This window comes from Primulina tabacum, chromosome 6 (assembly GCF_025594145.1).
Source record: "Primulina tabacum isolate GXHZ01 chromosome 6, ASM2559414v2, whole genome shotgun sequence".
Taxonomy (NCBI): Eukaryota; Viridiplantae; Streptophyta; class Magnoliopsida; order Lamiales; family Gesneriaceae; genus Primulina; species Primulina tabacum.
In genome coordinates, this window is record NC_134555.1 from 39,048,447 (window position 1) to 39,191,017 (window position 142,571).

General features: G+C 33.3%; 9 protein-coding genes, 2 long non-coding RNA genes and 1 pseudogene across 21 annotated transcripts in view; 7 read left to right on the top strand and 5 right to left on the bottom strand.

Moving 5' to 3' along the window:
* LOC142549423 (transcription factor ICE1-like) overlaps window positions 1–2,907 on the top strand; it is a 3,258-nt gene extending 351 nt beyond the window's left edge. The window contains exons 1-4 of the mRNA XM_075658359.1: window positions 1–918; window positions 1,866–2,102; window positions 2,295–2,465; window positions 2,542–2,907. The exon at window positions 1–918 is cut by the window's left edge and continues 351 nt beyond it. Of these exons, the coding sequence (XP_075514474.1) occupies window positions 1–918; window positions 1,866–2,102; window positions 2,295–2,465; window positions 2,542–2,625 (1,410 nt within the window). The 3' untranslated portion in view covers window positions 2,626–2,907. The remainder of the gene's footprint in view (window positions 919–1,865; window positions 2,103–2,294; window positions 2,466–2,541) is intronic.
* A 4,714-nt stretch (window positions 2,908–7,621) lies between these two features.
* Window positions 7,622–25,335, bottom strand: LOC142549421 (putative alpha-mannosidase At5g13980). 4 transcript variants are annotated; one of them, XM_075658356.1, is made up of 30 exons: window positions 25,038–25,335; window positions 24,736–24,819; window positions 24,570–24,658; window positions 24,148–24,322; window positions 23,838–23,957; window positions 14,215–14,301; window positions 14,059–14,130; window positions 13,822–13,935; window positions 13,511–13,611; window positions 13,321–13,414; window positions 13,054–13,221; window positions 12,892–12,978; window positions 12,572–12,637; window positions 12,441–12,501; window positions 11,982–12,197; window positions 11,750–11,889; window positions 11,521–11,586; window positions 11,379–11,438; window positions 11,220–11,291; window positions 10,612–10,659; window positions 10,402–10,521; window positions 10,173–10,238; window positions 9,369–9,481; window positions 9,162–9,246; window positions 8,860–8,970; window positions 8,691–8,783; window positions 8,503–8,550; window positions 8,323–8,391; window positions 8,004–8,226; window positions 7,622–7,915 (listed from the first exon to the last, which is right to left on the bottom strand). In XM_075658356.1, exons 1-29 carry the CDS (start codon window positions 25,278–25,280, stop codon window positions 8,029–8,031), a joined length of 3,066 nt encoding a protein of 1,021 aa, XP_075514471.1. In that variant the 5' UTR covers window positions 25,281–25,335; the 3' UTR covers window positions 7,622–7,915; window positions 8,004–8,028. The 4 variants fall into 4 exon arrangements, with proteins under 4 accessions (XP_075514471.1, XP_075514470.1, XP_075514472.1 ...); XM_075658355.1 differs by having other exon boundaries at window positions 11,982–12,201; window positions 12,445–12,501; window positions 25,038–25,334; XM_075658357.1 differs by lacking the exon at window positions 24,570–24,658 and having other exon boundaries at window positions 11,982–12,201; window positions 12,445–12,501; window positions 25,038–25,334.
* Window positions 25,336–36,336: 11,001 nt separating this feature from the next.
* Window positions 36,337–38,102, top strand: LOC142548195 (ethylene-responsive transcription factor ERF114-like). 2 transcript variants are annotated; one of them, XM_075656518.1, is made up of 3 exons: window positions 36,337–36,770; window positions 37,141–37,488; window positions 37,600–38,102. In XM_075656518.1, the coding sequence occupies exons 1-3, from the start codon at window positions 36,614–36,616 to the stop codon at window positions 37,752–37,754; spliced, it is 660 nt and encodes a 219-aa protein (XP_075512633.1). In that variant the 5' UTR covers window positions 36,337–36,613; the 3' UTR covers window positions 37,755–38,102. The 2 variants fall into 2 exon arrangements, with proteins under 2 accessions (XP_075512633.1, XP_075512632.1); XM_075656517.1 differs by having other exon boundaries at window positions 36,341–36,770; window positions 37,141–38,097.
* Window positions 38,103–42,869: 4,767 nt separating this feature from the next.
* LOC142549424 (E3 ubiquitin-protein ligase SPL2-like) lies at window positions 42,870–46,894 on the bottom strand (annotated as a pseudogene).
* A 912-nt stretch (window positions 46,895–47,806) lies between these two features.
* LOC142549425 (sister chromatid cohesion protein PDS5 homolog D-like) lies at window positions 47,807–62,052 on the bottom strand. 4 transcript variants are annotated; one of them, XM_075658360.1, is made up of 10 exons: window positions 61,639–62,052; window positions 56,178–56,439; window positions 55,410–55,517; window positions 52,935–53,087; window positions 51,872–52,053; window positions 51,462–51,597; window positions 51,225–51,374; window positions 49,597–49,764; window positions 48,074–48,241; window positions 47,807–47,934 (listed from the first exon to the last, which is right to left on the bottom strand). In XM_075658360.1, exons 3-10 carry the CDS (start codon window positions 55,428–55,430, stop codon window positions 47,914–47,916), a joined length of 999 nt encoding a protein of 332 aa, XP_075514475.1. In that variant the 5' UTR covers window positions 55,431–55,517; window positions 56,178–56,439; window positions 61,639–62,052; the 3' UTR covers window positions 47,807–47,913. The 4 variants fall into 4 exon arrangements, with proteins under 4 accessions (XP_075514475.1, XP_075514477.1, XP_075514478.1 ...); XM_075658362.1 differs by having other exon boundaries at window positions 47,807–48,241; window positions 52,935–55,326; XM_075658363.1 differs by lacking the exon at window positions 55,410–55,517 and having other exon boundaries at window positions 47,807–48,241.
* On the top strand, window positions 48,129–51,865 carry LOC142549426 (uncharacterized). The gene is made up of 3 exons (XR_012821207.1): window positions 48,129–48,238; window positions 48,323–48,520; window positions 51,616–51,865. It is a non-coding gene; the product is annotated as an uncharacterized LOC142549426 (long non-coding RNA).
* A 1,060-nt stretch (window positions 62,053–63,112) lies between the features above and the next one.
* Window positions 63,113–68,284, bottom strand: LOC142549427 (NAP1-related protein 2-like). Of its 2 annotated transcripts, none has more exons than XM_075658365.1 (10): window positions 68,034–68,284; window positions 65,538–65,660; window positions 65,390–65,440; window positions 65,100–65,171; window positions 64,874–64,984; window positions 64,733–64,794; window positions 63,919–63,979; window positions 63,741–63,800; window positions 63,592–63,633; window positions 63,113–63,458 (listed from the first exon to the last, which is right to left on the bottom strand). In XM_075658365.1, exons 1-10 carry the CDS (start codon window positions 68,163–68,165, stop codon window positions 63,375–63,377), a joined length of 798 nt encoding a protein of 265 aa, XP_075514480.1. In that variant the 5' UTR covers window positions 68,166–68,284; the 3' UTR covers window positions 63,113–63,374. The 2 variants fall into 2 exon arrangements, with proteins under 2 accessions (XP_075514480.1, XP_075514481.1); XM_075658366.1 differs by having other exon boundaries at window positions 63,741–63,797; window positions 68,034–68,282.
* Window positions 68,285–75,855: 7,571 nt separating this feature from the next.
* LOC142549428 (sister chromatid cohesion protein PDS5 homolog D-like) lies at window positions 75,856–88,388 on the top strand. 3 transcript variants are annotated; one of them, XM_075658367.1, is made up of 14 exons: window positions 75,856–77,268; window positions 78,003–78,165; window positions 78,700–78,903; window positions 79,052–79,233; window positions 79,324–79,459; window positions 79,549–79,716; window positions 83,411–84,748; window positions 85,611–85,721; window positions 86,502–86,587; window positions 86,716–86,767; window positions 87,046–87,132; window positions 87,221–87,264; window positions 87,899–87,950; window positions 88,267–88,388. In XM_075658367.1, exons 2-14 carry the CDS (start codon window positions 78,016–78,018, stop codon window positions 88,291–88,293), a joined length of 2,637 nt encoding a protein of 878 aa, XP_075514482.1. In that variant the 5' UTR covers window positions 75,856–77,268; window positions 78,003–78,015; the 3' UTR covers window positions 88,294–88,388. The 3 variants fall into 3 exon arrangements, 2 of the variants coding, with proteins under 2 accessions (XP_075514482.1, XP_075514483.1); XM_075658368.1 differs by lacking the exon at window positions 88,267–88,388 and having other exon boundaries at window positions 87,899–88,185; XR_012821208.1 differs by lacking the exons at window positions 87,046–87,132; window positions 87,221–87,264; window positions 87,899–87,950; window positions 88,267–88,388 and having other exon boundaries at window positions 85,611–85,731; window positions 86,511–86,587; window positions 86,716–86,751.
* A 2,972-nt stretch (window positions 88,389–91,360) lies between these two features.
* On the bottom strand, window positions 91,361–94,172 carry LOC142549429 (uncharacterized). The gene is made up of 3 exons (XM_075658369.1): window positions 93,718–94,172; window positions 92,420–92,536; window positions 91,361–91,656 (listed from the first exon to the last, which is right to left on the bottom strand). The coding sequence occupies exons 1-3, from the start codon at window positions 94,084–94,086 to the stop codon at window positions 91,579–91,581; spliced, it is 564 nt and encodes a 187-aa protein (XP_075514484.1). The 5' UTR covers window positions 94,087–94,172; the 3' UTR covers window positions 91,361–91,578.
* Window positions 94,173–106,024: 11,852 nt separating this feature from the next.
* On the top strand, window positions 106,025–124,620 carry LOC142549431 (diacylglycerol O-acyltransferase 2D-like). The gene is given in 10 exon segments (XM_075658370.1): window positions 106,025–106,379; window positions 106,381–106,463; window positions 106,567–106,641; window positions 106,746–106,831; window positions 108,186–108,292; window positions 108,374–108,529; window positions 116,253–116,339; window positions 117,056–117,153; window positions 117,865–117,952; window positions 124,392–124,620. Coding segments are annotated over 10 exon segments (999 nt in total). The 5' UTR covers window positions 106,025–106,262; the 3' UTR covers window positions 124,494–124,620.
* On the top strand, window positions 117,963–123,403 carry LOC142549432 (uncharacterized). The gene is made up of 2 exons (XR_012821209.1): window positions 117,963–118,600; window positions 121,036–123,403. It is a non-coding gene; the product is annotated as an uncharacterized LOC142549432 (long non-coding RNA).
* Window positions 124,621–131,414: 6,794 nt separating the features above from the next.
* On the top strand, window positions 131,415–131,912 carry LOC142550257 (uncharacterized). Its single transcript, XM_075659494.1, has one exon. The coding sequence runs from the start codon at window positions 131,415–131,417 to the stop codon at window positions 131,910–131,912; it is 498 nt and encodes a 165-aa protein (XP_075515609.1).
* Window positions 131,913–142,571: the final 10,659 nt, after the last annotated feature.

The following is a 142,571-nucleotide window of genomic DNA, read 5'->3' on the forward strand; positions in this document are numbered from 1 at the left end:
TCGTTTCCAGCGGGTTTCCTCGAAGCTGCTGATAACAATCAGCTACTTTTGAATGCAGTTGATTCTTCTGCGTCATGTTCGCCAACTTCAGCTGCTGTTTTCAACCATCTTGACACGTCCAATAACCCCTTAAACCACTATATGCATCCGAAATCTTTGATACCAAACAACCCTGTAGAGGGAAACTTTGATTTTGGTTGTGAGGGTGTGTATCTTGAAAATGCTTTGAATCGAAGCTGCGGAATTATGGGAGGCGGGTTCGGTAATTTGGGGGCTCATTCTCAAATGGGCACTTTCAATTTGAGCTCTAATGTTCAATTTGCAGCTAATAATTTACTTCATTTGCCGCAAGGTAGTAGTGGGATTGGATTTGGATTTGGGGAGGATCCTATGCAGGGGAATGCTTTGTTATTTAACAGGCCCAATGTTCTTAAGCCCCTCGATAATTTTGCCTCAACTGGAGCACAGCCAACGCTCTTTCAAAAGAGGGCTGCTCTTAGGAAGAATCTTGGCAGTGACAATGGCAGCCATTTAGGTTCTTTGAACTTAGGTGGTGGTATGAATCAATTTCGAACCAGTGCTATTAATGTGGAAGAATATGATAAGAAGTGGGATTTTAGCGAAAAGAAAAGGAAAAGTAGCAGTGGCGATGATGTTGAGGATGTTAGCATTGGTGGTTCTAATTTGAACTATGATTCAGATGATCAATTGTGGGAGAATACACCTACGGATAAGCTTGAAGATGTTACCAAAAATGGCGGAAATAGCTCGCATGCGAATAGCACAGTCACTGGTGGGGATCAAAAGGGCAAGAAAAAAGGAATGCCTGCAAAGAATCTGATGGCCGAAAGGCGCCGTCGGAAGAAGCTTAACGATAGGCTGTACATGTTGAGGTCTGTTGTGCCAAAGATCAGCAAGGTATGAGAATTCTTCCCAACAAATTTCTCGTGAATTACAACATAGTTTTAGGCATGTTTTAGTTCTTGACATCATTTCTTTCCCATGTTTCTTGATTTTGTTTCTTGTTTGTGTTTCATTTTCTCTTAATTTAGTAGTTGTTTGATCATTAATGAGGTTCAGTAGCCAATTTTAATTGGCACTTCCTTACTTGAGAGGCATGCATATTAAAGTTGTATGATAGCATTTAATTCACTCACATGGAATCTATGAGCTCATTTCAAATTGCATCTCTCAATTTGGACCACAGATAGTAAACGAGATGTCATTGTTTGAGTGCTACAAAATGAAAGAGTTAACAATTAGCATTTATTTCTTGACTGACATATTGATTAAGATTTTTACTTTGAACCAAATTTTGTTATACGTCTTCCCCTATATTTTTTGAACTTTTTTCTTACCAACCAGCATGAGGTCCCGTCTCCATTATATTATTTCTCCCGATCCTTTCTGTTCTACGTATTCAAAATTCTCTTATTCCAATGCTCGTGCTTTCATTAAGATTAGGAAGGAAGAACCCTTAAAATCAGAGTATTCTCCTATGGATTGGAGGAGTGATATTAATGTTGTACCACTAACCGTTGATTACTTTACTTGTAAATTTTTTTCCCCGATTTTTAACCAACCAAACGGCAGACCTGTTGGTTTTTCGAAACATAAGTCTTGGGTTTGAGTCGCGACAAATATGTGATTGGCTTTTTCTAACGAACGAGTACTTGAGACGAAAAGAAAGACAGTTGAATGGAGGTTTATACATACCATTGTTTCTAATTACATTCTTTGAGAAACTTCTTGATTAAAATACGTGGACGTTTTTACAGCTTGAGATAACAGAATATCTTGATAACATAAAATTCCGTTCACCGGTTTAACTACTTTGACATACTTTCGATACTCTTGGTTGGTAGATGGACAGGGCTTCGATACTTGGGGATGCAATTGAATACTTAAAAGAACTTTTGCAAAAGATAAATGATCTTCACAATGAGCTTGAGTCCATCCCTGGTAGCTCTTCAATGACTCCGTCCACTAGCTGCTACCCTTTGACGCCTACGACTCCCGGCCTTCCCACCCATATCAAGGAGGAACTTTGCCCTAGTGTATTTGCTAGTCCACTTTCCAGCCCAACGGGACAACCTGCAAGGGTACGTATGAATAGTATGCTTTTTCACTTTGAATCAAAAGGATTTCAATTTTTTGCCTTTTCCTAGCTCTTGGGTGATTTAAATTTGATTCACGGAGTGTTCAGAAATCAGAAAAAAAGTTGCTCTATGCATACACGAGAAAATTTAATTATGAAGCATTAGCATACTGACACAATTTTAAAATTACGACAGGTTGAGGTTAGGTTAAGAGAAGGGAGAGCGGTGAACATCCATATGTTCTGTGGCCGCAGACCAGACCTTCTTCTCTCGACTATGAGGGCCATGGACAACCTTGGGCTAGACATTCAGCAAGCTGTTATTAGCTGCTTCAATGGGTTTGCGTTGGATGTTTTTCGAGCTGAGGTAGCCATATTTTCCTTAAAGGGTTTAGCTTATTTTGATTGTCACTTATTTGATTTTGTTGTCCTAAATTTGTTAGCAATGCAAAGAAGGCCAAGACCTGCATCCGGATCAAATCAAGGCCGTACTTTTAGAGTCGTCTGGCTTTCATGGGATGGTGTGAGCCTGTTCGATGTCTTGAAGTTCAAGTGGTTCGGATTTTGAGCCATGTTCCCTTTTTCGAGTGACGATCATTTGCAGAACCAAGATTTACCTGAATCAGCCAGTTTAATGTCTATCGCGTTCCATAATTTCGTTTAAGTTGATCCATTGTTTAGTTTATTTCTCTTCTTCTTCTGTTTTTCCTTTTTCTTTTTTCTTTTTTTTGTTAATGTAGTCCGAAGAAATGTGGTGAATCACTAGAACTTTTATGATTTTCGTTCCAGTTTGAAAATCTTTTTGTTTATCTTTCGCTTTTGGGTGGGTTTACTCTTCCATACAGCATATATAGTTGCAATTCTATGTCCTTGTTTTAAAATTCCTGTTAACCCATACATGGAAAGAATTTGACAACAGTTTGAAGTAGTAACTTAATCAGCAGTTGCTGAAAATTGGTAAAAAAAAAAAAATGTATCATAATTGGTATCAGAATCGAAGTCATAGATATACATGCGTGACAACAATGAATTATAAATTTATGTAATTATTAAAAGAGGAATTGTTGGTCAACGAACTATCGTTTTTATTGGAGCGACGGTTTAATATAAATAGCAAGATACAACTTGAAATTCTTGATTCAAGTATTATAACTAAAATTTTTTGTAGAACGATAAATATTTAGTTCAAAAATAAGGCCATGTATTAGACATTTCTAACCATTTGGATCGACTAATATTTTGTTGGAGGATAAATACGTATTAGTAATTAACAAAATCTATTACATAGACGTGAAATTTAGTTTTCAGCTACTTGTTTCTTCCATTTATGTGAAACATAACATATCTAGAGTGAATTAAAAATTGTGCTTCACAAGTAATAAATTTTTTCGGGTATATTTTATTTTTTAAATTTATAGGATTTTCCATTTGTCATGAAATAAACTCCTACAATAATTTTTAAATAAAATAATACAAAATAGTATAGCATTTAAATTAACGCCTATGATAAAAAACACAAACTTTTTTTTCATTCGCAATGAGAAAATATTTAAGTATATCAAGTAAAATATATATTTTTGTAATAATCGATGAAATCATGGGTGAAGTTATGAAACTCAAAATAGCTTTTGAGATGGGTTAGAACAATTAATTTATTTTTATTTACTAGTAGCAAATTACGTGCGTTGTACGTGACTAACGAACTTAAATACATTATGAATATTGATCCTAAATTTGCAAATGAATGTAGACAAATAATTTTTCACTAATTATTCAATAATAAATATTATTTTACAGCTTATCTATCATTTTAAACAAGCATGATCTAGTTTCTTTAATATTTTCTTGTATGATTTTTGAATTTTTCAATATCTTTTTCATCTTTTTATTTTATTTTTTTATGCTCCTTTCTTCGATTAAATTCATCTATCATAGCATCATATCTAATTTACATGTTTCTTTTTCGTCGTCATATTTGATTTTGATTTGATGCTTGCGTATTTTTTTCCTATGATCTTCTTATTTTGTTTATTTGATTTATTCACGCTTCGAGTCTAACTCCATTTTATTTTTCTTGTTTTTCGAAGTCTTATTCGATTTTTTATTTTGCATTAGGAACATAATTAAGTATATGAATTAATTGTTATGAGAAATAATGTATGCCTGAATTTTGAAGTTATAATGAATAAAAAAACTGGAAAAAAAAATGAAATGATTAAAATAGATGTAATGTATATATTAAATTTAAAATTATTGATATAATTACTTGATATAAAAATTAGGAGAAAATACGTGAAATTGCAAGAGCGGATAATATATTAGAAAAAAAATTTCTCGAGCAGATAATATATTAGAAAAAAAATTTCTCGAGGTAAGGGATATAGATAGATATTTTATTAGAGAGGGAAAAATTTCAAAATAATTCATCATCGAAAAATTCAAAAATATAACTATATTTTCTTCCTTTAAAAAAAAATTAATGAGACACTTCCTGATCTTTAGGTACAAATATTAATATTTCAAAAGTTACTAAATGTTATTTTTATATTTTAGTCATAACAACATAAAAATTTGAAAAAATATGCATATATTCACAGAATTCAAAAACTAATTTAGAATGTAAATATACACACACACAAAATATATGTAACTATTAAATAATATATAGTAAAATAATATTTTGAATCATATCGAATCTTACAAAAAAATTAACCTACTGTCACTACATTTTTTATTAGTTTTGCTACATTTATAAATCCATATAATAGTTAAAATTATCCTAAGAGATATACAAACGCTTTTAAAGTAGCGAATAATGTCAAATATTTTAAAAACAATCAAGAATTGATAGAGAAAATGAACAGAGATTTGAAAATTTTCAATTATAATGTAGAATTTATGATTTAGAGCCTGAAAAGATTAAAAAATAAAATTAAATAATTTATTTTGTTTACTAAAACATTTTGTCACTGAAATTTTTCTCGAATAATTTCTATCAAATGTTTGACTTAATGTATTTAAGTAAAATTTCAACTTCAAACTTTATTATTTAGTTAAATTAATATAATTAGTTGACTCATTATAGAAATAAATCTTATAGGATACAGCGTTCGTCTTTTTACCAAAAGTTATAACTTGTGGTAACAATAATTAAACATTAACTCAAATCTTTTAAAATTGTAGGTCAAGCGGCACGATTTGATTGTTCTATCCAGCGTGGACAATTACTGTACCCCAACAATTGCAATATTTTACAATCAATGAGAAGCGAACTCGTGACATTAACTCTGATATCAATTGTAGGACCAGATATTTGTCGTTTTACCAAAGCTATAGTTGATAGTAACAGTACAACTTAAATATTTTAAACGATATAGTAGATCAATCGTTATTGTTCGATCGATTAATCCAGCAAGGACAATTTTTGCACTCCAAGAATCTCACTCTCAATAATTACATTTCTTACAATCCTGAGAATTGATATCTTAACTTTGGCTATGATATATATTAATTGTCGTATCGTGCACTTACCGCTTTACCAAAAGTTATAACTGGTGGTAACAGCGCAATGATAATTAAAATATTTTAAAATCGTAAAGCAACTCTAATGTCATGTTTCGATTATTATATCTAACATGAACAATTATTGCACTTAACAAATACAATATAAATGTTATTTTATATTAGAAATCATTTCTCTAAATCAAATATATTCTCACTAATCAGATAACTCCATCGAACAAAATGTAATTTTAATTCATAATAATAATTTAAATACAAATATTAATTGTTATGGTGACAACCATATACTCTCAACTATGCTTCATTAAGTTGCAATCATAATAATAATGTACAATGAATTGATAAACATAACGTAGTTAACTTAATAAGTGAGTAATATATATTAAATAATAATTTTGTTATTTTGAAATGTGAAAAATAATTTTTTATATATATAAATTTTTCATATATAATGAGAAATTAATTAATATATAGAAAAGATGAAAAATTATTTTTTATGTATATAATTTCATCATATACCATAAAAAATTAATTAATATGTTGAAAAGAACAAACAAAACAACAAATCAATATATATATATAATGATTTCATGATAAAATAATGCTAATATAATCATAATTTGTATTATGTTTAGAACAAAATTGAAAATTGGATAACAAAATATATAATAATAGGAAATTTAATTTTAAAAACATTATTTTGTAAAATATTATCATAACACATAATGAATCATAAGTGAAATATTATTGAGCTACTATTTTTTTAATTATCACTTAATCAATTTATTGGAATTTGTCCACATTTAACATTTTTTATCATCTACATTAAAATATCAAGAGCTTCATAAATTTTTTGATATTAACTAATAAAATTAATTTAAATACATAAAAATTCTTAAGTTCTTAAAAAAATTATTTTATAATAATCTAATTACTTGTAATAGTCTAAAAAAGTTGAAAACATGTAACTAGAGTTGAATAGTTCACAAAATTTTAAAGTTATATCTGAAATATTAAACATTTATTAGAATTTTTCAACTTTCTAATATTTTTTATCATCTACATAAAAATATCAAGAGTTTCATAAATTTATCGATTTTAATTAATAAAAAAAATTTAAATTAAATATATAAAAATTATAAAATTCATAAAAATTACTATAATGTGTTTATAATAGTCTGAAAAAACTGAAAAATAGAGTTGAAGAGCTCACAAATTTTATTAGTTATTATATTTTAAAAATTAAAGCGGCTTACATCTATATACAGCACCACCAGGTTTCTATCTTGCGCAATGAGAGGTACAAGTAGCAAAATCACAATTAAAAAATAATTAATTGAAAACATAATCTGAGTGAATTATTGCAAAACCAAAATCACAGAATAATTCAATTAATATTTTACGTTAAAAAAATATTCTTACAAATAATCTTTAACATATTTCAATATCTACATCATGTATGATGCTTCTTAGTTCATATTTAAAAATCAACTTATTATAAAAGTAATATATTTATATGTAAAAAAAAAAAGAAAATATAGAAATATTAAATATTTATTAGCAATTACGAAGAAATTCACATATTTTAGTAGCAATAAAGAAAAACAATTGATGAATTCAATATATATTAGTGTCCAAAGTAATTTAAGACTGACAATGAATTACAAAAAGAATCCATTAAAAAATATTGATTTAATTTATTAACTTAAATGAATAAAGCATATGTAAATTCATAATTAGAAATCATATTTATATGTACGTTAGATTTTGTATTTTTTTCATATATAATGTGTCTGACTATCAATTGCAAATAAAATATCATTAAAATACGTTTTTGACTACTTATTGCTGCAAATCAAATTCCTCCAGTAACTTTGTAACAATTTTAATAAGTAATGGTAGGATTCTCATAAAAAAAATACTCAAGTATAAACAATTGAAGAATTTGACTTTAGGAGTCCATGTATTTTAACCAGTAACACCTGATGAAAACAAGCAATATACTCATCAAAATCAAAATATTTTCATAAACATAAAATCTGGAGCTGATTTTGTTCTCATTTACAAGCCCATTGATTTTTAAGTTACGGTTCATCAAAGAGAACATCTAGGAAAACACTGAAATTGACTATAGAAAGCTACATTGATGAAAAAAGACCCCATATTATGCCGACGCGCAGCAGCAGCAATAGTAGTAACAGCCTTCAATATTCACATTTAGATACTAGAACAGGCGATCCATTATACAAGCCTTCTTATTGAACAACCTTGGTGATCAGGAACTGAGAGTGTTTCCTTAAATATGAGCTCAGTTAGAATAAAACCTGGTAGTAATCAAAAGGATTCATGAGCTCAGAATGTGCCAAACACTTCAGCAACTTACCTTATCTCTCAATTTCAGATAGATTTCAGTTGAGTTCAATTATGAATGTTCGAATTTCCATTGGGCTAAGTTCTACGACCAACTTCACAGGATCTACAGGACCCCCTCTTGGTACCGTGCCTTGGTTTGTATTCGAGCCTTCCACTTTCCAGGATAACCTCTTTTTCTCCATTTCTTCTCTTTCTTGATTGGCTGAGAGACTCATTTCCTTGACTTTGTTAATCTGATAAGATCGTAATAGTCAAAACAAACTGCTAAACATTTGTATGGGAATGATTACAATAACTGACACATGTTAAGTTCATATTGTTTGTCTCACCTTCTTTTTAGCAAAAACTCCCTTCAAGTCCACGGTTGCCATCACCGAAAAGTCCTTGTGCTCTCCAACCTATGACAACATAATCAAAATAAGGAAGAAAAAAACGAGATGAACACAGAGAATATTTTCTATAGGCGAGTTGAGAAAATGACAGATTCTTGAATGATTTAGAATGACAACCTCGTACAAGTGCGCCAACCGAAAGAGAACATTTCCATTTTCAAGCTCCTGAGCACCAGAAGAGTTCAACAGAGGAAAAATATTACATAATACTTCTTGTTTGTCATGCCCCACAGCCCATCTCGGGGGCCCGAAATATATACACAATTTAAAGAATCTTTGGTCATCATATTTGTGTGAAGAATTACCTGGAGAGTTATAATAGCAACATTATTAGGAAGGCTGTAAGAAGGATCCATTGCTGAAAAGGTAGGTGTTGGGAAATTCGTCCACTCGTCATCCTGCAGATATTGAAGGAGATATTGAGTATTAAATATTGACTCAACAGCAAAAAGAACAGCATGATTCCCAGGTTACCTGCTCGGAGAAAGCTAAAATGAAAGGTGAATATATCTCCTGTCCAAACGATCGACGCCACTTTGACCCCTCTCCAAGTGGATCAATCCTGACGTAGTACTTTCCTTGGATCTGCAGGAAGTTTAGAATTTGATCTGGTTTTGTGGGTACTCTCAATTGAAATGAAACAGAAAACTAATACCTTAAATTTATACAAATGATATACAATAATTAGTTAAACTTCATAGTAGCTAGTTAATATTTACGACAAAATTCTACAAGATGCTTCATCTTTTTCCAACATCGTGACAGAGTATGCTTACAGTTAAACCCAAGCACTTCTCTTTGACGCAGACTGTTTCATTTAGAGCCTCAGCGACACCTCTGCTATCGTCATATAGCAATCTCCTATAAAACAAGACCTCAAGTTACAATAGTAAAGTTAAGCATAAAAGTAAGAGCAACAACTAGATTCATTCCTGTGACAATCAACATATTACGAAACGGGACTCTGATAAAATGAGCAGAACCTGTGGAGCATTATCTCCAATTCACCATCAGCAATACTTGATCCTCCTACTGATCTATCCACCAAAACTGATAGCTCTGAGTTCTCGTCTTTGATGTAAGCTCCAAGATTGATCTGAATGAAAGCCAGATTGATAAATGAAGCAAAATAAGATAATTGGTCGGCAGATGTTACAATATCTCGTTAACTTCTTGACATTTTGTTTCCTTGACTTCTCTAATAGGATCAATGTTATAGTCCAAGCACTAAGTGGACCTAGATAGGTTAAAAATATTTCAACTATTCTTCTGTGTTCAGAATCTAGTTAGAAGTTAGAGGTGAGTGAAGACAGAAAGGGAAGTAACTCAACCTAAAAATAAATAAATCTTCAGTGTTCAATGGAAGCAACAAACCCCAAAATATAAATCAATTATGCATCAAAGTGTGGACCACAGATGGAAATTGTGCCGCCAATTGGAACTCCCAGAAGCTAATAACTATCTACTTGTAGTTTTATTGTAATGTGTACCAGTTACATAGTGGATTTTTTAATTGAATGCAGGCTAAATACTATATACTGAGTAAATTTCATTTTGTGATAAAAATTCAGGTTAGATGCCCTTGGAGTATCGCTATATGCATATATGATATATGTCTTTAGAATAGAAGAAACACATTTGAAAGTGGTGAAAAAACGTTGTGCTGGTAACCATCTAGTATGTTGTTGGCAGCTAGAACATGATAGCATAATTCCTTCACATAAAATTTTCGCCAAATGAAAATCAAAAGGAAAACTGTAGAAAGGGTTATTTTAGACTAAACATACTGGATAGTAGTTTCCCGCAATAGGTTGGTTCACTTGAAGGTCCCAATCAGTTCTGTGGTCTCGAATCTAAACAAAAAACAGCAAATAGTAATCTATCAATACATTGATAATGTCAGAGTCAACGAAAACCATCCATTTTCTCCCTAATAATAATGAAATATATTCTGAACAGTATATTAGTTTTTGAAAAGAAAAATCAGTGACTGACAGATTAGTTGATGAAACATACCCTTTCAAGAAAATCACGCCCATTAGAGTCTGTATAAAAAATTTTGTTGTTTCCTATTTTGGATTTTATGCGAGTAACAACCTCCTTACCAAAACCATCATCAGTGGGAATGGGACCAACCTATAAAAAAAGAATAATTAGGTAGGTTTCCGATGAATAACGATGGATAACTTTCAAAAAATAAAGAGAAAAAGAAGAGGACTGAATTACCACAAACTCAAACTCAGCATGTTCCTTCTCCTTGTACACTCTGGTAATCTATGCGTAGACATATTACAAGTTCAGATAACAAATAAAAAAATCAAAATACACTTAACATATTACTTCCAAATCTCTAGTTTTTTCATGAATAATTGCACACATTACACCAGTGAAATCCCGAAGTTGGTGAAAACTCTTCATGAAAAAAATGAACTATCAACTCTCCATATTTTCAAAATTTGAGCACACGTAACCCTAAAAACATCTACATACAAAAGATGCAAGTGCTCAAGATTTGAAAACACCGGGAGTACATAGATCATTTTTTTTCATGGGCACTTTTTAGCAATTCGAGATTTTTTTTCAATGTGCAGATCCTAATTTCCAACTGTTTTCCTCGTAGATTCTTGAAACTGTCACGAGAAACCGAGTTAGGATTGCTATAGTAGCTAATTTCAAAATCACTGCTCGTAAAAAGAGCATCAATTTTTCCATTAAATACGTTCATCAAGGCATTGAGTACCTTCAGAACATTATATATGTTTTCGAAATAGAAGTTCAAATGAAATAAAAAATAAATGTCATCTGATGTATAAATTACTGAATCTATTGCAAACCTGATATATCCAGGAATTAATCATCTGATGAACTTCGTCAAAGAGCGGTCCTCGAAAAACTGTAAGTGGAACCTGAAACACATATTAATTAGCTTACTTTTTTTTATCATGCAATTGTTACTCAAACCGGAGTCTTAACTTAGTAAGGAATGTATATACCTTCTCTTCAGACAGCTCTGGAAATGAGCCATTTGGCCGGAAAACATACGCCCCTGAAGCCTTCAAAAAGCAAATGAAATTATTGAATAAAGTCCACCAGCAACAATTTGGGAGATAAATGTAAATGACACGGGGATGTTACCTGAAAATCAACACTCCTGTCATATCCAGTGAAATAACCGTATGATTGTTCTACAGAAATGTTTACCTTCATTACAGAATATAAATGCTATTATGTATGTTCACCACTTTGCAGCACCAAATCGGAAGTTCACAGAGCAAGTTACTGATGATAAGACTACTATAGCATATGACAGAAAAAATGCGCAGCTAAAATAGGCAAAAAAATGAGTTAATTTCTGAGGACATACCAAACTCCTGCTATTAATATATTGCATCAGCTTTCCATTAATACCAGAGTGCACAAGCTTCAAGCTGCCTGAACCTATTTCTATAGGACTGGTTTGACTCCATTCAAAAGTGTACAACAATTGTTTCGACATAACAGATGCTGCATGAGTTAACAAGTGACAAAATGTTAAAAAACATCGAGTACGAAAGCACAACTCAATTACGACTTTCAAATAAGATCAGTCTAACAACCTCCGAGTTTATCACTTGAGATGGTGTAACTACTAAAACCCAAAGGTGGAACTACCGCTGTAAATGCGAGCCAATACTTGGGATTGACATTTGAAGATTTGCCCAAGTATGCACTGGCATAGGATTTTGTGTTGGCTATTGAAGCATTAACTATAGGGATAAGCTGTGACAAAATCAATTGTCCTGCAGCATCTCTAACATTGACATTCTCATTGACTACCTGCATCAAAAGCATAAAATAACATAATTTAATTATTTGCTAACTAAATTTCTTGATTTTTTATTCTCGATTTAGTTGAACAATTATGTCAATTCATGTATTAAAACCAGTCTTTTTTCCTATTAAATCACAGACCAGGACAAAGCCTGATGTACCGAGAAGAATAGACAAAGAAAACCTGATAATTTGACATCACTCTCAAAGCAAAAACTAAATAAAAATGATCAAATGAAAAATACTCACAGGAATTCTCACGATCTCCGTTCTCTTCCACCCCATGGGATTGTAGACAAGTACCACCTATGGAAAGCAAGGGAACGATTTATCTATTATTTATATACTTTTTTCGATAAAAAAAATTCTTACTTACTAATTTTTTCCCAAGAGAGAGGTCAACTTCTGTTGGCGGACAATAGCTTATGTTCAGAAGGGGGCACTGGTGAGAAAAGAATGCATTCAATCTTTGATGTATCTAATTAACATCAAAATATAAACAGAAGATCGCTCTCCCGGTATTTAGACATAGCAGTTAAAACATCTAGGTGAGAGAGAATACAATAATTCAATTTGATTGAACACATGTTCAAAACAAGTTGTTGAAGAAACCAAACAACTGCTCAAGTTAATATTTTGTTTTCAAAGAAAAGATAAGCACAAATACAAGAGAACCGAAAGTTCAGGGGAATTTGCCTGCTTGAAGTTTGTAACAAGACTCTTGCATTCTGAAGTTGATGCTTGTGTCATACAACCAAGTGCAGTTGCCACAACTTCCTCGGACTGCAGTAATAAAACTCAAGATGTTAATGGATTACCATATGGTGGCAAAGAAAAAATGTTTGGAAAATATTGTACCTCCTTGTAACCAATTGAAAGCCGTTTGGCATAGTCATGAGCCACATGTTGCTTCTCAGTACCAGTAACTGCATCATGATGTTGTACAATTGCCAATGCATCGGCCAATGAGTCAGTTGTTGGTCCTGATTCATTTCTTCCTTTGAAAAGCTCTAACTGTCTTGCTGCCTAATTAAGACAGGAGAGCAGTGAGATTTTGGATTGAAAGCATTTGCATCAGAGACTTACATAAATGATCAGAAATATTTAAAGGGTTTCATGACCTACCAAATAGTAGCCACTCATCATTCTGACATAGCCTTTTAAGGCGGGTCTACTTGTAAAATATCCTGTCCAATAAGAATTTTCTCGATCCGAATATCTGATACACATTGTGATTCAATTATCACCCAATAACTTTAGCAGAATAATGTGCATTTTTTGAATATATTTAGGAAAAATTAAAACTTGAACCAACGGGAAATAGTCTTCAGTTTTAAGAGGCCACGACTCATGTAAGTCATATTTTGCATCAGTGTATATAGATGGAGTTGAATAAAGAGCATTGACTCTGCCATCCTGCAATCAGGTTGAAAATCATTATTTTATGAACAGGAACAGGATCAAGACATTACAATATTTATAATGCAAATGTTGTTTCAACAAGAAGTTTTTGTGCAAATTTAAAAGTAAAATGATTCTCAACAAAATATTTCAAATAATTAAGCCTCTCTTAAGAATCATTCGACAATGCCAAAAATGTGACTTGTACAATCAGAAAATACTGACTTGATTTACATAATGTATGAGTTTATCCATATTCCGAAACCACGTATGCGAATATTGATACTTGAAGTCTGTTCCCATAGTCCACATTATATGATTTGAACGTGTAACATTGGCCTGTCATGGTGAACAGAGTAACTATTTTAGATCAATATGAAAAACGAAAAGGCAGAAAAATAAGAAAGACAAATAGATGGAAAACAAGAAACTTTAAAAATACATTTGCCAGTAATTAATTACCTGTGAGATGGCAGCAGCTACAAAAGCATCGACACGCTCTTGAACATTGTAATCAAAAAGATCCATGTCATCCTTTGGTCATAAAGCATAGACTTTGTCACAATCTTCACAGGTAAATGTCAAGATTCAGACATTTTTATTTTTCTAAAGAAATACCTGGACAACAGGGGAATCAGAATCGATTTCAAAGTAAAAACCAGTTGGTGGCTCATAATTCCCCGCGTAAAATGCACCGGTAAATATCTAAATAATTCAGAATGAAAATGTGAAGTGAAACACTCAACTTTCGTTGATAAAAAGCTTAAAGAGATGACAACTAGTTATGAGCATCAAGACAAACTGTAAAATCCAGGATTTTAGATTTCATCATGATAATATTTTGTACCAAGATTTGCGAGATTTTCGGAATTTGTGATGTGTCATTTTTTTGGAACTCAAGAATTTAAATAATATCGTGTATATTTTTTTCGGAATTTGAGATATGCAGAATTTTATCGGATATAGATCTAAAATTTGATATACCTGAATAAAGATTTAAGCAAGAAGATAACCCAATCTTGGAACTAAAAATCTTGAGGATTTTATCATGGGATTTTCGAAAATTCCTTTTCAAAAATCATAGATAAAGGAAAAAGTTTACACGATAAATGCAGCTTGGGAAAGATTTAACTACCAGGAGTTTAGGAAAATAATCAAAATCTTATTTGGGAAAAATACTACTAAATTTCGGGTTTAAGTCAGCAAATTTGTGGGATTTAAGAAATATAATTTTTATTATTTTAGAAAATAAAAAGTCTACCGAATATTGGGAATTAGACACAAAAGTTGAAATTTTGCAGGCTGGGCAAAGCATAAACTTCGAAATTTATCCTTGGGATACATACATGAATTTCGAAATTTAGGTCTAGGATAAAGAATAAAATTTAGATTTGATCACGATTTTGGATGGAGATTTGATTCAAGTTTAAACGCGCGGATGACATCTATCCAGATAGCAGCCAACCCCTATAAATAGGAGGGCCTATAACTCGAAAATTCACACCATTTTCTACTCCACTTTTTCGAGTTTCTCTCCTAGTTTTCTTAGGATTTTCGAGAGCTTGCTCTCTCAGTGTGCGAAGAAGCGAAGCGCTGCTGCAGCCCAACCCCGAAACTAGGGTTCGAAATTCCAGTGCAGGAATTCCCTCTATTCACGTTTTCTACGATATCTAAGGTTAGTGGGCTTGTTTTAAATGTGTAATTTCGGTGTATGCATTTTCGTATTTTCGAAATTTCGGTCGAGTACAATTCTTCTTCTACCCCTTCTGGCTACGATTTGTGCATGAGTTTTATGTTGACACTGTGAGGATTCAACTTGATATGAGAGGGAATCCCAACTATGATATGACCCTCATACGGTGGGGATATAACCGATCCGGCTTCGCCCCTCTAGAGGAATAAAAATTAGGGACTGACGTCAGTAAACCATTGAAAGTAGAGGAATCTCAGTGTCAGGTCAAGGATACGAATGTGGTATGAGTCAATTTATGCATGGTGTGTGTGTGTGTACGTATTTCGAATTTTATATGCATGTTGTTGTGTACTCGAACGGCCCCCACTTGCTGAGTATTTCCCAAAATACTCACCCCTTACAACCTTCCCAGATAAATCCGAAGATAAAACAGAGGAACAGGTTGAGGAAGAAGAGTCGGATAAATTTTGAGGCTGGTGAAATTATTTAAATTTCGAGAATTTTGCTCCAAGGATTTAAGAATTTTAGTAGGTTTATTTTAATTGTAAACGCTTCCGCAATTTGTTCAATTTATTCAGTTGTAAAGACAATGGTTGTTTTTGCGAATTTATGAAATAAACTGGTTTCGATTTATACTGTGCTACGAGGCTGGTTGTTTTTCGATTGTGTGACTGATGAACAACGCCGGTGTCAAATCCCGAGTTTCGGGGCGTGAAATTTAAGTGGTATCAGAGCCGCCAGGTTCAAAATCCGAGTGGAAAAATCGAGTTTCAAAAAAAAAAAAAAAATTCGGATTTCGGCCAAATAGCACCTTACGTGCGCCGCCGAGCTTTTCTGCCGATTCCGGTAATGTGTGTTCAATCAGAGACCAGTTCCGAAATCGTCTCGACGAAACGAACAATAGCACTCAACCAATTTCAGATTTAGTGTTCGGGTGAAGCCGTAATTTCAGATCTAAGAACTAGGGCGTGTAAACCCTAAACGCCGAATTTTGTTTTGTCCAATTACCTTACCAATACTACTTTGATTTTAAATTAATTTTACACAAACGATACACAATCCATGAGTAACGTTTCTCAACAATCAATTTTCGGATTGGATCAACGAATCGTAAACGCCCAAATTCGAGATAGTTAGCGAGTTGCGCGAATTTTCCGGCCAAATTAGGTAACTTCCGACCGATTCTGGCCGTGACATCGCCGGTTCCGAGACCATGACTTCTTCGCCAACGCGCGCCTTTACTCTGGTGAGTCAACTCGGCCGAATCATCGAGTCAACCCGCCAGCTTTAATCTCCTATTTTCGGAAATTTTCGAAAAATACATATAAATTTCGATACCTTGCTCTATTAGTTCATGATATTTATTTTATCCTATTTTTGATATTCTGAGCGTATCCTTTCTTTATTGTTTCAGGAAATGGCTCGTTTCCGTGTCACCGCTCGTAAGAAAGTGACCCCGATTACTCTTAGGGAGACAACCCAGGTGGATAATCACCGACCTCGCACGCGCGCTCAGGCTGCTATACATTTAAAGGAATTGGCTATAGGACACCAGGATAGGACTATCAGGAGGCTGAGAGCTAGTAATCTTGAGAGGAGGCAACAAGTGGAAAATCTGACTACCAAACTGGAGACAGCAGAGAAAAGAATTGACGAGGTCTTCCAAATGTTTGAGCTCGTTAAAGAACATAACTGCGAACTGCGAGAGTCATTACAAATAACGATGAGTCAAGCCAAGCAAGCTAAGGAGGAAGTGGATAGACGCACCATAGAACTGTCTGAAGCCCGTCAAGCCCGACTGAGGGATAAGAAAAAAATTGAAGAATCCTGGAATGTGATCATGCAATTATCTGAGAATAACCAAAGGCTATCCAAGGAGGTAGACGAGAGGAAAGCAAAGGAGAAGGAGCTCATCCAGAAGAATGAAACAAACTGCGCACACGCAAGAAATGAATTGAATGACGCGATAGGAAAGATTCTGACCCACAGGGAACAGATTGCTGAGTTGGAATCAGAAAATCATAGCCTTCAGATGCAGCTGGCAGATTTCATAGACCCAGAGATGCCTGATGACCCCGAGGAGGAAGAAGCCCCACCTGATGTGGCAGTGGGAAATGGCGAGATAGCAGATTAGAACGTTTAGTGGACCATTTCTTTTTGTAGTATTTCCGTTGTTGCTACATTTTCTTTTCTTCAGTACATTTATTTATTTAGATTGATCATGTTCATTTATTTTCCTGTTTGAGAAATCAATAAAATATTTTATTTGTTCCATTGATTTCAATTTACTTCTGCGCAATCTATTGCATGAACATACTCGTACCAATTGTTAGAATTTGCGAATGTAGGAAAATGGCCGGCAGACCCCCAAGGCAAAACCGCAACCCGCGTTACGCTAATGCCGATCGCGAAGAGAGACAGGAGAATCGACAGGAGAATGGACCACCGCCTGCAGTTAATCTAAGCCAAGCTGATCTTATGGCCATAGCCACCATAGTGGCCACGACACTGCAAGGGTTGGGAAACCCAAATGCCAATCAACCACCTCCACCACCACCACCGAATGGAATCAAATTTCATTATGAATCCCTCCGAAAGAACAGATGTCCGATATTCAGAGGGAACGCTGATCCCGAAGTTGGCCAGAGTTGGATAAAGAGTGTCGAGACTCAGTTAAGGCTTTTGGAAGTTCCCGAGGCACTCAAAGTGGATGTGATTGTGCCTTTCCTGGAAGACAGAGCAGCTAAATGGTGGGAAGCAGTCTCGCCAGCCATGATCGCTGCTGGACCAATCACATGGCGAAACTTCCGAGAAATATTTCTGAAACAGTACTATCCGGCAGAGGTCAGATTGCAGAAGTTAAGTGAGTTTGAAAATCTCACTCAAGCTCCAGACATGTCAGTAGTGGAGTACACGTCTCAGTTTAATGCCCTTGGATCTTATGCTCCGGCCATCATGGCGGACGAAGTTTTGAAGCTGCACCGCTTCAAGAGAGGATTAAACAGTAGAATCCAGTCAGCCTTAGCAATTTACCAGCCCGCCAATTTTGCAGATCTTATGGGCGCAGCTATCCGAGCTGAAACCGACATCCGCCGCAGGGAGGGAGAGAATAAGAACAAGCGACCCCACGCCGGTCAGTCTTCTCAGGGCGGTCAGAAGTTCAGAAAGCCAAACCAATCAGGCGGACCTTCCTCAGGGCAAACCTCAGCGGCCAACCATCAAGGACCCAAGCCATGCCCGAAGTGCGGTTTCAGACACCCCGGGGAATGTCGAAGAGCCAGAGGTGAGTGCTTCGGATGTGGGAAAGCAGGGCACAGGATCGCAGATTGTCCTACAGCCGCCAACCAAGCAGCTGGGCCCAACAAGGGAACTGAGCCGAATGTGGGAGCTAACCCCAACAAACCAAAGGAGAATAAGCCTAATGCCAGGGTGTTCGCTATGAACCAAGAAGAGGCAGACGACGCCAATGAAGTCGTATCAGGTACCATATTACTTCAAAAAGTACTTGCTTATGCATTGTTTGATTGTGGTGCTACACACTCTTTTGTGTCTAAAAGGTTTGCTAAGAAAGTAGGACTTAAGCCCGAATCTCTAACTGAACCTTTTCGGATAGCCACACCTACGAGTAAGACCATAGAAACTCATGAAATTCACAAGGATTGTAAGATTGGTATCGCTAATCAGACTTTCAGTGCCGACTTGATACAATTGGTTATGGTCGATTTTGACATCATTCTAGGGATGGACTGGTTAGCCAAAAACCATGCAATAGTGGACTGTAAAGGGAAAAGAGTTAAGCTCCGAACCCCAAATCAGGCAGAGATCGTGTATCATGGTAAATCCAAGGAACGAAAATCACTCCTTTCCGCTTCCCAGGCATGGAAGGCCATGAAATCCGGAGAAGACATCTACCTAGCAATGATCAACGAAGTGCAAGGAGAAGTCGAAATGAGGATAGAAGACATCCCAATAGTATGTGAGTTCCCGGATGTTTTCCCAGAAGAACTCCCAGGGACAGTTCCGGACCGCGAAGTTGAGTTCGAAATTAATCTGGTTCCTGGTGCAGCACCAATCTCTAAAGCACCTTACAGGATGGCGCCAGCGGAACTCAAGGAGCTAAAAGAGCAACTCCAAGAATTGCCGGACAAAAAGCAAATTCGACCTAGTGTGTCCCCATGGGGAGCTCCAGTACTCTTCATAAAGAAGAAAGACGGTAGTATGAGATTGTGCATCGATTACAGAGAATTGAACAAGATCACAATCAAGAACAGGTACCCTCTACCTTGGATAGACGATCTGTTTGATCAGCTTAAAGGAGCCGCCATCTTTTCTAAATTGGATCTGAGGACTGGATACCACCAACTGAAGGTCAAGGCTGAAGATATCTCCAAAACAGCTTTTCGGACAAGATATGAGCATTATGAGTTCACAGTGATGCCTTTTGGGTTGACTAATGCGCCTGCAGCCTTTATGGACCTAATGAACAGAGTGTTCAAACCATTTCTGGACCGGTTCGTAGTGGTATTTATTGATGACATCCTCATTTATTCTCCCAACGAGGAAGAACATGAAGAGCACCTCCGCCTTGCACTACAGACACTGAGGGAGAAAGAGCTATATGCTAAATTTAAGAAATGTGAGTTCTGGCTTAAGAGTGTATCTTTTTTAGGACATGTGATCTCGGAAGCAGGAGTATCAGTGGATCCCAAGAAAGTTGAGGCAATTACAGAGTGGCCAAAACCTAAGAACGCCACAGACATCAGGAGGCTTTCTTGGACTGGCAGGTTATTACAGGAAGTTCGTCGAAGGTTTTTCTTCCATAGCTATACCACTGACTAAGCTCACTCAGAAGAATTCCAAGTTCATCTTGGACGAAGGTTGCGAGAAAAGTTTTCAGACATTGAAAGAAAAACTTGCATCCACGCCAGTGCTAATCTTACCTACTGAAGATAAGGAATTCACCATCTACAGTGACGCATCTAAGGAAGGTCTGGGATGCGTACTCATGCAAGAGGGAAGAGTGATCGCCTATGCGTCAGGGCAGTTGAAACCGCACGAAAAGAACTACCCTACGCATGATCTTGAGTTAGCAGCAGTTGTCTTTGCCTTAAAAATCTGGAGGCACTATCTCTATGGTGTCAAGTGCGAAATTTTCACAGATCACCAGAGTCTCAAGTACTTGTTCATCCAAAAAGAACTAAACATGAGGCAAAGGCGATGGATCGAACTATTGAAGGATTACGACTTGACTATAAGTTACCATACAGGTAAAGCGAACAAAGTGGCCGATGCTCTGAGTCGGAAAAATGGAGGCAAGATCACTCTAGGTTCACTCTCTGCCCAGCCATGTCTGCAGGAGACCGTCAAGTTAAATCAGGACCGAGACCCCGAGCTAAAGAAACTTAAGGAACAAGTCAAAAACGGGAAGTCTCAAGATCTACAAATTGATGACAAGGGAGTCGTTTGGATGAATGGACGACTGTGCGTACCGAACAACGATAACCTTCGCCAAGAAATACTATCAGAAGCACACAAGTCCAAGTTTTCAGTCCATCCAGGCAGTACAAAAATGTACAGAGACCTTAAGAGGAATTTTTGGTGGAACGGAATGAAAAGAGATGTGGCAGTATTCGTCTCTAAGTGTCAGGTTTGTCAACAGGTCAAAGCAGAGCACCAGCGACCCGGAGGATTATTACAACCGTTGGAGATACCTGAGTGGAAGTGGGATCATATCTCCATGGACTTTGTGGTAGGATTGCCAAAGTCAAGGCAAGGTCAGGACGGAATATGGGTAATTGTAGATAGACTTACAAAATCTGCACACTTCCTACCCGTCCGTATGAACTACAATCTGGACAAATTAGCTACACTGTACATGGACAATATTGTAAGACTTTATGGAGTACCAGTGAGCATCCTGTCTGACAGAGACCCAAGGTTCATCTCGCGCTTTTGGAAGAGCTTTCAAGAGGCCATGGGAACGAAAGTAACCCTAAGTACGGCCTATCATCCTCAAACCGATGGACAAACGGAGAGAACCATCCAAACTTTGGAAGATATGCTGCGAGCATGCACTCTTGAATTCAGTAGCAATTGGAGCACTCATCTACCTTTAATTGAGTTTGCTTACAACAACATCTATCACAGCAGCATCGGAATGGCCCCATACGAAGCTCTTTATGGAAGGAAATGTCGATCACCACTTTATTGGGATGAAGTGGGAGAAAAAGCAGTAGTAGGACCTGAGCTCGTACAGATAACAGTAGACAAGGTTACAGTAGTCCGAGAGAAACTCAAGGCAGCTCAAGACCGACAAAAGAGTTGGGCAGATCTGAAAAGAAGGCCAGTGGAATTCAACGTTGGCGAGAAGGCCTACGTGAAAGTGTCGCCTATGAAAGGAGTTGTCCGATTCAGTAAAGCCGGGAAGCTAAACCCCCGTTATGTAGGACCCTTTGAAATTTTGGAAAAAGTAGGCACACTGGCATACAGATTGGCGCTGCCGCCAAACATGTCTAGAATTCATAATGTTTTCCACGTGTCCCAACTACGGAAATACATCTCGGATCCAAGCCACGTGTTGGAAGTAGAACCACTCATAATCGAAAGTAACTTGGGAGAAAAGCTGAAGTACGAAGAAGTTCCCATTAGAGTCGTGGACACCAAGAACCAAGTACTGAGACGACGAATCATTCCCTACGTCAAGGTACAATGGTCGAACCACAACGAAAGAGAAGCCACGTGGGAGCTAGAAGAAAGGATGAGAAACCAGTACCCGTACCTCTTCGGAGACCAAGCCAACCCAAGTTTCGAGGACGAAACTTCCCATAAGGAGGGAGGGATGTAAAATCCAGTATTTTAGATTTTATCATGATAATATTTTGTACCAAGATTTGCGAGATTTTCGGAATTTGTGATGTGGCATTTTTTTGGAACTCAAGAATTTAAATAATATCGTGTATATTTTTTTCGGAATTTGAGATATGCAGAATTTTACCGGATATAGATCTAAGATTTGATATACCTGGATAAAGATTTAAGCAAGAAGATAACCCAATCTTGGAACTAAAAATCTTGAGGATTTTATCATGGGATTTTCGAAAATAATATTGAAAGAATATTAGGGAATTTTCGAAAATCATAGATAAAGGGAAAAGTTTACACGATAAATGCAGCTTGGAAAAGATTTAACTACCAGGAGTTTAGGAAAATAATCAAAATCTTATTTGGGAAAAATACTACTAAATTTCGGGTTTAAGTCAGCAAATTTGTGGGATTTAAGAAATATAATTTTTATTATTTTAGAAAATAAAAAGTCTACCGAATATTGAGAATTAGACACAAAAGTTGAAATTTTGCAGGCTGGGCAAAGCATAAATTTTGAAATTTATCCTTGGGATACATACATGAATTTCGAAATTTAGGTCTAGGATAAAGAATAAAATTTAGATTTGATCACGATTTTGGATGGAGATTTGATTCAAGTTTAAACGCGCGGATGACATCTATCGAGATAGCAGCCAACCCCTATAAATAGGAGGGCCTATAACTCGAAAATTCACACCATTTTCTACTCCACTTTTTCGAGTTTCTCTCCTAGTTTTCTTAGGATTTTCGAGAGCTTGCTCTCTCAGTGTGCGAAGAAGCGAAGCGCTGCTGCAGTCCAACCCCGAAGCTAGGGTTCGAAATTCCAGTGCAGGAATTCCCTCTATTCACGTTTTCTACGATATCTAAGGTAAGTGGGCTTGTTTTAAATGTGTAATTTCGGTGTATGCATTTTCGTATTTTTGAAATTTCGGTCGAGTACAATTCTTCTTCTACCCCTTCTGGCTACGGTTTGTGCATGAGTTTTATGTTGACACTGTGAGGATTCAACTTGATATGGGAGGGAATCCCAACTATGATATGACCCTCATATGGTGGGGATATAACCGATCCGGCCTCGCCCCCTTAGAGGAATAAAAATTAGGGACTGACGTCAGTAAACCATTGAAAGTAGAGGAATCTCAGTGTCAGGTCAAGGATACGAATGTGGTATGAGTCAATTTATGCATGGTGTGTGTGTGTGTACGTATTTCGAATTTTATATGCATGTTGTTGTGTACTCGAACGGCCCCCACTTGCTGAGTATTTCCCAAAATACTCACCCCTTACAACCTTCCCAGATAAATCCGAAGATAAAACAGAGGAACAGGTTGAGGAAGAAGAGTCGGATATATTTTGGGGCTGGTGAAATTATTTAAATTTCGAGAATTTTGCTGCAAGGATTTAAGAATTTTAGTAGGTTTATTTTAATTGTAAACGCTTCCGCAATTTGTTCAATTTATTCAGTTGTGTAAAGACAATGGTTGTTTTTGCGAATTTATGAAATAAACTGGTTTCGGTTTATACTGTGCTACGAGGCTGGTTGTTTTTCGATTGTGTGACTGATGAACAACGCCGGTGTCAAATCCCGAGTTTCGGGGCGTGACACAAACACTAATGCAATCACAAGTATGACCTCATAGAAAAAAACAAGTACGGCGTAAAAAAATTGAGTTTATAAGATAACCTGAGAGGATGAACCACGACTTTTGGAACCCTGCCAGATAACCTCGAGGGTCTTGTCAGAACTCCTTTTGGCTCTATCTTGATAGTCAATTCGCGCAAAGAAAAGAGAGTCAAACCCAACCTATACCAAAGAGCGCCATGATTTTCAGTTAAAAGAAGTCTATGACATAAGAAGACATTGTTCTTAATGTCCCTGATACTACAATAAATATCATTCAGCATATTGGTGGATGGATTAAGAAAAAGACTTGGACATGAATGAGGAGGCAGGATCACGACCATAATCTACGCGTACAGACTCATAATGCTACCTCTGCCCCCAAAAGGTATGCTTGAACAGCAGAATGTCCAAAGGGGTCGATCTGCCAACCGATTCTTGGTGTGACATTGAAATCTTCTTTGAGAAATCGGTGTCCTAGTGTTGTTTGATCTATCATATCAATGTAATGTGTGGTTGCCTCATCATGCATGCACATGCCACCATTTCTGCATAGACAAAATAATTTCTGAACGAAGAAGAAAAACACCATCACCTACCCACAACTTTTAAAAAAAAAAAATTAAGGCCGATTTTATTAGTAAAGAAAAATAAAGATTACAAGAGAGGGGACCAGACCAAACCTACCATACACTAGTCAAAACAAGAGCAGTGGCTGAAATATTATTTTTCGCATTCACAGTAACAACTGAATAAATTGCTTGCTTGTAAATCTCATGAAAACTACGATAGTACATGAATTCAAGTTGACCCGAGTTGACAAGCATTTTGACTGTATTTTTCATTGCTTCACTTTGGTCTCTCCACCACCGCTGGAAAAAAGCCTAATACAAAATCGAAATTATTGACACAAACTGAAACTAATATATAAATGAACGCAATCAAATATGATTTATCTCACCTGCTCAGCAAAGATAAATTTCCGGTTTTTATCAGCCAACAATGCTGGAATCAACGAATCCAGCACATTCTGCACACACGCTACCTACACATACAGCATTTGCACACCAAACAATCAAATCCACAACAGAAAAATCTAATCAAAACACCAGTCCACTATAAGTCATCTGAGAGTCAACATCGAACAACATGAAACATGGACGAATGGCATATTACACCGTTTCGTCCCGGACTTATCCTTCATTCAACAAGCTAGAAACACAATTTAACATGGAAAAACAAATTAACAAAACGCCGTAGTACCTGAATAGAATTATTGGACCCAACGTAATACTGATCAATTGTCTTCAACCAGCCTACATCATCGTGCGAGTGAGGGACCAAATGAACATTCAGCTTTCCAGGAACAACACCTCCAGAAGTATTGTAAACCATGTACTTCGCGTCCACCGCCAAAACACACACGACACACGCAGTAAGAGCCAACCGGAAACCTCGAAAACTCGCCATTGCCGGAAACTGCAGAAAATTCAGCTGTTTTAACATAGTAATGGATTCGAGAGCTGCGGAAGTAAATAAAAGATATGATAGCTCAGTGACAGGGTGTGAGCAGATATTTCTCCATTTCTTCACATGTAGAAAGTTTTACGGTGGACCGAAGCCGTTGATCCCCAATACCAGATCTAGACATCGACGGTGAGAGACGGATCGGACCAATGGTCCATATACATCGAAGAATTCTGAGAGTAATTTTGACCAAAGTCAAATAACCGTTAAGATTTTCACGCGGTTGACTAATTGACTTGATCATATATTGTAACTGAATATTGTTTTTCTAGGGAAATTGCAATATTTGGTATTTAATTATGGAAAAAAAAACATTGGAGATTGAATCATGAGTAGGTTTCTTGTGAGACAGTCTCACGAATCTTTATCTGTGAGACTGTCAACCCTACCGATATTCACAATAAAAAATAATACTCTTAGCATAAAAAGTAATAATTTTTCATGGATGACTCAAATAGAGACTCGTCTCACAAAATACGACATGTGAGATCGTCTCATACAAGTTTTTGCCTTGAATTATAAATTAAAAACCAGATTAATGTAACCAAATAATTTTGTGATTTCATATATTTATTGCTCGAAAATATAATTTGAAAACCCCGGAAAAAAAAATTCTATAATGGATTTGATTCATTAATTGCGTCCAAAAAGGCAAGAAAATAACCAAGCCAAATCGAATCAATATTTTTAAATATTGTTAAAATTTTACCAAAGTAAATCAATCCTATCATTTATTTCTATTCAAAAGTTTGCATTTTATACTTGAAAACCTTTAAGAACATAATTTGAAAGTGGAATTTGTTTTAACATGTTAACGTTTGGCATGTATCCAAGCCCAGTCTGGCACACTCTGTATAATTAGTTAGGTACCCTATATGGGTTCACTTGTTCAGCCCAAAAAAAAATACGTATATATATTCTTGATATGCTACATATCAATCGTACACACTTATGTGAATATCGATGATATAACACTCACTACTCAATTTCTTAATGTTGTCTTCATCTTTGAATTTTTTATTGACTGTTGCCCTCTCAACTTTGAATCTTCGAAATTCGAAGATAGTGTTTACAGGTAACAAATATTATTTGTCTTACATGCAAACAGACTAAGATTGTTGAATACCTTGCCCACTAATTCCACTCCAATCTATGAGTCGCGAGTGAATCGAGTTAGTGAGATATTGTTGGAATTATTTTGTGGGCTCACGTAATTTAGTTAATTGTATATGGACACGATATCTAATAAAAGATCCAATAAAATGATCTAATTAATTATGAGTTTTTAAAGTATTAAATAAATTGGTATGGTCTATCTTATGTGTAAAAATCCAGCCCAATTAGGTTTTCCATAATGGGTCGAAGACCGCTAAGGTTATATAAGGTTATGGTCCACAAGACACAGAGAAAAACATAGAATATATGTGACACACATATTCTAAATCTCTCTTCTTCTCCCATCTAAGACAAAAATAAGGTAATCGATTCTCTATCAACTTAGAATATCTGTAACTCCAACGCTAGATCAATCAATGGATTCTGGTACGTGTTTACTTTTATTTATATTTCCTGATAATTCGACATGAATTCATCGCATTTGTGATATATGAATTTAATTACATGATTTGTAGATTTATTTTATTAAATCTCTAACAAGTGGTATCAAAGCCACATTCATGCTGAATTATGATAATTTTGTTTATTGATTGATCAAAACAGAAAAATATGTTTTATTCTTAGATCTGATGCGATTTTATAGTCTATAAATTTTTTGGATTCAGATCTAATTTTTTTAAATTTTTTGAATTTGGAACTGAATAATTCGTGTTTTTTGGATCTAATATTTTCGAATTTTACATCAAAAATTTAGATTAATTTTCGAATTTAAAAAAAAATCAAAAATTCGATTTTTCGAATTTGTGATAGAGCCGCCAGATTCATGGCAAATCGGACGTCCTCAGGCAACTTTCTGGCGGCGAGTGCTTAGGCATTTTGTTCTTCACACTCAGGCGCTCCATAACTCCCAATTAGTTAGCTGTAAAAGCTTCTGTATCGATTGAATTCGGTCACGTTTTCTTCTTCATGAATCGCGATCTCATGTGTGATTTATATCTGGACATATTCCGGTCGATTTCTAGCCTAATGCCGACCAATGACAGTGTACTAGTGGTCGCCGCCTTATGGGCTGTCATTTTCCAGTGGTAAGTCGGAGTTCCAGCGACGGCCTCGGCGGCTAGCAGCGGATTTTATTGTTGGGTTAGGTTATTTTCGAATTTGGGGATTTATTTTTTGCTAATCTAAGGCCTTGTTTTGTTGTCCAATTTTGAACCAAATTTGAAATTCAGAATTTTGACCTTTTATTAAATTTTGACTTCCGCAATTTTGATTTGTAAAAATTAAATTCGTCAATTTTAAAATTTAATTGCATGAAATAAAATTAATATGGAATTATTTATTGTTTTTTTATCGCCTTCTTTTATTTCGATAAAATATTTGCGGGTGAATAATTATAAAATGCAAATATTTTATTTCTTCATATTTGGTCTCTATGCTTTATTTGGCTCAATTAAAGAAAATTAATTTTTTTTTGGAAAATTTTAACTTAAATTAATATCATATACTTCAAATTTGGTTAAATTTAAATTACATGTTAATAAAGTGATTTTTTGAGATATGTAGATATTGTTAAAATTAAAAATAATTGTGTTTCAATTTATGCGAAAAATAGCCGGCCCAAAGAAAAACTATTTTTTGGCCAAATTGCAAACACAATAGATAATTTTTAAGTGCATCTAGATCTATGCGGAAAATAATCGGCCCAAAAAAATTTTGACTTCCGCAATTCTGATTTGTAAAAATTAAATTCGACCATTTTAAAATTTAATTACATAAAATTAAATTAATATGGAATTATTCATTGGTTTTTTATCGCCTTCGTTTATTTCGATAAAATATCTATGAATGAATAATTATAAAGTGCAAATATTTTATTTCTTGCATATTTGGTCTATATGCTTTATTTGGCCTAATTAAAGTAAATTAAATTTTATTTTGAAACTTTTAACTTAAATTAATATTTCGATAAAATATTTGTGGATGAATAATTATAAAGTGCAAATATTTTATTTCTTGCATATTTGGTCTATATGTTTTATTTGGCCCAATTAAAGTAAATTAAATTTTATTTTGAAACTTTTAACTTAAATTAATATTTTATATTTCAAATTTGGTTAAATTTAAATTACATGTTAATAAAGTGCTTTTTTGGCATATATAGATATTGTTATATTTCAAAATAAATTGTGTTTCAATTTATGCAAAAAAATAGCCGACCCAAAGAAAGACTATTTTTTGGTCAAATTGCAAACACAACAGATAATTTTTAAGTACATCTAGATCTATGAGAAAAATAATCGGTCCAAAAGAAGATTATTTTCTTGCCATATTTTGTGTACAATATATCTTACTTAAGTGAATTTATATCTATGTAAAAAATAGTCGACCCAAAAGAAGACTATTTTTTGGCCAGATTGCAGACATAATAAATGACCAAAAAAAGTGTTTATATCTATTCAGAAAATAATCGACCCAAAGAAATGTTATTTTTTGGCCAGATTAAACATAAATTATGTGGTCTTAAAGCGTGTCAAAACTATACAGAAATTAATCTGCCCAAATGAAGATTATTTTCTTGCCAGATTGTAGACACATATATAATCTTAAATTGTGTTAAACTTATGGGGAAAATGATTGGCCCAAAGAAAGGTCGTCTTTTGGCCAAAATTTAGCACAATATATGTATTAAATATGTGATAATTTTGGATTTATCTATACATGCAATTGTCCGTCCAAATAAAGATATATTGTTGGTCGGATTTATTATCAATATTTAATAACCATGATATTTGAATGTATCACTTACAAATTGTTATTTTTGTTCCAAGCCTAAATATGAATGTTGTGCTAGGTGCTTTTTTTTGGCCCACCACCTGCATGCATATATTTATGTGACTTATTTAATTTAAATATATGCATGGACTATAATTTATTGTTTTTTTGTTCTATTTGGTATAGTATCTTCTATGTCAACCAATCTTAACAACATTCCAGTACTTAATGGCTCAAATTTCAAGAAATAGAAAGAGCATGTTATGATAATGCTCGGCTGTATGAATTTGGACTATGCATTAAGGGAATATCGTCTCGCACCTTTGACCAGGTTAGGAACTGCTGATCAAAAGGGAACTTTGGAAAAGTGAGAGCGATCAAATCACATGAGTCTGATGATTATGAAACATTCCATTTCAGATACTATAAGGGTTGCGATTCCTGAAGAAAATAATGCCAAAAGGTTCCTTACTCAAATAGCAGATCGTTTCCCTGCAAACGAAAAGGTCGAAACAAGTACTATGTTGACTAAACTTGTCTCAATGTGATATAAAGAGAAATGGAACATAAAGGAGTACATGATGGAAATGTCAAATCTTGTGACTCGATTAAAAGAATTCAAGTTGGAATTGTCAGAAGACATAGTCGTGAATTTAGTCTTGATCTATCTGCATGTGTAATTTAATTAATTCAAAATAAGTTATAATACCCAGAAGGAAAAGTGGACTTTGAAATGAACTTATTGATCAGTACGTTCAGGAGGAGGAGAGATTGAAACAAGATGTGATTGAAAGTGCTCATTTGACATCTAACTATCAAGGTAATTACATCAATAAGAAAAGAAAATGGAGCAATAAGAAAAGAAACTCTGGGACTTCACCGCATATGGAGCAATATAAACTAGATAAAGTGATCACTTGTTTCTTTTGCAAAAGAACTCATGGGCATGTGAAGAAGGATTGACCCAAATACGCCAATTGACATGAAAAAAAAGGTTGCCTAAGGAGCCGGTTGCCAACTGATGGTGAAAGATACATTGTATGAAAAATGACAATAAGATTGTTGGTGTTTTTAAAAGCTTTATTTAGGAACTGATATTTTTATTTTCTGGTATTTAAATTTGGAAAACACTTTTGTTGCACAGTTTTTTAGACGCATTTTGATTTTAGTTTCGTGTTTGGACAAATCAAGTTTTTCCGTTATCCACGTGGTAATGAAACTTTTCAATTTTTCGAAATTCAAATATGTTTGGTATGAGTTCCTTAATTGATAAGATTGATAAATTGAACATCAATATTTTAAATGTCATCGATATTATGCATGCATGAAATCATCATGAAATTAAATATAAATTAATTTCGTATGTTGACTTTAGTAGGAGTGAGTCAATTAGAAGTCAACATTGAGAAGAATATATTGATGTCTATGTCCACATATGTTGTAGTATACATTTTATAAGATGGTAATATCATTTGGATTTATAAAGAACACCGTTTAGATTTTATGTACAACAATGGAATGTTTGGCATATATTTAAGAAACCCGACATTGGATCATTAATCGGGTTATGCAGTATATAAAGTGAACTAAGGATTTTATGCTTACATATCGTAGATCTAACATTTGGAAATAGTTATATATCTGGACTTCAAAAAAAGTTGCAATGTTTTATCACCGGCAATTATAATTGGTCTAAGAAACCATTGTGGATAAGTTGTGATCATAAAACCATTATATTATATTTAAAGAACAACTGAAGCTTGTCAAAGTCAAAATATTTTGATACGAAGTTTCTAGTTGGAAAAAAATAATTCAGAGTGGTTGTGTGTCAATTGAGCATGTTATTGCAAACTCTATGATTGCGGATTCATTTGTCATAGGTTGGCCACCCAAGATGTTTATGGGCATGTGACACACATTGGTGTTGTCCACATAGTTGATATGCATGTACAATGGGAGTTTGTATTTGGTTTGAGCATTGACTCATTTACCATGATTTAAGTTTATGTACAGACTAAGGTTTATTTGAATTACTCTGAAATAAAATGATGACTTTCATTGTTGTTTATCATTTGATTGAAAGTCTGTTATTGAACTCTCTGAGCCATTAGGAGGATCAGTTGGAAATTCAGATTATATTCTTTGATCACATATATGTGTTTCCATGCTACACATCCATATTTGATCTATGTTATTGATTATGCTAATATTATGATCATTGATGGATCAATGATTTCAAATGTAGCGATGACTGCTTTGGTTCAATATTAGTATAATTGATAGACCAGATTGTTAAGAAATATTTTGGTTTAGATAGCGAGACCTCAATCCAATTTTTGTATATACAATATACATATAACTTATATGGTCCAAGTGAGAGATTGTTGGAATTATTTTGTGAGCTCGCATAATTTAATTAATTGTAATGGACACGCTATCTAATAGAGGACTCAAAATGATCTAATTAATTATGAGTTTTCAAAGTATTAAATAAATTGGTATGATCCACCTCATATGTAGAAACCCAACCCAATTAGGTCTTGATGGATCGAAAACTGCTAAGGTTATATAAGGTTATGGTCCCCAATGAACAGCAAAAAAATATATATATATATATGACACACATATTCTAGATATCTCCTTCTCCCATCTAAGACAGGAATAAGGTGGTCGATTCTCTGTTGCCTCGAAAGATCCATAACTCCGACGCTAGATCAATTAATGGATTATGGTACGTGTTTACTGTTATTTATATTTTCTGATAATTCGACATGAATTCCTGGCGTTTGTGATATATGGATTTAATCACATGATTTATAGATTTATTATATTAAATCTCCAACACGCTTATCGCAAAATTCTCAGTGAAATTCACCCCAAAGCAACCTTGATCGATCTTTGCGATGAAACTCTGTGATTCCCTTGGCTCGAGAGGAGCTGATTTTAGTCTCGTTTCCTCGTTCAAACTTGACAGCATATATATTTGGCCAACGTTTTTTAGTCAGATGTATACATTTGCAACCTATTGCTCTCTTTGTACCTGTTTTCCTCACTTGGAGGAGTTCAAGAAATCCATAAATATTTAAAGCATTACAGTGTAATTTAACTATCGTTGTAACTATGAATATGTAGCGTAGGAGATGCAGAAGTTGCCTGCTACAAATAGAATTAATTGGAACATGCAGTACTCCGTTTCTTGTTGGTATATAGATTAATGATTTATTGGCAAGGAGATGGGCTTTTGTCATGGTTCGATTGGAACCCCTGGCATCCCGACGAGGATTATACAAGAGACCGTGCCATTGTTAAAATAATTTAGAAGATGTGTTCTATTGGCATCTATGCGACTATGCGCATGTTCAAGTAAGCATATCTTATAATATCCATATCTATATTAGTGGTATGAGTATGATTATAATACTAGCTAATAATCTGAAAAAATAAAAAATAATTAAAAACTATGATTTTATGTAAGTTAAGTGAAATCGAAAACTACTTGAAAATAATGAGAAGTGTATACGAGTGAGAGTGGTATTGAGATGAGTGACCTTCTGAGAAGTTCTCGTACGTCAAACTGCTGACATTACGTCGTTTGATCTGGTTGGCTAAGTGAACCATAAAAGAGTGACACCAGATCTTAACGTGTGATATCAAGGCCGACAATAGGGAAAAGATAAAACCGATCTCTAAATATATGAGACAACAACAACTGATAGACATACATCTCCCCGGATTTGTAGTTCTAACAGCCTGACTTATTAGCACCCAAGTAGGTGCACTCTCCGCTACCACGAGTATAAGGAAATAAAGTTGTGTCTTGGCTAATGGTTATATCTTTTGGCCTAGTAATAATCGCTTGATCCTAACAATTGGTATCAGAGATAGATCATGAGTTCAATTCTTCTAAGAAGCATTTTTTTTTATTTCTTGGGGTGAATGTTGGGTTAAGTCTCTATGAATGAGAGTAATACTAGAATGAGTGACATCTTGGGAATTAACTCGTGCATTAAGCTGCTGATGTTACGCCGCTTGATCTGGTTGGCTAAGTGAACCATAAAAGAGTGACACTTGATTTTAACATATAATACTATTTTTACTGGGGACAGGGCCGAAAACATGGAAAAAGTAAAACTGATATCTAAAAGATATGAGACGACACCGGCTGATAGACACACACCTCCCCAGACTCATGGTCATAACAACCTGACCCATTAGCACACAAGTAGGTGCACTTTACGCTGCCACGAGTATTAGGAAATAAAGTTGCATCTTGGCGAAAATCTATTGCTTTTGGCCTAGTGGTAAATGCTCGATCCTAACAATTGGTATCAAAGATAGGTCATGGATTCAATTATCCCAATAAGCATATTTTTATATTGCTTGGGGATGTTGGGTTAAGCATACATGAGTGAGAGTAGTACATGGATGAGTCACCTCCTATGAAGTTCTCGTGAGTCAAGTTGGTGAAGTTGTGAGAGCAGTACTGAGATGATGATCTCTTAGGAAGTTCTCGTGCATCAAGTTACTGACGTTGCGCCGCTTGATCTGGTTTGCTAGATGAACCGTAAAAGAGTGACATTATATCTTAACGTGTAATAATGTCGCTGCTAAGCACATGGCCGATAGTATGACGTCATTAACGAGTAACACTATATCTACTACGAACATGGCCGATTGTAAAGAAATGGTAAGACTGATCTCTAAGAGATACGAGACAGCATCAACGGATAGACACGCACATCTCCAAACTCATAAGCTTAAGACTCTGATTCATTAACAACCAAGTAGGTGCATTATACGTTGTCACGAGTATAAAAAATAAAGTTGCATCTTGTCTTACAACTATAATTTTTATTCTAATAGTAAGCATTTGATCATAAGATTAGGTAAATGAAATTCTTAATTATCTTTTGTATTTAATTTTTTTTCATGATTAAGAGATGACTTTAGATGTTCATTTAAAAATAGAGAAAGTTTTCCAATATTCTTTTTAAAATTTTTGCACAAAATATGCTTCTCTATCGAGTTAATTAACAGACTGATCGTTGTTAACAATGTAGTTTGTTATTGTTGACAAGGTGATCATTGATGTTTAACCCGTACTTAACCTACACACCAAACACTATATATTTAATCACACTATATAAATGACCTATATTTATCAATTTTTATATCATGCATATTATATCTTCCCATATTTTGATTATCCATACCAAATAATATCTTATTTTATTTATAAAATGAAGATTGCACATAAAAACTCTTATGAGATCGTCTCATGAGTAAATTTTGTGATATATATCTCAACACTCACTCAATTCATGAAAAATATTATTTTTTATGTCAAAATATTACTTTTCATGATGATTATGGATCGAGTCGCCTCATCTGACAGATATAAAATCTGTAAGACAGTCTCATATGTGACATAATTTTTTAAAAATATGTGACATTCATGGTCATCAAATGTATATTTTCTATTTTGCTCTTCAATAATAATAGTTAACTAAAGTGATTGTTCTATCTACTCAAATTTAATATATATATTTGTGTATAATACATACATACATACATACATCTCATGAATAATTTTTATTGTCTAAAATGTAGAGCTTGGTATAAAAAAATTATGTAAACTAGAACACTTTAAAAAGATTCTGAGTTAATATTATTGGTAAGGCCTAAATTTTATGCCTGCATATTATTTTTGTTATTTTCTTTAACACCCATCCTAGCTAAAAAAAATTAATTAATGGAACGATTTAATATTCTTTAGATGATAATTATATATTATAAAATATTTTATACAAAATTTAATTTATACACAAGCTATATATTTGTAAAAAAAATGTATATGACTTAAATTTTTCAGTTGAAGTATGGAATTTATGAACCACGACTTATATTTAATATAAATGAATATCGATTACCCTACCAAAAGAAAAATAAATATAAATATCGATTTTGTCCATTTTTCTTCACCAAGCTTTTACGTGTTGGATTTAGTATCGGAATACATCCAAATTAGACCAGATATTTGTACACCGTTGGACAGCTCTTTTAACTCAATTTGATTTAAAATTTTCGATATTTTTTTAATAGTATTTTTGATAAATCATTTGTAATTTGGAAAGTTGTTGCATTAATATAATAAAGTAAAAAAGCAAAAATACGATAATGTTTTTTTTTTCCTAATAAAGTAGACAGAAATTTGTGCTTGTTTTTTGTAATATTGTCTGAAATAATAATATGTTTGAAGTTTGAAATAATTGTTTGAGGTTTTCCAACTCTCAAGCTATATGTATTCAAAAGTTGACGATAAATTAGTTGCTTTTCACATAATAAAAATCTTTAAAAAATAAGCTTTTTTTTTCTTCTGTTCACGCAAATGATTTTGTAATTTGAATATGTATTTTGATAATAAAATTTTTATTTATACATTTAATTAGATAATAAGCAAACCTACAATCTACACATGACAAATATTATGTAAGGATAAAATAGGAAAGATTTTTTGTGTGGTTGTGCTATTCCAAATCAGTCTCTATAATGCTCTTGCTTGATTAATAATTAGTACTTGAGCACACACATTCAACATAAAAATTATATTTTATATATAGAAATAAATTTAAATTAATTAAAAAGATAATAAATTATTTTAAAAATAATTACATATATTATATTCTTAATAAAAAGATTGAAAGATTTAAAGGAAGGTTATTAAATTTAGGAAAATAAAATTAATAAAATTATACAATAATTATATATTTAAATTTATTTTGATGTCAGAAATCCATACTATATATATATATATAGTTTTGATATGATGCACACTCACCGCGTACACTTATATGAGTACCGATGATATGTCAGTCACCTATTGAATGTATAATTTGATATATTTCATTAAATCTAATATGTTGATGTCATCTCATCAGTGTTTACATAAGTGTGTACGACAAATGTGCAACATATTAAAACTATATATATATATATATATATGAATGAAATTTAATGTAGAAACCATTAAGAAGCATTTTTTTTTTTTTTTTTGAGCTAATTGATTTATTTTGTTATAATTGAAATTTGAACCGAAAGCTTGTCTCAAACACGAGGTACGCTGTAAGTCAACAATTAACATTTTAAAGTATAAGAACATGTCATAGCCAAACAGTAAGCCCTAGAATGAAATATTTTTTCATTGTCTTTCCTCCTTATAAAACCTTAGCTTTCCCATAAGAACAATCTATCACTCTCACCTCTTTTGATTTGATTATTCTACTTCAAGTGAAGAACAGAAGACAGTCACAGTGGATCCAAGAAATGGGAAGAGGTCCTTTTCATCCAATGAATCGGAGGAGAAAGAAGATCATAATGTTCATGACTCATTATTCCCTATATACTCGGCTCGATCTCAGCACGACATGTCGGCTATGGTATCTGTACTGTCCCAAGTCATCGGCTGCACCGGAGAAAATCGAGCATTGCCCGGTTCTGTCGATGTATTAAACTCATGGGCAGGGCTACCCCATCATCATCAGTCAACTGCAGCACCGGCATCTCTCAATATTCAAGAAGAAGGTATATATATATATCCATACTACCCTCAAATCTTTAATTCTTTGAACATTAATGGTATATATAATACATTGATCAATTTTATCATTTCAAACCACAATATATCATTGAATGACTGATAAAAATTGCCGTTAGACACGACGAAAAAACGAAAAATCATTAATATATCGATGCGCACATAATACAAGTGATTCGATTGCTACTAGTGTACATGTATGTGCGCGTGGGTGTGTGAGTTGTGTAGCTAAAGACTCTTTTTTGTGATATCTTTCGAGATTACATGTCAAAACCCTTGTTTAGAACAAGAAAATGCATCTTTCTTTAATAAAATTAGGTGTTTACTCATATAATTATGACTTGTTTTTATGAAAAGGGAGTAGCTCAAACCAAAAGAGAAGACACTACAGAGGAGTGCGGCAGCGGCCATGGGGGAAGTGGGCGGCGGAGATACGCGATCCCAAGAAAGCAGCAAGAGTTTGGCTCGGAACTTTCGAATCCGCGGAGGCTGCAGCTCTTGCATACGATGAAGCGGCACTTAAATTCAAAGGAAGCAAAGCCAAACTCAACTTCCCCGAAAGGCTTCAAGCCGAAAAGTCCATGTTTGGTTACAATATTACACATCCTCTTGGAAATACAAGTAGTGCTCAAATTCCAGCTCCACATCAACAAAATAGCAATCACCTGAATGTTCTTCAATATAATTCACAGCTAGCGCCGTCCGGTGGGATTCATAGCAATAATAATTTGCTCGGTTACGGAAATTTTTCGACTTCCTATAATTATGCACCTGCAGGATCTTATTTTTATGATGAGGGTTTTTTAAATAATGCAGTACCGATGGTATCTTCTTCATATCAGCAGCAAGAACAAGATTTCTTGAGGTTTCAGCTACAATTCGGAACGTCATCGACATCTTCTTCTTCTTCTTGTTCGAGTAATTCTAATTATTCTATTCGAAATTGGGAAGAATTTGAGAGACACAAGTGATCAAGAAGGTAACTAGAATGTGGAGCAAGATCCATGAGGAAACTTCATTGCATGGATGTTCTTTTTATTTATTTTATTTCAGTTTTATTGTTTATTTATTTTTATTTCTTGTTTTTGGAGTTTTTATGCCTTTGAAAGACTCGTGAATGTAGCCAAAACATTGGTTCATTTTCATGATTATATTATGTACTTAATGTTTTTCGTTTGTTTCAAATTTCAAGCATAAAAGGGTAAGTAGTACTAGAATACAATTTCCTCTCTAAAATATTATTTATATATACGTATTTTAATTAGTAACTTCTAATTATAAAACCAATTCACTTTCGTATATGAAATTGTATTTATAGAATAATTAATTTTTTAGTAATATTATTAATCAATACATTTATCTTAAAATCAAGTTAAACTATATATATGATAAAGTACGTGTGGTATACATCAATTCATATTATTTGTTTTATGAGTAGGTCTCTTGTGAGACGGTCTCACGAATCTTTATCTGTGAGACGGGTCAACCCTCTTAGCATAAAAAAGTAATACTTTTTCATGGATGACCCAAATAAAATATATGTCTCACAAAATATGACCCATGAGACCGTCTCACATAATTTTTTGCCTTGTTTTATTCTTATTTAACAGAATAATTGGTAATTAATAAATAATTTAAGTTTATTAGTGAGATCCACATATGTTTGAGTGGTATTTTTTTTTTTAATTTTTCCCCAAAAAAATTTGACAAAATATTATAATCGAACCCTCTTAAAAATGGTAAAGTAAGGGGTCAAGATATTAAAAGGAGAAATTATATACAAAAGAATGATATTTGATATGAATTGCAAGAAACTAAAAAAATAAATAAAATCAATTACTTAATTGGTAGCAAACAAAGAAATAAACTTTTAACCAAGGTTAATCTGGTCAATGAAATACACAAGAGTTTGAAAATTAGAAATTTTGGATTTTAATGGACTTCAAACATGATGGTATCAAAATTATCAATTTATATATGCAAAAAAAAAAAAAAACCAATTTATATAATATAATATGATCTAATTATTTTATAATATGGTATATTATTTTGCACCTGGAGTCTAACGGATTTAAGAATGAAAAATAATATATATGTACATAAAATTATAAAATTATGGCAATGGGCAACCCTGCTTGTATTATGTAGAAGACCTTTTAAATTGCAAATGAAAAAAAAAGGTTAAAATTTTATGTACAATTTCATTGAAAATCATGTTTTGGCCACACCTAGTTTTATTAATTTGTCTCCGTTTAATTTCTTGGTCTCGTCTCGCTCCTGCTCTGAAAAATATTATTAGGTTCATAACTTATTTTTCCAACACAAACACTTTTTTGATTATGGATCTACTACCAGAAATTCAATGTGTAATTTCAATATTCAACGTGTATTCTTGAATAATCTCGTTTTTCAATTATTCAACTATTTCATTTTACTGAGTTCAATGTTAGCCAGATTAGTCAACATTTTATATGTTTTGATGCAATAACAAGACATTATTTGTAACACGTAGTTTTGTTGGTTGGTTAATTGGTCACATTTATTCATGAAATGAGAATTGCCCATACGTAAAAACATAATTATTAAGACAAAAAGGTTAAGAATCGTTATTTACACACGAAGCAAAGTATAATTAATTTTATCGTATTTGGTCTGAAAACTAAACAAGGAAAGAAGAACAAAAGTTAAAGAAAGATCAAAAGGTTATAAAGAGTGTAATATACTTGCCTGGGAAGCTAATTCAGATGCTCTCTCTTTTAAATTTGGCATTTCCCAAGTCCCAAAAATTATGAAGTGTATGCATCTCTCTCTATATATATACATCACCAAAAAAAAAAAAACACACACACAATTTGCGACGGTCTTTGCAATATTATGCTAAATGTAGCGACAGTATTTGAAAACCGTCGATAAACTAGTATCTTTTTTTGTAGTGTATATACACAAAAACTCTTGTGATACTGTCTCACAAAATTATCTTATATGTCAATTTTGTGGTACGGATGTCTGATCCAACCTGATTCATGAAAAATGTGATAGAAACATGCTAAATGTGAAATGTAGAAAATGGAATCATTGTGAGCTAGTCTTTCAATTCGGCTATACACTTCCTTAAAATACGACAAATTTTGTTAGATTTGTCTAGGCGTGGACGTGTCATCTAATTGAAAATGAAATATCCCTTTGTTTATGGTGAGAGAAAATTGGAATTTTATTTAAGTAAATTGACATTTATAGAGTTTTAGTTTTATAACTTGTAACGTTTGATTTTTATTTAATGAGTTAGATTTTTTTTGTTTAATCATTTTTTTAAGCAGCAACTGCTAAATCCACCAAATATTGTTTATTTGACACCATTATTTTCTTACATGGTTCATGTGACGAGAGTAAATTCTATGTTATACACATTAAAATATATCTAAGCAAAATAAAAAGTTTTTTCGTCTTATTTTGAAATATTGAGTGTTGTTTTGAATTATTTTTTCTTTTTGTTTTTACTTATTCGGTGTGTATAATATAAGTTTATTTCTCGTTACAAGAGCTATGTCGGATATCATTAGTGTCAAATAAACAATATTCGAAGATTTTATGACTCGTGACGAAAAAAGACTAAAACAAAAAAAAATTCAAGTTACTGTATAAAAATCAAATATCGTCAAGTTACATGACTAAAACCCAAAATATATACACTTAAAAGAATAAAAGTACAAATTTTCTTTTATGATATGCATGATTAAAATATTGGTTTTTTAGGATTAAAAGTCCAAATTTATTGCCAAAAAATTGATAATAATTTGCATATGTCCACTTGCTACGGCTGACAATTTGTCTAGCCAATCTCTCCGTCCCAGCTAATTAATTATCGCTCCGCCCATCCATTTTTCACTAGTACGAAATTATATATATAGTACAAAAACATTGACCGAAATGCCAATCGTGAAATTGCACGTTTTTATTGTATTTTAGGTTCGACTTGGGACTATTTAGCTAAACTCATTTGTAAAAATTATGCATTAAATTTTAGAGAGAATTACATTCGTACCATGTAACTTTGCACGTTTTTACTTATTTTTGTTCATGTTATTGGTTAATTTATGGTATTAGTCAACTAATTTACATTTTTTTTTATGATTTTAATCATTTTTTCACTCGAATGCTCACATACGCACGATCTAGATATAGATGAGAATATAATAATAGATATGACACAATAATGTAGTAAGATTCATAAAGCCAACTTCTCTTAGTGAAATAAACACATGTATTTTTGTTGTTTTTGTTGTTCATCTCTGACATGACACACAACAAGCAATTTTTGATGACATGTCATTATTTTTCGATTGTGTGTCCGCATTCCGATAAAAATTAATTGATTAAAATCGTGAATTGACTGACAACCATGACTAAAAATGAAAAACATATAATTTCGGGACAAAAAAATATAAATTTTCCAAAATCTTAGAAATTTTTTTATTTAATTGATAACAATCATTGTCATCGATCTCGCTCGGTATTGAGCATCCAAGAAGGAATGATATATTAATAATTTTCCCCTCCTTTTCTTGGCTTACAAGAATAAAAGGTACCTAATTAAAGTTTGTTTTTGCTTCACTTTCATGCAAGAATTTTTTTTTATATGTCCACAAGCTTTTCGGCGCCGACCCACAAAATTCTTGTCTCCACACGTGCATCTAGCTTATTTATTTAAACTTTTTAGAACTCAATCTTGTTTTGAATTTGAAATCATGCTTATTACGAAGGACAAAAAATTTGTGTGAGACGGTCTCGTGGGTCGTATTTTATGAAACGGATCTCTTATTTGGGTCATCCATAAAAAAATATTACTTTTTATGCTAAGAGTATTATTTTTTATTGTGAATATCAGTAGGATTGATCCGTCTAACAGATAAAGATTCGTGATACCGTCTCACAAGAGACCTACTCATTATGAAGAACAATAAAAAAAATGATAGTATTTGATTTTATTTAAATATTTCATATAAAATTTCGAAATTCAAATCGAAGTAGTGTGAATCAACTCCTTAGTCCCGATTATTTAATATAAAAAGAAGCTATTATGTTAATATTTATTAAAAATAATATTCTTAGGCAGTCAAATTTGGAAAAAGAATGATTATTTTTTTAGTTTTTTTGGAAGAAATTTTAGGAAGCATGGTCCCATGCACTTGTTCTCTTGTTTATCGCATGCATTTGGTCCAACAAGACTTGGACGCCATGGCGTGACACTTGTACATTAATTAATAATTATTTATTTCATTTTTTAAAAAAGTTTCCAAGCCTGCTTAAATGTTTGTCGGATTTGGGCAAGCCTTTCGGTGTCCGATGGATGAATTTGAAATTGATTATATTATTGTTAACAATAAATTTGTGCTTTACTTATTTATATAAATGTAACACATGAATTTCAAATACATCTATTATTTAATGAATTTGAAATCCGTGTGACACGGATGTATCACAGAATTTCATTCCATTAACTAGTTAATTTTATTTGGGTTTTATTATAATCATTTCATTAGTAAATAAGTGTTAGTATGAACCTGTAAATCAGATCATACTTCCATGTCCTAAAATTTTCATGGATCTCAAATAGAAAGAAAAAACTAAGGTGAAAAATCACCACCCTTCGTGCAAATCATGGATTAATGGACCCATAATACCGACTGATATCCCATGGACATTATGCCCAAATCATATTTGGGACCCCTGATCCATCTCCAATCAAGGTAGAAGGCCCAACACGGGCCCAATTATTCTTCTATAAATATCATGTACAAGTGTCTAACTCATTCATTCACTATATTGTTTTTCAACAGCACCCTTAGCTGCTCTCCACTTTTATTCTCAGTCTCTGTCTTGAGCGTTGACGGGATTACGTCAGTACACCCTCCTGACCCCCTTCTAATGGTTTTATTTGTGATTTCAGACTCGAGACAATTTTGAAACCTACGTCTGGACTAATGACATTTGCTGGAATCAGACCCTAAATTTCTCATGACTGTCATCGACATTTTTTAATATTGAATGCAATGATTCGAATATAAAGAATAATATAGAAATTATAATTAAAAAAAGCTAATTATTTTACTCAATACTTGAAAATTTCCTTAAAAAAATCTTCACATCAAAACACATGATATTATGCACCCAACATCAGACAAATCCTATTATCGTTCAAGTAAGACACCACACTCGACGAATGCTCTCTGCCACATAATATGTTCTACAAAATGCTCTTGCAGCACATAATATGTCAATGTTCCTAAAATATACAACAAAAAATGTGGATCACTTGCCTAACAACTAAGTCCTAACTATGATCTATTTCAAGAATCGTATATCCTTACTGAACTCCGGATTGACAGCCTGCATACCGGACGCTTGGGTGATACTTCACGCTCGACTGATAGAGCACAACGTTGACAACATACAAGATGCCCGCATGGAATAAAAGCAGAGTGACGCCTTCTAGTCAGGCAAATCACACATAGCTCTCCGTCTGGCACATCTGCAGACTCTTCTTCTGCAACAGCCACTGGAGATGAAACTTCTATATCATTGTGTTGCTGTCGGGCTTCTCTCTGTTGCCTCCATGCTTTCCATTTCATCCAATTTCTGAAGAGAGTAATAAACAAAGACGTCATGAAAAAGTGCTATTTCGTAACCTTTAGGTTGTTACGAACAGGTCCATCTCCCATTTTAAATTATCAATTGTCCCATTTAAGCCCCTTTAAAACCGTGAAGGTGAGCACACATTCTCATATCCATTAATATTAACGTAAGTATCAACATTATCAGTCTCAAGGAATCTAAATTAAAGGAAAAAGATAGTATAAGTGTGTCTTTTGTGCCAACATAAAACTGATGATTTAGAGCACACTATGCATGAAGATGAACGTAAGCATCAAGGAATCAGTTTAAAGGGAAGCAAGGTAGAGGATAAAAGAATATAATTCAAACTTTTCCCTTTAATGCCAACATCTGACAAAGGATGTCAAACATATCAAACTTTTCCCTTGAATTCTAAGAAGGAATGGTTAGTTTAATAAATTTTACCTTGCAACAGAGTAGGCAAGGACGCATATTCCGAGGGAACCAAATACAAATCCGCTCCACATTAGCACTTTAGTTTTGAAGGAAAGATCTGATATCATCTGATCCTTGGTCATTTCAGATCTACATAAATCTTTGCAACAGTCAGCTCCCTAGATTAGATTTAGGGAAACAAAAAACATATAAAAGATTGATGCAGCTGCAGTTCCATAAAAACACAGAAGCATTATTAAAAATAACCAATACATAAGATATCACAAAAGAACAATTCTTTGGTTTTACCAAACAAGTTCACTACAATTTTCAAGCATGAAATAACCAGAATGCAGCAATATAGAATTTCTCTGGCAGCAAGGGTGGACCAACTAACGAAAAGTGGCAAACAAATTTTTTCAGTAAAAGGTCGATAAAATAGGATATCCATATTCTCAGTATACACAGTTATTTTAACAATAACCCAAGAATAAATGCAAATGTGTGTTATTTTAAACATCTCATGAGAACCACCAAAAAAAATATTCAATCGAGGTATTAAAAAATGCATAATTTTCATACTTTCAGAGGAGTTGATACAACAAATTCAAAATAAAGATAATCTTGAAGTGTATTATCTTAACTATCAAATGAATTTCAAGAAAATTTCCTTACAGAAAATAAGGAAGGTCTTTGCATGATTTGATCTCAGGAATCCCATCTCTAAAACTGCAGGTACCAACAACTGTTACAACCTTTCCAAGAGGAAGTATTTTCTCTTCGTCCAGCATACCAACCTGCAACATATATAAATAAATTTTAGGGAAAAGTAAGACAAAATCAGCTCAAGAAACTTTTTATCATCGGACATTCACGAGATTGAACGCACAGGATACTTATGCCCGAAAAGCGCCTGCAAAAAAGTACTAGGAAAAGCATTGATAGGATGCACATGACGATAGACTGTGATGAGCGGTAATGGATGTCTTGAACCTTCCATATTGATATGAATATAATCAGATATTTTTCCTGATTCAACAAGAACAAAGGGAACCTGATGGGAAAATGTCAGTCATTCATCAGATCAACATCAATATTAAAGATGCTGAATTCTGTGAGAAAATACTGAAATACATATATAAGGAAACCATGAGTTTAAAATGTTACATAAAAAAGAGGGAAAATAAAACATCAGTAACTGCGAAATCTCACATTAAATCATATTATCGACCAGAATCAAGTGCAAATAAATATATGAAACCATAACAAGTTACCATTCTGATTGAGGACGACCCTTCCTCTTTCCAGGATCTAGGAAGCAAAATGCGTAGATCTGAATTCCAACCTATTATTCCACTCCGTTCATTGTATATATACTCCTCAAAAATAAATATGAGAGAAATAAGTCAATTAATAATAGAAAGTGAAAAAATGAAGAAAAATCGGTTCAATGCTACAAAGGGTATAAACTTTAGTAGACTGCAATTCCTAAGGAATACTCATATAGAAGTTGGCATCATGGTATAATATGTTTCAACCGTGAGTTTTTTCATAGAGTAATGGTTACTCAAAAAGACAACTTATTAATGTGCCTCACGCAGCTGTCAAGAAACAATATTCCGCTCAAGACTATGACAAAATTCAAAATGAAGCCAGTACTCCACAGTCCACAATCCACATATAACCTTCTGTATATTTCTATAAGTATTCAAAAATCAGATATTCTTCGATTCAATTCTCTCAGCATCTATGTTACATGGATATGGGTACAGGTTCGATACGTACAGCGATACAAAAATTTTTGAAAATATAAGATACGATACGATTAGAATACGATAATTATTAAAAAATATATAAATATTATATATATATATATATATATTTAATAATAAAAATTGTAGAGATATACGTATTTATATAAATATATTGTAGAAATATATATATAAATTTATGTAAATATATACAATGTATTATTTCAGAGCGGTGATTTAAATTTAAAAAGAAAAGGCCAAAAAATTTTCTGAGTGTTTAAAAAAAAAGCCGAATATTTTTTTTACGAAACATGTCACCGCCATGTTCATGACATATTCTAGCTATGTCCATGGCGTATCCGACTGGTGAAACATGCAAAAAGTCAACGACACCGATTTTGCCGTGTCATATCCGTGTCCAATACTTCAAAAAAAAAATTAGGAGTGTCCGCGCTACATAGCTCGGCATCTTCGGTACCAATCCTTCAAAGCTTTCGCACTATCAAATCACTCTAAACTTCACAAGCTCATCATTATCATTTTCTCTTCATCCAAATCAACTTTCAATTCAACTTCCAACACATCATTCTAGTAGTTCACAAATAATTCCACCAACAAATTCATCAATATATAATCACCAAATACAAATCTGGGTGAAGTTTAAAACCTTTTTCTTCTTCCCATACTCCACAATTTCAAATTGAACTTTCAGGAAACCGATAAATAGAAGAAATTCAAGCTAAAACAACTTTCAAAGAGCAAACAGCAACATCAGGTCAAACGAAATAAAACCAAATAAGCATAAAAAAACGAAACATACAGTTTGAGTTTGTTCCAATACAACGCCTTTTTCTCCTGACTCTCGAGAAACAATCACATCATTCGCATAACCCCTAAGATTCGTCCACTGCCCCTTCACCGCAGATTGCGCCTCCACGATACCCCTAACTATCACTATATTTCCACCCTCCTCGCTGTTGGAATGATTCTCGCTATTTTGAGAATAATTCGCTGAAATTTTATCGTCCGAACAGAGTGACCGAAGATCCGAAATCTGAGAATAAGGCAATTGGCGAATTTTCCGTATTGCTGATGATGTGACCAAAAACTTCCGGATGGAGCGGAACGCGACGTAACAAGGCCAACTCCGAGGAACGCGCAGTCAGCCGTGAGCGACAGCTGCGCCAGAACCGTCGCTACCGCGCGATCGCGTGCGGACATCGAGCTTCCCAATTGATTTCGCGCGTTCTGTGAATTTGCCTCTCAAATGGATAATTGCTTTGTATTTGTTCATGTTCGTGGGCCATGAAAAGCACAGTGGGCTTGGACTATGGCCCAATAGAAATGACCCATTTAGCTATTCACCTATCTATAATTTATAAACAATTTAAAATCGATTCTCAAATCTTTGATTTGAGCTTTACTTCTTTGGTTATCACGGTTGACAACCGAATTAACCGATTATTCGATTTTAGAAAGAAAAAAAAATTGGTATGGTTCGGTTTTATAAAAAAAATCAATTGGTTTGGTTTTAAGAAATTCGATTTGATCAGTAACTGAATTAATCGAACGCTCACCAACTATTTATAAAGACATACTTGTTGATTCTGTACTTTATTTGCTAAATAATTGAATTTCCCTCGAGATCTCTTCAATTCAAAACTCTTCTCAACTCCATTATTTAAAAGTTCGTATAATTTTTGTATGAAAATCCCGTCATGAAATGTTAAGAACTTGAGGTGTAGCTTATAGGCCACTTCAATTTGGTAAATCTATATTTCTATGTATATCTGGTTTGAGTAGTCTCTTTGATCAGACCGCCGCCAGTTTGGCATGGTTTTACATTACAAGATAAAGATATCCAAGAGAAAAAGTTGACACAATCTTTTTGATTTAGAAATGGTAAAAAATTCAAGGACATGGATTTCTTACAAGCGAATAGAGACCAATTTTGTGGTAAAAAGGAAAGTAAAACATGAAATTATGCTGGCATTCAGGGGTGTAAATGTACAAGCAGGACAATTTCCACTAGTTTTAACATGTCTAGATAGATAAATCGGGCTAAATAATAGCCGGATAGCCTAGAGGTCCTAGCTCTTGATCCAGTAAAGCAGATATTATGGAATAAATAATTTGTTCATCTGATTTATTTCATGATAACAAACAATCGAAAGATAAAGAAATAAGATTTCTTTGAAACAAAAAATCATCTACAAAAAGGAAAATTACCAGATACACTTAATAACTATCTTAGATTAATCAATATCTACAACATTACTAGAGAAACACACCATGTTATCGCTTGGAGTTGTACCGAGGAATGATGATACGATTACATCTTCATACTCCTGAACTGCATCCTCCATGATCAAAAGGCATAATCAATCTTAAATTGATTAATAACTATAATATTACTAGAGAAACACACCACGTTCAACAGGCATAATCAATCTTAAATTGCTAAATAACTACAGGATTACTAGGAGACACACCACGTTATCGCTTTGAGTTGCGCCAAGGAATGATGATACATTTACATCATCATACTCCTGAACTGCATCCCCCATGTGTCTTATAGCTTCTGAAACAAAATCGTGTATGTTGTATGCACGTTTCTCAAATACCTTTCTTGCTAGTTGAAAGGCACATGGTGAAATGTTCTGAAAGAAAAAGAAGTAATGGGATCAAGAGAATAGGATATACTGTTATCAGTAAAAATTAATCTAAAAGATTAAAATCAGTTACTTCATTTCCTTTTTTAAAGAAACAAGAAAGATCTTAGTAAGCTCCACCACGAACTCATCAGACTCCTCAATATATTGAATTATCAGAGTCATGATGTGTTCCATGCTTGAGAATATTTTCTTGTGGATGGTTCAATCTAAATTTAGCAAATAAGATAAGTTAAGCGAGTTTCCAACTACTAAATAAGATTAAATGTCACATGAAGGTACAAAGAATTACTTTAATTACTTTAATTCTCTAAACAAGGAATATTTTCTTGTGGATTCTTTTGACATTATTTACCCATGATGGAGGCAAATAATTACTTTAATTCTCTAAACAAGGAATATTTAATATTGGCATGCAAATTAAGTATGTGATGAATTAAAAAGGCGAGGAAAAATAAGCAGGGATTACTGTATCTCATCCAAGAATAGGTGGAAAATCTCAAGAATGGTGTTGTGCAACTCAGAGTCCAACATCCGAACGCATATCTGACAAGTAGAAACAGCTTGGATGATTGAAACAACTTTTGCTTGATTCCGACCAGCCATGGATGGCAATTGTCGGTAAGCAGTGTTAACTAGCTTAAAGTTATCCAGCACAAGAAACTTCAATTAACTACACATAGTGGTTATGGGAGAAAGCAGAAACAATATCATCGTCATAAGCCGATCAGTGGAAAAGAAAATCTTGACAAGCGAAGAATACCTTCATTTGGTCTTTCATTGAAGGTTTCATTAGGTGGTGTCATTCTTATAATCTCAGTAAATTAATTGTGCAAGTTAATTTAAAGATAAAAAATGATTTGTTCATGAACCCATAGATAAAGAGGTAAGATCCATAGATTTTTATTAATAAATATTTTTTCATATTAAAATTAGCTTCCAACAAAGAAAATCTTGGGTCCGCTCCTGATAGAGATCTATGAACGAGTCATTCTACACACGCTGATCAAATCGTCAGTTACAAAAACATCTTTACCTCAAAAAATTTAACAACAATCAACAAAATTATAAGAATATCTGAACATAAAGTATAAAATTACCAATCTTTAAAACGAATGAATCTTGTTTTTTTAAAAAACACGAATCTTGGTATCAAAAACCATTTAAATCGCCACAAGCCAAAAAGGCCGAGTGGCATCCTGCTCTCAGAAATGAAAGTTACTCAAGTTCGAGTCAAACCTAACCCCAAATCTCATAAAAAAAAATAACATTTACAACAACCATATACATGATGCATAAAGGGGATACACGAATTAAATGAGAAAGAGTCGATCAGGGCTCACATCAGATTTCCACTGAAGCTCCTCAACAGGATCACCCGATTTAAGATTCATGTTACCATATTCAAGAACCACTCTCTTCAACTCCTCTTCCATTTCTTTAGTCAAAGCATCATCCCATCTCACGTCTCCTTCTCCAGAATTCGGAGTGGCCTTTTTATGGTAACAACTCTGTATTCAAGAGAAAAACTAAATTTTAAAATCTTGTTCTGCGAGCTTCAAAATGCACAAAAGGGTTGTTTTATGTTGGAAAGACGAGAAAAATTGAGTCGGCTTTTACGCAAAATGGAATACAAGCAACAGCTTAGAAACGTGGCTTTTATAGGATATTTGGTGGCATAGAAAAAGTTGGTTGCATTGTTTTGGAAGAGCGCTATTGAATAGGAGAAGAGCTTTTGGTAAGAACAATCCAAAAGAATGATTTTGCTATCCATACACATACAAATACAATCAATGTATATATGAACATATATATATAGTGCTGCAAGGAATTATTGTAATTCTGTCTCATTGTTGTAATCTTCTTGAATTTAGATTACCTGAAATTTAGTATGTGTTGTATCTCACGTGATAATTTTTTTTTTCAAATATCACTAGAATATGAATAAAATTCAACGAAATATGGTGTTAATTATATTTCAAGATTTTGTCACAAATGGTGAGACCTATAAGTGCAATTTCAAAATTTTCATCTTAAAAACAAATACAAGTGAACATGTTACAACTCATAGTCATAGGATTATTCTTCTTTCCTAACCAAGGTGGAGAATCTAACAAATATAGGAAGGTGTTCGTTCTCCTGGATTTGCATTTGCATAAAAAAATAAAATCAATCAACCAAAACAAAGGTCATGCATGATGTCTATTTAATTTCTCCAGAATCTCTTCGCTGTTTATTTGTTACCACAGCCCAACAGATCCCAGAACATGTTAATTTATTTGGCTTTTGTATCCCGCAGCTCAACACATCCCAGAACATGTTAATTTACTTGGTTTTGTATCCTATCCTCCTTCGAGCCAATTGTTTCACTACTGTAAGAACACTTCAAATTCTTCTTAAGGTGATGATAAAGGATATAGGGCATTGTATGAAGAATTTTGATTAGGAAAATCCAAGGAGATTATGGGCTAAAGGAGGATGGCGTGAGTAGCCATTGACACTTTATTCTATTTTTTGGTTTTGCTACTGAAAAAATTGATAGCCAGATAGCCTAGAGGTCTTAGCTCTTGATCCATAAAAGCAGATATTGAAGAAATAATTTGTTCATCTGATTTATTTCATCATGGTAGAATGATAACAAACAATCGAAAGATAAAGAAATAAGATTACTTTGAAACAAAGCAACCATCCACAAAAAGGAAAATTACCAGATACACTAAATAACTATCTTAAATTGATTAATAACTACAATATTACTAGAGAAACACACCATGTCATTGCTTGGAGTTGCATCGAGGAATGATGAGACAATTACATCATCACACTCCTGAACTGCATCCTCCATATTCAAAAGGCATAATCAATCTTAAATTGATTAATAACTATAGTATTACTAGAGAAACACACCACATTCAATAAGCATAATCAATCTTAAATTGCCAAATAACTACAGGATTACTAGGAGACACACCATGTTATCGCTTGATGATACAATTACGTCATCATACTCCTGAACTGCATCCCCCATGTGTCTTACAGCTTCTGGAACAGAATTGTGCATACTGTCTGCACATTTCTCAAATACCTTTCTCATTCGTTGAAAGGCACATGGTGAAATGTTCTGAATGTAAAAGAAGTAATGGAATCAAGAGATTACAGGATATACTGTCATCAGTAAAAATTAATCTAAAAGATTAAAATCAGTTACTTTATTTTCTTTCTTTAAAGCAACAAGAAAGATCTTAGTAAGCTCCACCACGAACTCATCAGACTCCTCAATATATTGAATTATCAGAGTCATGATGTCTTCCATGCTTGAGAATATTTCTTGTGGATGGTTCAATCTAAATTTAGCAAAGAAGATAAGTTAAGTGAGTTCCCAACTACGAAATAAGATTAAATATCACATGAGGTGTAAAGATATCATTTGTAAGCTCCGGACTCGATCTATTTAATTCTCCTAAATGACAAGTGCAATGAATAGAAAGTTTTAATATTATTTCCCAATCGTGGAGACTTATAATGACTTAAATTATCTGAAACAAGGAATATATAATATTGGCATGCAAATTTAGTATGTGATGAAATAAAAAGAGAGGAAAAATAAGCAGTAATTACTGTATCCCGTCCAAGAAAAGGTGGAAAATCTCCAGAATGGTGTTGTGCAACTCAAAGTCAAACATCCGAACGCATATCTGACAAGCAGAAACAGCTTGGATGATTGAAACAGATTTTGCGTGATTTCGACCATCCATGGACGACAATTTTCGGTAAGTAGTGTTAAGTAGCATAAAGTAATCCTGCCCAAGAAATTTCAATTAACTACACATAGTGATTATCCAAGAAAGCATAAACAATATCATCATCATAAGCCGATCAATGGAAAAGAAAATCTTGACAAGCCCAGAATACCTTCATTTGGTCTTGATTGAAGGGTTCATTAGGTGTTGTCATTCTTATGGTCTAAGTAAATTAATTGTGCAAGTTAATTTAAAGATAAAAAATTATTTGTTCATGGACCCATCAAATTTTCATGCGATATTGTTATACAAAATAATTTAGTTGTTAAAATACAGCCAAACATTTACCACTAAATTTGGAGAATTTAGGATATTAATCTATTAATTTTTGTCTCATTACTTGCATGATTGCTATTAAAAAAAACACAAACAAGTTAAAATATTAACATACAAAAGAAGTACTCTAAAAAAAGCATACATAAAGAGGTAAGATCCATAGATTTTTATTAATAAATATTTTTTCATATTAAAATTAGCTTCCAATAAGAAAATCTTGGGTCCGATCCTGATAGAGATCTATGAATGAGTCATTCTATGCACGCTGATTAAATCATCAGTTACAAAAACATCTTTACCTCAAAAAATTTAACAACAATCAACAAAATTATAAGCATATCTGAACATAAATTATGAAATTACCGATCTTTAAAACAAATGAATTTTGTTTTAAAAAAAACATGAATCTTGGTATCAAAAACCATTTAAATCGCCACAAGCCAAATAGGTTGAGTGGCATCCTGCTCTCAGAAATGAGAGTTACTCAAGTTCGAGTCAAATCCGGCCACAAATCTAAAAAAAATCAAATTCCTTTACAACAAGCATAGACATGATGCATAAAGGGGATACGCGAGTTAAATGAGAAAGAGTCGATCGAGGCTCACATCAAGTTTCCACAGAAGCTCCTCAATAGAATCACATGATTTAAGAATCATGATACCAGATTCAAGACCCACTATCTTCAACTTCTGTTTCATTTCTTTAGTCAAAGCATCATCATGTCTCACATTTCCTTCTCCAGAATTCGGAGTGGCCATCTTTTTGTAGTAACAACTCAGTACTCAAGAGAAAAAGAAAACTTGAAACTCATGTTATGCGAACTTCAACATGCACAATAGGGTCGTTTTATGTTGGAAAGACGAGAAAAAATGACTCGGCTTTTGCGCAAAATGGAATACAAACAGCAACCTGGAAATGTGGCTTTTATAGGATTTTTGTTGCATAGAAAAAGTTGGTTGCATTGTTTTCGAAGAGCGCTATTGAAGAGGAGAATAGCTTTTGGTAAGTACAATCCAAAAGAATGATTTTGCTTTCCATACACATACAAATACAATCAATGTACATATAATATATATGGGCAGTACTAAGGAATTGTTGTAATTCTATCTCATTGTTGTAATCATGTTGCATTGAGATTACATGAAATTTTGTATCGGTGTTGTATCTCAGTGTAATAATTTCTTATATATATATATAAGTGAACATCTTACAACTCGTAGTCATAGGATTAGTCTTTTTCCTGGCCAAGTTGGATAATCTAACAAATACAGGAAGGTATTCATTCTCCTGGAATTGCATTTGCATAAAAAATTAAAATCAATCAACCAAAACAAAGGTCATGCATGATGTCTATTTAATTTCTCCATAATCTATTCGTTGTTAATTTGTTACCACAGCCCAACAGATCCCAGAACATGCTTAATTTACTTGGTTTTTGTGTCATAACCTCCTTCGTTTCGTTACTGTGAGAACACTTCAAATTCTTCTTAAGGTCTCTCCATCAAAGAATGATGAATGTATATCCTCCGATTAACATATGAGCATCTTGATTTTAAACATAGTCTTATACATCTTCAACTTAACCGTTATGGTGACATCCTTCCACTTCCCCGTCACAACACAAATTTTTGGCCAATCAACTTGATCATCCATAGAATTGTATACCAATTACCAGGGAATAACATTAGACTGCAATCGACATGTGAATATTTACAAATCATTCATCAAAAAACATAATATACAACCTGCAAATGTGCAGATCTTGGTGCGAAGACAAACAGGCTTAACTTGTTGACTGAGAATTCATGTTTAAAACGTAAAATAATCAAGATCCTATTTTGGGTCTTTTGGATCGAACTATCTCTAACCCATGAGCATGACAAATATGATTCTTATAGTTATGTAATAATCGATTGAAAGTTAAAAGTTATTAATCGTAATTTGAACTAGAAGTTTTTCCCCTCATATTGAAACAAATAAGAGTATAATATCCTTCCCTCAAAAAATAAAAATATAACATAGTCATTGAAATAATTAGTTGGAGCAACATTATTATAATACCCATCAAGTAATTACATTTTATCAAGACATAAACTGTTATATAATCTTTAAGAAAACTTGTTTGGTTTTTAGACAATTATAATGGATTATCAAATTCATATATCATTTTAATTCAATTGAATAATGTTAAATTTTTCCATAAATGCTTTAATATTTTCTAGGGTGCAGAAGTGCTAAACATGCTATTAAAGAGACACGAACAGTTAGCAAAACAACTCTAGTCAAACTTTTGTTGAAATATACTTGGACGGGTTATTTTCGGTAAGGAAGTTTAACCATGGTTGTTCCCCAAAATTTCCCAAGGGAACATATGTAATTATCCCTACCGATTAAAATATATATATATATAGACACACACACACACACATATAATTATCCTCTGACAAGATACCATTTGTAGTCATATGCATGGGTGGTGATGACAACAGACCGGGCTAGAGACTAGATCTGGCCACGGGCCGGTCCAGATTCAGGTTGAGAAAATCCTGACCCTAACCGTATAGGCGGTAACGGTCCGGATTGTTAACCCGACGGTACTTGTTCGGATCCGATTAACCGCCATTTTTTTTTATCAAAGAAAACATTGATATTTTCTAATAAACATTTAAAGAATATATTTATAAAAACATAAGGATTTTAAAATCTCGTTTTATTATCGGATAATCAAACTAGACCGCTTATCGAAACGAGGAGAAAATACCCATGTCCTATAAGTTGGCTAGGTATCAAGCAAAATAATTGGACTAGTCGATTAGACTTCAATGAAAAACTACCACATACAGCTATAAATCGGGGTAGGTATATTAACAAAATCACCTTATTAGGTAGCCATCGAGTTTCATCAAGTGAAACCTGACTTGATTTCAATGGATCGGACCCATTTTCATGTTTTTGGATGTTGGTCGACAGTCCAAATGGCATTAATTCATAGCATAACTGGGATGGAAAAAATTGCATTGGAGGTTGAACTTTTTAGACTCACCATAAGTAATTGCCTAGTAAAATTTCTTCTAAAATACCTTGATAACGATATCTCCCATTTCATTATTAGAAAAAACAGCCTTGCCTTTACTTGTTTCTCCGAGTGCTTTCTTGGCCAAAGAATGTTTCCTTCTCTTTGTATAGTTCTAGAATTCATAGATTCATTACCACAATTGTTGGGTTGAATTATATATTAAAAAATATGGATTCCAAAATAATAAAATCCATTATAATATGTCACGTACATCTCATTAACAACTAAGTAAGAAAGGAAATGATACAATTGAAAATTGGTAAGAACAAAAAAAATATCAATAAAAGGCATTGTCATAGCATACATTTGTAAGATACTAAGATGCTTTCAAAACTTATCAGGTAACTGCATTTTAATTATCTTTTGAAGATACTTAAATGTTGTTGAGAAGTTTGAGTTGATAGTGTATTTTTTATATTTTCTGTAATCAAACTGCAGAAATAACTTGTATAATAATGGTTTCAACACTTACGATTAGTAACCTCTAATCGATGAACGATGGATCTAAATTTTTGCGGACATTAAATATATGAGCACAAGACTTATTCAATCCTCAAAACAAGGAAGCAACTATACTTTATAAATCAGGAGTTATAAACCGCGGTGGGGGATAAAAATATTTAGGGGATTGACCAAATAGAAAACTATTCCAGATTACTTCTTTTATCATCCAGAATTTTGAAGAGCACTCAAAAGATAAATCTATGTTAATAAACTTAACAGAAAATGTGACCATATATCAAATGTAGTGAAACCATCAATAAAGTAATACCTTTTCTTTGTATGGAATTTCACTCCATTGTTTTGGACCAGAGATATCCTTAGAATGACCTTTTCCTTCAGATGATGTGTTTTACCCAAAGTCTGCACAGCTCCAGAAATGTATAAGACCATTAAAACTGCAAAATATATTTCATTCAGTTATAACTTGACAATGATATTTCCTGTTTGATTCTCAGAAACAGCAGCCTTTCCCTTGCTTGTTTCTCCAGGAGCTTTCTTTGCCAAAAAACATTGCCGATTCTTAGAAGAGCCTGGAACCCAGCAATTCACCAACTCATTAGAGAGTCGAATATGAAAAGCAGGGAACCAATGAAAATATTAACTCTGGAATGATTGCATCCGGAGAATTTTGTTTATCCAACAAATCCTCATTATGTATAGTATCACAATCTATCACATGAGAAACTTGTCTAGATGGCGTCAATGTAGCATGTGATGGTAGTAAATTTTGTTCCGTTAGAGAGCCAAAAAATTTCATTTCATCAGAATTTTTATTGTTATGCAAGGATAAATCCATCTGGTCCTGATGTAGAATTAATTATTTCCAAATCACTTTCTTGCCAATTGATTTGATCACCTAAATGTGCCATTTTCTGGGGACTGGGGATTCTCGTTGACGTTCTCATCATCCTGTAGATTAACTTCTTTATGTTAAGAAATTTCTGTTCTCATATCTTGAGTATCTAGGGAAACATTTTCTTGACAGTTGGTATGATCATAGGAATTTGGCACTGTCCCGTGATTCTCATCAATATTCTCAATATCTTTCAGATTATCAATGCAATAGTTCTCCTCTAAACTAGATAATATAAAATCTCCAGCCAGATTAACTTGTTCATGGCCACAAGCATGTGTTCCCATCTCCTCAACATTCTGGAAAAACGAAAAAACATGAAAGAATATTGAGATGTTACTATAATTATTTGATTAAGATCTTCCTATTATCTTTCATTTAATTATTATCTTTTATTCTAGTTAAGCTTGAATAAATGGAATAATTCTCATATTTAGGATTCACAGGATTGTGAATTAGAATAGCGTTCTCTTTTATTTTGGTTAGGACAAGGTGATCTTTTATTTTGGTTAAGATAAAGTTATCTTTTAAATGCACTCTCTATATATTGGAGAATTGGATCGATAAAAGAAGAAAAAAATCACAATCTTGTGTTACGAGATCTGAGGTTCCCTCCGAACGTGCCTCTAAAACCAAAAGATTGAGAATTTCTCTTTAGCGAGCCTCAGATTTAAAACATCATGTTTAATTATCAGCTCATAAATCATCTCATAACAAGATCCATAACTCGGGACCATAACACATATTCATGACACGTGAGGATAATCTCATGTGATGGTAATATTCATGTCTGTTACACAGAAAGTTAATGCGGCACAATTATTCTTTCGTAAGATTTATCATCTTCATGGATGAACTAAATCTATAGTATCGGATCGAGACACGTTTCCATATCCATTTTTGCGGAGTTTGTGGAAGATGATGAATACAAGTCTTGAATTCAGCAATACATACCCCCAGACCGATGGCCAAACTGAGGCTGTTACTCATACATTAAGTGATCTTTTACGAAGTTTTGTAAAAGAACGTGTCAAGTCTTGGGATCTAAAGCTTTGTCAGGTTAAGTCCTCCCATAATCATGTTGTTAACCAAAGTTCCGGATTTAGTCCATTTCAAGTTGTTTACTCGACTCAGCCACGAGACCCTCTCGGTTTAATTCCACTAACCAACACAACTCACATCCATGGGAAACCTGAGGATTTTGTCATTGGACTACAACAAGTTCAGTCTCAAGTCCATGATAATTTTCTACAATCATCTACCAAATACAAAGGTTCAGGAGACCAGAAACGACATCGTGTTGAGTGTGATCTGTTTTGACTAAGGAGCGTTTTCGTGTAGGAGAATACAATAAGTTATCTGAACGCAAGATTGGGCCAGTTGAAGTTGTTGAAAAGATCAATTCAAAGAATATCATTTGAAGTTGTAGAGTCATATATGCACGCACGACATCTTTAATGTTAAGCATTTGATTATGTATGTTGATGATTCATAATTTGAAAAAGATGCAGTTGGATATTCGAGGGTGAATTCTTTACACCATGGGGGAATGATGCGTGCAAGATATCTTTTTGGCGCGTTGGGATCACCCCATGGCCAAATAAGGCAGGTAAGATTATGAAATTTTGGAGATGTCGGATTTTGACAAAAATAGGATGTTTTATTGTAAACGGCCCAACGAATAAGACTCGTGACTCTGCCATGAGCCCAATGAATTTTTGGGCAAATTCCTTCGTTTAGGGCTTTAGGCCTTCAAAATCGTGTTTTTTTCCTTTTTTGGTAAATTTTTGTTTTGTTAATCCATCGGTCTAAGGCTGAAATTTAAATCCGAATTGATTTCCTCATTCTTTTTTATTATGTTAATTATGTACTTTCTATTTTTGGAAATATTTTCCGATTTTAGTTATTATGAGTCCGTTCGATATATATGGGTGTACCGTGTACTTTTCATTTAAAGTCAATTTTTTATTGAATAAAATTATTGTGAGTTTTTTCTCATTATTTTCTAGATTTTCCTGGCATTCTGTGTGAATAACACATTAATCTTTCTAAACATACACTTTCGTTACCTCAATAACTATCTATATTTCCATTAGCATAGCTTCCCCATAATTCTTATGAAGTACCATAAACATTTTTTTAAATAACCAGTTTATGTAATTACAAAATTGAAGTCTTATACATTGGAGGCAACTGGGAATGTGCATGATAACTGGAGATACAATGCTTGGTTCAAGATCTAACCCATTTTCTATAAGCAATGGCACATCAGTATCGTGCAATAACTTTTCATAGGGACTTCCATTGGATTGTGCTCTAAATTTAATGTTTGGTGTTATTGAGGAACTCATAGTCGTCTGGGTGAACAAGACGATTATCCTAAGTTGTCCTCTAGTTTTTCCCCTTGATCTGTCGCCGATACGAATTCACTGATGGATATCTAGAACTTCTATATATGGAACAAAGAGAGATCTCAACGGTCTCTTTGTTGAATTCTCCTCTTGAAGAGGAGCTTCGAGGTAGAAAGGCCAGTTTTCAAGAAAGTTTGTCTATATGAAAATAGAGTTGATTTAATGATGAGAAATAACATTTGTACCCTCTTTGGAAGAATATAATGCCTAGAAGATGGATCTAATTTCCTTGAATCAAGCTTTTCTCATGGGAGTTTGGAACTAAAAAAAATATAATGCACCCAAATATTTTAGGAGAACAAGAATCAAGGAGTCTTTCATGAGGAAAATTTTTTATGAAGTTGGGTAGGGTTTTTCTTTTTTGAAGAGAAATCTAGTTCATTCATGAAAAAAGTTCATAATCAACTAGGAACTCTATTGATACGATACATCGTAGTTAGCATAGCCTCACCTCTTCAAGAATGTGACAATTTTTCCATATTAATTAAAGATTTTTTTCCCAAATAGCTCCAAAGACAACAATGATCATCCTTAATTGTTAGATTGGGATGTGATTATGACATCACTGCTTACGTAAAAAAAATTCTTACTTATCGCAAGAATCCCATTTGATCCGATCACATTGGTTTTTACCATATCTGTATCAGCAGTTCAATATTCATTAATGCGAGTCTCAATGGCGATTGAAAAATGTGAGACATGTTGATGGAAATGTTTTGGATATGACAATGTTTATGTGTTCTTTTCCATGAGATAAGTCCAACATACAACACTAATGCCATCAATTATAGTAATAAACCGTCAAATTTCACCAATGTTTTAAGATCATGCAAGACCTCAAGTGTCACTACGAATAAGATCAAAATATGGTTTTGATGCTTGATATAATAATGAGGACAATTTTTTGGAAAAATGAAATGTTAAATTGGAAAATAAGAGCATCTTTATTGATCGTTAAGTCCAGAACTGATGTTTCAAATAATTGAAATTTGGATGACATGTGTTTATGCCAACCTTTATACTAAGAAAGCACCAAAGCGGATGTTTTTCAAATTAAGTGGGATCTTGGTGAGAAAACGGGAGGTGGTAGAGAAAATCTTATCCCTCAACATTACCATTCATCCTTCCACAATACAAATCCCATAAGGTTAGTCGCATCTATCACAACACATCTTGTTTTCCTTCTGAGTCGTGGTTTTGGGTAGCTACCAAAGCTAAACCAAGTTGCATTTACTCAATAATTTTGGGATGTAACATGACTTTTGTTCAGCTCCCTTCCCTCATGACTTCGAAGAAAGCATCACAATTGGAAAGAAGGTGCTTTGTTCCAAAGATTCTCCCTTAAACTAACCTCCAACTCTTTACTGAGTCCTCAAAGAATTACAAAAACTTTCTCAAGAATTTGCTCATAAAATATGTTGTCACTGAGAATTTCAAATTCATATTGTATATAACAAATTCATTTCCTTTCCATATTTCAACCAGCTCACTAAAATACCAGGTGACCTATTTATTTCTTTGTTTGCATTGCAAACAAATAAACGAGTTTCAAACAATTGAGATGAATTTTTTGAACAATCCTCCAAACTTTGAGGGTATTTTTGTCGAAAGTGTATGTCCATAAAAGCTTTGGATCTATTGAAGTTATAAGACATACCATGAATTCCCAATAAGTATGATGTGCAGAATCCTGTGCATTAGGATCACCAATAGCTACTAGAAATTATTGAAGTGATTCATAAAATTGACTCATTTATTTAGTTCATTTTTAGAGAGTGGCTGATTTCGGGTGATGATAAAGGATATAGGGTACTGAATGAGGAATTTTGATTAGGAAAATCCAAGGACATTCTGGACTAAAGGAGGATGGCGTGAGTAGCACTTTCTGTTAATTTTTGGAATTGCTACTGAAAAAAGTGATAGCTGGATAGCCTAGAGGTCCTAGCTCTTGATCCATTAAAGCAGATATGGAATAAATAATTTGTTCATCTGATTTATTTCATCATGGTAGAAAGATTACAAACAATCGAAAGATAAAAAAATAAGATTACTTTGAAACAAAGCAATCATCTACAAAAAGTTAAATTACCAGATACACTAAATAACTATCTTAAATTGACTAATATCTACAACATTGCTAGAGAAACACACTATGTTATCGCTTGGAGTTGCACCGAGGAATGATTATACAATTACATCTTCATACTCCTGAACTGCATCCCCCATGATCAAAAGGCATAATCAATCTTAAAGTGATTAATAACTATAATATTACTAGAGAAACTCACCACGATCAATAGGAATAATCAATCTTAAAAAGCAATTTTAAGCAGTGTTAACTAGCTTAAAGTAATCCTACACAAGAAACTTCAATTAACTACACAGTGATTATCGGAGAAAGCAGAAACAATATCATCATCATAAGCCGATCTATGGAAAAGAAAATCTTGATAAGCCTGGAATACCTTCATTTGTTCTTCATTGAAGGGTTCATTAGGTGTTGCCATTCTTATGATCTCAGTGATGCAAGAAACCACTGTAAGTCTATAACTCTTACATCCACTTCATCATGCCTCAGAAGGGCATTTGATATTAGAGCCTCTTTAGCGGGTTTAAGATCCAATTCTATCAATTTCTTGCGATCTTGGGCTAAATGTCGAAGAAGATGCTCTCGTTTCTGAGACACCAATCCAAAAAGCAGAATTTCGGAACCCATGAAAAACAAAATCCGGGAGCCCGATTCTTCCCAAATTCTCGCCAGATGCGATCTTTTGACACACGTCAAACATAATTTCAACCAATTCTATGAATTTAATGGATCGCAATGCCATTTTTACAAATTATTACACAGATAATCGCCGAGGAAGAAAGAGAAGACAGACGAGCGTTAATTGAATTGGTAATTATTGTGGGCTTGATTAATTGGGCTTCCTATATTGGGCCTCTTTATGGGCTTATCTGTTTTAGTGAAATCCGCTCTGTCCCCGATCTACATTGGGCCAGAGATTGGCCCCAAATCTCATAAACGAATCATCAAATTTATTAATCGCAACAGTAGACATGATTGCATAAAAGGAATACACGAGTTAAATGAGAAAGAGCCGATTAGGGATTACGTCAAGTTTTCGCAGAAGGTCCTCAACAAAATTACCAGGTTTAAAAATCCTGTTACCACATTCAAGAACCATTCTCTTCAACTTCTCTTCCATTTCTTTAGTCAAACATCATCAGGTCTCCTTCTCCAGAACTCGGAGAGACCATTTTTTTCTGGTAACTACTCAAGATTCAAGAGAAAAACAAACTTGAAACTCTTGTTCAGCAAGTTTCAACGTGCACAAAAAAATCGTTTTATGTCGGAAAGACGAGAAAAAATGACTCAAATTTTGCGCGAATTATAATACAAGCAGCAGCCTGGAAACATGGCTTTTATAGGATTTTTGGTGGCATAGGAAAAGTTGGTTGCATTGTTTTGAAAGAGCTCTATTGAATAGGAGAAGAGCTTTTGGTAAGAACAATCCAAAAGAATGATTTTGCTTTCCATATACACACACAAAATACTGATTGTAGGACATTCATTATTTAATATAAAATATATTATTATTGTTATTAAATATATTAGGACAGGTCCATTAAAACCGGGTTTTTGTCATCCTTATGGTGCGGGGTTGAAGCTTTTGGTCCTGTATTTATTTTAAAATTAAATTAGTTCTGTGTCTGTTTATAACTATCACTAACAAGTTCTATTCATTTATCTATTTGAGTATCAAAATGAGTCCTTGACGATACTATTCTAACCATGCATGCACACCTCAGCTAAACGATATACATATCAGAACAAAGGATCAAATTAAAACAATACCCGGAAGATGGATACACGGCTGCTTACACAAGGATGACACGCACATATCGAGTGATATGCACTGAACAAGACACGGGAAATATTTTACACAGCCAAAAGGCAAAAGCGACTAAAATCCCGTGTTCATACCCGCTGATGTTTTTACAGGACTGTGAAAAAAAAGTGACATTAGACTTTCTAAAAGAGAGTCAATACAAAATTGCATAACGACAAAAGGGTTCAAATGAAGTAGATTATCATATATCCCTCTTTAACTTAAGACCGGTTCGCAAACGCTACCGTTTAACAAGCAAAAACCATGAGAACAAACTACCTATAATATTCTGGTTGACTTTCTTTGTCTCAATCTTCAGCTTCGTCGTCGTCGTCGTCGTCTTGTTCGCCATCATCGTCATCACCTTCTTCAGATTCTTCACTACCTTTTCCCTGCAAAGACATGGTATATCGGGATAAGTGTAGAGTCATCTAATATAAATATCCTTCTAAAAATGCTCACAGCCCATCATAATCTATATTCAATGGGAGAAAAAAGAAATGTACGGCAATTTTCTGCACTTACCTCGTCATCGTCGTCCATCTCAAATTCCTCTTCATCAGCCTCCTACAGGCAGAAATAAAAGGCAAGTCGAATATAAAGCCGAGCATGCAATAAACTTGCATTCGCTTGTATAAAACAAGACTGAAAAAAGAGTAAAAAATGAATTGTACATTGTTAAAATATGTAAGAGGATTTGGCCACAAATCATCCTTAATGATTTCAGCAACCTGCTAAAAACATAGGCTTCAAATTATAAGAGGAAACAAGAGTGCCGTTGGAAAAGCTGGTTAAAATGACTCAAGTTCATATAAAAATTGTAAACAAAAAACTGATTGAGGCCCAAATTACCTCATCGTGAATTTCAACCAAATCCCCTTTATGCTGGGTGTCGTTGAACCATGTAAAGAAGCTGAATTGGATAACGTAATTGAAATAAGTGACTAATGCGACATTATAAGGCATGCATGGTGCAAACTAACATATTTATAATTAACTGAAAGGGATCTATATCTTTTAAAATGAATCTGAGAATCAGTAAAGTACATATTTTTCACAAAAACCCAATCTCAGTGGAAGTACTGGGCTTTAAACAGCAGTATCCACCTATAACCAAGTTACCAACTAATGCTGTCAATATCAATGTTAATGAAGAATCTGTGAATATCTTCGTAATAAAGCAAATTATAAGTAGCCACTTTTGAATTCAAGTTGAGAGCATTGGTGGAGATATTTTTAGGAAAAAGGCCAAGGTAAAAAATATAATCGTCAGAGAAGTTTCTAGAAACATAGTATCTTACTACATAATTAAGAATTCCAATATAGCAAGTTATTTTGTAAGAATGAAAATTGATAAGGAACATTGATTATCACCAATTATGTAACTCAATAACACCCTCCTTTACAAAATATTAGATCCCAACAGAGCATTAATGGAAAAAAAATCATACAAAAATATGATAAGCCCTGATATGCAAAACTCTATTTCTTTAGCATGTGACCAATATCATAATATAAATGAAAAGACATGATGTGAACTTGTAAAACAGTTATAGATGACTAACTCTGTCGATGAAAATTTAGGACGGAAGATTGTTAAGGAACTGAGTCTCGCCTCCTACCACATCAAGAATGGAAAAAAAAAAAGCAATAGAGAAGGATCAACCTTTCCTCGGTATGAGATCGCTTGTTTCCTTTCTTATCTTCAGCAACACCGTTAGGAATTCCCTACAACAGCAAGGCATGTACAATGAATTGAAATTCAGTGAAATTTCATATTCTTTAAATCCAAAACTCGGAAGCTTACCATGCCTTCTTTCCACTTTATTGATGTGGCAGTGATGGTTGTTCCCTCCTCAAGGAAGGTAACAGTCTTTGTGAGCTTAGTATCTTCAAAATATGGATTGGGTTTGAAATTCTGCAGGGAAAACCAAAAAACTATTGTAAATCATCTACAAATTTTTTAAACTAAACCAAAATTTAAAATTTTGGCGGTCTAAGAACGGCCACAGGGGAAAAAAGTGGAGACTCACAAATGTAATCGAGTATCCAGATTTAACATCTTTGAAATCTTCCACTTCGAGGTTAATCAAGTACTTGAATATCTAACAGAAACAAAGGAAGCCACTTGATCACATTAGGAAAAAAAGATCATGTGGTTAAATAAAGCATCTATTCAAGCTTTGTAGAACCTTTTGTAAGAGCAACAACTGCTTCAAAGTGAGAAGAAAAGGAACAGTGAAGACAGTACATGTTAAACAAATCATAGCTGCTTCTGTGTTTTTACTTAGTCTTAGAGAAGCAGAAGAGAGAAAACTCGAACCTTCTGGTCTTCTTCAGTCAAAAGTTCACTGAGGGCGGGGTGACTTAGAAACTGCAAAAAGAGGGCAATTTTCAATCACGGAGAAACAGGCATTTCAAGTGGTGAAAGGTCTTGCCAGTATGAAGTTTTCTTTCTCTTGAAGACTAACCGCAGTCAACCAAAAATCAGGAATTGATTTTATGAGGTCATTTCTCTTATCATAGACAGGCTTACGTATCTCATTGTACTGCTGTTCCACTTCCAAGACTTTTTCACTTGCTTCTTCATTGATCTGAAAGCACAAAACAAACATAATTGTGTCAGTAGTTTCACCAGAATTTTTAATTGTGTATTTCTGATCACTTCAGAATCGAAATGCATTCAAAATTAAAAGAGATGCACCTATGTGGCATGAAATCAATCTACTGCCTCTACAGCTAATAAAATGTACACATTGCCTGTGAAACCCCTTAGGACAATTTATGACACTATCAACGCCGCATATTAACACAGACCAATGTCACCAGAAAACATAATGACAAATACAGACAACAATGCAGTACAAATGTCAAAATGCACATTTAAAGAATGATTGATTATAGAAACCAAGTATAAATGGAAAAAAATTCAGTGGCCTATCTGTGATAGCAAATCTTTAGCAATGTTTAACGACGACGACACTATATCAATATTTCCGATTAGCGTCTGCAAGACTAAAGTACTTACATGAATTGGTAAAACCTAGCGCATCAGGAGAAAAAAAAATTTTATAGGAAACTTAAATTTTATATAAACATTAGAATCTATTACATAAAAAGCGGATGAGTGATCCGCGGATTAGAAGAAACTACAACAATTATGTCAATACATTACGAACTTCCAATCCCTAACCACATCTGAGATAGCAAGATGACCGAATTCTTTGATCTTCCTTGTTGACGCTGCGACCATGAATTTGAGCACCTCCCATACTTTGTCTACCGTGTCAGACGAGTCATTGAAAATTCTGTTATTTCTCTCGAGCCATAATGTCCAGAACGTTAAATGAACGACCATATACCAGAATGTCTTCACTGTTGCCCCTGTTTGAAATCCGGGATCTATAATGAACATATCTTTTGCCCTCCTCGGAAAAATCCAAAAAAATCTCAGCTCTTGCATCACCTTAATCCATATGCTTCTCGAAAAAGAACAATGTACCAGTAAATGATCCTGATCCTCTTCGTGGTTTTGACATAAGTAGCACCACTGTGGGCTTAAAGCACACGATGGCCATCTTCTTTGCACCAAATCTGAGGCCGGAAATTTGCCCAGAGCGACGATCCACGAGAAAATTTGAATCTTTTGTGGGATGAGTACTTTCCAAATATGAATAAAAGGGGAGAAAACAGGGAAATTATGGAAGGGAAAGAATGACTCGTAAAAAGATCGGACAGAGAACAAACCCATAGAATCCCCCAACCACACCCTGATATCCTCCGAACCCAACTCTATTCTGACCGAATCTAGGACTCCCACTAAATTAGCAAACTCCCCAGTTCTAAATCATTAAGATGTCTCCTAAAGCGCACGTCCCAACGATAATTATGACTGACTCCTATATCAACAACCTCAATAAAATTACGAATTGGTTTATTGATCATGGTGCAAATCCTAAACAAAGACGGAAAGCGTTCTTTGAAAGAAGGACCCCCCCCCCCAAATATCCTCCCAAAACCTGATGTAATTTCCCCCTCTCAAAACCTTCCTACTCAACAGTTGAATTGCCGGGAAAGAATGAGAAATAAATTTCCAAGGGCTTCTGAAAGTCGCATTCCTGGCCAATCCCAAATCCCATCCATTCTCTTGAAGACCATAAATGATTTAGATGGCTGGAACAAATTTCGGATTAAATTTACGGAATTAGGACGCAAAAGGATATATTATTTTTACATTAATCTCCAAAACAATCTTCCATCAATGCAGGCAAAACTCTATAATTAGTAAGAAAGAAGATATAAAAGTCGTGAATGACATTATGATAAGCTAAATACTCGATACATAATAGATAAAGTAATTTACAAGAATGATCGCTTAGACATCTTGATATAAGACATACAACTCTCCCCGTGTGATTTATGATCTTCATTATCTTTGACTGCAAAATGCATGCATATACCCAAACCAATTCGAAATATCCTATCAATTTTAAAATGTTAAAAATTTTATAAGATTATCTGACACACATCGTTTGGATGAACAGGCACAAAGAACGAGATATTTCTGAAGCTCGCGTAAGATGGCATATTTGACCCCAAAAAAAACCCTTGATACAATATAATCCCATTTAACTCAGTTCAGAATTCAAAAAAAAAAAAACCATTCCAGAGGACAAATCTATTAATCAAGCTCATCCACAAATATCAGATTCAAAGGTTAAGAACATTAATCATACTCATTAAATCAACAATGCACCCTTCTCAAAAATTCGTCAGTGCAATAGTATAACACAAGAACGCGATAACATTTGCGTTCTAACAGTTACAAACCCAAAAAAACAAAAACAAAAACAAAAACGAAAACCTTCCTTAAAAAATTCCTGAATCTTTCTAGCAGAGGCAGCTGAAACATGAACATAACCAAGAAAAATCAATTCCAGGACACCTGAATAAAAGTATATACGTACTTTTTCAAGCTCGTCCTGAATTTCCTGAAGCTTCTCAATAGAAAGAACCAGGTCTCCGTCAACGTGCTCAGCGCCGTTGTTTTCTTCCTCTAGTTGCACCAATTTCTGCTTCTTCCCCTTGTCTACCCCCATGCTTCTTTGAAACCCTAAAAATTGGAGGAAGAAAGGAAATCGTTTTGGGTTCCGTTGTTTCAACAAGGGCTTTTCTTAAACCCTAACCCTTTAAATGTGGAATAGTTATATATAGAAATGGAGTGGGCTCGCAATTATCACGAGTAAAATGGTGTAACTTCCAATTAAAGATGACATTATCTGATAATGTTTGGGCTTTCATTATGAAATGGTATTTCCAATTTCAAATCGAGTAATGTTAAAACTACGATCAATATATCGTATAATGATATTTATAACGATTATATTGTTATATTTTGTCGTTATTTACTGAGATTTTGTATTGAATTTATTGTTAGATTTTGATGAATGAATTTTTCGTGTTGTAATAATTGTCGTAAGAATTTGATTGTATAAGTAGCATTATTCTTTGAAATCTCCTGTATAATTTTCATAAATAATAAAATATTTGTGGATTCGTGAAATAATCTAACTATTAGATTAGTTAAGCTAATAAATTTGAAAATTATATCATAATATATTGTTTCTTTTTTATTATGAAATAAATTGAAAATTTCTTTGACTTCATTTATATAGCGCAATTAATTTAAACTATACACTTAAGTTTCATCTAAGGTATAAGATTATATTTTTCATGTGTCGGGTCGGATACGAGATTCGTCTCATAAAATTGAATTAATTTCATAATAATTTTTGTGATAATCAACATATTGAGAACTTTTCTATATTTTCAGTTTTGATATTGAGTGGGTCTCATGTGAGACCGTCTCACGGATCTTAATTTGTGAGACGGGTCAACCCTACCCATATTCACAATAAAAAGTAATACTTTTAGCATAAAAAGTAATATTTTTTCATGGATAACTCAAATAAGAGATCCGTCTCACAAATACGACCCATGAGACCGTCTCACACAAGTTTTTGTCTTTAATATTTTAATGGAAAGGAATTAGAGTCCATTGCGTGAGGTATGAGGTTTGAATCTTGTGTGGATAAGATATATGTTGGGAACTTTGTCCAATAATAGGTTTTATCCTATTTAGTTTCTAATTGATTAAGATTCAATATGACTTTATAAATCGATGTATAATTTTTTAAAAAAATTCCTTTAAACATATAGCCATAGAAGGATAAAGCATACCTTTTTTTAACAAAAATTTCAGTAAAATGATCTCATAGATCAATTTTGTAAGACGGGTCTCTAACCTGACCCGATTCATGAAAATATAATATTTTATATGATGAAAGTATTAATTTTCCCTTTACGTATGAATCGAGTTGACTCATCTAATGGGAGTAGATATATGAGACCGTTTCATAATCGATCTGTTATTTACTTTATACATAGACAATACGTATTCACATACATACAATTGTGAATACCTCAAAAGCTAATATTTTCTAGATTTATGTTCGACCAAATCTAATATTTAATATTTTATAAATTTCATCATATTTAATATGTGCTCAATACATATTTATACTATTAATTAAAGTTAAACACGCGATAATAATTAATTTTGGTGTGTCTGTACAAAATATTTATACAATTAATTAAAGTTAAACCCGATAATAATTAACATGTACAAAATATGCTAAAAATAAACTAGTGACATGGACGCATTGCATGCTTACAGTTTTTCATAACTAATTTGATTTGTATTTAAGTATAGATAATATCATAATTATAAAAATTAATGGCGAGTCATGTGCAATTTGAAATTATTACATGTTGAAATTTGGTTTGATTAAGCAGGTCCATCAAAATATTTTTATATATTTAAAAAATAAAATATATATGTTATTAATGATATAATTATTTTTTACACTAAATAATTAATACCTTATTTATAATTTTAATTTATAAAATTTTTGGATTGAAATCATTTTATGTCATCATTATATACTTAATATAAAAATATATTATTATAAATTTTTTTGGTTATCAATTGAATAAAAGTCGATATATTTTAACTTATGATAATTTTTTTCATGTTCTGAATATTATTAATATAAATTAAATGATTTGTTAATTTTTAAATTTTTTATTGAATAAATATAAAATTATATATTTTTGACGGGTACGGGTCCAACCCCGATTGAACCGTCGGGTCTATGGGGCAGGACAGGCCGTGTCTAAAGGAAGACGGGGCGGGTCTCTGGTTTTGCCAAAACCACCCCAACCCAGACCTCTTTCTATCCCTATTGGTGACCGATCATATTTTTATATGAATTTAAAGAAAATAATTTACATCTTAAAAAAATTAATTTTATTCTGAAAAAATCGTTCATGCCAAAAGTTCCAATTTATCAAAATTTTGTTATCTTCATTCCAAATTAGCCAGAACTTGTTTTAAAACAATAATAAAATAGATTGTGGATGTTAACTATATATTTTGATAAGTTAAATAAACCAACGAATTCTCCAAAACAAATTATAAATATAAATTATTTATCCGCGCCACGTGCACACATGTATAACACCTTACTATGTCTTAGACTAATTTTGAAAAATACTAATTTCTTGATAAAATTAAAATCATTTATTTGATACTAGCTTAAAATATTTTTAAGTTTATTTTATATTATATTCAAATCATGTTTTTTAAAAAATAATTATATCCGCGCCCATGCACACATGTATAACATGTTATTACGTCTTATGCTAATTTTGAAAAATACTAATTTTTTTATAAAATTAAAATCATTTATTTGATACAAGTTAAAAATATTTTTAAGTTTATATTATATTCGGATCATATTTTTTAAAAATAATAACTTACATCAAATAATTCTGTACCAAAATATATTTAATTTAATGCAAAAACTTATGTGAGACTGTCTCATGGGTCGTATTTTGTGATACAGATCTCTTATTTGGGTTATCCATGAAAAAATATTATTTTTTATGCTAAGAGTATTACTTTTTATTGTAAATATCAGTAGGGTTGACCCGTTCACAGATAAAAATTCGTGATACCGTCTCACAAGATATCTACTTTTAATTTAAAAGGTTAGTGGTTCATTGGATTTTTTTTAAGGGCAAATTTAGAAAAAAAAATACATATGTCCATCTTCGATTTAAAATTCAGTACCTACATGATTTTTTTACAAATCAATACCTGACAATACTACAAACTTAGTTTTAACTCCATACAAAGATAAATTTACATTTTTGCCCTTTTATTATGTAAATAAAGATATAATTTTATCCACTAAATTAATTGTGTGTTTTCCATCTACCAAAATATTAATACATATTATGATGTTTCAAATACTTGATTTTGTTATTTGAATACTCTAAATGTATAAAAAAAATACTATATTTTCGAACAATCACCATAAATTCAATCATTGTTGGTTTTCATTAAAAATGCATTATGATGACTTATTCATGTCATTTTATTTTTAAAAAAAATATAGTTCATCACTAATCGTGAAATAAGATTAAGTACTTATTTTGACATATAAAATATATATTTTGAAGTTTAAGATATTTAATTTGTCTATATAAATACTCCAAATGTGTAAGAAAATACTGGATTTTCGAACGATCGCTATAAATTCATTCATTGTTTGTCTTTTCATGAAAGGTGTATTTTGATGACATATTCTTCTCATTTAATATTTTTTTGTAAAAAAATCAAATTCCAAACTAAGCATGTAAATTTTAAAGTACTTAGTTTTACTTGAGAAATACCTATTTTGAGTTTGCAAATACTTGATTTCGTAAATGAGATACTCACATTATGTATTAAAATACTGGATATTCGAATAGACAACGTAAAATCACCAAGATTGGTATTTCAATGGAAAATGCATTTGGATGACATATTCATCTCATTTAATAATTTTTTTGTAAAAAAAAAAAACAAATTATCGAATAAGCAATGAAAATTTTAAAGTAGTTGGTTTTACTTGAGAAGTACATAAATTGTGTTGGCAAATACTTGATTTCGTAAATGAGATAATCACAATATATATTAAAATATTGGATATTCGAATAGGCAACGTAAATTCTCAAAGAGTCCAATGTTGATATTTCCATGGAATATGCATTTGGATGAGAAGTACCTAATTTGAGTTTGTAAATATTTGATTTGATATAGGAGATACTCATAATATGTAATAGAATACTGGATATTCAAATATGCAACGTAAGTTAACCAAGTGTTGGCATTTCATGGAAGATGCATTTGGATGACATATTCATCTCATTTAATATATTTTTTGTAAAAAACAAAAAACAAATTCCCAAATAAGCATGAAAATTTTAAAATACTTAGTTTTATTTGAGAAGTACCTAATTTGAGTTGGAAAATACTTGATTTCGTAAATGAGATCATCACCATATGTATTAAATATTGGATATTCGAATAGACAACGTAAATTCTCCAAGTGTTGGTATTTCCATAAAATATGCATTTGGATGATAAATACCTAATTTGAGTTTACAAGTACTCGATTTGGTAAATGAGATACTCATAATATGTAATAGAATACTGAATATTCGAATGTAAGTTCACTAAGTATTGGCTTTCCATGGAAGATTCGTTTGGTTGACGAATTTATCTAATTTGATATATTTTTTGTAAAAAAAAAAAAAACAAATTCCCAAATAAGCACGATAATTTTAAAATATTTAGTTTTACTTGAGAAGTATTCATATTGCAAATACTTGATTTGGTACATGATATACTTCAAATATGTAATAGAATACTGGATATTCGAATATGCAATATAAGTTCACCAAATGTTGGTCTTTCTATGGAAGATGCATTTGGATGACATATTCATCTCATTTAATATTTTTTTGTAAAAGAAAAAAACAAATTCTCAAATAGGCATGAATATTTAAAAGTACTTGATTTTATTTGAGAAGTACTTAATTTCGTATTGCAAATACTTGATTTGGTACACGAGATACTCATAATATGTAATAGACTACTAGATATTCGAATATGCAATGTAAGTTCACAAAGTATTGGTCTTTCCATGAAAAATGCATTTGGATTACATATTCATCTTATTTAATATTTTTTTGGTAAAAAAAATTCTCAAATAATCATGGAAATTTTAAAGTATTTAGTTTTACTTGATAAGTACCTAATATGAGTTTGTAAATAATTGATTTCATAAATGAGATACTCACAATATGCATTAAAATACTGGATATTCGAATAGGCAATCTTTACATGGAAAATTCATTAGGATACTTATTCATGTCATTTAAATAAATAAACATAGTTCATTATTCATCATGGACTAATTGGGAGATACACTATGAACATAATTCGTAAATGAGCTTGAAGTTTGCACTTTAACTATATCTATTGATTCTTGGATTAATGATTTATAAAATACTCATCAATATTAATTGACAATACTTTTTGATATTCATTGAATGACTTATTTGACAATTATACTTATTTGACATAATACTTATTGGTAATTATTCATTATACTTATTAGTATTTTTTTCTTTATACTTATGAGTATTGATTTATAATATCATTAATATTCATTCACAATACTTGTTGGTATTCATTAAATGACAATGCAATACTTCATTTGATATCATCCTCATTAGTATTTTTTCATAATATTTATTGGTAATCATTCATTATATGTATCAATATTATTTCATTATACTTATTATTAAATTTGAGTTTTTAAATGGTAAAATCAATTATCAGTGGAATCTAATTATGTAATAATTGTAACAATTTAGGTATCACATTTTTATTTCAGGGATTTCATCATCAAAGCCCACTCAATAATGACTTCAAATTATATATTTTCACATCATCAAATAATCGAATTTGAGTATTTAAATGGTAAAATCAAGTATTTGTGGAATCATATTAGATATTATTTGTATTAATTTATGTATCACATTTTTACTTCAGGAATGTCGTCATCAAAGACCACTCAATATTAACTTCAAATTATATAATTTGACATCCCCAAATAGTTGGATATAAATATTTAGGGAGTAAAATCTAGTATTTGCGAGCTCGCATTATCTAGTATTTTAATACATATTGTGAGTATCTCATTTACAAAATCATGTATTTGCAAACTCAAATTAGTTACTTCTCAAATAAAACTAAGTACTTTAAAATTTTCATGCTTAATTGAGAATTTGTTTTTTTTTTTAATATTAAATGAGATGAATATGTCATCCAAATGTATCTTCCATAAAAATACCAACACTTGGTGAACTTACGTTGCCTATTCGAATATCCAATATTTTAATACATATTGTGAATATCTCATTTACGAAATCAAGTATTTTCAAACTCAAATTAAATTATTTCTCATTTAGGGAGTAAAATTAAGTATTGGTAGACTTGAATTAGATATTTTTTGTACTAATTTAGGTATCACATTTTAACTTCACAAATGACATATCAAAAGTCACTCGTGTTACTTGAAACTATATTTTTTTATATCCCAAAATAATTAAAATTGAGTCTTAAAAGGGTAAAATCAAGTATATGTGAAATCAAATTAGGTACTATTTTTACCAATTTAGGTAGCACGTTTTTTATTCACAAATCTCATCATCAAAGAACATTCAATATTATCTTCAAACTATATATTTTGACATACTCAATCGAATTTGAGTATTTAAAAGGTAAAATCAAATGTTTGTGGACTCGAATTATGTATTATTTGTATTAATTTAAGTATCACATTTTTACTTCACGAATATCATCGGAGTCACTTAATATTGACTTCAAATTACATTTTGACTTCTTCAAATAATTGGATATGAGGATTTGCAGGGTAAAATCATGTATTTATAGACTCTAATTAGATACTCTTTGTACCAATTTAAGCATCACATTTTAACTTAAAAAATGACACTATCAAAAGTCACTTAATATTACTTGAAACTTAAGTATTTTCTTACACATTTGAAGTATTCAAATAGCCAAATCAAATATTTGGAACCCCAAAATAGGTATTTTATCGATCAAAATCAGTACCTTTTTAATTCAACGAGTGAGAAACTATGTTTTTTCAAAAATTAGATGACATGAATAAGTCATGTTAATGCATTTTCAATGAAAAGACCAACATTTATTGAATTATTGTGATAGCTCGAAGATCCATTATTTTTTTACACATTTGGAGTATTCAAAGAGTCAAATCAAACATTTGGAACTTCAAAATATGTATTTTGTAGGTCAAAATAAATACTTAATATTATTTCATGATGAATGATGATCTATGTGTTTTTAAAAATAAAACGACATGAATAAGTCTTCCTAATGCATTTTTCATGAAAAGACCAACAATGACCGAATTTATGGTGAATGCTCGAAAATACGAAAATATAGTATTTTCTTATATATTCAGAGTATTCAAAGAGCAAAATCAAATATCTGAAACCTCATAATAGGTACTTTGTATGTCAAAATAAGTATTTACTTTTATTCTATGATAACTGACAAATAATATTTTTTTAAAATTATATTTTAAATGGAGAAGAGATATATAATTTTTGTGGATAAAATAATATATTTATTTAAAAAATAAAAGATAAAAATGTAAATTTTGAACTAAAAATATAGATTTGTCATGTATTTATTTTTAAAAAATTATGGTTAGGTAGTGAATCTTATTTCTAAAAAATTATGGTTAGACAGAGAAATTTTTATGAAATTTACCGTTTTTTAATTGGGTATTTTCAAAAAATGCTGATCAATTTTCACGATTCCCATCTTTGGCTAGCGCCGGAAAAAGTTGCATGAACATAATTGCAGTTATGTTGTGGTCGATTAAGGTGTTTGATGAAATTACTGATCCAAATGTGGATGCAGGGAATATGATGCTTTTGGCTTTATTTAATGGGCACCATGAAGGTGTGGACGGTGGAAATGATTCGATGTCTTGGTTAAATTTTCTTCTTACTGGGTGAACGAAAATGGAGGAGTTGGAGCTAGTGTGGGGAGTTCTTGAAGAGATACAGTGATGCCACTGGCTTCTTGGAGTATTCTTAACTCTCGACTTTTCTCAAGAAGACGTGTTGTTTTTGGGAATTTGGATAAATTATGGGATGGCTTAGGGGCAGGGGCCAACCCCGTTATCGGTCGAGTGTGCAATTTAATGTACCTGGCTAGCGAAACTCATATTTAAGAGCATTGAGCCATAAAGTTTTGATTTTTTTAAATTTTATCTGCCTTGCTTGATCTGGGTTTTAATTTGCGTCGGAGGGAGGGACTGGAGCTTTCAAAGATATCTCATAGTTTTTACTAAGAAATTTAGCTTGGCTTGGATAACTGCCATATTTTGCTGTTACACAGTCAGGTTAATTTGGTTGAACAAAGATTTGCTTTCTCGATGAATGATTTTCTAATTGAAACATCAAACAATGCCGAAGTCTGTTACATGGTTCAGACTTCTGGTATCTTGGAGCTTATGTGAAATTCTCGGAGCAGGAGAAGAAAATTCTTTTCGGGTTTGATCATATTGATTCTCTTGACCTGTTTTAGTGCCGAATATTTGTGCAGTCAGTGGAAATGGAAGGATGTCAAATGAAAAGATGAATGGTTTAGTAGAAGATGCCTAAACCTCCAGGGTGGCGTATGGTTTAAGAGGACAAGGCCATTAGTGACTTTTATGGCAGGTTCTGAACAAGATCATGTGGCGGCTGCAGACACCGGTTAGAAGGAGAATATTTGGTGTCTGTATGTTGTATACGAACTGCAGTAAGTTGAAGTGGTGGTATTAGGCACCAAATTTTCTTAAAGAGGCTTGCAAGTACAATCCTAATTAGCATAGATTGAGATTTTTGGGCTATGATAAAGCCAAAGTAACAAAGAGATTCTGGAGGAATTGAATGCCAGACATATTGGTGGTGGTGATAATGTACGTTTTCAGTGGTGTGTACCATATCGCCGGTAGGAAACTGAACAATACTCTAGCTAGAGTATTCAACAGACACCAGGGGCATGACCTTTTTTCTGTTGGATGTTAATATGCGACATACTTTTGTGTTAGGGACGAGGTTTTGGTTGATTGATTTATTTTGTCGTACAAATCCAAGCCCGGAAGGTGGAGGGCCTGCAGTGTATCCGCTTTATCTATCCTGGTAAGTACTATGTTACAAAATAATATATGAAAAGAAAAGAAAAGAAAAGAAAAAAAACTTAAAAAACTAGTTGTAGGAATCGTACCATATTCACTTATGTTGGTTTTTGATGAAAATTTAGTTACAGAATATTTGTAGCCAAGTTACTGCATTTTTAAATGGCACTGTAATCTGTCTAAAAAACAGAAACAAATAAAGGGTCAAGTCAACTAAAAAATAATGTGAAAAAAATCATATTGTGATTTCATTCCTAATATTGCGAGAATTTGGAAAAAAATCAGTGGTTAGGAAAGTAATATGAGTGTCATTATTAAGACGAGAAATTTTTTAAGAGGAAAAAAATGTAAAGCAGGCAGAAGAGCATACAAACTGACGCAAAGCACAAATATACACTGTCACATAACCCAATTTAATAAGATTACAGCAATCACATAGGATTACAGTAATTCCTTGTAATTGCCAGTATCTGCACATAAATTGTTTCTGTTGGAGTCTTGAATGCAAAATCATCTTTTTGGATTTTACTTACCTAAAGACAATTCTACTATTCAATAGCGTTCTTCCAAAACATTGCAAACAATTTTCAAGCATATAAAGCCACGTTTCCAGGCTGCTGCATGTTTTCCATTTTGCACAAAAGCCGAGTCATTTTCTCTCGTCATTCCAACATAAACGATCCTTTTGTGTACCTTTAAAGTTTGAAAAACAAGAGTTTTATTTTCCTGACTTTTAAGTTGTTGAGAGAAAATGGCCGCTCCAAGTTCTGAAGAAAGAGACGTGAGCGCAGATGCTTGGAATACAGAAATGGAGGAGGAGTTGAAGAGAGTACTTCTTGAATATGGTAACAGGCTTCTTAAACCTGGTGATTCTATTGAGGAGCTTCTAAGGAAACTGGATGTAGGTCCCAATTATCCCTTTCTCATTTAATTGATGTATCCCTTTATCTTTGTCTATGTTTACTTCCAAAAAGTTTGGCTTAATAGGTCTTTGATGCTGAGATTCAAGCTTCTTGAGAATTGTTGATTTTCTTCTTCCTATTCGGAATGTATATAAACTGGTTATCCTTGCTGATAATTTTGTTGTTGATGTGAAGTTTTTCGAGTTTGAAGATGTTTTATACTCAAATATTTGTAACATCATTTGAGGAATGTCTCATTGTCAAATCTCTCTAATTCTCAACGATCACCTCGTCAAAGATGTATCCTCGTGGAGATTAATTAATTGCAAATTTTCTGAAGAAAGCAAGATAAGTGTCTTAATTTCAACATACCAGACCGAGGTACAACTGATTTTAATAACCGGATCTTCGATGTGTTTCAGAATCTGATGAGATGATCGAGATTAACGTTGTTGGATTTCTTTTATTTGGTAATGTTTGAAAACATTAAAATCAACTCAGTATTGAACTTTGATTTCTTATTGGCCTTTCAGAAACTAGAGCATCTTCTTCAACATTTAATGCAAGATCGCAAGCCATTGATAGAAATGGCACTTAAACCTGCCGAAGAGGCACTGATTTCCAATGCCCTTATGGGACACAAGGAAGTCGATGTCAGAATTACAGTGGTATCCTGCATCAGTGAGATCATAAGATTAACAGCACCTAAAGAACCCTACGACGAAGACCAAATGAAGGTAATTCTGAGCTTGATGATGTTCTTTCATTTTTCATTTTCATCTATCAGCTTCTGTTGTTTTAAATTACTCAAAAAAAAACATTTTATTGTCTCATCTTCTCCAACGATCATGTACAGTTGATAAAATTTATCTGGTTTTTCTGCAGGAATATTTTAAGCTTGTTAATACTGCTTACCAAAAATTGCCTTCCCTGGCTGGTCGTGCTTATTCAAAAGCTGTTTCAATCATTCAGACTGTTTCCTCTTGTCAAACATGTGTTCTAATGTTGGACCTTGAGTTGCATGACACAGTTGTTGAAATGTTCCACCTATTTTTGGATGGAATTCAGTAATGCTCTCACACTTTATTTCCTCAATTTCTATTCCAAACATGAATTACCTCTTCACTTACTGGCATTTTCTTCCTTGCTAACATTAGATCGAGCCATCCACAAGAAATTCCCTCGAGCATGGAACACATAATGGTTCTAATGATTCAAAATGCTGGGGATTCCGAAGAGTTTGCACTGGAGGCTGCTAAGATCCTTCTTTCTACTCTGAAGAAGGGAAATGAAGTACAACTGCTCTTATTGCTTTAGATTTATTTTATTTACCTTAGTATATTCATACTGTCTTTTTTATCCTCACGATTTTTTGCTTTCAGAATGTTTCACCATGTGCCTTCCAGCTTGCGAGAAAGGTATACGAGAAATGTGCCAATGACCTGAAAAACTATCTCCCAGAAGCTGTTAGGCACATGGGAGTAGCAGTTGAGGAGTATGATGATGTTGTTATATCGTCATTGCATGGCACGACTCAAAGTGACGACATGGTGTGTTTCTCTAGTAATTAAGCAGATTATTCATCAACTGATAGATTAATTATGCCTTTTAATTAGAACGAAAACAACATGTTTGAAGTTTTAAATTCAGTTTACTTTGAATTTTAAATGTAGTGTATTAGCAACCATGTTTCTGACATTCATGTTCTGTTGGAATGATAATGAATCCCAAGATTGTAGATTTATCTTTTTTCTGTTATTTAGTATATCCAAGAGTTTCTTTTCATATGGATTTGTTAGTTTCACAGTAGTCTTGTTTCCTTTATGGTTGGATTCTTTTTCATCATTAGGGGCCATATATATTGTATTCCATTATAATTAGCAAGTCGGATTGAAAATTACTTCAATATTTGTTTAGTTCTAGCCCTTTAGTTGTAGCTGGTACGTTCAAGCCATCCTCCTCTAGTAGGGTTCATTTGATTTTACCCGATCCAAATTCTTCTCTCAACATGTCTCGTATCATCCATCAAAATCAGCCATTGTCTATGAATAATCCAGCAAAAATAAATGGTTCAAATTAGGGGCTATAAAATCAGAATAAAATCAGATGGAAAATTATTTCTTCAATATTCGTTTAGCAGTAGTCGGTACATTCAAGCCATTCTCTAGTAGAACTCCTTGGATTTTACCCAATCAAAACTCTTCTCTCAATAAGCTACGTCTCTTATCATCCATCGAAATCAACCGCTGTCTATGAATAACCCGGCAAAAAATAAATGGATCAAATTTTGGATAATGGTTTGATTGGTTATCACTGCACCAGATTCAGCAAATCCTGGTTACTGGAAATGGAAAGTAGATAATCAATAGTCATGAAGTGGCTGATAAGATCAATGGATCCAAAATTTGATTGGACATATCTATTCTTCAAAAATGCCTCAGGAGATGAATTTTGATTTGTAAAATTTATCTCAATGACTTGAATTTTGTTCCTCTATTCGTAATAAACAGCAAGGTAGTAAATGAGTCATGGAGCAAGTTAATGAGCTGGTTGAATTGTGGCAAGAAATAGATTTGTCTTGCAGAATATAGATTGGAATAGTCTGCTGACAATATACTATTATCAAATGCTTGAAAACGGTAGTTTTTCATTTCTTCGAGGAGTAAAATTTAAAATAGTTCGGGGGAAAATTTTTGGAAAAAAGCTTCTCTTTTGGGATCCAAGATGGGAGTAAACTTTAAACGAATTGTGTTATGTTCCACAAATATTGAGAGAACACAACTTGTTTCAGATTTTGGAAACCACCCAAAACTAAAACCACAAGTCAAAGGAAAAAAGGATGTGGTGTCATCGGTGTTTATCTTTGAAGACGATGATTGGTGGTTCCAAGGAAAGAAATGGTCTCGACTATCTCTAGGCCCACTTCAAGTCCCCAATAACATCCAAAAATTCTTTCTTCCTGTTCTCAAATCAGATATTATTCTTTTGCATAAACTCCTTGATCATCCTAGTTTCAATTACTTAAAATATCTGTACCTAGACATTTTTTTTATCAATAAGACATTCTTTGTTTCAAATGTAAACATGTATTTTTGCAAAACATATACAAAATTATTAGTTTTTATCTTGTTCATGGTAATGTTCGGGGTCCTGCATGACCTCCAAATATCTTTGGAATAAAGTTGTTTATTACATTAATCAATAATTGTACTTATCATGTTGGATTTATTCCATGGAAGGAAAATCTGAAACCAATTCCATATTTAAACACTTCTATAACTTGTCTTGAATATTTTCAAACATCTGTTCAAATTTTCCTACTTACAATGGCAAGGAGTATTTTTTAATAATCTTACAAATTAAGATATCTCGCTCTGATGATTGTGTGCTTACACGCTTAAACAAAATTATTTAGGGAGAAAAAACTGTCACATTGTTGATGTAACATGCACTATCATATTTACTAATAATGTTCCAAATGTTTTGCGGTTGAGGCTATGCTAACTGCCGCAAACTATCATGAAACTTCCCTTATGGCTCTTCAATTTGAACTCTTCTACTTGGTGAGAAATTTATTTCCCCTTTAAGACTCCACGATTCTCTTCCTCAAATATTTGGATCTGGCATATTTTAAGATAGTGGCAAACTTTGTAAACAGCAATTAGGTCCATCTTGTAGGGGTATTCTTCTTCCGAAGAGTGTTCATATGCTATTTCCCATCATAATAGCTATTTTATGTCCCTTGAGACTCCACTTTTCTTGAAAACCGGTAATTCTACGTTAATTTTCTTTTCAAGAAGAGAACCGAGCGAAGGAACCTATTTGGATCCATTCGTTTCCATTTCAGTCTCTTTTCATTCTCTTGTTTCATATCTAGAAGAGCTAGTCATACATCAGTATGAACCCATACTGGTAGACCCTGCCACGGTTCTCTTGCAATCATGAAGCAAAATCGGAACCGTCTTTTGAAAATCGAAACTCGTTATTATTAAATCTAACATCTACCACGGTTAAAATAAATCTAAACCCCTATTATTTATTTTTTGTTGAGAAATTAAATAATCATAATATTTTATAACTAATTATTAAATAATTAACTTTAGTTGGTTTACCTCACAAATTGTGCTATTATTTTTTCCATACCATTAAACTTTATAAGAACAAGCTTCGATTCATATCGGTTCAAACTTCAACCAAACTAGAAGCAAAATCGCAAGGAACCGGAACCGGAATCGCGTCCAAGTGGTTCCATTCTGATCCAGTTGTGGTTCCAACTTTCATTGAAAGCTGAACCATCGGATTTACAACTGATGTCCGGTAGGTGCATATTGGTGGCAAATTCGATGAGAACATGGGGTATGCTTCTAGTTTATTCCGAGACTTATTTGTTCACTAGATTGAGGAGGAGTTAATGAATCCCTGAACATCTTTCATTAACAATATAGAATATATGGTATATCTGGTAGAACCCTTACATGATGATTTGTCAGTTTTATAGTTGTATTGTTTCCTTTATCTCGGGAATCTTTGTTATGCTTTGGGATTCTATGTACTGTATTCAATTATGATGAATAATCAGATCATTATTTCATCAATATTTGTTTCATGCGCAATATCGAAGAAATATTTTTTTTGAAAGCTGTCAATTTTGTTGCACTTCTAGGTCTAACCAGAGTAGCATCTGAAAACTTATACGTATGATGTAGACTTGTAATCAGATAACTGAATGAAAAATATCATAGGGAAATTGTGTGGCTAGCGAATGACAATTACAAGGTCCCCAGGGAAGTTACCGTGTGTGTATAATGATTCGATATTGGCTGACAAGTAGCTCCACATTTTTATGGTAGTGTCTTGAATACATATGATTAGTTTACTTTCCCAATGCGGATGGATATTTTGTGTTTTTATACCTGGAATATATTTCTTTCATCCTTACTAACTTGTATTTGGTTCGTCCAGTCTTCTGCAATATTTTTTTGGTATTTATAGTTATGACTATGTTCACATGATATTCTATATGCAAACGAGAAAAGGTTCCAGTATTCCAATTTAGACAATCTAGTGTGGTTTCTTTCTATAACTATTACTGTTGTAACAGTAATTTCCATTTTATATGTAAATGGTGGAACAATGTTAAGCAGAATTATGTTCATGCTTATGTATAATTTTTTTTCAAAGGTGACCTTGCTACTGTGGTCTGTAATGACCAAATGTTAGTTTGTGTTTTTTCGATTTTTCTAGAATGCTAAGGAGATCGGAAGAGATGCTTGTTGTCGTGGAGAAATTAGTGTGGCGGGAGATCTTGTATTATCTAATTTAATGGAGAAGAATTGCAGTGATTATACGAAAGCTTATGGTAATATCAATGAGAATAATGAGACATTGCCAAATTCCTTTGATCAAATCAATTGGCGAGAGAATGTCCTCCAAGAGGCTAAAGACAAGGGAATAGAAGCTTGTTGTCATGGAGAAGTTAATCTAACTGAAGATGGTGGATTATCTAAGCTGGTAGAGAACAATGGCAATGATAAGCTGCAGGAAAATGAGAACACCAATGAATATTGTGAAATGGTGACACGTGTAGGTGATCAAATCAATCAGCAAAAAAGTGTTTTAGACAGAAATAATTTCACATCCGGACCAGATGTTGATAGGATAAATTCTGACATTTTAATTGATAATAGTTGTCTTGGAGAAGGGTCATCCCAGGGTGTTAGCTCTGCCAGGATGCCATTTGAACAAGTTTCTCAGTTGAAACATCATGATGCAAAACACAATGACGATTCTTTGGAGAAGAATAATTCTACTGACACATTAATAAATGGCCCACCTGTTGAAACAGGAGGCACACATCACATGCAACAAGAATTGAAAAGAGATGATTCTCCAATACTGAGAAAACGGATTCGAAAACCAAGCTCTATAATAAGAGCAGAAGAGGGGTATGATCCTTTATGGATGTTATGTGAATGTGCATCAATTGAAGACTCTAATCACCGGAAAAATAGCAGGAACAAAAACTCAATTTCCAAGTCAACACAGTTATCCTCAAGTCCTGAGAGGGAACCAATGAATGCTGAATTGAAACCTCAGAAGAAGTTTAGCCAAGAGAAGAAAGATGGAACTCTTGATGAGGACAATGGTCTATTTTTATTGCCGACATCAGTAAATAATTTAAACGAAACAATGACTTCAGAAGATATTGCTGATGAGGAATGCATAAAAGAGAGACTTGCGAAAAGGTCTGGGAAAAATAAACATTCTTGTACGACTGATGGGATGCTGAAAAATCCAATGAAAAGGAGGAAGAGATCCATTACCAAGGTAGCTCCTAGAGAGAAAGTGATGAACACAAATATAGTTCTTGAGGCAACAACTTCAAAAGATTCAGACGAGGTAACAAATTTAAAGGAAGAACTGAGCAAGGTCAGAGATAAAAGGTTACCAGCCAACAGCATTGATGGGATCTCAAAAAACTTGGAAAAAGGATTAGGAACTTCGAACAAGGTAGATCGTTCAGAAAAGGAACCATGCAAGAGTGTCAGATCTGAGAATCTACCAGGAGATATCCCGAGAAAGGTAATAACATAGTTGGCTATATGTAGTTGCAGTTCATGTGTAAAAGTATTTTCTTTGTTTTTTTGGAATTTTACATCATACACGTCTTTTATGGTGTGCGGACATTGGTTTCTCAATCAAGAAACGAATCATCTTAAGGGGAATCTCATTATGTGGAAATCTCTAATCCACAGTACCAGAAGGTAGTTATCTTACCCAAGGAAAAGGTCTGTCTTGGTTAATTATTTTGCTATATAGTCGATACCCGACATCTCATCGCCCTGTCTTTTTAATTTCCAAGCAATTTTTTGATAAATTAATGTGATTCTAAAATTATTGATGATGAAGGATAGCATCTGATTAATTTTTTCTCAGTTCATCAGATAAAATATATTTATATCCTCGCGCCGCTGTTTTTTTCCTGCCTATAAAAGTGTAGTAGATAGATCCACTTGGTGAAGCACCGTGGAATCTAACTTCTGGTTTAAAATCCATGTGAAAAGCAAAAAGAACATCATGAATATTTTTCTCAACGGTTTTCTAACCTTTGAATAGGCATTGCTATAACTTCACTTGTGCTGAATTGGGTATAAAAGTTGGTGTTGGCTCGCAATAACTAAAAATGTTGTACAATCCAACCCTAAATTCTATTTTTTTGATCTGTTTGCCGATCTGATTATATTTTGAATTTATACCCAAGAAAGACGTTAATGTATATTTTTTCACGGAGTTTTTGGGCCAACCAATTTATGATATCAATTTTTTTTCTCAATTTGTAATAAATGCCATGTATGTCTACATTTTATCACGACGTATATATTTTCAATATTTCCCTTTTTTTATATTCAACTGAATGATGAGGTTGTAAACTGATTGAATCCAGATTTCTTCCAAGAAAAAAAGGCAACATTCTTTGGCCAAGAAAGCTCTGGGTGAGACAAGCAAGGGAAAGACCATTGTTTCTGAGAATCTGACTGGAGATACAATTGTCAAGGTATAACCGAGTTGAATAGGTTTTGCAATTTGAAACAATTGTCAAGGTATAACTGAGTTGAATAGGTTTTGCAATTTTACCATGTCGAAATAGTCTCTTTACTTATTTTCTTATACATCTGTCGAGCTGTGCAGACTTGGCTAAAACCACATCCTCTAAAGAAAAATCTCATTCTATTTGTGCAGACTTTGCAATTGTTTTCTATTTGTTTGCCTCCTTGAAATATTTGTTGCATCCCCCTACTGCTGTTTATCCATCCTAATGTATATCAACGTGGTTGCTTCCTTGTGTTGAGGTTTCAATTATTCTAAAAACTGTTTTATCTGCTCATCATTTTATCTTATGTTCACGTATCTGTAAAATCTTGGAAAAACTTTAATCTGGCCTAGAAATCTGCCTTTGCACATGCAAGCAGTTTTTCATATAAAATAGAGGCCATACTTAACCATCTCTGTTCTTGTATATTCGATTTCAACAAATGTGTTTGTTTAATGCATAAATCATTTTACCTCTCCAATGCTTATTCTGTCATCTTAACTTTTGTTTCCCTTTCCATTCTACAGCAGTGTGAATTAATCACTTGGTTAGCCAGTTTAAAACATGCTTTCAAACTCCAAGTGTAATTTTTTATTTATTTCCTGTTTTGCTTATGTTAAGCATTTTGTCCACCAAAATTTTATGGTTTATCTTCCTTGTCTCTACTTGATCAATCTTCATTTTGGAAATCCATATTCTTTCACTCTTTATCTTTTCTAAATTAATAAGACACGTTGTCTCTAGGCTTTCGAGGTGAATGGTGCCAAAAAAAGCAATGATGAGAATCTGGTTGGCTGCAAAATAAAAGTTTGGTGGCCTCTGGATGAGACGTAAGTGCTTCAAATCATTGTAGCTTGACAGCACGGATGTATATATAGAATTTCTTGATTTGTCATGTCCATCAACACTTGAAGCAGTGAGAATAATCTGTTTGCCCCATGACTTTCTTTTCTTGTAGGTATTACGAAGGAAAAGTTACATCCTTTGACCATTTGAAAGAGACACACAAGGTAAAAATTGCATATGTAGCTATACATATATTCCTATTTGTATCTGGTTTGTCATGATAAATTACTTTGACATGTTCAGATTCTCTATGTACTTACATAAGTTACCGCACAGTTTGCACTTGCAAATGCAGAATGACTGTTTTTAAGCATGAACTCTGGACCTATTGTGGCATTATCTTAATTTAAATAACACTATCAGGACAAATCAAGTTTAGATTGTACGGCACTGAAATCATTTCTTCTAATTTTGATTGCCAACATTTTATCACTTCATTCAGGTTGATTATGATGATGGTGAAACAGAAATACTGGACCTTACGAAGGAGCTTTGGGACGTGATAGATGATAATAATTTGTGCAGTCATGTGGGTGTTGGAGTTACTTTTCTATTTTTCCTCTTCTACATGATTCTGTTATGTAACACAGGTGTTCTTTAATCTATCAATCTAACAGGAACAGAAGACTGTTCCACCACCTCCTAGCGCCCCAAGAGTCGTGTATGTATATCTTCAACTTGATTGTAATTTCTTAGGCCAGTTGATCTATACTGTTTTTTACTTGATTTAATCACAAAATTTCCTTCCATTTGGTATTTTTACTTTCCTTTTCGTTCTTATATTTTAGAGGTAGTGAACTGTCTCTTGTTTGTGCTTATTTATTTGTCTATCCACCTTTATCTTGATATCTTGGAACTCTGATGTTTTAATTTTAATGATGGATTTTCTAGAGCTGCAAAAGTGATTGAAACATATTAACTAGTTGGAACACCTTTCTAAATATCTTTGAATCATGCCCGCGTCTCTCTTTTACATAAATGAAACGACATCGATAGTAGTACCATTGCATACACTTGTATGTGATGTGAAGACAAAGACCAAATTTATTCGGATATTCAATTACATCTTTTGCTGTCTTAAAGATGCTTAGGCACCCTATATTTTATATTGCAAGGATGGCTCTCAGTTTAACTGCTGTGAAATTTTTTTGAAGCCATCCGGATGACTGGAGTAGACACAAAGGATTCAGACATCAGTTTCTTATTTCCTGTCTGTTTTCCTCGTGCTTCCGACTTCGTGGTTCAGAATGCTGCTAATTTTTGTGGATTTTTTTTTTGGCTCTTTGACATTTCAGATCCCATGGACGTAGAGGCAAATCTCCTCGTTCTTCGGAGGCGAAACCGACGGCGTGAAAGTTCTTTTATAAAGTAACTCTAACTGTAGCTTTGAATTGACTCGGATAGCACATCATAGGGTTCTTAGCTCAAGTATTTCGAAGTAAATATTCTTGCACGAGTCGATACTTCATGGATTGTGCACCTGTGCATAAAATGAGCAACATAAAATTATAAACAATTTTATTTTTAATTTATTAATCAATCGTTTAATTGTTGTATATGGGGCTATGGGTATTTCAGATACCATGTGCATAAAGTGTGCAACATAAAATATATAAATATTTTTGTTATAATTTATTACTCAGTCGTTTATTTTTGTATTTATGGGCTATGGAAACAAATTCTGGGTTGATTGTTCTCATCTTTCACGAGATGGAACAGTGGCAATATTTTATTTTTCTAAAAAAACAATATATTCTTTTTGTAAATATTATCGAATGGATAAATGTCGTATATGCTTTCAAGCTTTTATATTGTAATTTTTAAAGGATTCAAATCAAAATCTAAAATTTTGTATTAAATTTTGTCGTTTCAAAATTGTTTAATTGTCAAATTAATTTTTTACCACATGAATGAATGTACATCAATTTTGAGAATCTTAGTGGCTGCTATTTATTGGTTCATCAGAAAAATGTCATAATTATAGAAATACAAATAAAAAAATTATGAAACACAGAAGATTAACTTATACAAAAAGTTCTAATTCGAAAAAATGTCCATGAAGAAAAGTTAATTCATCATTAATCTTGAAAATATATTTAAAAGTTACGAAAATTTCAAAAAAGAAGTCCACTTGACAATAGTTTCAATCTAAGTTAGTGTTTGCAATTATTAAAAAAAATGATTATTAGATTTTGACATAAAAAATCAGTTTTGTGTGCTTTTCAAACTCTGATTTTGTGTTATCTTCCTTAATTTAATCAGAATCCAAAAATTAATATTATGAAAATTTTGATTGTCCAAAAGTGATTATACTATTTTGGTAAATAAATAGAACTTCTTTTTGAATCATTTTATCCCAGTCAGTTTTTCCAAACATGACTTGATTTTTGATTTTTGAGATTTAATTTTTGAGGTAATTTGCACCTGAAGTAAAATCTCCTTGGATATGTTACTTTTTCATTCGATTTAAGCTACAATTTTATATTATTTTAAAAAATTTCAGTACCAAATGGCTTTCGAACTGGGGGAAAATTATGTGTTATTGTTATGAAAATATAGCTGCAAGTGTTGAGTCATCGATTCATGTTGATTGTTGGGGTAATTGAGATTTTCTGGAATGGATTTAAATAGAGTTGATTTAATTTAAGATGCAAGGTAAACTGAACTAGAATTTGCACTGCTGTAGATTTTCAGTTTGAGATTGTTCTTGGGATGATATTGTGCTCTCCTGACATATCTTTGGTTATATTATTTCAGAATGGATGAACGTCGTTGCAGATTCATTGACGTCTTTTGCTATTTCTCACCCAACTTCTTTTGTTTGGAAGCTCAGTGATTTTTTTTATTGTTTTGTAAAGTTTGTAACCAAGGATATTTCTTAATTTCAATAATATTACAAGTTTTGGAACGTAAAATCTTGCAAAATCAGAATCCCACCACGACTAACACACTGTGATCTCATCGCATTTTGGTCGGTGAAGTGAGAAATATCGTTGAGAGTGACCGTCATGTTCCTTACAGTAGCTACTGCCAAATTTTTTTAGGTGTTAAGGATTTGCATTTTGTTTCTTGTTATGTGATTGTAGAGTCGATAATGTGTACGAAGTACTTTACTCATTATTTCAGAAATAATAAATGTATAATTTGTCATTTTATGATAAAAACTTATGCTAAATTGTTGTTTTTAGGCTTAAATAGATTTTGCAATTCACCTTAAAAGTTGTGGATGTTTGATATAGTTAGTTGATGTTTTATTTGGATGATTTTAGCATAATGAATGAAGAATGCAGACATTTTTATTTGTGTGATTGTTGAAAAATTTCAGCTTTTGGCTTTTAATTTAAAACACCACTTATCTATAAATTTAATCATTTTTCCAAAAACATAATATTTTGCGAACACTCCCTAAAAAGCTCATGAAATTAAATGTTTTCTAAATTTTCGTCCCAATAACTTTTTATATTGAAACACCAATTTGTACATTATCTTGATCAGCTGCTGTCTTATTTGTTTGCAGAAGTAAAGCTCAGTAAAAATCAGAATCAACACACTTCATAGGAACAGGAGAAGAGAATTAGAGAAAACAAAGATTATCACCTCAAAGCAGCTCAGTATCAGAAGAAGAAAGCAAGACTTTTAAGCTATGAGATATGCATGAGAGAAGCAAGTTCAAGCATCGGCACTTAGAGATGCAAATCTTCTAATCAAGTGTCAGAAGCATCAAATCACACACACACACACACACACACACACACACACATATCTCAATTAAGACACTCAGAAGATCATAGGAGCTCAGAGAAATCTATAGATAAGAGTCCCAAAGACTAAGTCAGATCATCGGATCCGAACAAGCTTCAAGAGACTCAACACTTGGAGGTCTTACAAGGACTTCAAGATTCGCATAAGAGAACTTATTTGATAGTTTGCTGTACTTATAATCAACATTAGCTATGAGAAGAAAGAAAGATGATCGTCATACCACAAACGTTACTTCAACAAGTGGTCTGTCGAGTAATTTTGGGATGAGTGACCTATTGAGAATTTTTCTACGGTCCGTGTGAGTGAGGACGTTAGTACACTAAAAAGACTTGTGTTGGTCAGTGAGGACATCACCAACTCGAAGCAGGCCTCTCGACCCGTATAACGCTGACAAAACCAAGGCTGCAAGTGCTCGATCCTACCAACTGGTGTCAGAGGATTACAAATAATACAAGTATTGAGAATGATATTTTAAGGTTACGATAATTGCTCTTATCAGGAGAGCAATCAAACTTTGACGCTTGGTACTGCTAAGATTTGTGGGGACAAACAAAGCGATTCGCTTGGTGGCATGTGTGTCCCGGGGCCGATAGCATGAATTCAGCAACAAAAACCTAATTTCAGACTAGTGTCTATGCTCACCACCACCATGGACGACACCAGAAATTAGCAAATTTTTTGCTGCAAAATTAGAAGGCACGGAGAGTTCTTCAAAAAAAAAAAAAAAGAGAAGGCATGGGGAGAAACATTGGACAATAAAATCCTTTGTTCTTCTTGCATGTTTGGTTTGTTGATGTTTTACTTAAATCCTAAATTTTTATTTTCCTTTGATTATTTGAGCAAGCATGTTAAAAGTTGAGCCAAGTTGTGTTGAATGCCTAAATGAACAGTTAGTGGCAACATTCCTTCCTAGGTATAAAGAAATGATTTTTTTAAGATTTTTTTTCTGCACCAAGCACATGAAAACAAGACTATGAGACATTGAGACATATGGGTTGTCGTGCCTCAAGCCAAGATTCAGAATGGATTAAAAAACGTAGAGAAAATGGATTGTAATTTACATTGAAGCGTCAGCCTAACCATGGCTGTACAAGCAAAGATGAGAATGCGTCAATACCAATGTGATCCTATCCATCTTCACATAGATTGAGCGTAGAATTAGTTGCATGTAGGGAACATGGACATATACGGCGAAAAAAATACGAGAAGAAGACTACGAAAACCCATCCCTTCGGTCTTGCTCCTCGGCCTCTTTATTAGCAACTTCAACTGATTTGAACCAAAGAAATGCCTGCATATATGACATGAAAGTTGAGTGGAAGAGTTAAATCTGCCTCGTTTTGAGGACTTCAACGAATAACTAGAGAGAGAGCCTGATGTCAATTAAATTAACCATAGGACTCAACAACTGTCTTTGAACTAAAAATATCTATAAGTGAAGGTACTAATGCAACTCAAATATTTAAATGACCTACACAACATTAATATTTCCTCGTCAATCATGTTCCAAACAAATTAATAACTTTGCTTATGAAATCACATGTGAAAAACACTAGAACCAATCGATTTTTTAAGAACTTGAGTTATCTTTCTGAATGATCTTGTCCCATTCTGGGTGTTTTGAGAAGCACAACCAGGAGGAACCTGCACTCTTGTTTTCCAGAAATAATAACAGAAATATACAGACATACATAGTCCAGGAAAACCATTGTCCATTTAGACACTTGTTTATTCCCATTTCCTCATATGATGAAAAATCTTTATTTTTCTTCAAAAGGTTGAAAAATGTCATTTTGTTTTCTTACAAAAATTTTTTGTTTAAAATTCCATTTCCTTCGGTGTTTTCAGATGCTCACTCTCTACCTGAGCTACACTGGACCGAAAAGATGGGTAATCCCCGAATCTCTTCAGTTGCAAATGTGAATACCTGTTTATTATATCTGTATTTGTTACTGGAAATATAGCCTTGCCAAGCTTCGAACATCTAGCCAAATTATGACTATGAAACTTTTTTCACTGAAAGTGAATAAATAAGGCAGGATAAAACAACTCACAGATCCTGGGATGCCTACGGATACAAAGAAGCCAAGCAACGGAGCATAAAACACGCTGTCAGAGTTCAAAATTCCAAAAACAGGCCTTTCGTTCACATATTCAAATACTGAACCAATCTGCAGTCCAACATTCAAATTCATAAGATAGGGTAAACAAAATATTGTTGACAAAGAATGTTGAAGAAAATAGGCACCATAATTGAAATATATGGTTAGTTGCTCGCAATCAGCGAGTCATAACTATGAGGATATCCCATCCAGCTTACAACTTTTCCAAAGTGCAGTACAAATCTAGTATTCCAAATGGAATTTATCTTTTGCTCATTAGAAGTTCTAAAGTTCATCATAGAATTCTTTTGATAAGAGAATGCAAGCTCTTGAAATAATCGACAAAATTTCATATAAACCACATCCGAATCAGATATTACAGTTGACTGTTAGTAGGCAGATGTTCCATGATCCTCCGAGATTCAATTCGACATACATGATTTTAAATTCCTTTTACTCGTATGGACGGGTTTGATTTATGTCAATTTCATACTACTCTCCCTTCTGTGATGATTGTTATGGATTCTAAATCCTCCCACTATTGGTCTAATATGAAATTCACATATGAAATTCTTTGCAAATCAAATACTTGGCCCGACGGACGAATTCAAATGCAAAAAGCTCAACATGCAGCCTTGGAGATAGCCTAATGATTCAAAATTAGAATCTTTTAATATTTTAAATTGATTTACCCGAGCTAATATCATGTTAATCCAAAATTATACAAAATTTACATATAAATTCTTTTAAAAAAAATTGGGCTACCCGAGCTTCTATACCTGTGGCTCCGCCACTGACTGAGAGGATGTTCCAAATCCATGACAAAAATCACTCAATTTAGTTCAACAGAGCTTTAAGCTCATTCAGTCATTCAATCCAATACAATCCAACCTATAGCCAAGTATTGGCCATAGGAGGAGTACCCCCTAGCATCCCCAACTCATTACAATCTTAAGTCAACAACCATATATAAGGGAGTGATATAACTCGAAAAGTTTAGCCAATATACTCTCATTAACACAAAATACTACGATTTCTACTCATGTTCGATCCCGTTGTGCGTCGGAGGGACATCCTGACGATCCTTCTAGTTTGCTTTATTCCTACAGAGATGACATGAGCTGTTCGATTGCAATGGTCACCACTCAAGATCTAAAAAATGGTCAGTTTTTTCGTAGCATCATATAAAAATCAAACCTTTACACAAAATTTTTAAACTCTGCAGTCAAATAGAATAAATGGCCAATTACCGCAGCAATGGCCGCAACGGCAGAGGAAAGCAAGTAAACATAGAAGGGAAGCTCAAACCCGGTTGAATCTTTCTGGGATTCTTGGCGGGCCCAAGGAGGAGCCTCATCTGAACCGGGTCTAGCCCACGAAGGAACCGATGAGTCCTCGCCGTTATCGACTTCTTCTTCCTTAGACTTGCTCTGGTTCTTAGCAGATCCCTCAGTGGCAGCCATAATTCTCGCGTTAAATGGCTTGAAATTCTGCTTGCTTCGATTTCTCTTCCCCTTAAATAAGATCCCAGAAAATGGATATGATTTCTGGATCCATGTCGATGAATGATTGGGAAGGGATGAGATTAACGTGGGCATGACGAGAGGGAGAGCTTGCATTTTCAGATTTACAACTGTTATGGGATATGGTTGCTACTTGCTAGTATCCAGCAAGTGGGACACCTATAAACTCGCACACAATATCTTAAAATCTAGATTATTTCGATTACGTCAATTTATTTCAGTCAGTAGTTCAAATAGTTTGATTCGGTTATTTCGAACTGGAGCCAACGACTAAAACAGGTGCAACAAAAACAAAAAATCTCAACTTGAAATTTGGAATAATTGGAGACTTAAATTTCTCTGAACTGGTTTTACAATAATATCTGACAATTTTTTAAGTATATCTAATGTGGCGTGATGTCCACGAGATAATCACGTGATCATCTCGTGTAAAAAAATACACAGCACCAAATGATGTGTTTTCAACACATCCAAATACCAAATTTTGATAGTTAAAATAAAAATTTTTAATTTTTGTTGCATCATTTTGGAGTGAGAACCGATTCCCAAACATATCTTACTCCATGTTGATGTGTTGTTAAGGAAAAAAACAAGGAAATCAGAAGATATCTAAGTGCATTGCAATCCGAAGAAAATAATCAAAATTTTAACTTGGTTTCTTTTGTATTTTTATTCAATTTTCATTAGAGTCAGCCAATATGGTGTTTATATATCACATTCATGACACCGATCATTGCTTATATTACGTGTGTTCCATGCTAACACTTCGGGGGGAAAAAGGAGTAAAGTGTAAAAAAAATTAATTTATTACATTAAAACCAAATTGTAACCAATTAGAAGCCAAAAGCTTATATACCCTCTTCGATGGCTTTTAGTTCACTTGACACAAATGTCTTAAGTTTGGGACGGCCAGAGTCCAGATTCGAAACTCATCTCCAACTAAAAAAATACTTATATACCCTAACTGCCATCGCAATTTTGCCTTTATTCGTGTAAAAAAGTGTAACTTATGCAATTTGAAGCATAAGTTGGATGTTTAGAAAATATTCAATTGTACAAAAATTACCGTACAATATAAGTATATCCATGTTCATAAACATACAATTTAAGAGTGAGTAGTATCAATTATTTCCATAAAACGTTTTTTTTTTTTAAATGAAATCATGTTTGAATATTCAAAACCATCATCAAATTACATTAATTATTAACGATTCCGAATATTTTGAAATATGTTAGAAAGTCTATAATTTTATATCCCGCTGAATGTCACAGTTGGCTTAACCTTTTAAAAATAAAGCTAAGTCTTCAAAAATTGATAAAGGATTCTTTTTAACAAACGTTAATAAAGTATTTAGCAGTATTATGATTTGTTTTGATTTGAGAAACTGATTTGAATCATAAAAAAAAGAGAAATATGAAATGAGAAATGGGTCCATAGCTTGAACAAGACAGCTGCACTGGACTCTTTTGGCTAAAATCCCTATTTCCAATCCGAAAGTCTAACTAGAAGCCCACATACATGTACCAGCAATTGAACATAGGGATTAACCTGCATATTTTAAATGACACCTAAGAAAGATGTATTTAAAAATCCATTGAAACTAGTCAAACTTAAATTGATAAGAGTGAAGTTAGGGAAGTTTGAGCAGATATGATAAAGTTATTCGAGGAAGCAACACTTAGAATTTTTCCAAGGATTGAAAATATCATATCTGAGAAGATAAGGGCCTGATAGCTTGATATGCTTATATAATGACTTGTAATTTGATCATCTATCAGAGAAGAAGATCAACTTATCACCCGATAGCAAAATAAGTGATGCTCTGACACATGAACTCAACGGTCAAGAGATAGAATTAGGAATTAATGTTGCATTTGATGATTATAGAAAATGATAGTACATACTTTGTGCCAGAGAATGTTTCCAAACGAAGTTTTATTGGATAGACAAACCTGAAATATTCATCACTTTTAACCTTTACGATTTTGTATTTGTTCAACTGTAATTCATCATGTCGTGTGATCTGAACGTGTAGTTTGAGCTTGTGTAAATCATCCTGCTTTGTGTTATGGACATTGTTTGTTTAATCAACTATTAGTAAATCATCGTGCTATGTGATTTGGATGTATTATTGAAAAGTATAGATTGTAATTGTTATGCTATGTGATCTGAACGTGTTTTAGTGATACTTTCTTATGTTTCGAAGAAGAGAGAAGTAGAAAGGATTACATTCGAACTTCGATTAAAAAAAACTTCCGTGTTATTTATTTCCAACACTTACTTTGAACGCTTCAATTTTGCATTTCTATATGTTATTTATGCAAGCTAATATAGAAAATTTAATATAACTTATACTATCTATATTTCGCAAACATTTCATAAAATACCCGAATCATTTTATATCGAATAAATTTGAAACTTAACAACCTATAATCACATTTGGTTAAGGCTTTAACTTAAAAAAAAAAATTTGAAATCAGTCGATCTCTTGTTATTTCGATTATGAAAAGAAGTTCACAAAACTTTTAAAAAAATGATACAAAGTCTCGAGAAGATCAAATATGACGGTTGAAAGTTAAAGGTACAAGTATTTGAACTGAAAAATTGTGGGGCCCTTAACTCCTAATTGTTATTACAATGCAATCTAATTAGGGTTAATTAATTACAGCAAAAAACGAGTTTAAATTTTCTTTACAATGAGCCCAAAACATCTTATTTGAATACTAAAAATAGTATTTCATCTCACATCATAAAACTTGTCCACACATAATCAAACCCAACCACATACAAACAACTCATATCCTCGGGACATGCCCCGGTATATATATAGACATATACATATATATTGGGATAAACACTAAACCTCAAATCAACCATGACTCTCTCCAGAAGTATCATCTCCGGTCTCCTGATAAACTGTCGTACCTGTCATTGTCAACATACAAATACAACAACAGCCCCATCTGGGGTAGGCAAAGCTCAGTCTGAAGCAACCACAATATATATCACAGATATCTAAACAATGATAAATGATATGCAATGCATGTATGTCGTGGAGGTATCAGGTCAAATGCCCATTCACTGAGCACATGTCAGAATCAATCGAATCGCTATCAAATCAATGCTCGAGCTGGCACATCGGCCTCAATTAGGGATACTCGTATGATAACGTCGACAAAGCGCTATCAAATTTCTAATCTCAATCAATCATCGGGGCCACTAATGACTATGCTTTAAGGGCCACATAATACCAAACATAGCATCGTGTTCACAAACCCCAGAATCAAATCCAATCATATCAAGGTATCCAAGGATCATAGCTCAACGTGTATGTCATGTATGCCACATCAACTCAACAAATAAGGCATGTAGACATGTATTCTCAATCCAATCAATCAAACATATATCATATGATACAGATACCTGTCGTATGTTACTCGGTCGCAACATACCCCAATTCTTCGTTCCAGTCGATGTAGCTTGAAGATATCAGTATAAAAATCTATCTACATCAATAACATACTCATTTCAATCAATAACATCATTCAAAATCAACTATATAAGTTTCAAATAAATTTTGAAACTTTGACAATTCATATCAAATTGAAATCATAACATAATACAATTCCGACTTCAAAACTTAGTTTCTTGTCGGCTATTCTACTACATATATAATCAGAATTAATAACAACTAACAAATAATTCTTCAATCTCAATCCAACGATTAAAATTATCTAATTATAATAAATTAGGAATAATTCAAAATAACATCACTATAATCATCTCTTCTTCGTTAAAATCATACATTATTCAACAATATTCAATTCCAGTATGATTTAACAAGGATTTATTCCAAAAATCGACGAATTTCAAACATCACCAAAAATATAAAATTTATATCTCAAATCGAAGATCTCGTGTGAACGATCCCAGAGCTGAAGTCGGTTCGTCGATTGGATAAACCGATAAGTCGCACGATCAAAACGAAAATTAAAATATCGTTCTCTCTTTCCTTTCCACATTTTTGTGGAAACTTACTCTGAATGATTTCATTCACGTAAGTTTTCAAAACTTATCTTTTTTTTTTTTATATTATATTATATTAATAAAATAATATAATATATATTATTTAACATTTTAACATCGATATATCCTTTTGGACCAGTCAAATGATCAAATTTTTCAAAACTCAAAACATGAAACTTCTATATCTTTGAGTTTTCTATACTATATCCAAATTTCAAATCATTTGGAATTCATATGACCAAGATATGTCACTAATTATTATTTTGTCATTAAAATTAATTCATTATTTTTCAACTTATTTACGAAAATGCCATCAAAATAAATTGAATATTTTTCAACTTATTTACAAAAATGTCATCCATACTATTTTATTTTCGGGGTCTCACAAGAACAATGAGAGAGAATCGAGAGAATCATCCTAAAGTATTTCTCTCTGTGCTCGTATAACATGACATATTTTACTAATCCAAGTAGTACATTCGAGCATCAGAGAGCCACTTCAATGTTGTATTAGCTTATTAAAGGATCATTCATGCTTATTGTGTAGCAATTTGTTGCTGCACATTATCTCAACGTTATCACCAGTTATATTCAATTGATGAAGACGAGTGGTTGTATAAGTTAGTGGATCTTTAGGTTTCTCGTGTTGATGATCAGTTGTAAATCAATTTTTGAGCTCCATCAAACTGATTGAGATGTTCAAGAGTTTTAATTGAGAATGTGACTTCAGTTGGATCGGGTTTATATAATAAGATTGTATAAATAAAAGTCTTTTAGTTGAATATTTCTGGCCACAAAAGAAACATCAAATTTTCAAAAACAAATATTGTGTGCATTTATATGCTTTACACAATCAGTTTACACACACGTTTTATCGGTTAACAAGCCTCCCATTTATCAATCTGACTAAATATTCGCTGTATCAGCAAAAGTTGTTTCCGTACTTTTATACAAAGTTATTCGACTTATCGATTTATATTAAAAATCGCCTCATCAGTTGTTAACCCAATCATAAAATACACTTTAACTATTGCACTTGTCCTAAAACATGATTCAAGAGCTTATAGTGCTCTAGCATGGACAAAACCAATCCGATTATTAGGTGGATTTAGTTAATATAACAAACCCACCCTATTGATCATCCGGCCGATTTGTACAAATTTGGACCACATTTCGGTTTCCCTATCTATGGACCTCACATAATTAATATGAATAATAGTAAAAAAATATATATGTGAAAATTGATAACCCACAATAACTTTATAAGTAGTGTTGGCAAGCATAATAAATGTACTAAAAATAAATATGTCACAATTTACTTTTTATATGTTCCATATAATTTGGACAAAAACCCAATCCGATCCCTATTGTTTAACAAAATCCCATTTCAATCTTTTTTTTTTCCGCTCTCCCAAATTGGTCCTTTATGTTTCAAAGAATTTGCCAAAAATTGGTTCTCAAAGCCTAAATATTTTCAAAAAATGCCCAAACTATCTTTTATTCTATTTTATTAAGAAATTTTTATACTAAACCATAAAAATTGTATCAAAACTTAGGTAAAATTCATGGATCCAGAGCTAGGTTCGAGATTAAATATTTACAAGAATTATTCCAATAATTAGAAAATTTACAATAAGATCTAACCAATATTAGACATCAAGAGCAAAGAGAAACATATCTGATTCATAAGATAAACTTATGATTCAGAGTAATAGGTTGCTATAAATATTCTTGGATTCTTCAAAACGAGTTCAACAAGCTTGTCCTTAATGCAGAAATTGTGGGTAGGATACAACAAGCTAATAAGAGCACTATCTCTGATCATATTATAGTTTGTTTACTATATTATATTCAGTTATGATCTATAATACAAAATATTATCCTCCAAGCTACTGAGAAACCACTGGCTTCTCAAAAAGAGAGTTTTCAAGTATATGGCTTTATACCTGTAGTAAGAGATTCAAGTACCCCTAGCTCAAATGATAATCAAAATCTTCCTTATATGAGTAGGCACAAACAAAAATTGAAGCTCCAGATCCTTATCTCGAACCTTCATGTCGACCCTTTACCTTGGGGATAGAAAAGGGAGAGATCAATCTTATACTTCTAACCGACACGGAAAAATCTAAGGTTGATACTAACAAGCTTATAGTTTCTCCATTTCAGGTATATCAACATAACTGAGAGAAATTGAAAACAAAAATATATATCAGCCTAGCTACAATCCAAGTTGATATAATAAGAAAGTATCATAAGATATGGATGAAACCAAATTCCTATCTAAAGGAAGTCAAAGTATGACATGAATTTGAGCTCTTGCCTCGGTTTATACTACATGTTACACCCCAAATAGTAGCCAAGTAATTAGGAAGAACAAACGATATAATTAGATAAAATAATATAAGCTTTGATCAAGATAATATTTGAATAATAAATAAGTAAAATGAAATAAGAGATGTTCTCCATAAATGATAGGAACTTTTAGATAATGTCACCTAGTAATTTTTTTAGTTAATTGAATTTTATTGGGCTTGGACTTTGTGTTACTACCCAAATTACATAGACTAATTATATAAAACCCTTCTCTATAATGATTATACATAAAACCCTCACTACCAAACCCTATGCGCCATTTTTCAGAAAAAAAGAAAAATAAAAAGAAAAAAAGAAACTGAAGAATAAAATCATCACCCATCATCGATCGAATTAAGAAGAGAAGTCTACCATATCAATTTAGCATTTCTTGATAACAGTAAGTTATGCTAGTTCTCTTTTTGTTCATTTTTGCTTATTTTTAGGTTCAGTTTTAATTGGATTTTAGGTGTAAAATATTTAATAAAATTTGGATTAGATGGAATACACATTTTAGATGAAATTTAAAATTGTGATTGGGAAATATTTGAAATTTAATTGTAAAGTTTAAGTTTGCAGGTTGTTTAATGGAAATCATTTCAATTATGATGTCTTCAAATTTATACCTTTGGGGTATTCTAAATCTAGATTCTAATATTTTATTGCAAGTTTATAATCTATTTGGATTATTCTAAATCATATCAAATTCATGTTGTTAGGTATGAATCATACGTATATCATGATTTCAATTAGTAAATAAAAAATATTTTTTTTTGAAGGTAGTAAATAAAAAATATTATATTTTAAAAATTTTAAACCTTATAGACATACATTTACGTCACTTTTATATAACTTTAAAAGCCATAATTCGATTGAATATTTTACAATTTTGAATACGAGTCATCAACGTACAATTGTATGTAGTGTTGTTAGATTAAGGGAAGCCAATTATTTAGTGATATGGAGTCTTAGATATTATTGATACTTTTTAAAAATGAATGAATTAGAAATATTATTTTAGGATATGTTAGCTAATGCATATAACATATGTTTATAGATTTGGTGTTACGCGAAACTTATGCTTAAAATATTACAATTTATATAAAGATCGCAGGTACATACACTCTTATTCCGACATTATTTCGCAAAAACTCCACAATAATGGATTTGGATGCATATTGTTGTTATTGGTGCTTTATTGTTCCTTATTTGTTGGAATTCTTTATTTGGTTATGTTCTGGTGATATTTTGGATGATATGTATGTCATGTGAGACACCTCTTGGTTCTTGCGGGTCAAAGTGCTGCATGTGGGATGCATGCGAGCCACCTCATATTTCCCTATTATCGAAGTGCTGCACTGACGGGGTCCCATTGTGGATGTTCTTATGTTCCGTCTGTCATGTAAGCCACCTCTTGGCTCATAAAGGTCAAAGTGCTGCATGTGAAGGAGAGCATGTGAGCCACCTCTTGTTTCCATATGCTAAAAGTGCTGCATACTAGAAATTTTGATCTGGATTCTATTATTATGTTATTCTTGCATTCTGTCATCATATCTACATGCTTATTTATTATTTATTATTGTGAAAGTTTTTGTTGTTATCCTTGAGATCGAATTAGTGGCTGGATACATTAGTGTACTGAATAATTTTGTCAGGTAATAATCTGGATGAGGAAGACGAATATATAGAATATATAGAAGGGATCATTGAGAATGAGGATGACATGGAAGATGTTCCGTAGAGTTTATAGGCTTGAATTCTTTCATTTGAGTTCTTTTAGGATTTGTGGATTATTTCTTTTCAAATATTTTGGCTAGTCATTTGGAAGACCAATTTTTTTACTAATTAATCTGATTGAGAGATTGACTCAGTGTTTCCTTTTTTAATAAATAAATTATGATTCTTTTTAAATTTTAGGTCTTGTGTTGATTATATGGGTTATCGGTTCGTTAAATAAGACTTGACCTCTACAAATATTGCGTGTGTTTGGGTGTACAAAATATGTGCCTTACACTACATCACCCAGCTTCCCAGATATTTCAGCACTACTTAGGCGGATCCAAGAAGTTGTCATGAAACATGGGCAAACATTGATTGTTAGTCCGGGAGAGATATTTTCGGAAATATAATTTTTCAACACCAGCACCAGAACCAGAACTAGCCGGACATTGACATTTTGAAGTTAATCAATGACCTTTTAGAAAATGAAACACCTCTCGTTTCATCACACAATGAAGATGAAATCTCCACTCGACGAGAATGAGGCTTATGAGTCTCTGTCACAAAGATGGACAAAGTTAAGTTTCCATTTAAGTTTCATCAAAATTCTGTAAATTTATCTTTTTCGGTAAATACTATTACATAAAAAATTACAAATTTTGCAGAATATATGTTTGAAATGAAAAGAACTGCCGGGAATTAACAAAGTAATTAGCCATAAAGTTTTAACATGACTCACATATGAAGATGATGAGAAAGCATCTTTACAGAGTGTCCGAACCAAAAAGATCTAGAATTTGATAAAGACTTTCGACCAAGAACTGACTGAAAGCATCTTGTAGATACATGATCAAGTGGTGAGGGACCACAAAAAAAAGTTTCCTCAGGGACCTCAAAAGCATAAGATTTCCTGACAGAAATAAAAAAGGCGGGGGAGATGTGACTCACCGCCACAAAAATATATGTCCACTAATTAATGGAATATTGGGTCATTAGCTAGTGGAAGAATAAACCACTCAACCATCCTTTAAAAGACACTGTCATCACCAGCTAACAAAGAATAATTCAAAAGTTATCTAAAAGTTTTGGAGTCCGAGTTTCAGATCCAGAGAGACTTATATAAACACAAGGCATAAGGGAGTTGAAGTCATCATACATTTCTTCAATTTTCTTTCAAATAAATTTATAATATTTATCTTTTAGTTTATGAGTATTGTATTTTCAGTTACGATAAGTAGTTAAACACATACATTCTCTTCTACAGGATGTTACTATGTAATAATATTATATATGTTTGAATAAAAGAACCAAGACATATGCCGCTCTTATATATTATTTTCAAAAATTGAACTTATTTATTATACACCCTGAGGTAGGAAATAATATCGGGTAATTCTAAGTGCTGATGGAATATACTTCAGGAACAATTTGTTGCGACTGCATGATTAGATTGTAAGGAGCAGTCTATAAAACTTGATAGATACAACCCGATGGAACTCTGGTCAAAAAAGTAAAATGTTTAATTTATTATATGGAAGAATGATGAGACATAAAAAGATAGGCCGGGAACTTTGCGTAGTCTTATATCTTTGAGCATGCTCGATAGGTATAACAATACAACATACTCATATTAAAAAAAAACAAAAGTAAATAAAAATAGAAAACAAGGGTAAAATAGAAATAAGGACTGAATATGGAATTTTTTAGAAAAAAATACATGAGAATAAATTAAGACACCGAAAAGAAAAGTAGACTAAATTGTGAATTACCTAAACATTAAGGATCATAGCGGAAATTATCCCATATAATTTATTATAAATAGAGTATTACTCACATTTGCATTGAGATCATGCTATCTTTACAATCATAGTTGTGACTGGTTGTGAGATATATGGTTCAATCAGTCAATCTCATTAAATGAATTTAGTTGAGTGGTTTGATTTAATCACTTTAGCTCGTTTTTTATTACTTTTTGAAGTAGAATAAAGGGAATTAGAGAAAGATGATTTTATCCACATCAAGGGAATTAGAGAAAGATGATTTTATCCACATCAAGGGACCGTTTGGTACGTGGGATGAGATAATTAAATGACTAATAATTTGATTGATATGTAGTTCATAAGGAATTATGTGTAATATTTTGTGATTAATTATTTCAAGCGTGGTAGAATTTTTATTAGTGGGATAAGTTTTTGTTTGACCAAAATGCCCTCCAGTACTTCAATCAAATTCCCACAATACCATGCAATACTCAATCCATATTCCACAATAGAATTTGACAGAACTAAATACAGTATTCTTTTGGACAGAGGCTATAAAATATCTTCTTCCAAGTCTTCCTTTGAAGATGTTTTCGTCTATTCGACGGCGATTGTTCTTCTTGTACAATGCTTCAAAGGAAATGAAGGGTGAAAGAACCAAGCACTAATCAACGAGGACTTGAGTATTTTCATATCTGCAAATACTGCAATTTTTTTTAAGTTTTACACAGACCACACAACTTGTAGATCTGAAGATGAGTTGCAATATGTGGGAGATGGATGGTTGTTGTAAGTAATTTTTTTGTGAGAATCTTCTGATTTAAATTTTTTGTACAGAGACAAAATCATAGATCCGTTCGGAAGCTGTCATGCAAACCCAATTGAAGAAAATATTGGAGATTAGGAATAAGATTTTCTGAGTAAGCTCTTATATGCATAATTTTCCCTATTTTTATTTCGTTACACAATTTTATACCCTAAAAATAAATTAAATAACATAGTGGTTGACTATAATATCCTTCCATGTTGATACAATAGTTAAATTTGATTGGAGAAAATTGGATGTTGTGAGTTTTTTTTAAAAAAAATATGGAAACCTTTTGCAGTAGTAATAATAATAATTATTATTATTTGTATAAAGAACAACTCAAAGCTTCATTTCGAACTTGTCGTGCAAACCCATTTGAAGAACACATATGATGATAAATAAGGAATTTTGTGAGTAAAATGTCGTCTGCATAAGTCTTAATCCGTGTACTTTTGTTAGAAAACTATGTAAAAAATTTAATATGAAATAATAATAACTGTTTTATGTATATGCATTTTGATTTTGATGTTTATGCAGTAGTTAAATGTGGTTGGAAAAGTTAGCTTGGCAGAATTCATAGTTTATCCGTGTACTTTTGTTAGAAAACTTTCAGAATTTCACCTTGGATACGGGTGGATGAGTCTTGAGATCTATTCTCCGATAATATTTTTTGCCTTGTTTCCTTCCATTCAGAGCTTCTGTTTCAGATGTGGGTTTCATACGAAGATTTTCTATCGGCAATGAAGAAAGAGATTGTGAATCAGAAGCTAGGTTTAGCCATTGTCAAATTTTGTTGATTTAAAATGCAGGGACAATTTCGTATTTTTTCAACAATTATCTTTTGTACTGGGGAGTGATTGATTTAAATGTGGCATAGTGGTGGACCGTTTATCCAATAGAAACAATACAAATAATCTATCAAATTGACGGTCAATCTCCTTTAAATCGAGTCAAACATGAGGTACACAAACTATCAAGGTTTAATCAACCATACCAAACAGACCCCAAGTGAATCACATATGTCATTTGTTGACATCCAGACTTTCCCTCTTCATGGTTAATAAATAATAATAAAATAAGCAAAATGACTCTCATTGATTAATTGTGTAAAGACGTATTTTCAATCTGATTTAATTCATAAAAAAAATTACGATTTTTAATCCGTGAGACCGTCACAATAGATGAGTAAATTTGTAAAATAATCTTCTTGATCAACCATTTATTTAATAAATACACTTAAAAATATCATTTTTTAAATAAATAATTGACTAAAATTAAAAAACAAAATACCCACCGGATCTACTCAAATTTAGGAACCAATTATTTTCTAAAATTTCAATCCCATTCGAGTACCAAGTACCAACTAGAGAATCCGCTGGCCAACAAAATCTTGAGACCGTTGTGGAATATGTTTTAATTTTTCTTTATTTTTCTGGAACAATTTCCAAATAGCGATGTTAAATTAGCAACGTGGACTTTACCTTTGTCTGGATCCACAAAGTCGTGTGCGTGGAAAGCAGCTATAAAAGGGGCGGCGCTTCCGAGAAAACGCATTCAATTACCTCTATTCGCGAGGCAGAAGTGACTGTTTCAGCTGGTGCAGCTTATGGCGACGGAGACAGATGTGGGTGTCCTGCCGCCGTCGGATGAGCCGGACCTGTCCCCGACCCCGGCCGAGTTCAAAGGTGCTCCATCGTCGGTGCTTCACAGGACGCTGGCACTAGGTGATGTGGCTGGGTGCAGTTCATTTCAACGTCATCGTCATCCTTCTTTCCTTCGTGTTCCTCCCATTTTCTAAAGCCCTTTTGTTCGTATTCCATTTTCCGTCCACCCCCTTATGGCCTTATGTGTTTGTGATTTTACTAGTTTGATTGATAAATGAGTTCTGGATTGTCTGCGATTGATTTCAGAGTTATAGGATTACTTTTGGTATTTATGGTCATTCCAATTGATGAGAGGAGCAAATGGGGTCGGAAACTATCCAGGTTAGCTTGTGCAGTTGCCCATTTGCTTACTTCGAATTTTTGTAATCTATATCCTTACTTTTTTGATTCTGAATTAGTCATTTTGAAATTTGAATGATTATCAGGTACATATGCAAGCATGCAGTTGGTTATTTCCCTGTGACTTTGTATGTGGAGAACATAAAAGCCTTTGATCCTAGTGAGGCATATGGTATGTCCGGTTCTTTATATCTGCTGTGTTTTAGCGTTTATGTTTTTTCCTCTTCTTTTATGACTATTGGCTTATTTGTTTTCTGATGAAAGCCTGATGTTAGTGAACTGATTGTATTTAGGTGATTGAGTAGAAATTTAACTCTTATATCAAGTCCTACTGAACTGATTTTATTTAGGTGTGAAGTTGAGGTGATTCAGTTTCTTGAAATTCTGGTTATATTTCAAGTTCTATGCGTTACTGAGCTGATTTTCTTCAGTTTGAAATTGAGGTGATTCAGTAGCTTGAAATCGGTGGTGGTGGTTAATATCGATTTTTTTTTTCAAATACAATTTAATTATCATTGCCTTTTTATGTAAGCTCAACATAATGTCGTTAATTTTGGGATATTAGTTTTGGTTGCATCAGTTTATGGCATCTAGATATATGAAAATTATGGTGTACTTTTGCTAACTGTTTCTCTTATAAGGTTTTCTCCTCTTAGCCATGGAAATAGGTTTCTAATGAGGATTTGTGAAGAAATATCACATCATGGACAAAGTTTATTATTGTCACATTGAGTGTGTTACCTGCTCTTCTCCTTAGTCATTACACCATTGACCATCCCTTTCTGAATCGGGAAATTTTTGAAAAGGGGTGCAAATGATGGGTTAGAATTTTATTTTTTTGTGGTTTATGAACGACATATTTGATGAGATAACTAAACTTTTGGTTAAGGTCTTGGAAACTGCCATTTTTCCTTTCTCATAGTAATTAATAAGGACTTTCTAAGATAAGGACCTTGTTTTTCCCGTTACCTTCCCATCATTATTCTGCAAAGTGATTTCATGCAAAAGTGGAAAGATAGCAAAAGTCTTTTGAAGACTATTTTTTTTTTTAGTAAACTAACTTTTGAAGACTATTTGGATTCACAACATATGATATAAACTCATAATTTCAATTTCCGTTCACATTCTGAGTTTGGAGACTTATCATTTGTCCAAGTCTGCAGACGTTGCAGGCATACGCATAAAGCAAAATGAAGAAACTAGCAGTAAGATCAACCTTAGGGAAGCTTAACTTTCCTAAAATTTTCACTGTAGATAAACTAGAAGAAATAATAAGCAAAACCATGAGTGACTGGTTGTGTTTCCTTTCAGAATTGATCCACTTTCCATTCATTTACAACAGCTTTGTTTTTAAATCAGTAAACCAAGTGTTTTAGTCGAATACTCAAATATTTATTTGGTTTTATTAAATGGAATTAGCTGTAGACTGATGTTGTGCTAATTTCTGCTCCTTTAGTTTAGCCAAAGTTTTGAGAGAAGAAATTCATTTTGTACTAAACTTTTAAGTTTTAATGTTACTCTTGCAGTTTTTTGCTATGAACCACATTCAGTTTGGCCTATTGGAGTTATTTCACTTGCTGATCTTACAGGCTTCATGCGTCTCCCAAAAATCAAGGTTCTTGCCAGTACTGCTGTAAGAATGCATCCTTATATGAATCATATAGTCAAAGTTTAACGTGCCAATGCTAGTTCTAATTGTGAGAAAATTGATCAGGTATTCTACACGCCATTCTTGAGACATATTTGGTCTTGGATGGGACTTACACCTGCCACAAGGAAAAATTTTTATTCCCTTCTATCATCAGGGTACAGCTGTATCGTAGTGCCAGGGGGAGTTCAAGAGGCCTTTTTTATGGAGCATGGCTCTGAGGTTAATGTTACTGCAACTCAATCTTTTTGTGCTCGGTGCATTGTTTTATGAGTGTGCGTTAACTTGTGCACTAACCTGAAATAGAATTTGTTTTTCTCACCAGCTTATTTGCTTTTATATAGTTTCAGGATACATTCAATACTTGTCTGCTTTATTGCATCGATTTCTGCACGACATCTTCATGTCTAAAAGTTTTCTTCTGTTGTGAACGTGTTATGGTCCCGAGTTGTGGATCTCATTATGATGTGGTTATGGAGTTTGTGATGGAAATTGAGGCTCGTTTCAGGAGAGAATTTGTCCATCTCATAGATGATTAGAGGCTCGTTAAAAAGAACCTCACTATCTTTTAGCACTAGGCGTTTAGGAATATTTCTGCTAAACCATTTATTTTCATGCAATCATTTATAAATACAAAGAATCATTCGTCATGTCAACCACTAAAATATCAATATAAATTTCCGTATCAACTACTAAAAATAAACTTAAATCTTAAAGATAAAATACTTCTCCTAATCTCAGCACTTATCCCATATTTATGGAACACATGAGATATTGGCAATTATCATTTATTCGAAAAATAGTTAAATAGATAAGTAAACTAGAGTCTTAAAAATTTAATTAAACTAGATTTTCTATACGTTGTCTTTAAAACCAGTTGGTTGGATTCCCTCATGGAGAAAGTGTTTGTCCACAAACATGAATGAGAGGACCCGCTCGCGTTCATGGTGGAAGAATTTTCCCAGGATGCATCTGGGAGAGACAATCCCTCCCAATACATTAAAACTTTAGTTTGGGCATTGTTTACACTCTTTTGTCCGAAATAGCTTGTGGACTGGGACATAAACATATCTTGATTTGGGAGCAGCATGGGGCTGCTGCCTAGCTCGCCCTGGTCTCGTTCTTTTGAGCACATGGTTGACAGACATTTGCATATCCCTTCCAACTGATCAAGAAGAGTTTGCTGTCGTTTCTCGGTGGCTACCTTACCCTCTTGATATCTATCAACTACTTTGGTATGAACCACAAAACTTTCCAATTTATCCCAACATTCTAGATAAAGGAGCTTTTATTTATGTACTTATTAATACTTTTAGCACATCTCATCAATCTAAACAAAGTAGGAAAAAAATAGAACTTCTAGTATTCTGCAATTGATTACACTGATGCATATAAATAAGAGCCCAATCCTCAAAATCTAGTAATATGATCCTTACAAATCTGAGGCAAAATATTAATATACAACATAATCTGCAAGATTTATCTTTCCATAGTACAAGATTAAATCAAATTACATAATATCTACACAATTTGAAAATCCCCCTCGAGCTGGTGAATGGATATCCCCATTCCAAGCTTGCTAATAATATCTCTGAACCCATTACTATATAGCGCCTTTGTGAATATATCTGTCAACTAATCTTTGGATGAGACAAATGTAGTGCAATTTAATCCACTTTCCAGTTACTCTTTGATGAAGTGTCTATCAACTTCAACGTGTTTCATTTGGTTATGCTACACCGGATTGTGAGCTATACTAATGGCCGATTTATTCACAGTACAACTTCGGGGTGTTTCTCACTTGACTCCCAATAATCTAGAATCGTCTTCAACCATAGGAATTCACATATTCCCATAGCCATAGCCCGAAATTCTGTTTCGACACTTGATCTTGCAACCACATTTTGCGTTTTACTTCTCAGTGTCACTAGGTTTCCTCCCAAGAATGTACAATAGCTGGAAGTGGACCTTCTATCATCCAAAGAGCCTGCATAGTCAGCATCAGTATAGGCTTCAAGAGTCATGGCATTCCCTTTTTTGAACATTATGCCTTTTCCGAGACTACGCTTAAAGTACTGCAAGATCCTGTGAACAACCTTGAGGTGTTTTTCTTTCGGATTTTGCATATATCTGCTAACTACACTTACAACGTACAAAATGTCTGGTCTAGAACGAATTAAATATATTAACCTCCCAAGCTGTCTCTGATAATAACCTCTATCTACCACTCGGTCATTTTGTGCATCACACAAACCGTGATTGACTTCAATAGGGGTGTCCACGGGCTTCCATCTCATCTCTCCTGAGTATTTCAGCAAATCTAGCACGTATTTTTGTTGGGAAATGAACATCCCATGTCGTGAGTGAGCCACTTCAATTCCTAGATAGTATTTTAAGTCCCCAAGTTCTTTGATATCAAACTCTTTGAGCAGGCGCTGCTTCAGCAGTTGTATTTCTTCTATATCATTCCCGGATACTATCATGTCATCAACATACACCAACAAAATCGTTAACAAACAAAGAATGATCACCTTGGCTCTATCTGTATCCCAGGTAGTCATTGCTTTAGTGAGTCTTCCAAACCAGGCTCTTGGTGATTGTTCAAAGCCATAGAGTGCCTCTTAAGTCCGACATACCATTCTTTCTTTAGATTCAAAACCCGGTGGATCTCCATACAAAGTTTCTTCTGCGAGATCACTATGAAGAAATGTGTTCTTAACATCAAATTGGAACAAATTCCATCCAAAATTTGCAGCTAATGGCAAAAAGATTCATAGTATTTTCACCTTTGCACTCTTTGCAACAGGTGCAAAGGTTTCCCAATAGTCGAGTCCATACGTTTGAGTGTATCCTTTTGCAACTAGTCTCGCCTTGTATCTTTCAAAGGTCCCATCTGATTTATATTTGATGGTAAATATCCGTCAAACAACCAACTGGTTTAACAACTGTTGGCAGTCTAACCAGTTCCCATGTTTTATTTCTTTCAAGAGCTTCCATTTCTATTTTCATGGCATCTTCCCACTTATTCTCTCTTAATGCCCTCTGATAGATTTCTCGGATTGGGTATGTTGTGAAGATTGGTTAATAAGAATAATAGGTCACGAAAAGGTTTAGGGGATGTTTATTGCAGGTTCTGACTCCTTTTCTTAGGGAAACTGGCAAGTTTGTGTCCTGGTCAACATCATCTGAGAGATTAGGATCTGTTAAGAGTTCAGTTTCAACAATTGGGTCACTCTCGGCTATGTCATGGATATTTTTTGCTGGCAGCGTGGAAAATTTAGGAACTTGTGCAATGTCCAGAGGTGTTGGTGCTAATTTAGAGGCTGGAACTTTCTTACTGGAATAGGTTTTGAGTGGCTGAGTTTGGGATTCGCTTTCCTTATCCGCAATCATATCAATCTGTTGAACAGATTCATGAACTGGTTGATCTGAAACAATTTTGGCAGTCTGATCAGGAACTATAGATGGTGGGCTAGGCAATGATGTGGGCGATGTGATAGACTCGAGGGGAAGCTCAAATGAAAGATCTATATCGCCTCCATCTCTATCAGCTTTGTTTTCTGGAATGTTTGAGAGAAAATAAGACTCATTTTCGGCAAGGTGACATTAGCAGAAACAAATGTTTTTCGAGTGGAAGGGTGAAAGCACTTATATCCCTTTTGAGTAGAGGAGTACCCAATAAATAGACATTGAAAAGCTCGAGGGTCAAGTTTTCCTCTGTTTTGAAAATGTATATGAACGAAAACACTTCCAAAAATTCTACGAACAATATTGTTAGACGCGTGGATATTAGGAAAAAATTTGGTGAGAAATCCTATTGGGGTTTTAAAATCAAGGATACTAGTTGGAAGTCGATTAATAAGCAGGGGTAAGAACAACTTCTCCTCAATATTTTTTTGGAACATTTTTGTGGAACAATAATGCTCTTGTGATATTTAGGAGGTGGCCGTTCTTTCGTTGACCAACTCCGTTTTGGAGGATTCACGTAAAATTCCCTCTTTTTGAAAGAATGAAGAAAGGAACTGATAAAAAAAGTTTTTGGCATTGTTAGACCTGATTGCATCAAACTCCATGTTGAGGCACATTAGAAATTTATAAATTCGTTCCCTTTCAATAAGCTGCTTTAAGATTGCGGCTTCTGGTGCACAAGTCATCTTAACACACTGATATTGATCCAGCTCTTGCCCTAATCCTTGCAAGTGATTAGCATACCCAGTTTTGGTCTGATTTCCTTGCTTTGTTGCTCCGAACTTTGACTTAACTTCATAAATCTGGGCTGCGCCACTAGTCTTGGAATAAGTCTGTCGCATGGCCTCCCAAATTTCTTTGGCCAACCCAAGGACCCTGCATGTAACGACCATGAGTTATACTCACACTCTAGGAACCTAAGTACTTAAGCCTGGAGGTCTTGAGTTCGAGTATTTGGGAAGACGAAAGAAACCACTTCCAGCGGTGGGATAATGCTATGAGAAATGGCGCATGAGAAAACCCATGAGAACACGAGATCCAAGATTGAGGATAACCCATGGTCGTTACAATGCAAGTATCGGTAATCTCAGGCAACATAAACTCCTTAGCCATGAGATTACCATGGAATCTTGTTCATCCCACGAAGCAAATTTGGGATCAAGGTCCAGTACCCACTTAATGATCCACTCTACCTCAACCTGTCAAAAAGGTCTTGAAAAATTGGGACCATTTCAGGTAGAGTGGAGATTTTGTAGCTTCTCTGTTGCCGCAATTTGTTCAACAGTGGCAACATCGGATTTAGGGCTTATCACAGTAATATTGGACATTTTGCTGGACAAAGATGATCTTGGCTTTGATATCAAAACAAAGAGTATGAAAAAATAGAGTTTCTAGTAACTATTGATTACAACGATACATATTAAAGAGCCTAATCCTCTAAATCTAATAATATGAACTCTACAAATTTGAGACCAATTATTGATATACAACTAACATAATCTGGAAGATCTTTCCATAATACAAGATTAAATCAAATCACGTAATATCTACACAATCAGACAAATCTTTCTCCACATTTCTCTGAACTAATTCATATATTTTGGTAAATAATTTTCAAATTTAATCATCGTTTAAATATAAAAATTATATTTAAACAATTATTTGAAAAATAATCATATATTATACACAAGCAAATAATCATATGCTATATACACGCAACTCGTGTGACAATTCACTAGTATTTTCGTAAAAGCTCTGAATTGTTGATGAAATACATGCAATTCCCCTACAATGACCGGCTCTAGTACCAATTTTTTATGGTCCCCTAGTATTTCCATAGAACCTGTCGACTCATAGATGATTTGAGGTCTTTAAAGAAAAACTCACGATATCTTAGCACTAGCTTTAAGGAAAATTTCTGCTTAACCCTTTATTTTCACGCAACCATTTGTAAATAAAAAAATCATTCGCTCTATCAACTACAAAACATCAAGATAAGTTTATTGATCGAGCAAAACTTGCACTGTGGAATCCTCAATAAAAATATGGTTTTGTATGCTCAAAATTATTCGCAAGTGCACGATGTCAAGTAATAGTATAATGTACGTGAGTACGAGTATCGTTCCACTGAAGACTGTATTTGACAATTATTATTTCTAGTTATCAAATCTTTAGCAACGAAAATTTGATTGATTGATTATACTACTATGCTCAAATAAACATGCAAATAAAAGATTCAGGAATTAAATAATTTGATGTAATATCCAGAATGATTGATTAAAATTCAATGAGAAATGAATTTGTTGGGAATATCGGTTCACCTACCCCTTTTTAATTAATTAATTCGTTCGATAGTGATTTATACTTTCGTCAGGATTTCCTATTCAATTGAACACACTCTCTCGAGCTATGCCAAACTAATTCTACTTAGTGAAGTAATTAAATATCTTTAATTATTTATCAAGAGTGAATCGCTTATCGGTCTATGAAATCCCCTAGTTTTCGCCCTACCGGACTATGACTATTGGCGCGTATCCAATTTCATATATCTATGTAAATTGTAGATCCACGGACTATGCTACTTGTTCCTATCACAAGCTATTCTCTCGAACTCACTCGCAATATAAAAACGTTGTTAAAGTTAGCTACGCTCTAACAACACTATGAAAAACAGTAGCACATTCAAGAACAAAGCAACAATCGAAATATAAATTAATTAATCAAAGTTTGGGGTAGGATCCCCTTAAATCCCAACAAATATTTTGGTTTAGCTACTCGAATTCATAATAAACATAAACACAACAATGTTTAAAAGATAAAAACTAAGTTAGAAATACTAGATTTGTCGAAAAACGCAAAGACGATGCCCGGAAATCTTCGAATCTTCAATCCAAGCGCGAAATCCTCTCCAAGGCTTGTGGTGGCTGCTGAATGAATGATGAATTTCGTCCAAAACCCTCCCATATCATCCATATCCAGAAAATAAGGTAAGAAATCGGCCAAGAAATCTTTCCAAAATTTCAAGCGCGCCCGGGCGGACATAAGTTTCCGCCCGGGCGGATGGCTTTCGCAGATCTTGGCTTTCAATTTCTCTCTGACGCGCCCGGGCGGACATAAGTTTCCGCCCGGGCGGATGACTCCCGCAAAAATTCCTTCTCTCACGCCTTGGAGGCGCCCGAGCGGATGGTTTTCAAATTTTTCCTTTAATTTTCAGTTTATGCACGACTCACCAGCATTTTCACCAACTAAACGTATGAGCAACAAGAAAACATAAATTATGCTAAAATAATACAAAATGCATGTAATCTAAATGATAAATGCAACACAACGGGACATAATACGATATGAAAAACAAGTAAAATCTACCCATATCATTTACCTTCCAACTACTAAAAATAAACTCAAATCTTACAGATAAAATACTTCTCCTAATCTTAGCACTTATCCCATACTTATAGAACACATGGTATATTGACAAATCTTTGATTTGAATAATAATCAAATAGATAAACAAGAGTCCTAAAAATTTAAGTAAACAGATTCTCTATCTATTATCTTTAAAACCAGTGGCTGGATCTGTGTCTGAGCAGCATCGGTGATCATATCAGAAGAACGTTATACCATCACAAATGATGTCTAGCATTGATTAAGCTTAATAAGAAAATGAGATTATGTTCAACCTATGACTTCATATTTCTTTTATAGGCATTGCATTGCGGAACACTTCATTGTTAATTCTTATACCATGTGATTATTCTGGGGTCGAAATTGCCATCTTCTAATGTTTACAAAAGATCTTTGTGATCCCCTTTCTTAAGGGCAATTTACGTCTATCTCTTATCTCATCTTAGACACTCCCAAACCAAACGAATCTCCCATGCCTAAGATTTGAAAATGTTTTACAATTTGGTATAAAATGACTATGGTATGTTTACATCTATGTACCATCCCCATGTACCAAATGCCGTGTCTATATCCTTCATGGGAAGGTAGATGTATATATCGTCTTGATTACCAAGAGAGGTACAATCTGGTAATTGTAGAGATTGGCACTGAGATGTAAAATGTTTAGAAGCATCAATTCGGGTTATGTACGGACGCTTTCGATTGGAATATTTTACTTTGTTAGGCGTATCATCTTCTATCAATATCGATTTTTTTATGAACGCTTTCAATTCAAATGTTTTACTTTGTTAGGCATATCATCTTCCACAGTTTCACGCATCAAATTAGTGAAGTATAATAAGAAAAGTGCTATTTCTTTCCTCATTCAAAAGGCTTTTTTCCCCTGATTTCTTGGTTATTTTATTCAATTATACTTGCTCTTTTTGCAGCAAGGGGGTTTGAGATTGTTTTGTCGAGTTGCCTGGATAGGCTAAATGATAGATTTAACATGTGGCATCTCTAATATTTTTATTCCTTAATTTTCTGCATATGTACGTTCTAGTGGCTAAATTCTCTAATGCTTCTTACACAGATTGCTTTCCTTAGAAGAAGGACAGGATTTGTACGCATTGCTATGGAGTTGGGAAAACCTTTGGTTCCTGTTTTTTGCTATGGTCAGGTATAATTGTGTTGGTTTTTTCTCTTGTTATTATGTGTGAAAGTCAATTTTTTTAAATGTTCACTGGATTGGACTAGCTCATCACTTATTCACTTAGATTGTTGTCTGACATGTATAGGCGCTAAATAAATCTAGTACCTAAAAATGTAGCATGCTTTTTGTATTGGACCTGGTTATCATTTAAATTTCCTTCTTGTCTTAATAGAAAACATAATTTAGTAATGATTATTGAATAAGACAATTGGTGGATAAATCATCTTCTCACACAAACTTCCATTTTTCATTTCAATTGTATTCACATAAATTTCTCATCAAGCCTAATGAAAGAAATGAAACGAGTAAATGAATAAGTTTCTTGATTATGTTTCTTTGAAAAATGAAAGACATATCTTATCTAAACTATAAATAATATTTTCTTGGGCATAAGTTGGCACTTGATGATACATGATTTTAATAAGTAGGTTTTCTTTTCTCCTTGTAACTGAGAGAATATTCTAGGATCCTTATGGCATACATGGGAAGAAACAAAAGTTATATACTTTCCTGTTAGGATCCTATGGCATGCCTCCTCCACCTCGGTGCTTCTCTATCATAGAAAATTTATATCAGCACCTGTGACAAAATTTTCAACATTTTTACGTAACTTCTCTTTTATTTGTGACTTTTAAACTAAGGCAAACATCACTTACTTTACGGCGGTTTCATTTATTGTGCAGTCTGATGTGTACAAGTGGTGGAAGCCCAGCTGGAAGCTCTACTTGGAATTTTCTAGAGCTATAAAGTTTACACCAATACTTTTTGGGGGTGTACTGGGGTATGTTTATTTTAGGAGGATGTGCTATAGCTTTTGAAAGTTGCTGCTTTCCCCTTTTTATAGCAGCCAGTTCATCTGGAGATGATATGGTTGTTGGCAACTAAAGATTGGATCGTCAACTTGGAAAATCTCAAATTTTTTTATGCTCAATTTGTAGTACCATTTTTAGGACAATTTTTATCGAACTTCATTTCGATGATGAAGAGAAACAATAGATTGTATATGGCGAGCTCGAAAGAAAATTGACTCCGTCCCATGCGGTAGTCTATCTCTACAACTTTTGTGAATTGTTTTGATTAATGAGGTGTGGCAACTCACAAACCTCTACAACTTTAGCTAATCAAAGACGAACTATAAACCAACAATGTCAACCCGGAAGTTCGAAAGGCTCGGAAATGAAAAAAGTAACAAATGACAAATAACTGTCAACTACGCAAGGTAGTCATATCATGGTATGATTCTTTCAACTAGTTGTATAAAAAGGAGGAAGCAACGGATTATTTTGGTGGGAAATCTTTATAGTATGTAATTCCTACAAGATCCTGTTTTATGTGATTTTATTTTTCTCTGCTATTGGCTGATATGAACGGGTTACCTTGTCCCTCAGTTGTATCACATATTTCTTACATTTTCAAATGGAGGAAAGAATTAAACTTTCTTAGCTTAAGAGTGCTATTATTTTCTAATTTTGTTTCTGATTGTGGTTTGCAGTTCACCTCTTCCTTTTAGGCGTCCAATGCATGTGGTGGTCGGCCAACCAATCATAGTAAAGAAAAATCCAGAACCTGCTCTAGAAGAGGTATCCTCTGCATACATCTTTTATGCATGTATCATTTCGCTTTTTATGAATGCTCAATGACACAAAGTACACTAAGCTTCTGTTCTTCTGAAATGCTAGTCCACAATACTCCACGTGAAAAATTGTTGAGGCTACTTGGAATCCTTTGTTTCTTTAAATTTTATCCCATAAAACAATTCTTTAATAAAATTTTACTTGGATTTAAGGTATTTTTTCTTCCAAATTCAAAATTTTTGCATAATATTGATTCTTGGAATAGGTATCTTTGCAATAGACTTAAAATTTGAATAAGGTAAGTAGACAAGAATTTCTATGAGAATTAACCCAATCATGGAAAATTAATTTTTTTTTTTTAATTATTGCTTGCTGCCATATTTGAGTTGCGATGAAGATTGATTACTCAAATTTGATTCCTCAAATGTGCATGATCAGCATAAACTAAAAATTTATCTATATAAGACATAGCATGCCGCTAAACTGCATCCTACAAGATGTTGATAACGCGAAGATGATTGCCTTAGCTTATAAAATCCAATCTTTGGTTGCAAACGGCCACTGAAAAAAAATCTTACTATAATGATTTGCAAAGGTTTCATTTGGCCAATCTACACTCTTTTAGTTGTTGATTATCTATCGAAATGGGTGTAAGTTATTGCCACTTGTGCTATCGATGCTTGTGTTATAGTGAAATTTTTGCACAAGAATATATTCACCAGGTTTAGAACGCCAAAAGTCATATTGAGCGACGATACGCATTTCTGCAATAAGATTTTTAACTCGTTGTTGGCTAAATATAATGTGAAGCATAAGATGACACATGAGTATCATCCACAATCAAACGGACAGAGCCAAAATATCCAACCGGAAGATCAAATAAATTTTGTAAAGGACTCTGAAAACTAACTGGAAGGATTGGACGATCAAGTTCGATGCACTGTGGGCTTACATGACTGCTTTCAAAACACCTATTGAGATGTCTCTTTATAGGTTATTTTTGGAAAAACTTGTCACATACCCGTGAAGTTGGAGCACAAAGCTTTCTGGGCTGTCAAAAACTGAATTTTGATATGAAGGCCTTTGGTGAGAAAATGGTTGATGCAGCTGAGCGAAGTGGAAGAACTCCGCATTTATGCCTATGAGAACGCCAAAATTTATAAAGAATAGATGAAGAAATGGCACAATAAGCAGATTCTAAGATGAGAAGAGAATTTGAAACTGGATAACTAGTACTATTTTTTAATTCTCACCTGCGAGTATTTCCTGTTAAGTTGAAGTCTAGGTGGTCAGGCCATTTACTGTGGAAAAAGTGCAACCGAATGATGCTGTCAAGCTTAAATGCGAAGATGGACGATCCATTTAAATTCAATGTTCAACGTGTGTAGCACTACTTTAGGAGTGAAGTGAGGAGCGTAGGCAACGTTCCATTGAGCGAGTCGAACAAAATTGACAGATAGTTGGGCCGATGACTATAAATCAAACGTTTTTTTGGGAGGGAATCCAAATATGTACCATTTAATATTTTATTTTATTTTTTATTTTAATTAAGTTCTTTATGTTTATTCATTTCTGGTTTTTTTTTTGATGTTGTGATCAAACAATAATACTAAGATCCAATTATGCAGGTCCCGATGAACTATTATTGAATAAAATATGCAGAAGCGGCGCCTTAGTGCCAACCAAGCAGCGCCTCATTTATGAAGAAAAAATCAGGTGTTGCGCTGAAGCGGCACCTTTGCGTCAACCATGCTACACCTCAACTCCTAATTTATGACGAAAAATTCAAGATTTACGTGAATCAGGCGCTCAAAAGCGCCTAAGAGCCAGAAGTCTTGCTCAGAAAAAATTTGTGCATCTTCGGCGTCTCGGCATCCTTGTATTTTGAATAACAGATTTAACACACAAATTCAGAAAAACACGCATACCCTCTTCTTCACGCCAAGACCCATCGTATCCACATCGTCTCATCAAATTTTTTCATAAAATCGATCCACACCTAAAGCAAATCACTCCATATCATATACTCAAGGTCATTCACTTGAATTCAAGCCAGAATTTGCAAAGATTGAAGTTAGGGTGGGTTCTTCATGATTTTTGGGGATTTTTGGTTAAAATGTCAAACAAACGATTTGGGCTCAAATTTCTTCCTCTATTTCGGAACTTCCACGGATTCACTCCTCTACTAGCACAAAGTACCACAATTTTCATTGGAGATCATTGATTTAGTGCACAGGGTTAAGAAATTTAGAAATTTGGGACATATTTTTATATGTTTGATGCTTTGTTGGGATTTATTGTGTTGAATTGTGGATTGATATCATCGTACGAATATTGAACGTTGTGGAAATTTGATGGGTGGTGTTAACGGTTTAGAGATGATGTTGTAACAATATTGATTGAGAGTATTGTTTTTGGGGATATTGAAAAAAATCGGTGTTGATTTGTTATCGGTTTAAATGTTGGTAGTGTGCATTGTTAATTAATCGTTTGGGTTGAGATTTTGTGGCAGTGGCAAGTTGGGGTGTTGATTGAAATGAGAATAGTACTTGAATTAATGGCCCATAAAAAAGAAGCAAAATCAGGATGTCCTAGCCTCGTCCTTGACGGCGAACTTTGATCGTCGTCGTTTATTGGATGCCACAACCGCTAGCAATTACACGGCCCTGGTTGGAAAAAGTATGCGGGAACGTGGCATGGGCATGTCCCATCCAGACCACATTTTGATGATCCATGCTATAGAGAGTGGTTGGGGGAATTTGTCAAATCACCTCTTGACGCGATGGTCTCGTTGGTATGGGAATTTTAGGCAAATTTGAAGGTGAGACACGAGGATTATAGGGTTAGAGTTAGATGGCATATGATGACATTTGATAGTAGAACCATACATACCATTTATCGGATGCCTGATTTTAAACATGATGGTAATCGAGCGTATATGAAAGGGATGGTGGATTACCACGAGATCTTGCAGACTTTGTGTTATTAGGAGCTGCCTGAAAATTGAATGACGAAAGGACAATTGTGAATTTCAAGGCAACATATCTGAAGAACGATCTTATGTCTTGAAGCTTACTTGTGGCTTCGAGAATGATGCCTTCTGGTCACACGTCTGATGTGACAAAGGAGAAGGTTGCCCTTGTCTATTATATTCTGAAGGCGAAGACGATCGTGCATGCACCTTGGAAGAGAATGAAGAGTTGTTGAAGCCAAGCACACCTGATTCACACAATTCTTGACTTTTTCTGCATAAATTAGGCGTTGTTTGGTTGGCTCAAAGGCGCTGTTTCCACACAATTCGTTCAATAATAGTTCAGCGGGACCTGCATAATTGAATCTTAGTATTAATATTTGCTCATGACATGCAAAAAAAAAAAAACCAAAAATGAATAAACACAAAGAACTTGATTAAAATAAAAATAATAAAGGGTATGAATTTGGGTTGCCTCCCAAAAAGCGTTTGGTTCATAGTCCTCGGCCTGACTATTCGTTTAGTGGAACGTTGTCCAGGCTCCTCACTTTACTCCCATAGTAATGCTTATCTCGTTTACCATTGACTTTTTAAATGTTCATCCATCATTGTATTTAAGCTCAATCACACCGTACGGTTGCACTTTTCCCACAGTAAATGGTCCTCGCTACCTAGACTTTAACTTACCAAGAAACAGTCGCAGACGAGAATTAAACAAAAGTAAATCGTGCCACTCCGTGTGCTATTTATAATCTCGGCGTTCTCGTAGGCATCATTGCAAGATTTTTCCATTTCGCTCAGCTGCAACAACTTTTTCTCATCAGAGGCCGTCATATCAAAATTCAGTTTCTTGACAGCCTAGAAAGCTTAGTGTTCCTGTTACGCAGATATGTTGCAAGTTTTTCCAAAAATTAACGTATAAAAACGTCTGATAGGTGTTTTGAAAACAATTTTGTAAGATGATAGTGCATCATCCAACTTAATCGTCTAATCCTTCTGGTTAATTTTACAGTCTTTTACAAAATTTGCTTGATCTCCCGGTTGGATATTTCGACATGTTCGTTTGATTGTGGATGATACCCATGTTCCACCTTGTACTTCACATTATATTTTATCAACAATGAGTTAAAAATCTTATTGCAGAAATCCGCATCTTCGTCACTCTATATACTCTTGGCGTCCCCAAACTGGTGAATGTATTCTTGTGCAAAAATTTCACAACAACAGGAGCATCATTAGTACTGGTGGCAATAGCTTCTGCCAATTTCGATATATAATCAACAACTAAAAGAATGTAAGATTGATCATATGAAGATGAGAATTGTCCCATAAAGTCAATATCCGAAACATAAAAAAGTTTCACCTCCTAAATATTTATTAGTAGTAACTCATGGTGCCTAGAAATATTTCCTATCATTTGGCATCTATTACATGGTTTTACCAAGGTGTAACTATCTTTAAATAAATTAGGCCAATAAAAATCAGATTGTAATACCTTGGCTGCTGTACTTGAAGCTCCAAAATGCCACAATAAGGTGCAAAGTGGCATTGCTCAAGAATGTCTCTTGCCTCTTACTCTATCACACATCTCCCTGTAACTTGGTTAGCACATCTCTTGAAAACATAAGAGTCTCATCCATAGGTAGAATTTAACATCATGAAAGAACTTTTTTCGCTGACATAAAACACTGCAAGAAAGAAAGTCAGTGATGTCTGCCATAGGAGTTTAGAAGTTACCTCGAAAAGTTGTTCGTCTTTTATGACTGCCTCATCAAAATTGAACTCTTGCAGCAGCAATATCCACCTAATCAACCTTTATTTTGAGTTATTTTTGTCAAACAGGTAACGAATTGCTGCATGGTCAGTATACACAATTTCTTTGGTGCCAATTAGATATGGTCTGAACTTGTGGAATGTAAACAACACTGCTATCATCTACTTTTCAGAGGTGGTGTAATTCTGTTGTGTTGCATCCATTGTGCGAGTAGCATAATAAATAGCTCTAAAGATATTTTTTTCTTTTTTCTACCACTGCTCCAACAACATAGTCGCTAGTATTGCACATCAACTCGAATGGTTCTCTCCAATGATGTACAATAATTGAATCGGTGCAGTGCAGTCACCAATGCTTCCTTGATACCCGCAAGTATTCATCATCAAAAATAAAAGTGGAGTCTTATTCTAGTACGTTGCACAAGGGTTAGTAATTTTAGAATAATCTCTGATAAAGCGACGATAAAACTCGGCATGTCCTAGAAAACTTCCGATTCCTTTTACATTCTTTGGTGGTGGAGCTTTTCAGTTGCCACTACTTTGGTTTTGTCTACTTCCAATCCCTTTTAAGACATTTTATGCACTCTTGGACCATAAAGTGACATTTTTCTTAATTGAGAACTAAATTCTTTCTCGACATCTCTGCAAAATAAGAGAAATGTTATGCAAATAATGATAAAAGGAAGAACCAAATACCGAGAAGTCGATGAATACTTCCATGATCTCTTCCACCATATCCGCAAAAATAGCCATCATACACATCTGGAAAGTGGTAGATGCATTGCAAAGACCAAAGGGCATTCTCCTGAAAGCGAATATACCATAAGGACAAGTGTATGTGGTTATAAATTTACAAACATGCTTTGTTTTTATTTTTTTTGCATTATGAACTAATTTTCTATGATAGAGGGATGACATAATTTGGTTGGAAACCATGTTTATTACTTTTTGATTTATATGATTGAATTCTTCTTTGTTTAATAGTGTTTTCTTATTCTTAATGCCTTTAGTTTACTGGCCATCAATTGATTGATACAACAATTGAATCTATAACTCACGAGAGAGGATTGAAATTAAGATCACGAGAAACATATCGTTGGGTATTTTTATCGTTTGACGGGCGTGTACTTCCATCGATTTGATGGGCCTCAGCTAAGCCTTTTTTTCTTCTACTGGTTCATTTTAATCTTACAGAAAAGAAAGTAGTGGAAGGGGAATTTGTAAGTCACACTTGATTCCTGAAAATAAACTTGAATGTGAGCAACACCTGCCAATACTTTTTGAAATTGCTAATTTAACCACTATTTTCTTTTTAATATCCTTGTGTACTACGCATGATGCTATTACCAAACTCTCTTTTAGCTTGCCTGTAGAACTTCTCATGAATTATTATAATAGAATCAATCCTTGCTGCTTGAAAATTCTGCTTTTCTATTTGTACTTGCTGCCATCAATGAATGTATATTGGCCCCAACTGAGTTTCGTTCTTTGCTTCCTCTTCCCTTGCTTGTGATGTACGAAGTTATTACCGGACATCCGTTTTTGTCTGCGTCTATAACTTCTCATGAATTAGAATAGAATCAATGTGTTGCTGCTTGAAATTCTGCATTTTTATTTCTTCTTGCTGCCATCAATGAATGCATGTTGGCCACGAACTGAGTCTAGTTCTGTGCTTTTTCTTTCCTTGGGGATTCATACAAGGTTGCGGAAGTCCATGAGAAGTTTCTTGAAGCGCTACAGAATCTCTTTGAAAGGCACAAAGCAAGGGTTGGTTATCCTGACTTAAAACTGAGAGTTCTGTAATGTAAGCTGTGGGCAACATAGTGATGTATAATTATGTGATGTGGAATTAATTTGTCAATATTTAACCGTAAAATTTCTGGGAAAGGTTCTCTATTAGCTAAAAAATACCGATGGTCATATTTAATGTGTACATTTGCATTTAAATTCATAAGAACTATACATTTATGAGCTGCCGTTGTATATGAATTTATACCGTTTGATTCTAAAAAATTTATGCATTTCTAGCAATCCTTGTGATGCAAATTGTACAGGAAAGCGTCAAAGTGTGAGCCTTCGTCAGTTATGATGTATCACAATTAGGAGTGTAAACAAATGAAATTGAGACGAATATAACATGAAATTTAAGGTTCGAATTCGACTAGAATTAAAGCTCAAGTTTAACTCGAAGTATTTGAATATGTTTGCAAGCTATTCGAACTATTTCTCGAAAATATATTAAAGCTCATAAGCGACTCTTGAACTAAGGTTCGAGTTTGGTTCGAAAAAAAATGCGATCATGTTCGAGTTCGGCTCGAATTCGATAGTCTCGAACACATTGCAAATATTTCTCGAGAAGACTTGAAAAGTTCGTATACTGGCTCGGTTCATTTATACCTCTAACCACAATATACTTCTTCGTGACTTATTAAAAAGGAAGCTGAAGTGTAAAAGGCTCAAATATACTTAGGCGTGAACATAATATGGTCTAAATCAGAAAACTGAAAATTCAAATTAGAAAAAATTGAAAACGAACTGAACCGTAATAATCTGAAGTTCTTTTTTTGGTTTTATAGCTTAAAAAGCTCTAGGAGTAGTTGGCAACTTGAGGATCGAGTGACGAAGCAAACATCTTCAAAGGATTTATGATGTACAGAAGGTATAATCCGAAAGTATTAGTAATAGTTAATTTGGTAATCATAATATAAGATTTATAAGAGCACGTTTAGATAAATAAGTAGTACCTAGAAATGAGCATGCGAGTCTAGAAAAATAATAATGTTTATCATTCAGACTATGATGTCTAGGATCAAACCGTAGTTCCAAGACTATTTTAGAGGTACGTAAGTACTGACTGAGATGATCAGCTGAGTATACATTCCTATTGATTGCATACTTATCATATGACGCATGTTTATACTATCATGATATAAATGTTGCATTGCATATGACGTTGAGCATGTTATCTTTGAGATATCCTAGTCTTCTTTCTTGGAAGATCGGGTACGAAGAGACACCCACTGAGTCTATGAAGCAGAGTGCTATGGTGAACTAGGATATTATAGCTCCAAGATTTTAACGAGTGTGGAAGCCACCAATAGGTTCTTCAAAGCAAAGTACTACATACTGAGGTGTCTCTAGATTGAGCATGAGATTTCAAGATTGATCTCTGATCGACAATACACATATTCATGCATTTCTATATATGTTTGTATACTCATATTTACATATTAGACGATTAGTTCTTTCACGCTCTTGCTTTTATCTTGGGCATCTCATTCCCTTAAAATATGTCTCAGGTTGGACGGGCAAAACAGACAGGAAAGTGGTTATGCGTGACTCCGACCCAGATGATGTTTTCCAGTTATTTGGATTTAATTAAGTTATTCGATGTGTAACATACTTAAGTTCTTCTCATGTTGAGTTGATATTATTTTTGATCATGTTAATGATGTGCAATCAAAACCACATTTGTCAACTTATAAATTATAACCATTTGGAAAGTATTAGCAAGGGTAGTTAAGAACGTTTTTGACAACACATATCTCTACTTCATAGTAGATACTAATTAACATATATGCACACGCAAGCCTATAATTTTAATATATAATATGCATTTCACATATAAATAAATACTAATATTATATGCACACTAGTGTGTAATATGACAAAAACTTGTGTGAGACGATCTCACGGGTCGTATTTTGTGAAACAGATATCTTATTTGGGTCATCCACGAAAAAATATTACTTTTTATGCTAAGAGTATTATTTTTTATTATGAATATCGGTAGAGTTGACACGTCTCACAGATAAAGATTCGTGAGACCGTCTCACAAGAGACCTACACGCGTAATATATTATATCAATTTAAACATTAAATATCAGAGAAAATTTCCACGTTGTGTGTACTATTTCTACCGCGTTTAATACTCAAAAACAAAGTCTGAAACACCATCGTTTTCCACGTACCTTGCATCGCCACCACAGACAAAGTTGAATATTCGCCAACTCCCGTTTGCATATAAAATTCTTGCAAGACAGATAATTTAGAAACAAATATATATATTTCTTTCCTTTCGATACGAGAAAAATGAGTCGTATAAACTGCAATAGAATCATCAAGAAATGCTACGGCGTAAAGGGTTTTCAAGTAAGCACGAGAAGATTCTCTGTAAGAAGGCTGCGCAGAAAGGTCTTGCATCTGTTGGGGATACTCAGAAGATTGAAGTATATGTACGAGGATCTTTTGCGATCTTTGAGGAGGAATTTGTGTAAGAAAAGCAGTGGAAAGGGCAAGAATTTGGGTTACGAACGCTGCGGGATAAGATCACTTGCGCATTCGAAATCGTTTTGTGCAGAAGCCATTGCAGATTGCTTGGATTTCATCAAGAAGAATTCGATTACTGCAGATGAAAGAGAACCCATGTTGAGCTCAAACAGTTGAAATCTTTGTGTATAAACAAAAAAATACGTAAATATTATTATGTTTCTGTCACTTTTCTTCCATTGATTATGATAAAATGTTATATTTTTTTATTTGTTTGTAAATTAATCTCTCTGAAAACCATGATTTTCGTGGCTTTTAATTTTCTTTGAAATTCAAATCTACTGAAAATTATTAATATATTGCTAAAGTATTCATCATGTGTTATTAGAGCAAATTGCATTTACGATTAATGTGGAAAAATGTCAAATTAATAGTACTTTAAAACATAGGATTTGCAAGGCTATTTTGCAAGGGATAATTAAACTTATTCTTAAAAAAAAAACTTTTCGACTTTCCGTGGCTGATCCGAAATTCATTTTTTTTATGACATAGGAACCGTAATCCCTAGCCTTCGATGCATACTAGATAAATCTTTCGTTTACACGATAGTACTGTAAACCACGCGATTTGGACAAAATTTTGGGTGTGCTATGTTAATTTCATTTAAAATGTTTCCTAATATAAAGTCAAACACGAAAAAAATCTGATTAGCTTTATGAAAGAAGGAAAAGATCGTGCTAGCCGCAGCTACGGGACGGTTTCTTTTGACTCAAAATTAAATTAAGTTTTAGGAAAAGATGGCCACCTAAAAACTTAAATTGTGTGTACATTCTGTATTGAGCCAAAAATTTGTGTGAGACGATTTCACGGGTCGTATTTTGTGAGACAGCTCTTTTATTTGGGTCATCCATGAAAAAATATTACTTTGTATGCTAAGATTATTACTTTTTATTATAAATATCGGTAGGGTTGACCCGTCTCACAAATAAAGATTCGTGAGATTGTCTCATAAGAGACCTACTCATATATTAAATGGTTAATATATAATACATTTTAAATTTTTTTGTCACATTGCATAATTACTAGAAATATACGAAATGATTTTAAATTGTTATTTACATTTATTTTTTGTCATATGCACCTCGTATTTAACTTTTGTATCAATGATTGAGAAAGGTACATTAATTAATTTTTCTTATTTTTAATAAATTCATTGATTGTCTCAATTCCTAAAAATAATCACATTAATTACTCAAATATTATATTATATTTGTCAAAAAAAATTAAGAAAGATTTTTCACTATTCTTTATTGGACAAAATAAATATGAAAGTTATAATTAATTAAATTAATTTTTACTTTTATTGTCATCCTAATTTATTTTATGTTTCCAATTTTCCATGAACAACTGTTACATCTCTACTTTTTATTGTAACTTTAAAAAAGAAAAAATTGCAAATGACTTCGGTCGAGTTAATGACTAAAATCAATTTTATTAGAAAAAGGTGTTTTCTATGTGCAGATAAAGTCAGCGGGCCTTAATGAACAAAGTAAACAAAACTAGCTGGTCAAACTGCAAGATATCCAGATAGCAACTTAAAGACAAACATGTAAGCGATACAAATTAAATGAGACGAATTTTTTTACGAAAGTTCGAAGATAAGTTTTCTACGTCTAAACATCTTTCTTATTCAGGAAAGATTCTAGTAAAAGATTTTGATCGATAAAAACATTTGTACAGATCCATTTCAGGTGGTCAAACTCTAACTTCTGATATTCTTAGTATTCTAAACACAATTATCACAATATGTTCAGAAATAAGTTTCTAACAATCACAAAATATCCACTCTTATATTAGTTTAGTTACAAAAAATGACAGAGTGAAAAAATAGCACTAAATGATTCTTAATAATCAGATAGAATAAACTTCAACGAGTGATTTTGAGCAGCTTGACGTATGGCTAGAAAGAATGCTCAAAATCTTCTCATGTTTTAAGAAAAATGATTGCAAAAGAAATGACGCGCTTAGTAAAATATAAGGTCTTCAATGTCAAATGGATTGGTCTTTAAATACCGATATTTCCAGCATTAGCATTTGTGAAAGCCACCTTCTTTTTTACGATCAGCCAACAATTATGCAGAGAATATCATATGTCATTGTATTATTTCCAGATATAATATATGACAATAAAGGTTCTTGGAATGACTCTTAAATTATGTTCGAGGAGATATAAAAAGCTGCAGAGAGCATTGTATTTTACGAGAACGTTCTCAATTGAATTCTGAGTGATTTGGATGATGTACAACTCAACATTGTCTAAAACTGCTATAAGCAGTAGTGTATATAAGGCCACAATAGTATAGTGGCACCCAAGGCCGAAGAGGGCAGAGAGTGATTGTCAGTGTCAAGAGGTTGTACTGAGAACATTTGAAGGAAAACATGAATGAACTGATAACACACATGAATGAGAGATTCCAAGACTGTGCATGAATTAAACAATACAGTTGATGATAGCTTAAAAGATTTGATATATATACTCATACCAACACAATGCATCTTCTTTTTGTGAGCTCGTTACTTGACAAATCCAACGTTTAATGTCTTTGACGACTTAGGGTAATTATTGGTTGAGTGACCCCTTAGAAGTTCTCATGGTGCATGTGAGTGAAGATATGAACACATTAGAATGACTCGTGTTGGTAGAGTGAGGATAATCGCCGAATCTGGAGCATTGCATAATGGTATCAGAACCGACCTCTCCTAGTATGGTGTGGTTCGGAGAAGAATCAAGTAGAAGCTGATGGGCATGTGACACCTGAGATCGAGGGCGTGGGGAATGACCATCGATGCCAAGAGGTTGCATGGACAAGGAGCAGCTCCTAGCAGCCTTCTAGCCAAAGGAGAAGATGAATGAACCGATCTCACATCGGAATGAGAGAGATTCCAAGACTATGCAATCAAAACTATTTTGTACACTTGATCTTTCCATGAGTGTTCTATCAAAAAAAATCCACTAAAATGTGTCACGCTCCGAGATCGGGGTTAGTCGACATCGGCGTTGTTTATTAATCACACAATTAAAGACAACCAGCCTCGTAGCACAGTATAAACCGAAAACCAGTTTATTCCATAATTCTCAAACAAATACCAATGTCCTTACATCTGAAAAGAATAAAATGCGGAAACGTCTTACAACTGAAATTACGAAAATTCGAAATTTAAATACTACAATTCTCGAAATTTTAAGCAATTCACCAGCCCCAGAATTGTTCAGATTCCTCCTCTTCGACCTGTTCTTCCGATTTATCTGGGAGGGTAGAGTAAGGGGTGAGTATTTTGGGAAATACTCAGCAAGCGGGGGCCGTTCGAGTACAAAATAACAATATGCATAATATTTCGAAAACACATAACTTGTACAACATTCGCATCACATGCAAAACATAACTCATGCCAAAAAATCGTAACCAGAAGGTGATAGAAGAAGGACTGTACTCGACCGAATCTTTTAAAAATCGAAAATACATGCACCGAGAATTCAAAATTTAAAACAAGCCCACTTACCTTAGATCTCGTAGAAAAATACGTGAGAAAGAGAGGTCCCTTGCACTGAAATTTTCGAACCCTAGCTTCGGGTTTGGACTGCAGCAGCGCTTCGCTTCTTCGCACACTGAGAGAGCAAGCCCTCGAAAATCCTAAGAAAACTAGGAAAGAAACTCGAAAATTTGGAGTAGAGAGAGTGATAGAGATAGATGAGAGGAGAAAAGATAAGAAGAGAGGTGATTTGAAGCGACAGAAAGAGAAATAAATAGCTTGTGTATGAGTTAGAAGTTTTAAAAATCCATCCAAATCTTTGGGTTGAACCAAATACAATTTTTGACAATTTATAGTTGTACCTTAAGCTTTAATGTTTGCGTGTTAATGAATTCCATGAAGTTATTAAAAGTCTATTGAAAATTTGAATACCTATAGACTTTTATAGAGCTTTTAAAAGTCAATGTTGAATATCACTTGACTTTTTAAAACTCTATAAAAGTCTATTTTGAATACCACTAGACTTGTATAGAGTATGTAAAAGTGTTAATTGAATACATCTAGACTTTTAAAATCTACAAAAGTCATTGAAAGTCATAAATCTCCTACATTAAATACACCATCATGTCATGGTATCAGAGACAAAACTTTGAGATCATTTCATATCGTGTCTAGTTCCTTTTCTAGCTCTGAGATCTTGGTGTTTTCTTGGACTCGATCTCTAAATTCTTGTTTCTGGTTGGATCATGTCTTTGGAACAATCAGAACATTTTCTTGTTCGATTTAATGGCAAAAACTATTTTGTCTGGGCTTTTCAATTTCAGATCTTCGTTAAGGGAAATGAATTATGGGGTCATATTGATGGCACAGATCCTGCACCTAATAGCGAGAAGGAGAAAGGATATGTAAAATGAGATGTGAAGGATGCTCAAATTATGTCTTGGATCCTTGGGAGTGTGGACCCCTCCATACTTCTCAATCTCAAGTAAGACTTCTGAAGTAATGTGGGATCACTTGAAGAAAGTTTATAACCAAAGCGACGCAGCACGAATGTTTCATTTGGAATTCCAGGTGGGAGAACTCAGTCAAGGGAACATGTCAATCCAGGAGTTTTATTCTAACTTTGAGAATCTTTGGGCTGAGTGCACTGATATTGTGTATGCAAATGTACCTCCTGAAGGACTTATTGTTGTACACAAAGTACATGAGATTAGCAAGCGTGGCCAGTTTTTAATGAAGTTAAAAGGAGAGTTTGAAGCAATCAGATCCAACCTGATGACCAGAGATCCAGTTCCTTTATTGGATATTTGTGTAGGAGAGCTTCTCAGGAAGAAGAATGGCTCATTACACTGGCTGTCATGGAGCAGAAAGCTCAAAATTCTACTCCAATACCAGTTCATACGCTGCTCAAGGGAAGTCTAAAGGAGGCAGGAATATGATTAATGTTCAGTGCTATAGTTGCAAAGGATTTGAGCACATTGCCACTAATTGTACTGAGAAATTCTGCAATTATTGTAAAAAATCAGGGCATATCATCAAAGATTGTCCACTCTATTTGATCAATGGATATTCGATTACCATCTCCCAATTTGAATAATGATTCTCCCTACTCTCGCTTGTTTGGGCATGCACCAAATTATTCCAATTCGTATTTTTGGATGTGTTTGCTTTGGTCACCTTACTGGACATGAGAGAAATAAGCTTGCTACTTTTAAGTGTGCTTTCTTAGGATATGCTGGAACTCAAAAAAGGTTCCTTTGCTATGATCCTTATGCCCGTTGAGCTCGTGTTTATAGGAGTGTATTTTTTTAAAAAAATCAGTCCTTTTTTAGAACAACACGGGCTTTAGAGTCTCCTATATCTGTTTTGCCTCAATTTCTTGAGTCGCTAACGACAGTACAAAGATTTGAAGCTGGTTATGTTTATCGTCAACGCACTGCTTCCATATCTGATCATCTTACATGTCCCACTGAGGTTCCTCCCAATCATCCTGCGGCATCTGATCTTGTCCAAACCATTTCCAATGATCCACTGCTTCTCTGAAACCTTGACCTTACTTCCTCGCAACCAGGATTTAAAACATAAATAAACAATAATAATAATTTTTTTTTTTAAAAAAAGGTCTGACATTTATGTTGATAGACTGAGATTGTTACCATATAACTCTGGGAATTAAACAAACTACTGGTCCTTCCATTTTCTTTTTCGCACGACTGTGTGTACTTTGGGAAAGATATATAGATGCATTTACTCTTGATAATTTAATTATATGTATTGTATAATGCTGGGTGGAATAACATTCATTAGTTCCATGCGCATGAATTTTTCTTAACAAATGTGTTTCAAGAAACTAGGATCTCATGTAAATTGAAGAACCAGATATTATTTTAGCATAAAGATAAAACTTTTTACTCTTTTTGGGGATTGGGCACCAAAATTTTTCTGATGACGGGAGCGACGGCCAAGGCTCTACCTCGGTTCACCACGGGGCTGCATACTCCATATCTTCCATAAGGACGAAGTAACAGATAGCTGAACATGTTTAGAATACTCGCGACCGGGCATAGAGCCTTAGACATAAATATCATTTCTCTAACTTCGTAAAAATTAAGTATGTGTCTTCTTTGCAAGCATGATAACCAAGTTATGAATAAACTCTAGTAAACCTGAGGTTTTCTGAAAAACCATCCCCTTTTCTAAGCTTTGGCAATATGCTTCATCCAATTTCCAGGTATGTCCAGATTCTAACTGTAGTAGGGATCCGCAACTTTCCCTCTGAAAAAGAATATTCCCTCCATTTCAGAACTTTTTTAAATTTGTCTACTATCTGTCAGAATGTTGATTTTAGCCCACGTTGGTGGGCAATTACTTATCTGAGGTATGGAAATCTATTGAGAGGACTTAATAGGAGATAAATGTTGAAATATGACCAGAGGAATCATGTTCTCTGTGTACAATAACTTCCAATATCAGGGAAGTGATCACCCACTTATTCACCCGAAAGGAGTTCAAAGAAGATTTTCTTTCCACATTTGACTAAGATTCATCATTTCCCGATTGATCTAAAAACGATAATTCCTTTCTGCTACATTTTATACAGGTTGCATGGCAGCTTTAGATGCAGAGAAATTGGTTCTCAAGAGGGTAAGAGTGACTGATCTAAGTCAATTTCGTGTAGCTCTAAATCTGTTTCTCTGATTGAGATAAAGGAAGGAAACTTGGGATTGATATTTTTTGTATTATCACTGCTCATTCAAAATGTTGATTGATACCAAACTGTTCCATGAAATTATACGATGGACTATATTATCTACTCTTTGATGATAATAGTTGGCTGTTGGCTTATGTGGTCATATTCTAGTCTCGATGGGTACGATTTGTCTTCACAAATTCAGTGATTTCGGTGCAAATGGCCCGATGGGTGCAAGGAAGAGCCTCTTGCCTAGACCCCACCGCAGTTATCAGGAACCGTAGAACTAAACCGAAATCGTTTATCGAAGCTTTCGAATACATAGGAACCTTAGATTAAGAAACTAAATAATTTAGTCTATATAAATTAATTATTATTTTTTTAGATAAAAAGTAAATTTTAATAATATTTTGTAAATAGTTTAACCGTATATTATTTTTTTATTTTTTTTAAATCTTTACATTAAAAAAATGATTTAAGTTCAAATCAGTTAAACCATAACCGTTAGGTTAGAAACAGTCAAATATAACCGTCACATGGTTAGACGCATTCCAATGTATTATATTTTTTTTTTTTATTCTCTTCCAAATGGGACAAGCCCAATGTCCACTTATAATTGCTAGCGCGCAAATGTACATAACATATATTTACATATATGAGTAGATTTTCGTGAGACGAGTTAATCTGACTTATTTTTACCATGAAAAACAATATTTTTGACATAAAAATAATATTTTTTAATGAATTGGTTCGGATCGGAGAATCATATCACAAAATTGACTCGTGAATGTTGAAACCGTTCTACACAAGTTTTTGTGTACATGTATACATATGCTACGTGGAGATTTATATCATAAATGTACGTGTGTATTATTTATACACACACATGAGTAAATCTAGCATGTGGTGCGTGCATATTATAATAAAAAATTCCTTGTATACAAAAACTAAAAATTAATTAATAAAAACTTATAAAATATTTTTTATAATAATTTTTAAATGAGAAATGATATAATCCTTTGAATTTCAATAAGATTTTGATAAGATTCAAAATAAATTTGTATGCTGATAAGTTTACTAAATCTATATAAAAAAATTACTCTAAAAAATCTATATAAATTAAATGTTAAATCTCTTATTTTTATTTCTTTTTCTATTAACAAATAAATATTAATAATATTTTGACAAAAACGTGTGTGAAACGGTCTAACGGATCGTATTTTGTGATATGGATCCCTTATTTGGGTCAACCATGAAAAAATATTACTTTTTATTGTGAATATCGGTAAGGTTGACCCGTCTCACATATAAAGATTCGTGAGACCGTCTCACAAGATACCTACTCTAAATAAATTATAACCAAAATTTGACTTTAAGCTGATAAGATTCAAATTTATTTGATATAAAATTTATGTCAAGGTTTTATTAAATAGTTTGCGGAATTATTATAAGTTGTGTTTATGAGATACCACATATTTTTTTAAAAAAATTAATTTAAAATAATATCTATATTTTTTATACATAAATTATTTAACATAATTTTTTAATATAAATGCGCACATCCCATGCCAAGGACACTAAGCATATTATTAAGTATGCTATTAATAAAATAATTAAATTAATTATTTTTTAAATCAACAAACAAAGACACACTTTTTCTAATTATAATGGATTAAGGTTTTGTTTGAATGTGAATACTAACTCGTGCAACTTTTTTACGTAAAGAAGTTTATATCACTACTATCATCAACCAATAAATAAATTAGTATAATATAAACTTTTGTTAATAAAATTTGCAACATAGCTATAACTACAGTATTCATATTTTTTATTTCAAATTTTTTTGAAATTACTAAAATAGTTAAATGAATTAAATAAATGCATAAATAATCGTATTCATACATCAATTGATGGTAAGTTTGTGTGTAAGAACTCGTAATCGCTATCTATACATATATATTGGCAAAAACTTGTGTGAGACGGTCTCGCGGTTAGTATTCTGTGAGACATATATCTTATTTGGGTCATACATGAAAAAATATTATTTTTTATGCTAAGAGTATTACCTTTTATTGTGAATATCGGTAGATTTACCCGTCTCACAGATATAGATTCGTGAGACCATCTCACAAAAGACATACTCATTTATATTTGATAAATGACAATATATATATATATATATATATATATATATATATATATATATATCACGTGGGGAGCAAGGATTACAGCTTGATCCAACTGCCAAAAAGCTTGGTCGATAAGAGAAATTTCGGGTTGGACACGTGTGCTTTGTCCCGGCCCGTCACACACCTGGATTCATTTATTCGTACTGCCTTCAGCACATCCACACAACTGGCAACTTTTAAATATATATTCGTTGATTGACTTATTTTGAAAATTTTGAGAAATAAATCATATATGGTAGGTTTTTTGTGGTAGATTCGATTCATATCAATGGATTTATATCCGTAAGATTATCAGTTTGATCCATATTTATAGATCGATCTGTGAGATATGTTAATTTAGTCTATACTTGTAATGAAAAAAATGTATTATTGACATAAAAGGTAAATTTTTAGTTCAAATCGACATATATTACATGATATTTCTTGATAACATAAATAAAAAATGATAATTTTGTAGTAAAAATGATATTTTTGACGTATAAAGTAATATTTTTCATTGCTCGAATATTTTTCTTGCACAATATTTTTTCATTACATAAATAACAAAAAGGATTGATATTTTTGCTGTGAAAAATAATATTTTGGATATAAAAAGTAATGAATTTCATGTGTTGGGTCGAGTTGAATTGAAAGTCTATCTCACAAAGTTGATCCTGTAAAGTGGTCTTACAAGAGTTTTTGTGATGTTATATTTTCGAGTTATTACCATTATCCCAATGTCAATAGTCATCATTGATTTAAATGTGTGGGGTTTATACTCGACTTAACGTGAAAAGAAGTTATTAATGATCATGATTGTAGGGTATTTATCGATCGGTTCAGTTTGAATATACAATTAATTTTGATATTTTTTATTTTTGATTTTAAAAATATATAATTGATTTTAAAAATATATAATACAATAACTAAACTGTTTTCTTACAATTTGGTTAGGCTTTCAACCAAAAAAGTTAGGTTATTTCGATTCAATTTTGATAATTATTTAAATTATTAATTAAAAAATATTTTAAAATATAATATAATATCGATGTAGTTACTTTTTTGGTAAAACCTTTAAGTATAAAATCTAAATAAATTAAATAAATAGTAATCTACTAAATATAGTAAAAATATTTTTAAATCACTGAGTTTAATAAATACATTAAGTTTTTTACCCAAATAAAATCATTGAATAACTTCAAAATGATGGAGGAATTTAAGATTTATGGAGTTTAATAAATACCCAAATAGATGTAATGAATTTGAAATACTATTAAATTGTATTTGGATTAAATGATTCGAAGAAAATGATTTCAAAGACATAATAACAAACCTATTTGTTTTTTTTTTTTTGGTAAATCAGTGTAACAATGAATCTTATATCATCAACGAGTTATTTTTTTAAGATTTTAAATCAATATCAGTAGAATTCATTTCAAATACTTTTATTAAATCCAAATCTTTCGATCCAAATACAACTTTAAATCTCAAATCTTTTCTTCGGTTACTATCAAACTAATCCCCAATCCATTTGCACTACTAATCTCCATATTAACATTGAATTGAATAAAACCACGAGTTTAGTGTCATATTGCTTTCAAATTTGAGATAATGTCTTGAGTTCGATAATATCAGGATCGAGTTCGGAACTTCTCTCCCTCGTTTCTTACCAAAAAAAGAACAAACTGAGTATAGAATGTTGTTATATTACGCATTCATTTTATGCAATCCATGTTTTAAAATTAGTTAGTTAGAATAACAGTGTTAATTTACCAAAAACAAAACGGTGTTATTGATACTTGTTGCTTGTGCTACCAAATTCGATCAAATTAAAATATGAAAGATGGTGAAAAGAATATAAAAAAAATATAGTTTTATTGAAAAGTAATAAATTTTTAGATGATATACCAAAATATTATATAATATTTATCATAACATTTCTAGAATTGATTTAACTAATTATTTTCTATAAATTTATGGATACTCACACTCCACTTAGGTATATTTTGGTACATAGGATAAGGGGGGATTGATAAATAATCCTCATTATCTCATGTTTGGTACCTTTTTAAAAAGACCATGATAATATCATGGGTGTAATGCCCGAGATTTAATTGCTGTAATCAGACGTTGATTAATTGACAGAATTGAGGTTATAGGAACTCAAATGAAGAAGCAGGGCATCGTTACATTATAAGCCAAGAGGTTGGACCGAACATCTCGCGCCTGAGCGGTAGAAAAGAACTGCCCGAGCGCCAATGCACCATGAGTTTAGACAGAATGTTTGGCGCCCGAGCTGTAGAATATTACCGCCCGAGCGCCAGGAGATGTTCAGCTGAGTATCTCGACAGAAACTTCCGCGCCCGAGCGCCGCTTGCAAAACCTGAAAAGGAGACACGTTGATTTACATGCAACAAGTGGATATATATATATATATATATATATATATATATATATATATATAAATGAAGTGATTCTTCATTTAGCAACCGAGCAAGCTTCAAGAGAAAAAGGTTGTAAGTTTTCTTCGACATAAAGATTGGGATTTACGAGAAATCCGTCGGTCTGATTTTTAATCTGACTTCAGTACTGTGTTCCTATCAACGCAGGCTACAACTGGACGTAAGTTTTGCTACGTTTTGATATGTGTTGAAATTATGATATTGTCAGAATCGAATATGAATCATATACGGTGTTTCTGATATAGTAGACATCGTATAATTGGAATCGGATCGAAGAACAGATTGTGTATGTAATTTTTATGATTTTGGAGTTGAATTAATTGAGATTCGATATCAGGGTTGTATTGTTATTGATTATCAGTTGTACCGATATTGATTATGAATTCTGGTATTATATCTGTGATGTTGAGATTGACGGAGTTATCGAGACTGTATCGTTACACCGTCGAAACATCAATGGGTTGATATTGATCAGATTCAGTAGTGACTTCGATTATATCGTGATATCGTCGATATGGATTAGATTGTATCTTGATTCGATATTGATTATATTATGTGTGATTTGAGTATTGATCAGAATAGATTTGGAATTGAGTTGCATATTGAGATTGTGCCTATGCGATATTGTATTTCAGATTGATATGGACAGATTTGACTTCGAGACTTCGACTTCGTCAGACCGCGAAGACAAAGGTATAAATTAATGTTGAGTTGGGATTGCACAACTCGAGTGAGGTTTGGCTCGAGTTTCCCTAAATCACATACTTTACCTTATTGTATTGATTTGGTTGACGTACTTGTTCTCTTGATTTATAGACAGCAGGTATTAGACGAGTAATCTTGTGACAGAAGTGCCTGATAGTGGTGGGATCGTCACGGGCACATTGCACGATGTCACAAGATAGTGTATTGGCGATAGGACCACAGTCCATGACGGTTAAGTCAGGACACTAGATGTTTGGTTATATCGACTTGGATAGAACTGGAGTCTTTTCTATTACTGTTGGTCGATATAGGAATATCAACATCTTTATATCTGGGTGTTATGGTTATATCGACGTGGATAGAACTGGAGTCTTTTCTATTACTGTTGGTCGATATAGGAATACCACATCTGGAAACCGGGATCCCTAGGCTAGGATTGAGTCTAGTCTGAGTCGTGGAGTCACGAGCATTGTCGACAGTTTGATATTGATTATGTTTCAGCTTTTGATATATATTGCTGTTATCTATCCATACTTTTATGTTTATCATATGATTGCATGTATACATGATTTATACTGAGAATGTAATTCTCACCGGAGTTATCCGGCTGTTGTCTTGTTTGTATGTGTGCATGGCAACATGTGGGATATGATCAGGGTCAAGAAGAGAAAGAGGCTGGACTAGATAGCGTGGAGATCCGGGCTTCAAAGCAACTTATGATTCAACACTGATATATAGTTGAACCTAGTTGAATTCTTGTAGATAGTACAAGATTTGTATGGTTATGTTTAATATGTAATTTGAATTGAATTACATTACGTTTTCGCTTCGTATTTTAAAAAAAAAAAAATTAGACCCTGTTTATTATAATTGTTTGAATTATTCCTAAAGACGATTAAGAAATGAATTAGCGTCCGGGTCCCCACAATGGGCTCTTGATAAATAATTTTTTAGAATGATAAAATGTGCCTTCTATTAGGTGTGATAATTTTAATTTAATGATAAAATACACTACAAATGACTTAATTGCCCTCAATTTATAAATGATTTTTATAAATATATGCTAGTAGGTAGAAATTAAAATCAAATAAATATTTTTATTTATTTTTATATATTATATAATATGATAATTATATAAATGAATTCGAGATAATTACATAAATAATTTTTATAAATATCAATAAAATTATTAATATCACTCGATTAACCTTAAAAATTGATATTTGACTTGACTCACAAACTCAATGGTTCAATTATCATATTATATAATATATTAAATTAGGTAAAAATAAATAAATCATGTTACACTATCGACGCATGAACAGATAAAAAATATGAACTCAAGCAACAATTTTGAAATTATAAAATTTATTATGATAAAGTTAATTTTGTCATTACAATCTAATATATAAATTTAATCACTTTTATTAAAATCATACCAAACATTAAATATAATATCCTACATCTTATTTATCCTTAACTTATCCTTATATTATATATCACATGTTTATCCTATCATGTGTACCAAACTATGCCTTAATGTATGTATAAAATTTATTAATAGAATGAAGTGCGCGCAACATAAAATAGAGTATAAATACTATCATGAAAAAATTTGATTTTGATATTATATTTTACTTGTTCATTGTGATAGTCCATGTCCTGACCTAATGCTGATGTGGCATGAACATGGCGTTGACGTATAATATCATATCACCACTCTCATGAAAAAAACTAAATTTATATTTTAAAAAAACATAATATGCAAGATAAAACTGAATTTGGACAATATAAATGACTAATTTTACAAAGAAACAAAGATATAGTACCAAAATATCGATATTCTCTAATATATACACAAAGTTAAAGAATATATATATATATATATATATATATATATATATATAAAATACAAAATAGAGTATAATATCAACTCAAATAGATATATAGGCACAAGACTTTCAAGAACATCCATCATGTAACAAAATCAGACGGGGGACATAAAGTGGACGGCTGAGGAAGATAGCTTCCTTCCCTATATTTGTCATGCTTTGCTCCTGCTGGAATTTAGAACGATGGAGAGAGGTTCTTTTGTTTAATTTGACCATTTTATTAGAACCTGATGAAACATTAGAAATTCGGGATTTCACGTTCTTAAACTGTTCGTTTTAAAAGATCGTCGACATTCAAGGATGTTGATTTCAAGAAAACAAATTCTATTGGGACCCGTGCTTTTGTTTTAGATGATTATTATAAAAAAGAAATAAAAAAAACTTTTTTAATTAAAAAATTGAAATTGAAACTAATATAAAAACTCAAAATACCTGCATCCTAATTGACTTTGGATAAGTGACTCGTGGAAATTTGACTAAGAATCTGTTTTGATAAGCGTATATATTATTTGAAATAATAGCAGGTATCTTGTGAGACAGTCTCACGAATCTTTATTTGTGAGACGGGTCAACTCTACCGATATCCACAATAAAAATCAATAATTTTAGCATAAAAAGTAATATTTTTTCATGGATGACCCAAATAAGAGATGTATCTCATAAAATATGACCGATGATACCGTCTCACATAAGTTTTTGTCTTGAAATAATGTGTAAGTTATTCGGTAAAGAGGTTTTTAGAATATATATTATAATTTTAAAAAATAAACTACTAAAATTTTCCAAAATCTTTTAAAATAATACGAGTATTTAAATATTATTCAAATTAATATAAATATTTATTCTTATATTCCTAAATTATTCTAAAATTTAATTTTAAAATTTTCAATTGCAATACTTTATTGTGTACGTTAAATAAATAAATTTTGAATTGCATTTTTATTGATGTTTTGGGTAGTTTTATGTGTGTGTTTTTTATTTTTTAATAAACTTTATTTGATTTATGTTTGGTTATATTTTTATGGTGATGGTTTTTTTTTTTTTTTTTTTTTTAGGGGATAACTTTGGGGATTATTGGTGAAGTCTGTTAAGAAATCAATCATAAATATATAGCGAGGTGGTTCACATGTTGCGTACTGATAGATATTAAGTTTTGATGTAGACAAATAGCTGATAAATAACTTATTAGTTCTAGACAAGTAATTGGTTCCAAGCAACAAGTTTAAACAAGCCAAAACCAATTAACTAATTCAATGACGGTATAGTTTTAATGTCCCAAGCTTAGGTCCACGCGTGCGCGACTGTACAATACGTGACATAATGATACCGAATACTGATCTTTCATAGTACGATGTGGTTTGATGATGAACCAAACAGAAGCTGGTGAGCATGTGACACTCGAAGCCGAAAATCTTAGGGAAATATATTGGTCCACATTTCCCAGAGTGATATATGTGTGTACATAATATGAGTGGTTAATACCTCAAAGATGAGAACAACACCAATGACAAGATGATGAGGAGCATAGATGAACTGATCATACACCAGAATTAGAGACATAAATGATTTGATAGGTACTAGTCATATCAACTAGATACATCTTTTTTTTTTTGTGTGCATATAACTTAAAAACTCAAAAATTAAATGTGTTTGACTTAAAAAAT

What these genes read in the sequence shown, in the direction of transcription:
- LOC142549421 (XM_075658356.1), bottom strand. Translation starts at nt 25,280, where the DNA reads ATGTTAAAACAGCTGAATTTTCTGCAGTTTCCGGCAATGGCGAGTTTT. An exon ending in AATTTATCTTTGCTGAGCAG is followed by an intron (nt 24,659 to 24,735) that starts GTGAGATAAATC and finishes ATTTTGTATTAG; the next exon opens with GCTTTTTTCCAGCGGTGGTG. An exon ending in TAGCTGCTGCCATCTCACAG is followed by an intron (nt 13,936 to 14,058) that starts GTAATTAATTAC and finishes TCACCATGACAG; the next exon opens with GCCAATGTTACACGTTCAAA.
- LOC142548195 (XM_075656517.1), top strand. Translation starts at nt 36,614, where the DNA reads ATGTCGGCTATGGTATCTGTACTGTCCCAAGTCATCGGCTGCACCGGA. An exon ending in TCTCAATATTCAAGAAGAAG is followed by an intron (nt 36,771 to 37,140) that starts GTATATATATAT and finishes TTTTATGAAAAG; the next exon opens with GGAGTAGCTCAAACCAAAAG.
- LOC142549425 (XM_075658360.1), bottom strand. Translation starts at nt 55,430, where the DNA reads ATGGGAGATATCGTTATCAAG. An exon ending in TGGGAGATATCGTTATCAAG is followed by an intron (nt 53,088 to 55,409) that starts GTATTTTAGAAG and finishes TACTACAAAAAG; the next exon opens with ATGGCCACTCCGAATTCTGG. An exon ending in AGCTTCAGTGGAAATCTGAT is followed by an intron (nt 48,242 to 49,596) that starts GTGAGCCCTGAT and finishes TTTTTCTTTCAG; the next exon opens with AACATTTCACCATGTGCCTT.
- LOC142549427 (XM_075658365.1), bottom strand. Translation starts at nt 68,165, where the DNA reads ATGGGGGTAGACAAGGGGAAGAAGCAGAAATTGGTGCAACTAGAGGAA. An exon ending in TAAAGTGGAAAGAAGGCATG is followed by an intron (nt 64,795 to 64,873) that starts GTAAGCTTCCGA and finishes TTGCTGTTGTAG; the next exon opens with GGAATTCCTAACGGTGTTGC. An exon ending in AGATGGACGACGATGACGAG is followed by an intron (nt 63,459 to 63,591) that starts GTAAGTGCAGAA and finishes ATGTCTTTGCAG; the next exon opens with GGAAAAGGTAGTGAAGAATC.
- LOC142549428 (XM_075658367.1), top strand. Translation starts at nt 78,016, where the DNA reads ATGGCCGCTCCAAGTTCTGAAGAAAGAGACGTGAGCGCAGATGCTTGG. An exon ending in CTATTTTTGGATGGAATTCA is followed by an intron (nt 79,234 to 79,323) that starts GTAATGCTCTCA and finishes TGCTAACATTAG; the next exon opens with ATCGAGCCATCCACAAGAAA. An exon ending in CCTAGCGCCCCAAGAGTCGT is followed by an intron (nt 87,265 to 87,898) that starts GTATGTATATCT and finishes TTGACATTTCAG; the next exon opens with ATCCCATGGACGTAGAGGCA.
- LOC142549429 (XM_075658369.1), bottom strand. Translation starts at nt 94,086, where the DNA reads ATGCAAGCTCTCCCTCTCGTCATGCCCACGTTAATCTCATCCCTTCCC. An exon ending in CCGTTGCGGCCATTGCTGCG is followed by an intron (nt 92,537 to 93,717) that starts GTAATTGGCCAT and finishes GTTGGACTGCAG; the next exon opens with ATTGGTTCAGTATTTGAATA. An exon ending in CCGTAGGCATCCCAGGATCT is followed by an intron (nt 91,657 to 92,419) that starts GTGAGTTGTTTT and finishes TCATATATGCAG; the next exon opens with GCATTTCTTTGGTTCAAATC.
- LOC142550257 (XM_075659494.1), top strand. Translation starts at nt 131,415, where the DNA reads ATGCTCAAATTATGTCTTGGATCCTTGGGAGTGTGGACCCCTCCATAC.